Source organism: Saccopteryx leptura, chromosome 2, assembly GCF_036850995.1.
Source record: "Saccopteryx leptura isolate mSacLep1 chromosome 2, mSacLep1_pri_phased_curated, whole genome shotgun sequence".
NCBI lineage: Eukaryota > Metazoa > Chordata > Mammalia > Chiroptera > Emballonuridae > Saccopteryx > Saccopteryx leptura.
In genome coordinates, this window is record NC_089504.1 from 187145937 (window position 1) to 187290115 (window position 144179).

The 144179-nt window shown below is 38.9% G+C and overlaps 1 protein-coding gene and 1 non-coding gene across 2 annotated transcripts; both read right to left on the reverse strand.

Moving 5' to 3' along the window:
* Positions 1-4727: 4727 nt before the first annotated feature.
* WIF1 (WNT inhibitory factor 1) lies at positions 4728-112086 on the reverse strand. The gene is made up of 10 exons (XM_066369842.1): positions 111544-112086; positions 110943-111082; positions 43788-43896; positions 32560-32700; positions 31503-31598; positions 29913-30008; positions 23701-23796; positions 10819-10914; positions 9216-9311; positions 4728-5411 (listed from the first exon to the last, which is right to left on the reverse strand). The coding sequence occupies exons 1-10, from the start codon at positions 111962-111964 to the stop codon at positions 5290-5292; spliced, it is 1413 nt and encodes a 470-aa protein (XP_066225939.1). The 5' UTR covers positions 111965-112086; the 3' UTR covers positions 4728-5289.
* Positions 36054-36217, reverse strand: LOC136396217 (U1 spliceosomal RNA). Its single transcript, XR_010749612.1, has one exon. It is a non-coding gene; the product is annotated as a U1 spliceosomal RNA (small nuclear RNA).
* Positions 112087-144179: the final 32093 nt, after the last annotated feature.

Genomic DNA, 144179 nt, shown 5'->3' on the forward strand with positions numbered 1-144179 from the left:
GCCAATGCTTAATAAAAATTAACTTTCATTTGTAATGTTTGTACTCTTCTTGACAAAAAGCCATAAACAGGTGAAAAATCAATTTACATTTGGAGTTCACATTATAATTTAAAAAATCTTACTGAACACCTGAATACTTTGTTTTATGATGTCAGTTTCCTGAATGTGGTTTCTGTTTTTTATTGTAAGCCATATGGAGGACATTTATTCAATATGCTTATTAAACTTTTATATTTGTACCACTTGCATAAACCCCCTAAAAATTATGACGACGACACTCCTGTCTTTGGACAGTCATTTGTTTTCTTTCTTTCTTTCTTTTTCTTTGCCTCACAAAATTCTTCTGAAATGGCCATGTTTCTCATTTATCCAATTTAAAAATTGCACCTCACAATATGCCCTTCCCCTCCCCTACTTTAAAAGAAATGCTTTTAGTAAGCTGCACTTCATTGTGCTGATCTTCAATAACATGGAAACAGTCCTATGTATTACTACTCTGTGTTACTGAGAGCAACTGTGTATCATATGGCACTCTTACCTCTTTATGAGAACCCAGAGGAGACACTGCTTGTGGCTATCAATTAGAGCAGAGGAAGGGCTAGCTCATCTGAGGCTCTGCCTAAATATATAAAACTAAAATTGTGTCATAAGCCTCACTGGACTTGGCTGAGATGGGAAAAATTTTAGGCATCAAAACCTTTTTAGAAGGAGTCCTGCATATGATTGAAGGGAACACTTTGAGGAGCCACTTGTGGAGGTGTTAAGAATTTCAAGGAGCATGCTCAAGTAGCAATGTGCTTAATGAACTTCCCTCTAAGTCGCTTGCATGGATTTAACTGGAGAGTTTTTGTTTGCTGGCTGGGGCACAGAACTTTTGGTGTCAGAGACAAATTACCTGAGATGGTGGATAAGAAGCTGAATGCTGTCCGTCACCTTTCTTTTTTAACCCATTATTCATGTAGCTTCTCTATAAAAAATGTGGAAGAGACATTTTAAAAACTAGCAAACAGAAGGAATGCCAATACGTAGCTTTTACACAGACCTGTCTTGATCCAGCCCAAGTGTAAGTGCTCTGTATAGTTTAACTTCTGAGCAACTAGTTCATTTTTGTGTTTATGGTCTTTGGGAGCCGGAGCAGAGCTCAGAGCCATATAGTCTACCTTTCACAAGTGTGCAGGGTCCCCTCCTGGATCCATTTTATGGTCTAACCTTTATTTCCTTTAGCCTCATTTTTTCTACTAATTTTATCCTGCCAAATGGTATACATTTTTTCAGACTGCCTTCACTCCTTACCAATTTAACTTTTAAATTATTGTTTAGAAGTATTTTATATACACATTCTTCTCCCCTTCTTTCCTTTTCCTCTTCTAGAGTAACTTAATATGAGTAGTAACAGTTATTTCATATTCCAGATTAACAGCCTTTGTTTTAAGAGCTGGTCTCCACTGTTGTGATTCTACATAGACTGACAAATTAACCAAAGGGTTTATCTTTGATGAGAATTCATAATACATCTGGTTATGGGGGGAGGGGAAGGATGAAGTACTCAATTAATTTGCCAAATAATAAAGACCGTACTGTTATACAAATAAAGATATACATAGGTAAGTGGCAAAGGATGCTCACTGTACAGTATATGGAACTTAAAAACAGAGCAAACACAAGTGAATCCTACTGCACTTCATTAAAGCTATTACATATATATTTTATTAAAAGTAATTCAATATGTAATTAGTATTATTCATTCATTTATAATGTGATTAATACTTATTATTGGCCTAACCTCCTAACTGTATTTCCAAGGCATTTTCCACCAAGATGTCTTTTTTTTTGTATTTTTTCGAAGTTAGAAGCGGCAAGGCAGTCTCCCACATGCGTCCAACCGGGATCAACCCAGCATGCCCACCAGGGGGCGATACTCTGCACATCTGGGGCGTTGCTCCGTTGTGGCTGGAGCCATTCTAGAGCCTGAGGCCGAGGCCATCCTTAGAGCTTGGGGCCAACTTTGTTCCAACGGAGCCTTGGCTGCGGGTGGGGAAGAGAGAGATAGGATAGAAGAAGAGGAGGATGGGTGGAGAAGCAGATGGGCACTTCTGTGTGCCTTGACCAGGAATAGAACCAGGGACTTCCACACCCCGGGCCAACACTCGACTGCTGAGCCAACCAGCCAGGGCTGTCCACCAAGATGTCTTAAAGGTACTTTAAACTCAACATCTCCAAAACTGAACTCACATCTTTGGAAACCCATACTTGTTCCTCCTTGATAATTAGAATCACTGTCCAGATTACTCTCTCTTTTTAACCCCTGTCTTCAATCAGCCATCTAGTCTAGTCCCCTACTTAGAGTTGAAATCTCTCTTGAGTCCAAACTCTCCTCTCTGACACTAAAGTCATGTCAGATTTTATTATCTCTCCCCTTTACCTGAGGTCTCCTATGTGGTGTGTATGTACTCCAGGGTGTACACAAAACTATCTTTTAGGTAAGTGAAGAAAATATTAGAGCTTCTGTTTATATTTTTGTCTCTTCTTTTTAACATTACTGGCTTTTATAATGCATATATTGATAGTTATGTATGTAAATAATAGTCATGTATATGTAAGATTAGGTGCTCAAAAATTTTAATTTTTAAATTTTATTTAGAAAATTGACTTTAACAGAGTGACATTTATCAATAAGAATATATAGGTTTCAGATGAACATCTCTATAGCATTTGAACTGTTGATTATATCATATACCCATCACCCAAACTCAGATAATTTTCCATCACCTTATATTTGTCCCTCTTTATACTCTTCTCCCCATCCCTCCCCCTCCCCATTCACTCAAGTCCTGTTCCCCTTCCCCCACACTCCTTCCCCCTTGGTAACCACTTCACTTTTCTCGTTGCCCATAAGTCTCAGTTTTATATCCCACCTATGTGTGAAATCATATAGTTCTTAGCTTTTTCTGATATACTTATTTTACTCAGCATAATGTTCTCAAGGTCCATAATGTTGTAAATATTTCTAATAGGGCATGTGGTCAGATTGGTCTGGGGATGACCAACCTAAACTATAGCAGTTTGCCATCCTGCCTCTGGTCTAACTTCCCACCACTCTATTTTTCATCTATGCGTTAATATAAGTAAAGTGTTTAGAATAAACTAAGTACTATATTAATGTTAACTATTATTATCATAATTTTCATCCTAAACCCAAATTTAACTTTCTGCCACTTGAAGCCCCATTATCACACAATTGAATTTCTACTTAAAAGTCTTAAATAATTAAGTTGGTTCTCATGTGAAGATCCCAAGGTTAGCTCCCTGGCTCCTGGTCTGCTTTGTCAGTTCTGTGACCATAGGCTGACACTCTGGGCTCTGGCTGGTAGAGGATGATAATCACTGAGGTCTAACACCAGAACAAGGCGTGTTCACTGTGCTTCCAGACTCGCCCTTAATTGTTTCTTATAACAGACATTTCCCTAAATCACACAGCTGATCACTGCCGCTCCCTAGCATAAGCAAACTTATAGACATTAGAATACCTGTAAAATAAAATCCACATTCCCTTAGAGAATGAGAATAAAATAGGATGTGTGGAGTTTTGCCTTCTACTATATTTGCTGAGAAAAAGGAAGGAGAAAACAGCAGAGCATAAGGTTTCAGAGTCCAATGTCACAGATCGAAACCTGTCTTTATTATTTGAGATCATACTCCAACAAGTGTGATCTTGGGAAAATTGCTTCATGTCACCATGACTCAGTCTCTTGTCTGTAAAAGTGCACGATAATACCCACCTCAGAGGATTTGACGGTAACATGATGTTTGTGGGAAACAACAGGTTTTTAATAAATAACTGCACTTTTCATTTGTGATAGTCTGACACCTTTGAAAAGTCTTCCACAAATAGGATATTTAATACACTCTAGTTAGAGAAGAAGGCTTCGTGAAAGAAATGGCAACTAAGCTAAAAGCTGACATTAAATAGGAACGTTGCAGGCAGTGACAATAGGGTATGGTGTGGCGTGGCCGGACAGAGCTGGGAGGCAGAGATGAGCCTGGAGAGCTGGGACCAAGTGTGGGATGTGATAGCTTCTCTTCCTCCCTCATTTTTAAGTGAGAAAGAGAGAGAGGGACAGACAGGGACAGACAGACAGAAAGGGAGAGATGAGACCCATCAATTCATTGTTACGGCACCTTACTTGTTCATTGATTGCTTTTTCATGTGTCTTGACCAGGGGGCTCCAGGTGAGCCAGTGACCCCTTGTTCAAGCCAGCGACCTTGGCCTTCAAGTCAGAAACCTTTGAGCTCAAGCCAGCGACCATGGGCCATGTCTATGATCCCACACTCAAGCCAGCGACCCTGCACTCAAGTGGATGAGCTCATGCTCAAGCTGATGACCTTGGGTTTTCAAACCTGGGTCCTCAGCATCTCAGGCTGACACTCTATCCACTGTGCCACTGCTTGGTCAGGCAGAATAGCTTCTCTTTTTAAGAGTTTCAACCACCGCTCAGTTGCAAACAACTTTATTCCCATAAGATAAAACATGCAAAGACCACTCCATACAACACATTGAAAACTAAAGCAGCACCTTTATTTTATACATACAAATCGTATAAAATGTTTATTATGTAAGAGCTGTGTTTTGTTTACAATATATTATATTGCTTCAAACCAAAGCCAAAAGTTCATACATTATATTCCCTATTTTATTGTGTTTACAATATATTATATTGTTTAAATGCCACTACCATAGTGTTATTTCTTTTTTTTTTTTAATAGTGAATTCTCTGGCATCATGGTAAGGTCCAAATATATTGTGTTGAGAGTTTAAAAATAAGGGCAATTAAAAAATATGACAAATGTCTAAATACATGATGAGAAGCTTTAAAATGCTGTAACTTCAGCACGATTAACTGCTTCATCGAAACCCTTGTGATTTATGCTCATTTGTCCCCTTTACCTTTTCTGATGTTCCCCGAGCCCTTTGACACCATGAATGCATTGTGATTTTGGAAGTGACCTGCCAATTACACACTGAAAAGACAAAATTTTAACCTGATCAACTGCCATAATATAAAATCTGTCCCAAAGCACTGAAACAAGAAAATCTATACCATCACGCTACAGACGCACTTAGAAAACTTAAAAGGAAGAGTAAATATCAGCTCAGTGATTTATAATGAAGCTAATAAAATTCAGGCCAGTATTCTTAACTGTAATGAACATATTTGAACATTCAACACATGAAAGGTTAACAAAGGCTATGAACTTGGTGTAACTTAAAACGTTTCAGATGTCGGAGTTCACCAGATGTAATTGGATTCAGGTGGATCCTGCCGCTCCTCGGCCTTTTTAGGTGAAGGCGCAAGCTGCCTGAGCCGGGCGCCTGCTGGCCTTGGGGCATGCGTGAGGCTGGCTCCGTACCCTGCAAAATTATTCACAGCTTAAAAGAAAAACTATAAAACCAGGCTCTTCAAATTCATCATTAACCATTCATATAAAATCCATTTTCCCTTTTCAACCCAGAATAAGAGACCACAACAACCACAAAAAGCTACCTGAAGGCAGAGAAACAGTTACAGGTTCAAAATCCGTTAAAAGAAACCCATTTTACTAACTCCATAAAATCCAGCTTCTATGGAATGTCTGATTCACTATGAATTTTGGCCATGCACAAGCTCTTGATATAGTTTGGATGAATGTGACTAAATGGAAGAATATTCCTGTTACCACCCAAGGAACCATCTAAGGGCCAGTAAGGGTCTAGCACTAAGGTCTCGAATATAGAGATACTTTTGCAGAGGATTTGATCATTGATCCTTTTCACTGCATTGCAAAACTAGTATCAATTATATTGTTCAATATAACAACCTCCACTCTTCATAGAGACCATATGATCGGTGTGGCTATTGTACTTACACAAAATAGGAATTTTGTAAGAATTAAGGACTTCCATTGTGCGTATTAGAGAAAAGGTTATGATGTGAACGGACTCCTTGTCAATGGAGATTTGTGAGTTTATTCAAGATGGGCATCTATATCCAGCTCAGTTGCTGTTAAGTAGAGTGTAGCACGGACGTACACAATTTGAGACCTCCTTCCCTCCTACCTGTGATCTTCTGGAGGCTCTCAGAGCACAGACTCATTTATACTGATTTCCTCAAACGGATCCAAGACAACAATCATACTGTAAAAATCTGCTTCCAGTCCTGGCCGGTTGGCTCAGTGGTAGAGCGTCGGCCTGGCGTGCGGAAGTCCGGGTTCGATTCCCAGCCAGGGCACACAGGAGAGGCGCCCATCTGCTTCTCCACCCCTCCCCCTCTTCTTCCTCTCTGTCTCTCTCTTCCCCTCCCGCAGCCGAGGCTCCACTGGAGCAAAAGATGGCCCGGGCGCTGGGGATGGCTGCTTGTCCTCTGTCCCAGGCGCTAGAGTGGCTCTGGTCGCGACAGAGCGACGCCCCGGATGGGCAGAGCATCACCCCCTGGTGGGCGTGCCGGGTGGATCCCGGTGGGGCGCATGCGGGAGACTGTCTGACTGCCTCCCCGTTTCCAGCTTCAGAAAAATACAAAAAAAAAAAAATCTGCTTCCATCTTCTTCCTGTGCATTAGCGTCCAGTTCAGCATTTCATTTGTTCCTTGTGGTTTTTAAATGCAACCATGTCATTAAATAACTACTGAGAACAGAATACATACTTTGTGCTTGAATGTGTTCCTTTGAATTGTCAGTATGTAGGCTAGTAGTTCATGGGACAGCCAAAACATAAGCCAACATTGCGCTGGAGAAAATCCCTACCCTGCTGCTTGCCCCACCACCCATGAAGCCCAAACTTCCCTGCTGGTGAATGTGAGCCTAAGCAGAGGAGTCTGCCTCCAGTATTCTCCTCCCCACCGAGATGTCTGGGTGCCTGGGACCTCCCAACATGTCAACCACTGGGAATCTGTTCGTAGAAGAACTCCGTGCCTTAGAGCTTCCTTGTTACCTCCCTCTGGTCAAAATAAACCTCAATCTTCCAGCCTGATTCTCTTAGTGAATGTACACAATGCCTGGGTGGCATCTTCTGGAAAACACATTTGCATTTTAATCAAGCACCAGGGCATCTTCCCGACACACAATGCCTTAATCTGGAGGAGACACACTGACAACAGAGGTTTCAGCAGTGTGGTCTACAAGTGGGGATGCTATTTGGGGTTGGCAGACCTTTCAGAAGTGCTCATTTATGCTCCATAACTGTCCCTAACTTGCCTTCTCTTTGGGTGAGTGACCGGGAGTGTCAGCAAGAACAGTGCCCCTCATGCTATCTACCTCCCCCCACCCCCATCGCTCTCAGTGGTCACCAGGCTCCAGATATGAGCCCCAGAATATCTGTGGAATTGAATCCTGGGATGTATGGTCTGACCTCATCCCTAGGACTTCTGAAAAGGTACTTGGATTTTGAGACAAGCCTCAAAGTTTGTATTCAGGTGAGGGTAAAACAAAAGCTTTGGTCTACAGTACTCTTTTCCAAATAGCTCTCTCTAGGAATGGTGAGTTTTCTGCAGGTCTTTTAGTCCAAAACAGGTTTCCTGGTACGTATGTCCTAACAGGGATGCCATTCAACCATTACCACCTGGGTAAAGGAGCGATATTCCAGAGGAGCCACCATTGCTTGTTAAGCTGTGCCCACCTGAAGCCCATTTAATCTACCACCGAATCAATTCAGTGGGTGAAAAAGAATCAAATCAATGCTTTAGTGTAGCCTAAACCAGAGACCAATGACCTTCAAATAAACAAACAAATAAATATGTATACCTAATATAAATGTATTATATATACATAAGAATAATATAATGTGAGCATTTAAAAATATCCACAAAAATAAGAAATTTGAGATTGAGAAATATAAATGTAAATATTTATAGGTTACCCATATATTTATGCTAATATAAATCAAGTAATATAAAGCGTGTTTTTTAAACTAATATTTTTATTCAGCACCTCAGCTGATCATTTCTACATTCACTGGGCTACATGTATCACCCTTTGCAGATTCTTGAACTAGATATAAACATCTGATGTGTAAATAATGTATTCAATTGTATCCATTATTTTGGAGACATAACATGATAGACCAGAGATTTTCAACTGGTGTGCCACAAGAATTTTTAAAACATGCAATACCTGACTATTTAGTTAGGGGCACTGACCTACTTTCCTTTAGATCGGCAAATTAAAAAAAAAAAAAGACAATAACCAACATAACAATAGCTCTCTGGTGTGAGTGACTCAAAATTATACATGTTTTTTGTCAGCTTGGAAAAAAATATATTTCCTGGTGTGCTGCAGAATTTCAGTAATTAGTTTATGTGTGCCATGAGATGATAAATGTTGAGAATGGCTGTGGTAGACACAGCTGAGACTTCTGTTATTGTAGGCGTTGTATGACAGAAGTCTTCCTTTCCTCAGGCAGCGTAGATAGGGCCCATGCTTAGGAGACTGAGTTCTAGCTGCCAGTTGTACTGAAACTGCATTGTTTCTTTGGTTCACCTGCTAATCGACTGTCCTCCCACTAGCACCTGTGCTCCTTGGGCACAGCCTTTTTTGTCTGTTCACAGGTGTGTCCCAGGGTCCAGATCCATGCTTAGCACAGACAAGACATCAATCAAAATGACATGGTTGCATTTAGCAAGTTTCATTTTGTGTATAAAACAGTCTAGTGGTTTATTATCTCGATAATAATTTATAGCAATTTTGAAAAAAAAATGCAACATCATCATAGCATCTCTCCCATACTTCATAGTTCTTTCCCTCCAAAGACCTCGTTTAAAACACACCATACTAATACAATGTGAAGATTTTAAAGAGCAAAACTCATGTTTTATATGCTAGTTGAAAAATCTTGGGTAACAAAATCAGCGGCAAGTAGATACTACTTTCACCTTTGATTTATAATCTTCCTTTAACCTGTCATTTCTTTCATACTTAATAGACTGCATTATCCAATCAACCTGTTTTACTAAGTGAATCTAGAGAACACCTGTGGCGATATTTTACTGATGTGATATTTTATGATGATGCATTCTCTTTACACTCTAACGCTTGGACTCTGAAGTGTGGAGAGTTGTGGGCAGCAGAGGAAGTGCTGGGGAGAGGCGCAGAAGTTGCTTTTAATGGAAAGCAGGCTGAATTAGGAGTTGTCTCCTAGTCTTTGGAGCCAAGAAAGAGATGTGAAAGAGGCTGTGCTCCCACTCACTTTTATTGCAGTGTCTTCCATGCCAGCCTTCCTGACACTGGCATTTGTTGGGCTCATGGCAGGTTCCGTGTGTCCCGCAGCCAGGCTCGCAGACAGCTAGAATCAAAGGAGGTACAAAGAATGTTTCCTGAGATTTCATTTTTCAACAGAATCACACAGCTGTTTTCTTGCAATTCTTTAGAATGTGTTAGTTTTGGCTTCATCCCCTAATTGTCTTCCTTTCTAAGTCAATCTTCAGCTACAAGTTGGTTTGGGACTTACTAAAAAGTCCTAAGAGTGCTCTTAAACTACTATTATTTCCCTATGTATAAGATGCTCCCATGTATAAGAAGCACCTTAATTTTGGGGCCTGAAATTTGAAAAAAAAATGTATTACATAAAGTTATTAAGTTCAAGTTTTTTTTTTTTTTGTATTTTTCTGAAGCTGGAAATGGGGAGAGACAGTCAGACAGACTCCCGCATGCGCCCGACCAGGATCCACCCGGCACACCCACCAGGGGCGACGCTCTGCCCCTCCGGGGCATCGCTCTGCCGCAACCAGAGCCACTCTAGCGCCTGGGGCAGAGGCCAAGGAGCCATCCCCAGTGCCCGGGCCATTTTTGCTCCAATGGAGCCTTGGCTGCGGGAGGGGAAGAGACAGACAGAGAGGAAGGAGGGGGGGCTGGAGAAGCAAATGGGCGCTTCTCCTATGTGCCCTGGCCGGGAATCGAACCCGGGTCCCCCGCACGCCAGGCCGACGCTCTACCGCTGAGCCAACCGGCCAGGGCCAAGTTCAAGTTTTATTTACCATAAAATTCATACAACTCATCACTGTCAAAACTCCCATTCAGCCTGACCAGGCGGTGGCGCAGTGGATAGAGCATCAGACTGGGAAGCGGAGGACGCAGGTCTGGCATTCGAGACCCTGAGGTCACCAGCTTGAGCGCGGCTCATCTGGTTTGAGCAAAGCTCACCAGCTTGGACCCAAGGTTGCTGGCTCAAGCAAGGGGTTACTCGGTCTGCTGTAGCCCCACGGTCAAGGCACATATGAGAAAGCAATCAATGAACAATTAAGGTGTCGTAACGAAAAACTAATGATGGATGCTTCTCATCTCTCTCTCCAAAAAACCCCAAAAAACTCCCATCCATTAGCTTGTCCTCATCTGTGTCTGATGAAGAATCACTGTCTTCATATACTGCCTTGTCTTCAGTTACATCTATGGCATTTGAAATGCCACAACAACTGTGTAAGACACACCCAGTTATTAGACCTCAAATTTTTTGAAAAAAAGGTGTGTCTTATACATGGGGAAATACACTTGATGCGTCTCATTCATAAAAGACAATCATCAGGACTTTGAAACTGCTGCGCAATGGAAGTTTATTTCCCTTAAGAAAGCCCCTAAGGGTTAAAAGGTTCAGCTGGGTGTGTGACTGTCTAACTTTCTATACATGTGTGGATTTCACACAATGTCTTTGGTCTACCGAAAGTAAACATATAAGTCAGTGAAGCAAGGTTAGTTGTGATGCCTAGGTAACACACAGTAGGCACAGAAGTTACGTAGTATGAGACTATGGCTACTTTCATCGTTCCATGCCCAGACTGACTGTACGGGTTACTTACGCTTTGAACAGAGGTCCCCTTGGTAACCTTTGGAGCACTTACATTTGCTTTTACCAATGCATTTACCTCCATTTCGACAAGGTTGCGGGCATTTACCTGAAATAGAAAAGAATGCAAATAAGTGAGGGACTCAGTGCTGTGTTCAAAGGTAATTACATTTTTCAAAGAAATTGCAAGGCTTGGGGAGGATAAGCTATTTGGCAGTTATTTCCACTTTTTTCAGATCTTATCTGGCTTTGATTCTGTTTGAATTTCATTTTTGGAACAAACAGGCTAGTACTTTTACTTATAGTTTTTAATATATACCTTCTACAATAAATGTGTTGCCCAAATGCTATATTTACAGTACGTTTCTATGAACAGAATCATATTTTAACTGATTCCTAAGCACTTTTAACTTAAGATATACTAAAAGCTAAGTTAAGATGACCCTGTCAATGATCTCTCTGAGTCCTGGCTTTTGATTGTCACTTTTTCTGAAAGCAGGCTGACACCTGTACCTGATACCATCAGTCTGAGCCGGGGATTCTCCAGAAAGCAGGGCTTGCGTGCAGATAGTTTATTTGGGGAAGTGATCCTAGGAAACAGGAATAGGGGGATGGGAAGAGGGAAAAAAGGAAGAGGGAAAGCCGACACAAGTATGTTTGTGGGTGGGTCAGCGCTATGGCCCTCAGGCTCTATCCTGCTGCGTCCTTCTGTCCTTCCAAGGAGCTCAAGTTCTCTGGAAGAAGGGAGGGGCAGCATTTTCTCATCAGTACCCTTCTCCCACTGGTCAAGGGTCGCCTCATGGAATAACTTCCTTGCACTTCCATTCGGCAACTGTGTGAGTACGGGCAGTACGTTTTCGGACTCAGAGGAGTCTCTGGGTGGAATGCAGGAGCAATGTGGTACAGTCAGGTTATACCTGTGCAAAACAAGTGGCTGTAGCAGCAGCTGGAGTGAAAGGCTGGCTGAGGAGGATGTCAGGCGGGGCACAAAAGGTGCCTAAAATACCATACGTATGTATTTCCTAGTGATAGATATGTGTATTCCAAACTGCCCTCTTCATGTTCCACTTTATCTGTCAGACCTCACCCTTACTAGACTATCGCCCCTGAGACAGAGGAATTCCAAAAAGCTGACAAGCCGCCCCAAGGAGGGCTCAGGACATACCAGGACTTTTGATTCAACACCCACATACTCGAAGCCCCCCAAGGAGGAGCATTCCGGACATACCAGGACTTTTGCCTCAGTATCCCCTCAGGCTCTCCCAAACACTATATAACTTGCCCCAGTCTGTAACCTGCGCTCTTCTCCCCCGGGAGAAGCGCCCGGCAGGGTTCCTTTCTTCCTTTCAATAAAGCCTGTTACTCTGGTCTTTCGGACTCCCGTGGATTCCAACATTTGGTGCCAAAACCTGGGACAAGGTACTAACTGCCTGGACGATCCCTCTTTGCTGTTCAAACTTACAACCAGGGAAGCAGTGGGCAGCGGCAGCTCGTCCCGGGCTTATTCCGATTCTGTTTGGACGTGTAATTGTAGGTTGATTGGCCGGCAGTCTAACCCTGTCCTGAACCCCTGCTGGACCAGAAAGGTAAGGAGTTTCTCCCTCCCCTTCCCTGGTTGGCCTCCAAATTTCTCTCCAAAACACCCCTTCCTGGTCAGATGGTTTTGACTTCGGACCCTATATCTACGGGTGGTCTACCTCTACTCCTTTATGGATTTCTACGGAAGTCTAGGTGCGCCTAGCCAGGCCACTCTCCTACGTCCTGGGATCTCAGCCTTGGGGTGATGACCTCTTGTCTGAGACTCTCTCTCTATGGAGATTTTCTCCTCTCAGAACTGTGACTGGAGGCGGGGACACCCCTCCTCTCACTAGTCTCCTCTACTGTGGGCTCCTCCCAGTCCAAACCATCCAGCCAGGCTCCCCTCAAAACATGAGCTCCTCCCAATCTCAGGCCTCAGAGAATACTCCTCTATTCCTTCGGGACTACTCCTTCGGGACTCCTCTACTCTCTGAGGTTCACAGTTTGGGAGGTTTCTACTCCGAGCGACTAGTTTCTACAGACTTCCTTAAAAGTCTAGGCACCTAGCCAGGTTGCTTTCTAATACCATTACAATATCCTAAGAGATCTTGACAATTTCTGCCACCGGACGGGGAGAACATTAGACATTCCTTACGTGCGGGCTTTTCTTCTCCCTTTTCTCCTGTCCTTAATTTCTGTGCCTTCTGTTCTACACATAGGCCGTTTTTTGGCCAAAGAAACCTCACCTAAAACCTCCGCTCCTAATCTTTCCTTCTCTGCGGACTCCCAACTCTCTCTTTCTCCTCCCCTGCTGGCCAGGGGCCCCTCCCTGCTCCACTGTGTTCTTTTTTTTCTTCTATTTTTTTGTATTTTTCTGAAGCTGGAAACGGGGAGAGATAGTCAGACAGACTCCCGCATGCGCCGACCGGGATCCACCCGGCACACCCACCAGGGGCGACGCTCTGCCCACCAGGGGGCGATGCTCTGCCCCTCTGGGGCATCGCTCTGCCGCAACCAGAGCCACTCTAGCGCCTGGGGCAGAGGCCAAGGAGCCATCCCCAGCGCCCGGGCCATCTTTGCTCCAATGGAGCCTTGGCTGCGGGAGGGGAAGAGAGAGACAGAGAGGAAGGAGGAGGGGGTGGAGAAGCAAATGGGCGCTTCTCCTATGTGCCCTGGCCGGGAATCGAACCTGGGTCCCCCGCACGCCAGGCCGATGCTCTACCGCTGAGCCAACCGGCCAGGGCTTCCACTGTGTTCTTAAATCCCTCCCCCTTCCTTAGAAGCTGTGGCTCTGGCTGCGGTGCCTGTTTCTTCTCTGACCCCCTCTCCCTCCTTACAAACTGACTGTGCCTCTTTCCTCCTTGCCCTCTCCCCTCTCCTCAGAGCTCTAAATCTTTTTTAACTTCTCTGACTACATGGCACTTTAATCTCCTCCTCCTCTTCTTGCAGATTCTGACCCTCCTTCCTTTTCCATCCAGCTGCTCACACTGTCCATCGTCTGCTTTCTCTCTTCCTCCCCCTATGCTGGCAACTCCGTGCCATCTCGAAAAACTTAAAAAAACAGAATTGTATATTAAGTTATGTGAGTAAGTAATCCGTCTTGTCTCTTTGTCAGAAAATATCTCTAGTATAATTTTGATTGAAACAAGTAAAGTGCGCTCATTTAAATTCCTTAATTCATAATGTGTATCTGAAGTCTTTGTTTACTGTGTAACTATGTCTGTTTCTAAGGCCTTAAACAAGTAATTACCCACTTCATAAACTGAGGCTTACTCATCCCCATGGACTCTCCCTGCAATACCCCCATCCTTCCTGTTCAAAAACCTTCAGGGGCTTATCACCTCATACAAGACATACGCCTAATCAATGAGGCAATAGTTCCCCTCCATCCAGTAGTCCCTAATCTCTACAAGTTACTGTCACACATTCCCTCAAATACCACTCACTTCAGGGTCCTAGACCTCAAGAATGCCTTCTTTACCATTCCTCTACACCCTGACTCTTACTTTCTGTTTGCATTCACCTGGACTGACCTGGACACTAATGCAGCCCAGCAATTTACCTGGATTGTCTTACCCCAGGGGATCAAAAACAGCCCACACCTGTTTGGGTAGGCACTAGCTCAGGATTTAACAGCATGCAATCTCAAAACTAGTACTCTCTTACAATATGTAAATAACCTACTCCTCTGCCTGCCTCAAGGAGACACACTACCACCCTTCTTAACTTCCTCACCATGAAGGGATATCGTGTCTTCTCTGCTAAGGCTCAACTTCATTCCCAGTCCATAGTCTATCTAGGCATTGCCTTAACCCCCACCACCTGAAGTCTCACCTAGATTGAACTCAGACCCTCTGCAGTCTCCAACCACCTATCACACAAATAAAATCCTTTCTCTCCTCAGTCTAATAGGCTTCTTTAAACACTGGATTTCCAATTTGGCTCTCTTAGTCAAGCCCCTCAGTGAGATCTTCTGAGCATGGCTTTTAAGGTCTATAATGGCCAAGGAAGTAACAAAAAAGGCAAATAAGGCCCAAAAGAGGTCAGGAAATAACAGCTTTTGGCTCCAGTGCCCTAAAGGGCTTCATAGGATTCTATCAGGGCCCTACTTCAAGAGTGGAAAGAAAGGTCATTGAACTGATCTTTGCTGTGGAAAGAGGGACATGAGAAGGTAAGCTGCCCCCTTGCTCCATGGAGGGAGGGTTCAGTCTCTTCTAGCCCTGCTCCAGCTACCTGTGACCTGACCTTGCCCAGCATGCTGGGAATTGCCACTGAAGGCCCAAGGACATCGTTCAGGAGACTAAGGTATTTCTTCCAAATAGCAGATAAACTAATCTCATTTCTTGTAAACACAAGGGCCATCTACTATGCCTTGCTTGAATATTTAAGTTTTATTTATTCCTCGAAGATCTCTACTGTGGGTATTGACAGTTTGACTTTGTTGCTTTATTTAATGTATAGTATCTCCTTTATTCTCTTGTCTCAATGCCCCATGACTATTGTGGGCTGGGACCTGCTGCTAATTCCAGCTAGAAGCAATGATCACTAGGACCTAAACTCTAACTGCAAAGTGTAGAAATGTAACCACCCTTTCCCTAAGTACTTGCAGGCTTTACAGGTTACTCAGCAAACTGTCCAAGAGGCGCTTCCAGCATTATATCACCCAAGGACTGACTTTCAATGGACAGGTCCACACACTGTGATCCTGACAACTCCCACTGCTGCTAAGGGCAACTCTTTCCTCCACCCTGACCATCTGGAGCTCAGAAACAGAGAAACAAAACCGACTCCTTGTCCTCCTATTCTCTATTTACCTCTCAGCCTGCCTCACCCAATCAGGGGTTTTCTACTCATATGGGACCAACACCTATATGTGTCTCCTTACTAATTGGACAGAAACCTGTACCCTAATCTATCTCACCCCAAATATCAACCTAATTCCAGCCCATAAGCCTCTTTCAATTCCTAGTACACTACCCTGATGGACCAAATGAGCTATACAGGTAATTTCTCTTCTTGTTGCTTTAGGAAGCCTAGTGAATTTGTATACAAACTGGGTGTCTTGACTATTGCCTTTCATTTGTCCACTCACTCTCCTATTTATTTTTCTAACTTTTGGACCCTGCCTCTTATGTTTGTTCACTAGTTTCTTACAGAACCACATGCAGACCTTCGTCAATCAGAAAATTGGAAAAATCTACCTAACCCTACACACCAACCCTGAAACCTGCCCTTGCAAAACAGTTAAATCTGAAACCCTATATCAGCAAACCTCCTAAATCCTATCTTTCAACCTCTACAGGTTCCCTAACCCTAAAGCTCTCCCATATCCCTGAAGAACTAGGTGAATAGCATTCACCTCTTAATGCTTCTCAGTCTTTTTACCCTTCTCATAGTAAGGGGACAAGATCGCTGAGCTTTCTTGGCAGAAGAAGAGCCTTCAGGCCTGATCTGGGGTGGTGCCGTGGATAAAGCGTCGACCTGGAAATGCTGACATCGCTGGTTTGAAACCCTGGACTTGCCTGGTCAAGGCACATGTGGGAGTTGATACTTCCAGCTCCTCCTCCCCTTCTCTCTCTCTCTCTCTCTCTCTGTCTCTCCCTCTCCTCTCTAAAATGAATTAAAAAAATTAAAAAAAGAAGAGCTTACAAACGGACATGAAACATTTCTTTTAGCTCAAGCTAACTGCTCTCTCCAGGGCTGCCAGGAAAAAATATCTCTAACTTTACCATGGAAGAACTTTCACCCCCTTAGAGCAATACAACCCTCCTTATCTCTGCATTCCTAATCTCCAAATACTTGCTGCCTTCTTTATCAAGTTTCTACAGGCCCAGATGAGAGAAATATCTAGGATTACCTACAATCAAATGCTCCTACACTCTTATTCCCCAATATCCCAAGGAGAACTCCACGAGGGAAATATCAAATAAGGTAGGGATGACAGCAGGAAGAAGCTGCCCCTCAGCCCGAGAAGTTCCCTCCTGAATGTTCTCCAAACCCTCTTCCTTTTAAACCACACATATTCAGTCCTTCTAAAAACTTACACCAACAGGTTCCCTGTCTCTAAAAATCTCCATATGTCCTCCCATTCGAGAGGAACCAGACCAGCACATCTCATGAAGCTCATCCAGGAGACCATGTATTACCATGTCACCCTGTCCAATCGGCACTCGCAGCAAGCAGCTAATAATAATTACCTTGCCAAATTTTTTTACTTCCTCACTCAGGTTTTTGAGGACATCGCCTGGTTCAGACCTCACAGCCTAGAAATAGATGACCTCCTTAACTGGATGAGGAACTTGGCTTGGCAAGGTTCTTTTCTGAGTTCTCTCTAGAAGAAGCAATAATTTTCTAATTTTTCCTCCCCTTTCTCCTCTTCACCCCTTACCGTATATCAGGGGTCCCCAAACTTTTTACACAGGGGGTTAGTTCACTGTCCCTCAGACTGTTGGAGGGCCGAACTATAAAAAAAACTATAAACAAATCCCTATGCACACTGCACATATCTTATTTTAAAGTAAAAAAAACGGGAACAAATACAATATTTAAAATAAAGAACAAGTAAATTTAAATCAACAAACTGACCAGTATTTCAATGGGAACTATGCTCCTCTCACTGACCACCAATGAAAGAGGTGCCCCTTTGGGAAGTGCAGCGGGGCCAGATAAATGGCCTCAGGGGGCCGCATGCGGCTCGTGGGCCATAGTTTGGGGACCCCTGCCATATATTATAAAATTAATAACTGCCTTTCTTTTATATGTAACCACAGAGTTGAGAAATGATAGATACGTGAATTCCAAACTGCCCTCTTGATGTTCCGCTTATCTGTCAGACCTCACCCTTACTGGACTATCGCCCCTGAGACAGAGGAATTCCAAAAAGCTGACAAGCTGCCCCAAAGAGGGGCTCCAGACATACCAGGACTTTTGATTCAACACCCACATGCTCGAAGCTCCCCAAGGAGGAGCACTGCGGACATACGAGGACTTTTGCCTCAGTATCCCCTCAGGCTCTCTCAAACACTATATAACTCGCCCCTAGTCTGTAACCGGCACCCTTCTCCCCTGAGAAGTGCCCGGCAGGGTTCCTTTCTTCCTTTCAATAAAGCCTGTTACTCTGGTCTTTCGGACTCCCATGGATTCCAACATCTAGAATGTTTCAGATCCTAATAATACATCATTCTTTCTTTTATCTACATGCCGACATCTTTGAATCACAGGATTTTAGAGCTGAAATAGGGCCTTACATGTAAAAACTATATAATTATTTTCTTCTTACTCCAGAAGCTACTTCTTCTCCTTCTGCAATCTAGAATTTGCCATCCTAACACTGACTTTTTTGAAGAAGTAGAAGAGAAAGGTTTGTCCATCCAGAGCCAAATCCACATCTTGTAACTGGCTCAATGATGTTGCAAAGGGAGCAAACAGCCATTAGACCTGGGTAGTGGAGAAATTGGGATGTGTTTTGCTGTTCTTCTTCTTTTCCACTTTAGCAGAATATCATTACAAAAGCCTCACTACATAAGGAGAGGAAACGAAATCTTTATCCTAAAACAACCCACCTTTCATTCCCTAAGCCAGGGGTCACCAAACTACGGCCCGCGGGCCGCATGTGGCCCCCTGAGGCCATTTATCTGGCCCCCGCCGACTTCCAGAAGGGTCACCTCTTTCATTGATGGTCAGTGAGAGGAGCACATTGACCATCTCATTAGCCAAAAGCAGACCTATAGTTCCCATTGAAATACTGGTCAGTTTATTGATTTAAATTTACTTGTTCTTTATTTTAAATATTGTATTTGTTCCCGTTTTGTTTTTTTACTTTAAAATAAGATATGTGCAGTGTGCATAGGGATTTATTCATAGTTTTTTTTATAGTCTGGCCCTCCAACGGTCTGAGGGACAGTTAACTGGCCCCCTGTGTAAAAAGTTTGGGGACCCCTGCCCTAAGCTCTTCTTTTTATGGTCAAATGAAGCTTTGAAAGAAGTGAATTACTATTATATTTTACTGGCAAGCACTATGCTTGATGACCATGAAGTGAATTCCATTATGAAAATAATTTTGCTAAAACACACTTTTCTTTTTACTTATCCAAAAGAATTTTCTTCATATATAAACCACATGAAGCAGCATTTTGTCATGGTAGAGACAATAAAGAGTTAATATCAAGATGCTGGTCTCTCAGAAACCCAGAATGCCATTAGACCTCTAGGTTTTTCTCTAGGTATGGGGTATTCCAGAGACAGAAACAACCTTAGTTATTAAAACAACTTTAATAACAGAATACCCCCTTTTCGTTGACTATTAAAAATCCAAAAGTGTCTAGGTGGATTTGACACAAAGAATAGTGTTTACTATTTGGTCAAGATCCTAACTCTTATCTACCTACCTCTGAATTTCTATTTGCATTAAAAAAAAGAAAAGCTGACTCTATCACATGCACAAAATTGGATCATTTCACAGTATTCTGCAATGCACTGAGGTTTTTCAAGGAAGCACGATGTGGGACAAATTACATGGCAGAAAAGATAAACTACTGAGTGTGAAATACTTGGTGAGCCCAAATTTCCATATGTTCTATGAGGAGTGAATTTGGTAACCAGGGACAATGCAGAGAATGATTTTGGTGAAGAGAACTTTCTCACTAACTCCTTGGGCCTTTCTGTTTTCTTGGCAAGAAGCAAGTGAGTACCCCTAGGTTCATTGCAGCCGGGAAGGAGGACCTTCTCTCCTGCTTATCACACAACAGAAATGTGATGGCAGGCAACTGTTAGAAATGTGAATGTTGGAAATGTGTGTTGTGTTGCAGGCAACCGCATTCTTAGATCAAACATCATGAAGCCAAAAGCTTATGAAGGGTTGATTGTTTCAAAATTCAGAGTCTTCTAAGTATCTTAAGTATCTTTTAATATTGACTTCTTTTTCTTGAAAATATTTTGCAAACAAACTCTATCCATTAGACAGTGGAAAACTGAGTCAATGAGAGAGATTACCTCAAAGAATCCAAGGATTGCTGGAAGACAAATTTGACTAAGTTTAAAGAGTTAGCATTTTTACTTTAACTGGTGGTGAGTCCAGTGAGAATAAAGAGATAAGGTATTGACAAAATAAAGACATTGAATTTCCTCCACCCACTGTACTGTAACCAAGGACAATGCAGAGAATGATTTTGGTGAAAAGAACTTTCTTTTTATTGTGGGATAACTTAAACTTGCTAATCTGCTTCACATAGAAAAAAAATTAAAAGGTTTACAATAAGTACCAATAACCATCATCTCTGGGTTTCAGGATTATGTGAGATTTGGAAGGGTTTCATTTAATATTCTAAATTTTCTATGAAGAATTTTAATAATAAGAACCCATTAAGTTATTTTAAGAACCCAGTTATCATATAGTAGAAATAACTTGTGTGGTATTTTTAATTGAAAGTTCATTAAAAATTTTTATAAAATCTATAAACCTTAAATAACAATAAAAGTATATTATATCCAGATACCTCTAATCATAGTCTTATTTGTTAATCTACAAGTGCATCTTATAATCAAGTTAGAATGAAGTCTGAGAAGATATTGATCCTAATATAGGCCAGAAAAAATGAAAATAGAAATAATATCAAAATATGTATTTTCATAAAAAAAGACAATAAATAACAAGTGTTGGCAAGGATGTGGAGGAAAACAGAACCCTGAACATTACTAATGGGAATGTAAAATGGTACAGCCTCTTTGGAAAATAGTTTGGCAGTCCCTCAAAAAATAAACAGTGTTAACATATGGTCTGACAATTCTACTCCTACGTATGTTCCTAAGAGACCTGAAAACATGTTCACGCAAAAACTTATACACAAATATTCATAGCAGCATTATTCATAATAGCCCCAAAGTGGAAACAATCAAATGTCCATCAATTGTTGACTGAATAAACAAAGTGTGGTTGGCATATCCATTCAAGAGAATATTACCCAGCAATTAAAGGGAAGCAATAATATGTGCTACAATAGGGATGAACATTGAAAACATCATGCTAAGTGAAAGAAGTCAGACACAAATAGCCATATGTTATATGCTCCTGTTTATATGAACAGGAATAGGGAAATCTAGAGACAGAATAGAAAAATCTAAAGACAGAGGAAGTAGGCTAGTGGTTTCCAGCATCTTGAGGAGAGGGCAATGAAGCAAGACTCCTATTAGTACAGGGTTTCTTGTGGGGATGACGACATGTTCTGGTTTTAGATAGAAGTGCTACATGATTTTGACCATACTGAATAGTATACTTTGGAATGGTAAATTTTATGGTATGTGAATTCTATCTCAATTTAAAAATAAAAATACATTTAAAAAAAGCATTATATAGCCCAAGGAACTGTTTCAGCCGTGGTCCAGCCATGAAAGACTATCCCAGAATTCAAAGAATTATAAGAGATTATAAAGCAGTTATTACAGTTGGAAGTTATTTCTTTTGTGTATTTTTAAAATTTCTCCTTTACTTCTGGTGTGTCTTATAAAAGCACTGGTTGTCACTTAAAAAAAAAGAATACATAATTCAACTTTTTGTCTCTATTACACCAGAAGTACTTTTTTACTCAAGACCCATTCCCTTCTCTTTCTGGTAACATGGTTCCTGTAAAAACAAACAAAAACCCAAAAAATTCCCTAAAAGACTTTGTGTATAACTTGTGATAGGGATAATCAGGAGTTTTCAAAGGTCCACATCTTTGGTGCAGTTAGAGACAAAAAGAAACAGAAATAGGAAACATGGTCTCTGCCAATGGAAAGGTCATAAACCCAAGGGCATGAAAGGGCACACTTTCACGAAGAGAAATGAGCCTGTAAACAAAGATCCATAAACATGAACCAACTAACAATGCAAAGTCTGAGAGTAAATTCAGTGAGAAAATTGAGGGAAATGAGTTCACCGGTATCTTTATCAGGGCTGGGGAGCTAAACCACATCCTGACAATTAATTACATGTTCTATGGAAACTTCAGAGGTATTTCATTTGAACTCTATAAAAAATGGTTACTTCATCTAGCCTTCATTAAAGTACAAAAACCCACAAATAAATTAGAGGTTGAAAGTTAAAATAGGAAGTCAGCATTATTCAGTTTTGAACCTACTACAACTTCAGAAACTCTGACTGTACCAAACCCAGTGGTGTTTTACATATATAGTCCAGCCGGGAATGCAAACGCCATGTCCCAGAACCTCTGGGAAGGCAGGGACACAGCACCCTCCGCTGACGTGCTCATGTTGCTTTTGTGCCTTCCCTGGCAGAGCTGGATGTTAATCTATCTGCCTCCTGGATCGTAAAGCAAACTAGACTGGGGTTGGCTCATTTCTGAGTTTCTAGACTACCTTAGTGACTTGCTGAGGGTATTACACAGGTGGTAGGTAGAAAAGTCAGGACAAACAGTTTGATATTCTGATTCCCAAAACAATGATACCACATCCCTCCTGTAAATATTTATTTTTGTATTGGAGCATGACAAATATAGTGTGTCCGTAAAGTCATGGTGCACTTTTGACTGGTCACAGGAAAGCAACAAAAGACGATAGAAATGTGAAATCTGCATCAAATAAAAGGAAAACTCTCCCAGTTTCATACCTCTTCAGTGCAGTTCGATGTGGGCTCACGCACAGATTTTTTAGGGCTTCTTAGATAGCTATCCTGTATAGCCTCTACAGACTCATCACTGACTGATGGCCTACCAGAATGGGGTTTGTCCACCAAACTGCCGGTTTCCTTCAACTGCTTATCCCACCGAGTAATGTTATTCCTATGTGGTGGCGCTTCGTTATAAACGCGCCGATATTCACGTTGCACTTTAGTCACGGATTCGAATTTAGCGAGCCACAGAACACACTGAACTTTCCTCTGTACAGTCCACATCTCGACTGGCATGGCCATGGGCTGCTCCGCTGTATACACGGTATTATGTCATCATCTGTGTATGCGCACATGCTGCCACTCATCCTACAGAAACTGGGAGGGTTTTCCTTTTATTTGGTGCAGATTTCACATTTCTATCATCTTTTGTTGCTTTCCTGTGACCGGTCAAAAGTGTACCATGACTTTACAGACACACTGTATATAGTGAAGGCATAACATGCCCCAAGTTTATAGCTCAACTATTTCTTTTTACATAAATAAAACACTCAGGTGATACTTCATTAATTGAGATATAGAGCATTTTTGGCAGCCCAAATAAAGTTCCCTTGTGCCCTCAACCATTAATCTGTTTTCTACCATCATCCATTAGTTTTGCCTGGTCCTGAACTTCATAAAAATGGGATGATGCAGTACACACTTCTTTGTGTGTCCAGCTTTTACTTAACATTATTTCTGTGATATTGATTCATGTTGTGTGTGATATGAATTTACTCTTCATGGCTGTGCACCCTTTTCTGCTTTTTCTTGAGTCTATCCTTTTCTCTTAGATGGGTTACTTGGCTCAGTCTAGTTTAAGAAATGTGGCAGTGAGAGCAGGGAAAAAACCATGCATGTAGGTAGGTGAGCACATTTCAGCTGTCCCAAAGCTCTGGTTTACCTTTCTAGACTGAAACTATGGGCTCTGCACAATGAGAAGGGGACACAATCACCAACAAGAACAACACAATATGCTGAATAATCCACACCCAGTCATAACTGAATCAGAGAGCATTTGCTTTGAGCCATCTGAGCTGAACTATGTTACTCTTTACCTACCTTTAGCTAAATGAATGGGGGCGGAGTCTAGTGAAAGGAAACCACTGGCCTGAGACCTTAGACAAGCAATTCATTGTCTCTGAGCTTCAGATTGCTCATTGATTAAATGAAGGAGCTCAATGGAGTTTCTAAGGTCCCTAAAAATCAAAGAGAATGCAGAAGTTCAATACTCACTTATTTCACACTGTTCTCCCTCTAGTCCTGGAGGGCAAATACACTTTCCAGGGTAGAAGCAGGTCCCTCCATTAAAGCAGGTAGCTGAGCAGTTTGCTGTTCGAATGAATAACACTAGACAGGTTAAATCTTAAAAAAAACCAAACTGTACTTACAGTTAAATGATACTTTGGAGTTATCTGCTACTTGCCTGTTTACTTATGTAGTAAAACAAGCCACTTTACAAATATAGGAATTGGAACCAATTTCTTGACTATTTACAGACTCCCAACAACATAACAGGATACCATACATGTTATAGAGTACCCACCCCAAGGGGTTACATCTTTGTGAAAAGAGGCACAGTGTATAAAAAAGTGATCTTTTCTATTCTCTTATAAACATCTATAACCTTAAAAGGAGAAGATCATTATAATTCCCCAATTGATTTTTAGAAATTTCTATATTAAAACAAACAAAAACTATATGGATACAATAGACATTTTGCATAATTTTTAAAGATAAAACATAGTCCTTCAAAGAAATTTGTTTTGGACTACATCTTTAGCTCTCCCCCCTCCCTAACCCAATTCATGTCACCCTCCTCTGCAGTTCTGGGGTCACTCAGTGGACTCTTCATCTATCTTCTCACTTATATTCTTGAGCCAGATTTGCCTTAAAAGCTGTTTGCAGTAATGAAAGGGGAAAGACAACGGCTAAAGGGAAGGAATGTCCTACTTCCACATAATGCTCTATGGAACCCTCTCTTTAAAGTAAAGGAAGAGGAAAATGGAGAAAACTTTCAAAGAGAAGACTTTCAAAGTTGAAATAGATAAAAAGTGAGAAAAATCCTAAGTATTAGGATCTGACAAAGGAGGAAGCGACTTTTTTTTTTTTTTCTGAATAAGAACAGAGATTCACCTTATAGAATAGGGACTTTTAAAAAAAAATTGACTTTTATGATGTTTGGAAGAAGGGATAATTGCATTCAGGAAAAGACAGCCTGTCGACCCTTGTGAGACCTCACAGACAGGGAAGTGGCACAGCATGGGCCAGAGGGATGCAGAACCTGGGTATATTATTGTGGGGGTCCAACTAACTGTATTACCCAGGTAAAAACCAGACTGTGTGTGGTTCACCCTACACCTTCTCTCTCGGTGTCAACTTCTGGAATTTGACAGCTCACTAGCACCTAAAATAGAAGAAGGATAGAAATGGGGATAGGGGAAGAGCAAATATCTAAAAATAGACAAGTTGGATCATTCTGTAAAAGTGATTAAAATATGTGCTTGGATTCTTAGCAAGTCCAGTTATATGGGCTTTTTTTTCTTGTCCATAGGAAACAGGCCCAAGTTGGCTATAGACAAACAAAAACTAAAGCCAGCTTCCAGTTCGAAAATTAGAAAGGAATCCAAAAGTTTTAAGTATGTGCTTTCTCTGTGGAAAAGAAATCCAACTAGAATGGTCTATAAATATCATGCTTCTTAAATGAGAAAGCTTTTCTGTTTAAAATCCTTAGCTTAAAACAATGATGTAGTCATTTTGGCAAAATCAAGCCTTCTAGCATAAGTGTTGGGGGTGGGGGAGCAGCAGCATCTGGGTATAGGGTTTAGGAGAACCCCTCTTTGAGTTTCCTCTCTGCTACCTGGTGCGAGTGTTGTTAGGGCTGACAGTCGCGTTTGTGAGCCTGTGCTGTCTCCCCACTTATCCCTGTTTCTCCTGGGGACGATGAGATGTGAAAACATCTGGATCAGTGTCCACCTGGCTGCAGCCCTCTGGGCACTATCCCTTATTAATGTGTGGAATGCAATGAACCTAGGAGCTCATTTGAAAGTTCTAGAATATGACAAAGCTGGTGTTATAGAATTTGGCCACACTCTTAGCATTTGCATAATATTTTGCCTTCCTGACCGAGCTCCTCTATATTTCTGTCGTGTGATGGTTCTTGACCAGAAAAATAAGCCACAGAAACTAAGTTATTTTCACAAGCACTGAGGGTATGCTAGGCCAATGCTTAACTAGTCAGTTCCTGAAGTTTGTGATTGATGTCCCAAGAGCCAATGAAAATTAATCCTTAATGTTTCTTTAAATATGTAGTGCTAAGGTTTAGCTCCATGACAGTAATTAAACCATTTTTCAGAAGCTCTATGCTCCCTCCTGGACAATATAAGCATTTTTTTGTTGAGGTAGTAAAAGAATTGTTTTTTAATGTTCCCAGATCTCCAGTGAGACCAAATGAAATTTCAACAGACTTTCTTTTTTTTTTTTTTTTTTAAATAAATTTTTATTAATGGTAATGGGATGACATTAATAAATCAGGGTACATATATTCAAAGAAAACATGTCTAGGTTACCTTGTCATTAAATTATGTTGCATACCCCTCGCCCAAAGTCAGATTGTCCTTCGCCACCCTCTATCTAGTTCTCTGTGCCCCTCCCCCTCCCCCTAACTCTCCCCCTGTCTTCCCTCCCCCCACCCCTGGTAACCACCACACACTTGTCCATGTCTCTTAGTCTCATTTTTATGTTCCACCAATGTATGGAATCATGTATTTCTTGTTTTTTTCTGATTTACTTATTTCACTCCTTATAATGTTATCAAGATCCCACCATTTTGCTGTAAATGATCTGATGTCATCATTTCTTATGGCTGAGTAGTATTCCATAGTGTATATGAGCCACATCTTCTTTATCCAGTCTTCTATTGAAGGGCTTTTTGGTTGTTTCCATGTCTTGGCCACTGTGAACAGTGCTGCAATGAACATGGGGCTACATGTGTCTTCACGTATCAATGTTTCTGAGGTTTTGGGGTATATACCCAGTAGAGGGATTGCTGGGTCATAAGGTAGTTCTATTTGCAGTTTTTTGAGGAACCACCATACTTTCCTCCATAATGGTTGTACTACTTTACAGTCCCACCAACAGTGAATGAGGGTTCCTTTTTCTCCACAGCCTCTCCAACATTTGCTATTACCCGTCTTGTTGATAATAGCTAATCTAACAGGGGTGAGGTGGTATCTCATTGTAGTTTTGATTTGCATTTCCCTAATAACTAATGAAGCTGAGCATCTTTTCATATATCTGTTGGCCATTTGTATCTCTTCCTGGGAGAAGTGTCTATTCATGTCTTCTTCCCATTTTTTTATTGGATTGTTTGTTTGTTTGTTGTTGAGTTTTATGAGTTCTTTGTAAATTTTGGAAATTAGGCCCTTATCTGAGCTGTTGTTTGAAAATATCATTTCCCATTTAGTTGGCTGTCTTCAACAGACTTTCTAAATGGATTTTTGTTGTTTTTTTTTTGTATTTTTCTGAAGCTGGAAATGGGGAGAGACAGTCAGACAGACTCTTGCATGCGCCCGACCGGGATCTACCCGGCACGCCCACCAGGGGGCGTCGCTCTGTTGCGACCAGAGCCACTCCAGCGCCTGAGGCAGAAGCCACAGAGCCATCCCCAGCGCCTGGGCCATCTTTGCTCCAATGGAGCCTCGGCTGCGGGAGGGGAAGAGAGAGACAGAGAGGAAGGAGAGGGGGAGGGGTGGAGAAGCAGATGGGCGCTTCTCCTGTGTGCCCTGGCCGGGAATTGAACCTGGGACTTCTGCACGCCAGGCCGACGCTCTACCACTGAGCCAGCCGGCCAGGGCCTCTAAATGGATTTTAAAAATTATTGGAATCCAACAAAGAGGAAAAGGTAAAATATTCATCTAAAAGGTAAAATATTACCAAATGTAAAATGTACGGGAATACTGATAGAGATTTTATTTTCCTTCAACAACAATTATGTAGCCTTTGTGAAACCATAACGAAAGAAAAACAATGCAATTGACACTCCACTGTGCAAATTACACCAATAACAGCCATATCTATGTAAGCAGGCCTCAAGAATGTTCTCATTAAACCTGTCAATACGAGTTCTTCATTCAAATCTGTTTATTTCCTAATAGTTTCTATGTAACATGAGTTTAATTCTGCTTCAATAAATGCCCGATTTTGAAATAACAGAGATGTTAAATGCTAAATTTAGACAAGTAAAAAAACCCCAAAACGATTCACAATCAAGAATTTTATCCACGCCTGACCAAGCGTTGGCGCAGTGGATAGAGTGTCAAACTGGGATGCAGAGGACCCAGGTTCAAAACCCCAAGGTCGCTGGCTTGGGCAAGGGGTTACTTGGACTGCTGTAGGCCTCCCTCACCTCCTCTCCCCCCATCAAGGCACATGTGAGAACTCAATCAAAGAACAACTAAGGTGCTGCAATGAAGAATTGATGCTTCTCACCTCTCTCCCTTCCTGTCTGTTTGTCCCTATCTGTCTCTCTCTCTGTCTTTGTCACACACACACAAAAAATTTATTCACTGGCTGTTAATTATTATCAGTGTCATCAGGGCTTAATCTTTATGAATACAAATTTTTAAAGCTGTTTTAAATCCAATGCTCACATATTATCTCAATTAGCTGTGGGGTAAGAGACCTGGGGTCAATGGCTTAATTTCCAGTTTAGAAATGGAAAAAGCATGACCCACAGAGAGATGAAGTTATTTGTCCAGATCCAGAGCTACACATGCAGAAACTGAGACCTGAAACAGGTAGCCTACGTGCCAACAGGATACAGTGGAAGATGTGAATTTGGATCAAGCTACTCAAGCTCTATAAACCTCATTTATATGGGAATACATTAGACAAAACTACATATCTAAAAGGTTGTTGAGAATGAAATCATATACCAGTAATTGTATGACAGTACTATGTATCAGAAAATAGAAGGCAACCAAGACTATTTATTACTTAGACTCATGCTAAGGGTTCTTTCCTTTAGATTTTCTTTCCATTCTTTTTTGTTTGTTTTGAAAATTGCTCATTTCAATCTTAGTTGGTGCTATGGCATTATCACTGAAGAGACATTTCTCAAAAATAACACTAATTTTGTTTCAAGCATATATTTATTTTAAACAATTGAGCTCTGGCCCTGGCCAGTTGGCTCAGTGGTACAGCGTCGGCCTGGCGTGCAGAAGTCCCAGGTTCAATTCCCAGCTAGGGCACACAGGAAAAGCGCCCATTTGCTTCTCTGCCCTTCCCTCTCTACTTCCTCTCTGTCTCTCTCTTCCCCTCCCGCAGCCGAGGCTCCATTGGAGCAAAGATGGCCCGGGAAATGAGGATGGCTCCATGGCCTCTGCCTCAGGCGCTAGAATGGCTCTGGTCACAACAGAGCAACACCCCAGATGGGCAGAGCATCGCCCCCTGGTGGGCATGCTGGGTGGATCCCAGTCGGGCGCATGCGGGGAGTCTGTCTGCCTTCCCGTTTCCAACTTCAGAAAAATACAAAAAAAAAAAAAATAAAAATTGAGCTCTACCCATGGAATTACCTTTTTGATACAGGGACAATATCATTAAATGCATACACCTTGCTGAATATTATTTAATTTTTTTTTCAGAAAAGATGGAAACTGAGCAAAATAGAGATGTATCTTATAAAGAGTATGAATCAGTCAATTATAGTTTAAGACCAAGTTTGAATTCACTTTCTAAGAAGGAAGTCTGGCTGTGATACTGCATTACACGTAGGAGGAACCTGACCTCTCAGGGATGTGATCTATAAGCAGAGCATTGAATTGAGGGTCAGTGAACTTCTAGGAAACTGGATCACGTTGTTTCATTTCCATCTTAGAAGTTTACCCGTAACACTGACTATGACCCTACCAAAACCCATGTGGCAGGGACAGTTCACAAAAATCTAGGCTCTCCTCTCATAAAGTTGTCAGTGGGAGATAGCCATCCACACAGGGATGACATTTCTCCTGCCTGCATCCAGGTAGGGCATGGGATTAATTTCTACCTGTGGAAGTTTTGTGGGTCCCTTCTGAGGCAGGTTTGTGTGTGTGTGTGTTTTGTTTTTGAACAGTGCCTACTCCAATGTCTCTTTCTCTGCTTATTGGCTGGATCCAAAGAGTTCCAAAACTCTAGGCAGGACCACAGATGGATGGTGCCTGGGTCCTGAGTCACTGCATAGAGAAAAGCTTCCCTGCCACTGACCATATTCTGGCACAAGAGCATTCTGTGAGTGAGAATAAATTTCTACTGTGTTAAACTACACTAAAAGTTGGGATTAAAGTTATTACAGTAGCCAGCTAAGTGATACACCCTGTTTACAGTACTTTTATGAAGAGTGATGATATACATGTCTTTTACCAAATATTTAAAAATTAAAAAGAACTCTGTTCTTTAAAAACAACTGTTACCTTTATCACAATTGATGCCATAGAATCCAGGTGGGCAGATGCAGAAACCAGGAGTAACACAGAGTCCGCCATTCATACATCGTGGTGTGCAGAGGGCTAGTAGGTAGAAAGAACTCTGATTAAGGCCTAATAGGGTGTTGGATTAGGAGCATGTTAGAAATGTCAATAATATAGCAGGTCTACATTTTCAAGCTTTGTGATTGACTGAAAAATGGTCACTCTTTAGTGATACAAGTTCTCTATATTAAAAATTATTTTTGTGCTCTAAATCAGACTATTTTTTTCATATCAGACTATTTATTAACCAATTTCATGGAAAAGAATTTTGGAATTGTTCCATTGGAATGGCTGATCAAAATTTGCCCAGAATCATAATTACAACTAAAATGTGTTCTTAGATGGTAAATGTATTTCCCTGCCCTTATTCCTTGATTTTCTAATTCAAAACTAAATGTAGCCTGACTGGGCGGTGGCGCAGTGGATAGAGCGTCGGACTGGGATGTGGAGGACCCAGGTTCGAGACCCCAAGGTCGCCAGCTTGAGTGAGGGCTCATCTGGTTTGAGCAAAAGCTCACCAGCTTGAGCCCAAGGTCGCTGGCTCAAGCAAGGGGTTACTCGGTCTGCTGAAGGCCCGCGGTCAAGGCACATATGAGAAAGCAGTCAATGAACAATTAAGGTGTCACAACGTGCAACGAAAAACTAATGATTGATGCTTCTCATCTCTCCGTTCCTGTCTGTCTATCCCTCCCTGTCTATCCCTCTCTCTGACTCTCTGTCTCTGTAAAAAAAAAAAAAAAAAAATGTAAATAAGAAAATTTCTTATTTTTTGAAGATGAAAAATATTTTGATTATTTAAGCTCTTAGTATTTAATATTTAAGTATCTTGTGGTTAATACACATTTCTTTGTGTCTATATTTTTTCATATACCTTCCTTATTGGTGATTTTATTTAAATGGATGTAGTTACTACACAAATGATATTTATTCATCCTTTTTTTTTTTTTTTTTTTTTTTTTTTGCCTCACAGCAACTTCACAACTCAGGTGTAAACTTAATTGTGAATTAAGCCACCTTTAATTGGAGAGGAAACTTTCAAATCAGCCACAATGCTAACATTTATTTACTTTAAGTTAAATTTAATGTGGTTGCATTGATTAACAGGATCATACAGGTTTCAGGTGTACATCTCTATGACATACGATCTGCATATTACATTGTGTGATGGGCACCCAATTAGCTTTTAAAAAGCAATTTAAGTAGAGGGAAAAAAATCCCTCAAAACTGTTATAAGATTATGTCAAAACATAGTATATATAACAGTTAATATTTTTTTGGGGGGTGAGGAGTGTCCACAAAAGATGTAAACATTGTGCCAAAGTTCTCTAACTCTGTCACCACATATTTAGATTTAACAGAACACCAATCCTAGAAGAAATACTTTCCAGTAGCTCTTCTGTAGCTTTTTAAAGATTTTACTAATCCTTATAATGTGACCAGAAAAAATAATTTCAGGGGAAGTGTTAAAAATACTTGTGGGCTCCCATGGGACATTCATTTTATTAGGGAGCAAGCAAGGAAGGCTGTCTTTACCTTTCTCACAGTGAGGGCCGTAGAACCCATCAGGACACTCACAGACACGTCTTTCATTACAAAAGCCTCTGTTTCGGCACCCTCCTGGGCATTCAGCTTCACCAAAGAGAAACAGATTAAATGGGCACCTTTGAAATCATACTGGGTGAATTACAGCAAGCATGAGGAGGTAGTGATCATTTTTCCCACAGTGTGCTAATGATCCTAACTTATTAAATAACGATACTTCTACCACTTTCTCTCCACACCACTTGTATTTCACTATGTCTTCTTTAAGTGAGATGCTGCATTTCTCAATCTTACTTCTAATGGTAAGGGGCTCATGAAAGGCAAAGCAAGCCTTATTCTGCCTTCACCCCACCTATCAATCTACTCTACCTCCTTAAATTTATGTTGAAATAGTCTATGCCCTCAAGGTTCACTTTCAGAGGGTGGAAAGACCTCTTGATATATATTTACAGCACTGAAAGCTTCCAGAGCTTAAATTCTATGCTAGAAAAACTTTTATCAGGATGGGAAAGGAGCCAGGTCTCCATGCTTAAATGGGCATCCTGGGTGTGGTGGTGGGGTTCTTTTGCCTAGCAGAGATTGCTATCTTAATACTGGTACCCTATCCTCCAAGAAAGTCAGCAGCACCAAACTTTGGGCAGGAGGGTGGGGAGTATTGCCTCGACAGGTGGCAGTTACTGTTAATGACTGATAACCTTGCTATGAGGATCCAGAATAAGAAGAGGGGGAAAATATATGACCATAGCAGAGATAGACTTGGTGACCCTCAAAGACCGTGTTAAAGGAGGAGAAAACAAGAGGTAGAAACGGTGCATTTTGAAGGAGGTATTAGAATTCTTAAAATTTTGAGTGGGCTCAAAGCACAGAAAGTCTTTCTTAGCACTGTTACTGGCCTCTGTGTTTATCAACCCATTGGTGTGATTATAATTATACAAAACATATCTACCTACCTACCTACCTACCTATCTACCTATTCACCTATAATTTTTGACCCAAATAACACCTGGAAGCCTTATGAGCTTTCTCTTGAATCACCATCACTGATTACCTTGTTGACATGTTTTAAAGAAAATAGCATTTTGAGGCATCTGTAGGATGGTGTTGCCTTCAGAATTCATTACAATCACATTCACTTCAAACGCTGCCACTCCATCTTGTTTTCCCAGGCATGGGAAACCAATCTGAACAACTAAAGAAAGAAAAAGAACATACTGAGAAACAGTTTGTCCAGTCCATTGCAGTTTTACAGAAATCTTGGTAAAAGAAACAAAGAACAAAGCAACAATGTTCACATTTCATTATTTGACATTCTAGTACCTCCATTGGAGTAGGGAGTGTATTTTGATCACCTGGGAATTCTCTATAGAACTTGTATTTGACGCTGGGTGGAGAAAGAATGAATTTCCCTACTAACACCAGATTGGGGATATATTGTTTGTAGTCTGGCTTGTACTATTTTGAAAAGATTTTCTCTGAAAATTAAAGTTATAAATAGGCAGCATAGATTAATTAATCAGGGGAAGAAACTTTGTGAGCATGTTCACCTGCTTCCATGTAATCCAAAAAACAGCTAAAAAAAAAAAAAAATCAACATTTCAGAATCCATTAAATAAAGCCCTATGAGCAATACCCCATTTAGTTTATTTTTACTTTATGTGTGTAAAAGTACAAAATAGCTTCATTGGAAACATTCTATAACTGAAACCCCGATCACTGGACTGAGTTAATGAAGTTAATATTTTCTCGAGTTGTTTGTTAATATTAATAAATGTCCATATCTTGCAGATCTAGAAGAGTGTGTGGTGTGATGAAATAATCTCATGATAACCTTATATCTAATGGTTTAGATTACTAAAGAGGAGACCACTTCTATTTTGTGAGTCCAGTGATCACTTAGGGTGTGTATGTGTTGACTTAGGAACTAACAGAGATGTTGCTGTACAGAGAGGATGAGAAGGCCACCGATTGTGGTATACTCATAAGTCACTGATTATCATAATATATCTACTGGAACTGATTTATAGTAGTTGATCCACTAGAGTTTAGTTCTTCCTAATAAATAAGAAGAAATATTGTTAATAGGTATACACGTGAAATTTTGCTTCATTTTGTTTTTTGTATGGCAGAAAACGGTGACTGCCTAGTTTGGGAAGATTATACCAAGCTAAGAAAAATCCTTTCCCTTGAGAGATTTCATAAACCTTTCCCCTAGGATTATAAGAAAACTCAAGCTGGCAATTGGTCTGCTCTTTTCTGTAAGGCATTGCACACAAACTGGTCATTCAATCTTTTTAATGTGCTTTGGCGACCAACAACTCCCCTCAAGGTTTTGGCATTGTCAGTGTTCATTACTGTGCCAGTCTCAAAATAACATGGATTTCCAGTTCTCCTAAATCTTAAAATGTTAGCATTGCAAATAATCAATTAAATGATGAAAAAGATATACAGATATTTTAACAGAAGTAAAAAAAGAGAAAGCCAAAGTTGTGTCTAAAGTTCCAGAGTAAAATTGTCATTTCAATAAAAGCCTTGGTTTAATGAAATCTTATATATGAAAATACTGATTTACAAAACACAGAAATCCATTGAAGGGATTTACATTTCAGAAGGAAGCAAAGGAGTAAACCAGGGGTCCCCAAACTTTTTTTTTTTTTTTTTATAAAGATTTTATTTATTCATTATAGAGAGGGGAGAGAGAGAGAGAGAAGGGGGGAGGAGCAGAAAGCATCAACTCCCATATGTGCCTTGACCAGGCAAGCCCAGGGTTTTGAACCGGCGCCCTCAGCGTTTCCAGGTTGACACTTTATCCACTGCGCCACCACAGGTCAGGCGGTCCCCAAACTTTTTACACAGGGGGCTAGTTCACTGTCCCTCAGACTGTTGGAGGGTCGAACTATAAAAAAAACTATGAACAAATCCCTATGCACACTGCACATATCTTATTTTAAAGTAAAAAAACAAAACGGGAACAAATACAATATTTAAAATAAAGAACAAGTAAATTTAAATCAACAAAGTGACCAGTATTTCAATGGGAACTATGCTCCTCTCACTGACCACCAATGAAAGAGGTGCCCCTTCGGGAAGTGCAGCGGGGCCAGATAAATGGCCTCAGGGGGCCGCATTGGCCTCAGGGGGCCGCATGCGGCCTGTGGGCTGTAGTTTGGGGACCCCTGGAGTAAACAATCTCTTTCAATTGTTAACTCTTTTTACAATTTTCACTTTGTTCAATTATAAAATTTATCCTTCTCATGATTTTTTTTGTTTACTTATTACTTTATTTTTAGTTAAATTTATCGGGGTAACATTGGCTAATAAAATTACATAGGTTTCAAGTGTATAATTCTACGATACATCATCTGCATATTGTATTGTGTGCCCACCACCCAGTCAAATCTTCCGTTACCAGTGACTGACTAGCTTTAGATCAATGTTTCCTCCAAGTCAAGCCTGTTCTCATGAATCTTTTGCATGGATGGGTGGACCAATATTTGCCCTGAAGTATAAAAAGATAAAACTGAAAAGATACTGAAAAATAGAATGTTTAGAATCTTCCTCGTCACATGTCATCATCCAAACTATTATGTTCCAGGTGTATCTTTTTTTTGGACCTTATTCAGGATCTACTTTGCAGCCCACCTAATTCTTTTAAAAAAGGCTTTAAGTTTTACTTTAGCTTTCAGAATCTTAGTATAAAAGAGACATTTGTAAGTAAATGATTCTTTCCTGTTTATCAGCATTGTCAAATTTCAAAATGTTGCATATTAAAAACTGTCTTATATGTATGGGAAATTCAGTTAAGAACGATTAATAGTTCATCCATATTTTCAGATGTACTAAAATCAAACCATTTACAAATCTGGTTAAGGTGTGACTACATGTTCACATACTCCAGTCACCTGGGGGCACTTGTAGAGGTTTTGGAGCGCACGCTAACACGGCCTCTAAGTCAGTAAAAGTCAGGAGATGCACAGAGTTCCCTGGCCTGTGGTTCTAAAATATATTAATATATATGGCTCTGATCAACCCCAGGGGAAAAAAACAAGAATGCAAAATCCAATAGAAACTTCAAAAAGGAAAACACACTATAAGTAACTTTCTTTAGGGTTTTCAAGATGAATTTTCCCCTCTAAATGGTTAACTACAAGTAAGAGTCAAAAATCTAAATGGCTCATCCATTCAATGAATATTTATTGAGTGATTACTAAGTGCCAGTCACTGTTCTAAACTCTGGGGATACTTTAGTAAAGAAGACAAATCAAAACCCCTGCTACCTCCGGTGCTTATGTTTCAGTCATTGATTTTGAAGATATTTTGTGAAAATATATTAATCACTTAAAATCTAGAAAAATACCCATTCATTGATGGACAATTAGGTTGTTTCTATGGCTTGGCTATTGTAAATAATGCTGCTATAACTATGTGGGTGCAGCTATCTTTTTGAGTTAGTGTTTTCATTTCCTTTGGATATATTCCTAGAAGTCAAATAAATAGCTGGATCATACGGTAGTTCTATTTTTAATTTAATTTTTATTTTTTTTGTAGGGGAGAGCGTGAACGCAGTCCCCCACTACCACAAATTATGCAGTCAAGTTTCCCACATTTGGGGAAATCGCAGGGGTCAGCATATCCGGAGTGCAATGGATAAGCCTCGCCCTGGGAAAACCACCTTCGTGATCATGGTATCTCCCCTGCCAGGTAAGTATTCTTTTTAATTTTTTGAAGAAACTCCACACTGTTTTCCATAGTAGCATAGCAACTGTACTTATTTACATTCCCACCAACAGTGCAGAAATGAGCCCTTTTCTTCACATCCATGTCATCATTTGTTACCTCTTGTCTTTTGATGAGCGTCATTCTAACAGGTGTGAGGTGATGTCTCATTGTGGTTTTAATTTGCATTTACCTAATGACTAGCAATGTTGAGTATCTTTTCAGTACCTGTTGGCTTTTCATATATCTTCTTTGGAGAACTGTCTACTCTGGTCTTTGGACATTTTTAAGTTATTTTCATTTTGCTTTTGAGCTGCATGAGTTCTTTATATATTTTGGATATTAACCCCTTATCAGCTATTTGGTTTGCAACTATTTTCCCCCACTCCATAGGTTTTCTTTTTCTTTTTCTTTTTTTTTTTTTTTTTTTTTTTTTTGCATTTCTCTGAAGCTGGAAACTGGGAGGCAGTCAGACAGACTCCCGCATGCGCCCGACTGGGATCCACCCAGCACTCCCACCAGGGGGCGATGCTCTGCCCATCCGGGGCATTGCTCTGTCGCAACCAGAGCCACTCTAGCGCCTGGGGCAGAGGCCAAGGAGCCATCCACAGTGCCCGGGCCATCTTTTGCTCCAATGGAGCCTCGGCTGTGGGAGGGGAAGAGAGAGACAGAGAGGAAGGAGAGGGGGAAGGGTGGAGAAGCAGATGGGTGCCTCTCCTGTGTGCCCTGGCCGGGAATCGAACCCGAGACTTCCACACGCCAGGCCGACACTCTACCACTGAGCCAACCGGCTAGGGCCCCACTCCATAGGTTTTCTTTTCCCTTTGTTGATTGTTTCTTTTGCTGTGCAGAAGCTTTTTAATTTGATGTAGTGCCACTTGTATATTTTTTATTTTATTGCTTGTGCTTTAGGTGTCATATCCAAAAAATCCCTACCAAGACCCAAGTCAAAGAGCTTTACTCTGTGTTTTCTTCTAGGAGTTTCATGATCTGAAGTTGTACATTTAAGTCTTGAATCCATTTTGAGTTATTTTTGTGAGTAGTGTATGTGTTAGTTTCATTTCAGTAACTGACTTTTGTGAACCCTGTGCTCTACCCAGATTAGATTCCTTTCAGTTCCCAAAGATGTGACACATGTCCAAAACACCCTGTCTCTGCACACTCATCTTGCTGTGTGAAGTGTTCTTCTCTTTTCTGTCCAACATCTTCCATTTCACCTTATGAGATGCAAATTAAACTGTACTTGCTTTCTGTGTAGCCTTTCCTCATAACCCCTGCTTACATCATTTCATTTATATATTGCACAAACACCTCTCTCTATGATTACATCATATCATGATTTAATTATGATTCTACATCCTTTGCTAGACATGAGATTTTCAAATGCAAAAAACTGTATCTTATTTGTTTTTGTAATTGCAGCATCTAGTATATCTAGTATATGTCTGTCACAACCTAGGCACTGACAGACAACAAAGATATACCTTATGGGAAAACACCCATAGACCCTTATATACACAGGTGCACACTTGCACATATACACATGCACGCTTACACATGTACACAGAAAGAGACAAAATTCACCATAGACAGTGGGAGATACAGAAAATAAAATATTAACAACATGGCCTAACCAGGCGGTGGCTCAGTGGATAAAGCATCGGACTGGAATGCGGAGGACCCAGGTTCGAGACCCTGAGGTCGCCAGCTTGAGCGCGGGCTCATCTGGTTTAAGCAAAAGCTCACCAGCTTGGACCCAAGGTCGCTGGCTCGAGCAAGGGGTTACTTGGTCTGCTGAAGGCCTCCCCCCCCCCCCGTAAAGGCACATATGAGAAAGCAATCAATGAACAACTAAGGTGTCGCAACAAAAAACTAATGATTGATGCTTCTCCTCTCTGTTCCTGTCTGTCTGTCCCTATCTATCCCTCTCTCTGACTCTCTCTGTCTCTGTAAAAAAAAAAAAATTAACGAGCACTCAGAAAAACCCATATAACAAAGAAAAAGAGACATTGAACACAGAAAAAGCATAGTCTCTCTTCTTTTAAGGAATAATAGAAATGTGAAAGTTATGTTATGCTTTTACAACAATAAGCACATGAGTGGACAGCCACTTTTACAAAAAGCTAGATGAAATTAGGTCAGCTGCTATAAAATACAGTGCAATCTAGGTTGTATAATCGAAACCGAGATAAATTAAAACAACTCAGAAAAACTAAAGCAGATTGAACATGACTCACATGGCATTCAAGTACACAACAATGTGCAATTGAATTGACTGCATATAAACAAACTCATATAGAAGTAAACAACACACACATTCTGATTAGATACCTCTTCCACACTGAGATGTGCATGGTGCTCACATAGCTCTGGTCTCTGGTCACCCAAGCCAGCGTCCTCACAATGGAAAAGGTGAGAAAGGTGGGAGAAAGCTCAATCTCAACACCATGTGATTACACACTGCGCATGATTATAATCATCTCACACGGACAGTCCTCAGTGCCCTGATCTGTGCTGACAGCTATTCATTCTCTCAGCAAACACTGAACATTTACTCTGGCCTTTACAATTTGCTAAGGACTGGGTCACCAAGAAGATGGTCCTTCCAGCATTAGCACCTATTTTAAAGTTTCTAGACATTGGAGTCTTGAAAGTCTTCATTGGGAAACATCACTGCTCTGTTGGTTTCATTGTATGACAGAGACAGAGTGTTCAAAGAGGCACAGCCTTGGCTTTATGGAAACTTTATGTTCTTTGTTATCCAACTCATTAATTTTACGGAACCACCCTACAGTTTGTATTTCCTGTTTTTGTTCTCTTCAGATGCCAGGAGGCAGGAACTTCATAACCGTTAAAGATCAAGAGTTTTCTTTTTCAATGTTTCAGCATATAAGGAGTCTGTGGGATAAAAGAACAGATTAGCAGCTTGGGGGTCTAAACTAGGGCAGTAGAATAATGAACACTACCTGAGTGCTTAGGAGCACAGACACACTGACTTGGTTACTTTTTAATAATTAAAGGTACCTTCACTGCTCCCACTGTGGGGACCGAACTAATAAGGCTAATGAGTAACTGCCCCGCAATGGCTGAAATTCCCATAAACTTCTTGCACTTGCATTTTTTGCAAACAAATCCTACATCTGTCTCCAAAATCAATGTATGTAGGGGAGGGGTTGTACATGCAAAGAGTGTATATGTGTGTGCATGTGCATGCACATACCTGTGCATACATGTGCACAACTCACCTGATCCTAGAAAGCTTGTTCTTTCTCAGCTCACCTTGCCTAAAGCATCATCCACTTTTTTCCTTTAAATTTTACTTATAAAGATTCTAAATTATTAGAACATGATGTATCTAAGCACAAGCCATTAAAATATTCTCACATCACATGTTCAAACTCTTATTGTTTCAATATCCAAAGAAATAGAATTTCAGTAAGCTTTTTTTTTACTACACATAAAAAGTGAATAAAGCTGGAAAGATTTAAGATACAGCATTAAATGTGAAATTCAAAAACTCACTACTTATTGGAAGTTAAGCAGGTGTAAATTTAATTTATTTAATTATGCACTTTAAGGAGCTCAATAAGCTTATATTCCTTTACTAATCAGAAAAAAAGCAAAGCAAAATATTCAAAAATGCAAATGGAAATTGGGAGACATGTTATGTATTTGTTTTATTCTACACAGCTTCTATTTAAAAAAATAAGAGCAAAATATTTGATCAAAGAAAAATTTTATAGAAAATGATCTCTTACTAAAAAGGAATAGGGCATGACACGTGACATGGCCATATTCAACCACTTGGTGTCCAGAGTGGCTTTCTTGTCTCCGTAATGTAATAAAGCTCCAGCAATGCCATCTGAGGGGAATTGGGTAATCCATATCTCTAGAATGGGATATCCATGTTCTTGGGCCTACAGATCACAGCAAATGAATCTCCACAGCCCAGGCCTCAGTCATTCCCATGAGCTTCCTAGAAACTCAACTCTGCCTATATTGGAAGCAGATATTTGGGGGGAGGGCTGCTAGTCACACCCACAGTACTGGGATGACCCAAGAGAAACTCAAATTCATTCTTCCCATCTATATCCACATTGACACTTCTGCTAGAAAATTAGGAAAACTTTGTGCTTATTTGGTCTCCAACTCTTATAAAGCTGGAATATGGCAATACTGAGCCACTGGAAGTAGCAGTAACTGAAAAATTAAAAATGGGCTTTCTAAGGGTGTCCGATTTCCTGATTATTTCATAGATTTAAATGAACTCCTTATGAGATCTTCATTTGACATCTGACAAAATTATTCTAACATTCCTCTAGAAGAATAAGGCTCACTTTTAAAAAAAGAGGTTGTGCTAGCAATTGTTTTTAAAAAATATTATGACTACAAATATTACAGTGTTAAAACAAACAGTATACTCTAAAACAACCCTTATGTACAAAAGAAGTTAATATAAACTAAAGAGCATATCTTGGATCAATTCAACCTCTCAAATTGTTAAAGTTGATGATTCAGAAAAGTAATTCAGGTCAGAGCCTTACCGCATACTATTTTACATATATGTAAGTTATCACTTAACTGATCTTTTGGATAGAAATTAATTTTCAAGCATAAAAGTAATTTTTAAAAAAATCACAAAAGAGAAGATAAGTTTGACCATGTATACTTTTAAAGCCCCTGCAAATCTATCTCCCTCAAAAAAAATGAAAGCACTAATTCAAAAGAATATATGCACCCCTATGTTCATTTCAGCTTTACCTAAAATAGACAAGATTTGGACGCACAAGCGTCCATCAGTAGATGAGTGGATAAAAAAAAAGTGTGGTATGTTTACATAATGGAATACTATTCAGCTGTATAAAAGGAAATATTACCATTGCAACAACATGGATGGACCTGAAGAGCATTATGCTAAATGAAATAGCCAATAAGAAACAAAGAAGTGAGTACCCTATGATTTCACTTATATGTGAAATCTAATGAACAAGATAAACTAACCAACCAAATAGAAACAGACGCATAGATAAAGAACAGACTGACAGCTGTCAGAGATGAGGGGGGTTTTGAGGCTGGGTGAAAAAGATGAAGGGATTAAGCAAAAACCAAAAAAAGCCGAACACCTCATAAACTCAGACAACAGAATGGTGGTTACCAGAGTAAAGGAGGTGTGGGGGAGATAGGAGAGGGTGAAGGAGGTGTCAATGGTGATGGAAGGAGACCTGACTTGAGGTGGTGAACACATAAGACAGCGTACAGATGATGCATTATAGAACTGCACACCTGAAACCTATACTATTTTATTAACCAATGTCACCCCAATAAATTCAGTAAAAAAGAAAATAATAAAAAGAGCTGCATAAATATACTTAGCATATAGGGAGCTTGCAAATCAGTAAGAACACTATTATTTCAAAATAAAAATGAGCATGGTGCAAAGATATTTTACATTATTTAGTAGATAAAAAATGTTCTGCCTTACTATGAGTTTTAAAAAGTCAAATTAAAAGAACACTGAGAAACCACTTTTCACTTTTTAAGTCAGCAAAATAGTTGACATGATTAATAACTCATGTTGATGAGGTTACATACAGTAAGCTAGGCACTCTCCCACACTGACAGCCAGTGTACAAATCGGTGCAAGTTGTGCAAAGTAATTGCATTTTGACAGTTTGTTCTAAGAACCCTTTAAAAAGTTCATATCCTTTGACACGATAATTCTACTTCTAAAAATCTGTTTGACCAAAATAAGGAGATGAGCACCAAGATTTTGATACACACATTAATAATCAGCAAGTGCTTTCTGAATGCCTGCTCTGTTCTGGGCCCTGTGTTGACAGTTGTGGTGAATAAAATAAACAGAACTCTTGCCCAGTGACCATCTGTTACATAAAAGGATGTGTATTGTGGTATTTCTAGATTCAAACCCTGAAAACAATCTAACACACAATAAAGGAATGAGTAAATAAATTATCATATGTTCATAAAATAGAATATTATAAGGGCATTAAAAACAAGTTTTGGAAAAATATATGACACAGGAAAATGCTTGTGTTAAAATGTTAAAAGCAAAAAAGTCATGATGCAAAACCAAATATATACTTTTTCCACAATTATAAAAAAATATATGTTCATAGAAAAAAGACTAGTTGGAAATATTTAAACATGTTAACATAAATAATCTATGTTTTTTTAAAGTCATAAAGCCTGGGTTCTAGTCTCAACTCCACTGCTTAGATGACTTAGATAAATTCAGTTAAACCTCATAAACCTTAATTTTCTAATTTGTAAAATGGAGCTGTAATTCTGGTCTTGACTGCCTCCCAAAACTCAAATTAGATAATGCATGAACGGGAACTTTGAAAACTAAAAGCTCTAAATAAATATCCATACTATTATTTTCTTAGCAAAGAAGAATGATTAGATCTGAAAGACTAACTCCCTTTCTTCCGCTTGTTTACATGGAAAATTCCTATTTAGTATAGTATCTCCTCCTCATCTGTGAGGGATATGTTCCAAGACCTCAGTGGATGCCTGAAACCAGGCAGTATTGAACCCTATATATATTGTTTTTTCCTATGCATGCATAGCTATGATAAAGTTTAAGTTATAAATTAGCTACAGTAAGACATTAACAACAACAAATACAATAAAACAGAACAATTTATAATAAATACTGTGATAAAAGTTATGCTCTGAACATATGTACCCTGATTTAACAATGTCACCCTATTAAAATTAATAATAATAAAATTTTTTTTAAAGTTATGTAAATGCAGTCTTTCTGTCAAAATAACTTACTGTACTATATTCATCTTTTTCCTTAAAGAAAGCACTTATGACTTCCCTTTGAATTGCCAACGTCACTACTCTTGTGCTTTGGGGACATAATGGAGTAAAATAAGGGTTACTTGAGCACAAACCCTGTGATAGACCATCTGATAACTGACACGGCTGGGCAGTACCTGCAGCATGGATACGGGACAATTCCCGTCGGGGGCTGGACAGAGGAGGGCAGCGTGAGATTCCATCGCACTACTTAGAGCAGTGCACAATTTAAAATTTATAAATATTTTGGGAATGTTCCCCTTAACATTTTTGGATCACCCTTGTCCAAGGGTAACTAAAACCACAGAAAGAGAGATGAAGATGGGGGGGCACTATAGAGTGCTCACTTTGGTGAAGTTCTTGTTGACTTACCCTGTTGGACCCCAATCACTTGGTTTGCATCTTTGCCACATACTGCGTGCACTATATTAATCCACATTCAATGGCCAGGTATAGTTCACCTGGCGACTTTCTTTTTTTAAATCTGGAATTATATGAACTGGGGCTACCTAGAGTTTTTTAGCAATTTATAAAACTGCCATTTCTTCATTCCCATCCTAATTTTTTTGCCCCAAAGATATAAAGATATAACAACTGGACTGCCATAAAATCAAGTGATCTCTTCAGAAAAATATTCCATAATCCCTCTAATGGGTGACATCTGGATCTTAAGTATTATTCCCACCACCATTACATTTTGAGGATAAACCTTTCTCTGAGGCAAAGACCACCCACCTGATGCCTTGTGAGGTACTGTTCCCAGCAGAGGAACATTGACGGTTGGATCTGCCATGATGCCTTTATCCAGAGAGCGCAAGGACAGGAACTCATAGAAGTACTCTGCCTACAACAAAAGGCATTGTCAGTACCAAGGAAACCACAGAGAGTGAGAAGGTACCTCTCAACTCATCATCCCTTCAATGGGAGAGTGACATTTTTCACTACAGGAACTCTGGAGCACACAACGTATAAAATCTTGTGTAGGCATAATTCAGCCTCCTGGGCTTTAGAGCTCTAGAATTAAGCTCTCTTTGGAGAAAAGTAATATTTCAAAAAACATTAATAACATTTATAAAAAATATCCCTTTTAATTTAAATAATATTATTTAGTTGCTGTCTCTTAAAAGGATTGAAAACAAATGCCCTTGAGGAAACAAATGGTGTCAAAACAATCAATTAACCCTTAAAAAAATCCACCTTCACCTCTTGAATAATTTTTTAATTATTTTCAAATCTTCAGTGAGTCTTTTGATCAGAATTTGGAAAGCTGTAATAATAATAATAATAAATAATTAAAGCAGAAATCTATTGACAAAAAATGATATTAAAGTCCAAAAATTTTTTTTCTTTTTCTTCTTTTCCAAGTGAAAGGTGGGGAGATGGAGAGATAGACTCCCACATGCACTCTGACCAGGATCCACCCGGCAAACCCCGTCTGGGGTGATGCTTTGCCCATCTGGGGCCATGCTCGCAACCAAGCTATTTTTAGCACCTGAGGGGAAGGCTCCACAGAGCCATCTTCAGTACCTGGGCCCATGTGCTCGAACCAATCAAGACATGACTGCAGGAGGAGAAGAGAGAGAAGGGGGAAGGGAAGGGGTAGAGAAGCAGCTAGTCACTTCTCCTGTGTGTCCTGGGAATTGAACCAGGACATCCACACACCAGGCCAATGCTCTACCACTGAGCTAATCAGCCAGGGCCTAAAGTTCAAAATTTAATGATCTCACTGTTAACATTTTTCTGTGTCATTCCCTTCGAGAGGTTTATTTTTAAGGTCTCAACTTAATTACAGAGAGAAAAGCCTAAAAATGCAAAATTCACCATCATAATATGACAAGCTATAAAGTATTACATTGTGAACATTTTCATTTTCCCACTAGGTCTAGTTGAAAAAAATGGTTCCTGCTAATTGAACAACCATGAAACATTGGAAGTAGTGATGCCTAATCTCACTGTAGAGCTATATTTTTTATTGTTAACTGATTCTCAACTAGGTTACTAGAAGAGTTTGGAATGGAAACAAAATAGTCTCATTTGGAATACAGAACAATCAATATATAGGGCAGATGCTAAAATGAGAGTCATACAAATTGACCGATTCTGTAGTTATCTGTAGAGATAACTAGAATGTGGATGGGTTAATAAATGAAAGTAATTATATAAATATGGGCTAGAGGAATTTAAAAAAAGAATATGGTCTTTCTTATATGCAGTATAAAATTTATTTTCCGACATAGACAATATTAAGAGATTTGTAGACATTCACACAACTTTCTGCTTTAAAATGACAGTATCAAATGTATTCAGTTATAAAATCATATGAGGATGATATATTTTTAAATAAGTTTATGAGTTTTTAAAAAAAATATTTTTTTAAGATTTTATTTATTCATTTTAGAGAGGGGAGAGGAAGAGGGGGCGGGGAGGAGCAGGAAGCATCAACTCCCATATATGCTTTGACCAGGCAAGCCCAGGGTTTTGAACCAGTGACCTCAGTGTTCCAGGTTGATGCTTAATCCACTGCGCCACCACAGGTCAGGTGAGGATGATAATATAAAGGGATGATGACCTCAGTTGCTATAGGGGCGTTGTCTACACTTGCAGTGAGGTGAAAAACACTTCCTGGTTTCACCGGGTCCAAAGGAACACATTCACTGACCAAATTCTCACTGCAGCCCTTCTTTGAGTTGTAGCAGTGGTTCCAGAAGACTACTCTGAAGGGTCCCCTAGGAGGGTAAAATTTTTGTGAATTTTCAAAAATTTATTCATTAGGAGAGCTCTGAGGATAAAGGATCATTCATTAGACAGACAATTCCTACCCCATCTAAGGGAAGGCAGAAGATTGTAAGAAATCTGTTGAAAGAGTGTTGTCAGGAAATGTAATTCAATATGGAATAAATTCCTTTAAAAAAGAAAACATTATTTCTGTTCCTGAAGGAAAATGAACCACTATTAAAAGTTGTTTTTCATAAATCCTGGTATTTTAAATGACTTCTCCCAGCTATACTTCCCTTTACACTTTACTGATAATATTTATCATTTAACATTTTGTTCCAAAACATATATGAACAAATTGAGTGGTAGATGTGCTTATAATTAATAACTTTGGATTATTTATATTACCAAGTACAGTAATGACAACTAGTGACAATGACACAACAAGCATCCATGTAATATATACCATGTACCAGGACATATTCTAAACATTTGTATTAACAGCACATATAATGATTGAAAAAGCATTTTGTGAATGAAATGCAAACACTTATAAATAAAACATTTCAGTGGCTATATTATTTCTAATACCCTCAAATAAGTTATTTATTGTTCCATAATTACATCTTTTGACTTTATCACAGAAATTAAATCTATGTTTATATGAGTAATAGATTTAAAATTACATTTATATAAACTAATAAAATTTTTTTTCTTTTAGTGGGCCATTACCTTTAATCCTAGTTCACACTAGGCAGGCGAGAAATACACACAGTGGGAAAACACTTCCCTTTCCATTCAGGGCTCCCAAAGCCACTGACTTATCCGAGTTTCCTAGAATCAAAGGTTTTTACCTCATCAGCCTTATTCACCTCTGTTCCCCATCTCCCTCTCTCTGCACCAACTCTGCACAAACTGGCTTCTCCTTCAGTATTCCACCATCTTGGCTGCCTGTCTGCTGCAATGCTAATTTCAGGAACTGAGCATAAACTAATAAAATTTCAGTAAGTTATTAAAATCAAATTTATTGGGATGACACTCAATAATATTATATGTTTCAAGTGTACGATTCTATAATACATCATCTGTATATTGGATTGTGTGCTCAGCACCCAAAGTCCAGACTCCTTTCATTACCACGTATCTGACCCTTTTTACCCTCTTCAACCTCCCTCCATCTCCCTTCCCCCCAGTAACCTTCATACCGTTGTCTGTATTTGTGAGTTTTTTGTTTTGTTTTGTTTGTTCATTTGTTGCTTCCTGTTTTATATCCCACATATAAATGAAGTCATATGGTTCTTGTCCTTTTCTATCTGACTTATTTTGCTTAGCATGACATTCTCAAGATCCATCCCTGTTGTCACAAATGGTAGTATTTCATCTTTTCTTATGGCTGAGTAGTATTCCATTGTTTATTAGTACCCCAGTAAATTTAAAAATCATTTTATGTATAATAAGTAAAAGGATGAAAGATTAGACAAAGATTAAAACAATAATTGTTTTTTCCCTTTCTCTTTTTCAAATTTTCTACATGTGATTCCATATTTTTTATAGTGAAATAAATACATTTATTTAAAAACAAACATTAATCATGTACCATTTCAGTTCTAAGTGCCCAATGATATTTGTATAATTTTCTGATCATAGGTAAAATAATTCGGAGTGGCTGAGCTCATATAATAATTTCATTTAAAACTCTTAAATGTCTCCTTGAGAGTGCTTCAACAAAACCACACATACTCACTATTAAAGCAGCTTCTGAATGTATATTCAAAGAACCTTTGATGATGTTCAAAGAATGTGGAACTGAACGAATTTCACTCAGAGTCCAGAAATAACTCTATAGAGCAACAATTTTCAACCTTTTCCATCTCATGGCAGACATAAACTAATTACTAAAAATCTGTAGCATACTAAAAAAATATTTTTTGCCAATCTGACAAAAAATAGTATAATTTTGCTTCATTCACACTAGATGGCTTATTGTTGTGTTGGCTATTGTCATATTTTACTTGAAAATCTAAGAAAAAAGAGGTCAGTACCCCTGACTAGTATTCAGATACTGCCTGTTTTAAAGATTCTTGTGGCACACCAGTGTGCTGTGGCACATGGGCTGAAAATTGCTGCCATAGAACATTTGGGTCTCCTGTTACAGCTTCCACAGAGTTCACTATGCTCAGTATCAAAGTTTGTAATTAGTGCTGGCATGACTGCTCAATGTGATGCCTTCAGGTAGGCTTAGTGAACTTCTCCAGACAGCCAACATTCTGATCTTATCAATAACAAATTTCACACTACAGAGGTTTTAGGGTGTCCCTCTGAGCTCTTTGAAAATCAGTAAACATCGTGTTTTTTTTTTCCTGCAGTTCCCAGACTGTCTCACAGGCCACAAACTGGTTTAATAGTTTCTTACTTGGATCTTACCAGTGAAAGGCAGTTGCCAGAGTTAACATTTTTGTTTGTCTTTCTTGTTAAAGATGGTAGTGTTTTTATAATGTCTGAAATATATAGTTTTTCATACTTGGTATATTTTTTAAAAAGGTTTTGTCCATGTATTGTTTGCATTGCCTTATTGAGAATTCCAACTTGAAAACTACTTAGAAATTGACCATCTCTTTATCTCTTATCTTTCACTTCTTCATAATGAAGAGATCTACCCAAACCACCAATACTGTATAAATACTTCTAGAGATAATCATCATCATAAGGTAGAGAGAAAATCTATTCCTCTTTGAACTTAAAAATTGAAATATTTCCCTCAAAATCATAGAAAATGGCTGATGAAATAAACGATAGATTTGTAATGTCATATTCTAATTTCTAGGCAGGACTCTGTTTTTCCTTTATTTATAATATAATAAATATTCTAGTCCCAAACCTCTCCTTGAGAGAAACTTATTTGGGGTCAAAAATCCCCCCTAAATTGTATGCCAAAGAGAACAGAGAGTCAGCTTTAAAGTTCGGTAATGAGTTTCACAAATTGTAGATTTATTATTTAGATAAAAGGCAGTCAGAGCATTAGCTGCAATAGGAAGGTGCCATATTGGAGAACATGAAACCTCTATTAGGAAAAAAGTACATTTTGTTTATTAAATGACACTAGTGGAAACTCAGGTAGAGGCAAGTAGGGTGCTTATTTGGGAAACACATGAAGGATTGTCTTGTATTCAAACAAAGAATAGGTCTACTTAGGAGAATAATTCACTTCTAAATGAAATTGGTGAAAAATCTTTCTGGCTTGGTTTGCCATGCAGTAAATTTTCTTTTCATGGTGAAGTATAAAAGCCACACAAATTTTTATCAAGAAAAGAGTGTTGGAGGCCATTTAACTTGTTTCTAAGAGATTTGGCTGAATATTAGGATTGTTCCTTCCAGAAATGAGGAAGATATCATTTAAACAACAAAATGGAACAACTTATAAGGCCTTCTCCCTGGCACTTTTTTTTTTTTTGGTGGGGGGGGGGCGGGGTAGACATGCAAAAAGGAAGCAGAGAACTGTATTAATCATTGGGAGGAATGGAGAAAATCCAGCATTTCTTTTCCACCTTTGAAGTTCTGGATTTATGGTATATTACTCTAATAAGCACCATAATTGGAGGAACCTCTGAGTTAAGGTTCTTCATAAAACCATGGAGGCTCTCATAAGAGCTCTCAAACCTCTTTTAACTTCATGTATCCTGATGCTGACCTAGGTGCTCATGGGAAAACACTGAAGCCATAAAGGTATCTTATTTGTCCCAAAGATAATTTCAGGCAGTTTAGAGATGCAACACATACAGATATCTTAAGGTTTGAAACTTTAGAAGTAATTTTTGTTGCATGTTTATTATATTCCAGTCACTGTTCATCTCATTCTCATAACAACCTACTGTTTTTATAGCATACAAGTGTGTCCAGATCAGCAGGGCATGGAGCGTGAGAATTACTAAAGGGATATAAAACAGCTTCTATGCTGTATGTGCAGGACAAGAAGAAATCTACTGAAATGACTAAGAAAGAAAAATAGTTCAATATGAAAGTCCCAAACAAAACATATCAGCATGCCCAAGGCTTAAAACAAGCTGACGCCTGAATGTCTAGACCAAAAATTGCCAGATCTCACATTCTTCCTCAGCATTTTTGTCACCTCTGCAAAATTTCATCCTTCAAACTCAAAACTCATCATCCTTGGATTTTGTCACACTGCTGACTCTCTTCCCATGTCCTGATTTTTTTATATTTCCTCATTAACTCTCCTCTTCTCAGCTCATGATTGTACAAAATCGCTAAGACTCTGACCACAGCTCTTCCCTCTTTATATTCTGCCATAACATTTAAGCACTCTCACAGATGGAGTTATTTCCTTTTGGGCAACGATGCTCAAATGTGAACAATTCACACTGTCTCGTGTCTCGTGGCCGTGCTTGCCTGCATGGAGCCTAATTCGTTATCTTGACAAAGCAGCTTCTCCCTGATTTCTTTTTATCTGTCAAAAGTGTTGTTTTTCCAATAAGAAAGATAGTGAAACTCAGAGTTGTTACTGTTTCTTGTCTCTACCTCATCTCCCAAGAGTCAGACACCAACATCTTATTTTTCCTCATTACACATCTTCTGATGCCGCCCCTTCCTCTCCTTCCCAGGGCTTCCATCCTAACTCAGACTTTATTTCCTCGTGTTGGTGTTATAACATTTTCTGAACTATGCATCTTGCCTTCCTCTTTAAAATAGCTGCCATAATATAAACTAAGATATCTAATTAAAACATAACTTTTGCCATGTCACAATCCTTTCCTGTCTCTCTCAAAGATAAGGTCTTTAGCCTGGTAAATGTCCTAAAGTCTGGCTGTAAATTGTATTTATTTGGTTTTTTTTAACTTTAATTTTTCAATTACAGTTTACTTGAAATATTATTATGTATTGGTTTCAGGTGGACAGCACAGTGGTTAGACATCATGTCCTTTACAACGTGTCCCCCCCCCCCATGTTTCCTGTACCCAGGTGACACCATACATAGTTATCACAATATTATTGACTATATTCTCTATCTTGTACTTTACATCCCTGTGACTATTTTGTAACTACCAATCTTTACTTCTTAATCCCTTCATCTCTTTCACTCAGTCCCACATCTCCCTTTCCCCTCTGGTAATCACCAGTCCACTCTTTGTGCCTGTTTCAATTTTGTCCATTTATTTTTGTTCTTTAGATCACTACTCTCCAACAGGAGTCCTCTTTAGGAACTCAGTTGTCCTGTTCTGAACATACCATGGCCATGCTTCTATTCTGGTGTTTTCAGCTATATTGACCTGTGATAGGACTTAAATCCACTTGGCCCTTAAACATACACCACCATGCATTATTATTAAACTTTTCACAGGGGTAGGTCATGCGCCATCACATACATTTTGAATTCTTTGTGATTAAGGATGAGGCCGCATATTTTTCTAACATTCTATTGGTGAGTCACACAGTATTGTGCACAAACAAGATATTTAATAAGTATTTGTTGGGTGAATGAATGATCTACAAAGAAGCATGCAGATGCATAAGGCAGGGCATTCCTGAGCACAAAGTTGTGGTGAAATGGCATTAGCCTCTGATTCCACTGAGTGCTAAATTAGTTTTATAGGTCAAAAGATTTTATATATATGTGTGTGTGTGTATAGGCTTTATTGTGATGACACTGGTTAATAAAAACATACAGATTTCAAGTGTACAACTCAATGACACATCATCTGCACATTGCATTGTGTGCTTACCACCCAAAGTCAGATCTCTTTCCACCACCATTTATCTCCACTTTGCCGTTTCCACCTCCCCTACCCCTTTTCCCTCTGGCAATCACTATACTATTGTCTGTGTCTTTGTGTTTTTTTCTTAATCCCTTCACATTTTTAACCCAGCCCCTGAACTCTCTTCCCCTCTGACAGCTGCCAGTCTATTCTATGTATCTATGATTCTAGTTCTATTTTCTTAATTTTTTTATTCATTATATATTTTATTTGACTCATTAAAGTGAAATCATAGGGTACTTCTCTTTCTCTGACTGGCTTATTTCACTTAACATAATGCTCTCTAAGTCCATCTGTGTTGTCACAAAAGGTAAGATTTATATCTTTTTTTTACAGCTGACTGGTATTCCACTGTGTAAATGGACCACAGCTGTTTTTATCCACTCATCCACTGATGGGCACTCAAGCTGCTTCCAGGTCTTGACTATTGTAAATAATACTACAATGAACATAAAGAGTTCATATATTCTTTCAAATTAGAGTTCTGGATATCATCAGAAATATTCCCAGAAATGGAACTGCTGGATCATAAAGCAGTTCCATTTCTTTTATTTTGCTGTGTGTCTAGTCACCACAGAGTATTAAAAAAAAAAAGAGCAATCAAGGGAACATTAACAACTGATACCCAGCCAATGAGTAGTTTCTATCTATTTTATGCTTGTTCTGGGACAAAACATAGGTAATGAGGCTCTCAGAAGAATGTAAGCAGTGTAAACAAGGTCCAGTTCTAAAACATGACTTTGCCCAATGCTCTTCAGGTTCATCACACCCACTTGGGTCTCTTTCTATGTTATATAGAGTTGTAATTTTATATAGTTTATATGTTTAAAAGTTTATAAATTTTATAAAGTTGTATAAATTTATATAAATGTTGTCTTCTATAGATCACAATATGTAATTGCAACATCACTCGAAAACTGAAATACCAATGATGACTTTTATCTTGATTTCTTTTAAAATTGGCTCTAAGAAGAACTTCTTTCAAAAAAAAAAAGGAAAAGCACCTTCTTTTGCAGAGATTTAATTTTTTTACTAGTCTTGGCTTAAATTCACATTTAAGTAAACATTGCTTAAAGAAAGAATCTCAGTCAGCCTAGTTCTTCTGTCCTGGTAATCGGTTTTATTCATATTAGCCCATAGAGAGCTGGGTGGAGTTAGTGAAGTTATTGGAATATAATTGTAAAGGCCATATTAGCTTTACTGACAAAAGTACTGAACACAGTATTGTGCTGAACACCACACAATAGGGATAGAATTAGCAATTCTGTTTTTATTTTTATTTTTGGTAACAGAGATAGAGAGACAGAGACACAGAGAGAGACAGATAAGGATAGACAAACAGGAAGGGAGAGAGATGAGAAGCATCAATTCTTTGCTGTGGCACCTTAGTTGCTCATTGATTGCTTTCTCATATGTGGCTTGACCGAGGGGGAGGGGGGCTACAGCAGAGCCAGTGACCCCTTGCTCAAGCCAGGGACCTTGGGCTTCAAGTCAGTGACGTTTGGGCTCAAGCCAGCAACCATGGAGTCATGTCTATGATCCCACGCTCAAGCCAGCGACCTTACACTCAAGCTGGTGAGCCCGCGCTTAAGCCGGTGACCTTGGGGTTTTGAACCTGGGTCGTCTGCATCCCAGTCTGATGCTCTATCCACTGTGCCACTGCCTGGTTAGGAAGCAATTCTGATTAATCAACATTTGAGCTACTTTGCTTGTCCTTTAATCTGCTCTAAAGATGTTCTCCTTCTTGACTTCCTCATTCTTGTCCCTGCTTCTATTCGTGTGTATCAATAAATACCGGTAAGGACTGAGGGTCAGGGCTGTCTCATGAAACCTGTATAGGGGATTATGAGGTGGTCTTCCCTAGGTCCCTTGGTGCATGCCATGTGGTCTCCGAGTAGTCATTGTCTCTGTGACATATAAGGGTAATATTAAAACTTAAAGTCCAACTAAATACATCCAAGATGAGAGGTTTGTAAACTAACACAGGCAGGAGATTACACGGTTTGGCTTCACATAAATCTGAAATACCTAAGACATTTCTATTTTTTTTTTCTTCCTACAGTTTGGAATCACCATTGCTCATGCAAAGCAGAAACAGACCAGGACATCTGACAAATCACTGGCTCGTCCCTCTCATTTAAGATATGAAAGCAACACAGTGCTGTATTGCTCTTTGGATTAGATAAAACCCAAAGCTAGAGTTTTTAGTTTTATTTTTTAAAATGTATTCATTTTATTGAGGAGGAAGGGAGGAGGGAGGGGGGGAGGGAGGGAGGGAGGAGGGAGGGGGAAGGGAGGGGGGAGAGAGGAAAAAGAGAGGGAAGGGGGAGGAGCAGGAAGCATCAACTCCCATCTGTGCCTTGATCAAGCAAGCCCAGGGTTTCAAAGCAGCGACATCAGCGTTCCAGGTCGATGCTTTATCCACTGTGCCACCACAGGTCAGGCTAGGATTTTAGTTTTAAATAGTGAGGGAGGGATCACAAGGAAAGCATTGGGGAATGGAAAAGTTTTTTTTAAAACTTTAAAAAAAACGTAAGCTCTGAACAAAACATAGTCCCCATTCAGCACACTGCTTTTACTAGATTGCCAACATTGCCCATGGGAAGGGCAATGTAGGCAGCAGTGGGGTTTCTGAAAACTTCACTCCTCATTAATCCTCCAGGCTTCTGGGAGGAGAATGTCTGCCCTAATTCAAGCATTTACATAATTTTGGGTCAATGCCAGTTTAACAGCTGGACACCAAGAAGAAGGGCAGTACTAGGCAACTGTGGGTGGGATAAAAAGTAAGGGACCAAGGAAAGAAAATTTTATTACAAGGGGAACAGCTGGCACTTTGGGGACTAGGGGCAATCCAAATGGAAGATGTGGGAAAAGAAACAGTGTGGAAGATCTTGGGAGCACAGATGTCAGTTTCTCCTGGATACTAAGATAGAATAATTACTGGAGAATAGGAGAGGGCTAATGAATGCAGGTGTTCTAGAGGTGGTAAGAGAGGAAGCTTTCAGTTCTGAAAAAGGAAAGGAATACTTTTTCTATTTTTTTGTCTCATCTCACAATTTATATTTGAATATTTCTTTTATTATATCTTCAGAAGCATCAATCATTGGAATTCATTTATGGGGGGGAGATAATGTGCTAAGAGCTATTTCTCTAACAATCACTTAAAAACTGAGCCATTATTCTTACATCTCATGAGGTACATTTGTTCTTCATCAGTATCTCATCCCTTTGTTCTCTCTCCTTCATGCAAGGCACATGGTAGCATATTTCAGCACACCACATTTAAAAAACAGAATGACATTTATAAAATGTACAAATAAATTTGGGGAGCAGATATGCATAGCTCTAAAGAGGCAAAATTAATGCTCCATTTCTCCCCAGAGTTCTTTATAATGTCTTATTATCTCTAGGGGTATAATTTTACTTTATTGATTAAAAAGTAAGTGAAAAATTTTAACTGTCTTAGAAATGTCAGGAGATATTCCCAGTGATGGCTTTCAAATGATTTAACATTAGGTCATATTTTTCTTAGTTTCAGCTTCAGGTAGTTTTCTGAAATGCCCTGATATATTTTTTATTGGATCCACATGGACAGTATTAACTTACTTTTTTTGATAAAAACCAGAAAAAAAACCCCATACTTTTAACTTTATATTTTGAAAAAAAAAATGCATGAAACTACTTTGATAAAAGGTATAAGATAGTCTTTATTTTGACTTCTTTGTTCATATAACTGCAATTTCAGATTTCAAAATACTGCATTGCAAGATATATCCAGTAAACATTCATTTTGTTTCTATCCAAAGGCCAAACAGAACAAAATAAGTTTATAACTTTGTAGTTACAGTTTTCTAAAGTCCAAAATTTAGGGAAGAAGTCTTAGTAGCAGAAGACTCAACTAATAGTCCTCACTAATTGTTTTTATACTTCAGAAAAAGCCATTGCCTAGAACATAAAGCCTTTTTAATTTTCAAGCTCCTCTAGATATCTGCTGTTTTAAAATTGTTACTCATACATGCACAATTCATCTTCCTTAAGAAAAAGAGAAACTAAGGGGAAACCTAAGCAATTCCCTAGAAAATATTGATGATGAAAATCCATAATCTGAGGACTGGCTAAACCTATGTGGCCAACTTCAATTGCCCCCAATACCTCTAAACCTCACTAGTCTCTCCCAGATACACATAATAATTCCACAGATTTCACAAAGTCCTCTGCCCCATTTCTTCTACCTTCACTCAACTGGTGACCTCAAAGAAAACAGATTGCTAGATCTGAATCCTCTCAATCTGTCCTACATCTGCCTACAAAAAGGCCACATCCATACTCAACCCTGCTTCCTTTTCATAGCCTCTGATGTTGGCTCCGTAAATAATGTCATCTCTCCTTATATGTATTAATATGATGAAAAGGTTAAAAACCTAACTCTGTCTCTACCAGGCTGTGTTTCTTCCTTCCTGGCATTACAGTGCTTCCACAGGAGCCTATAATTATGACCTCGGTTTTCTTGCTCAAGTCTTCAGCTTAACACAGTATGGCTTTTGCTCCCATTACTATTAAAATATTTTTATAAAAAGTCACCATTGACATCCAAGTTATTAAATCTATTGAACACTTTTCCACTTAATCTCTCCTGTAGTCTCTGAAAATTTTTTATTAAAATCAACTTCGCTTTCACTTATTTTTTTTACCTATCAATATATATAGCACCTACAGTGTCTTTGAATTTTCCTTTTCGTTCTCCGATCAGTCCTCCTCTAATAACCTTCATGTGCTTCACTTTGTATAATTGCACTTTACAAGAGTTCTGAATGTGGGCCCAATGCACCCTTAGAGAATCTATAGCTTTATGTTCATATGTATATGTCTCAGGGGAGAGCAAACCTCAGTTATACCATCATATTCTTAAAGGAGCCCAGGACTCAAAAAACAGTTAAGAACTACTGCCTTAAATGTTGATGTTTCCAGGAAAAAGTTCTTGTCTGCTCTCTTGCTTCTTCTCTGTTCTTGGCGTGTCTTATTTGTTTCTGTGACTTCACACCTACATTTCAGTGACCTCTCATTTGTAATCTCTAGTTTTCACCCTTCTTTTGAGCTCTAGATTCATACTGACAGCAGTCTACCAAACATCTGCCCCCTGTGACTTAACTTTTTGAACAAAACTCATTATCTTCCCAGTTGAAACTGTTTACTTATCTTTCATGAGACAGCAAGCACTGTATACCTGATCTCCTGTATACATAAACTTGTTAGTCTTTCCACACTAACTTTTCTTTCACCAAACATCTCCACAAACTCTCATTAATTTTCAGATCTATTGTCTTCTTTTTCTTCCTACTATTACCACCAAAATTCAGACATTTCTCACCTATTTTTATGTAATTGTCCTTAAAGTATCTCCCCATTAACTCATGATCTCAAGATTTATCTCCCTCTTTTTAGAAATACAAATTGGTAGTTACAAAACAGTCATAGGATATAAAGTACAGCATAGGGAATATAGTTAATAATATTGAAATAACTATGAATGGTGCCAGGTGGGTACTAGAATATCAAGGGGAACATTTTGTAAAATATACAATTGTCTAACTTGTCTGCTGTATCCCTGAAACTAATACAAACTAATATTGAATGTCAACTGAAATGGAAAAATAAAACATTAAAAAATATTTATCCCCTCCAATCTATACCATCATCCAGTTTTTCTTCCTAAATGCCAACTGGACATTGTTGGTGGAGTGTGGCAGCAGAGGTTTCTAGACAGTGGGTGAACCCCTAAGTAGAAAAGAGCAGCCTGGAGATTTCTGGGTGTTGGGGACTGGAGGAGGGTGGTCCAGGGGTTCCCACAGCCCTGAAGGCCATCGGTCACGTGCTGTGAGTATAGGGAGAAAAGTTCAAAAGAAGAACAGGGGATGTGAAAATAGCCTAAACCATCTTTTCTTTTTATGCTTATTGCAGGTGAGAGTCTACAGTTCATGTTAGAAGATGTAGGCAAAATTGCAATTACCTTATTTCTCTGGCTTTAAAACAAATTAGACATGTCTTATCAAACTATTAATTTACAAGATATTTAGAGGACAGAAGAACAAGTAAAACTACCCCACAAAGATGTAATCAGCAAAACCCAGGTTATGGGAAACTTCAAAGACCAAAAACTCAGTTTACACAACAAAAAACTATAGGAATAAAAAAATGAGAGAGGTAGATGGGAAATCTATAGATTAAAAGAGACCTAAAAAGACTTACCAATCAGTTATAATGTGTGGACATTTTTCAGATGCTCATCTTTTTAAATGTATGGCATTTATGAGAGACAGTTGGAAATTTAGTTGGATATTTGACTGTATTAAGAAATGATTAAAAAAAAAATTTTTACTATTCATTTTAGAGAGAAAAGGAGAGAGAGAGAGAGAGAGAGAGAGAAGGGGAAGGAGCAGGAAGCATCAACTCCCATATGTGCCTTGACCAGGTAAACCCAGGGTTTCATTTATTTTTCTTTCTTTTTTTTTTTTTTTTGTATTTTTCTGAAGCTGGAAACGGGGAGAGACAGTCAGACAGACTCCCGCATGTGCCCGACCGGGATCCACCAGGCACACCCACCAGGGGCGACGCTCTGCCCACCAGGGGGCGATGCTCTGCCCCTCCGGGGCGTCGCTCTGCCTCGACCAGAGCCACTCTAGCGCCTGGGGCAGAGGCCAAGGAGCCATCCCCAGCACCCAGGCCATCTTTGCTCCAATGGAGCCTTGGCTGCGGGAGGGGAAGAGAGAGACAGAGAGGAAGGAGGGGGGGGGGTGGAGAAGCAAATGGGCGCTTCTCCTATGTGCCCTGGCTGGGAATTGAACCCAGGTCCCCTGCACGCCAGGCCGACGCTCTACCACTGAGCCAACCGGCCAGGGCCCAAACCCAGGGTTTCAAATCAATGACCTCAGCATTTCAGGTCAATGCTTTATCCACTGCATCATCACAGTTCAGGCTGATTTTTAATTATTTTGAGGGATTTAAAAAAAGATATCTTTATAGATACATCAGAGTTTCTCAAAGACGGGGATTACAACTTCAGTACTACGCACCTTGCTTAAAACTGTACTACACAATATAAGCAATAAATACTAGTGACTGAAACCAGTATTTAAAAATAAAAAGCCTGACCAGGTGGTGGTGCAGTGGATAGAGCATTGGACTGGGACACAGAGGACCCAGGCTTGAAACCCCAAGGTCACTGGCTTGAGTGTGGGCTCACTACCTTGAGCGCAAGGTCACTGGCTTGAGTGCAGGGTCACTGGCTTGAGCGTGGGTTACTGGCTTGAGCATGTGATCATCGATATGATCCCAAGGTTGCTTGCTTGAGCCCATAGGTCATTGGCTTGAGCAAGGGTTCACTTGCTCTGCTGTAGCCCCCTGGTCAAGGCACAAATGAAAAAGCAGTCAATGAACAATTAAGGTGCTGCAATGAAGAACTGATGCTTCTTATCTCTTTCCCTTCCTGTCTGGCTGTCCTTATCTGTCCCTCTCTCTGACTCTCTCTGTCTCTGTCACAATCCCTCCTACCCAAACATACTATCTGTTGTTGTCTTTGTCAATAAAGTCTCTATAGCCATACAGGTAGGTGAATATGAATGTTAGAAAACTTGTAAATAACTGAACAAATATTTGGCACTCCAGCAGAAGGAATACTTAGTGTCATGTAGCCCCAGTGTGATGGTACCTGGAACAATCAGGGAATAACAGGGAGGCCAGTGTGTAAGACCAGAGTGTTAGAGGCACTGTGGTTCTGAGTAACTAGCCAGAGGGAAGCACTGCCCTATCACAGGCAAAGGGTCAGATGCTCCAAGGGCACAAACCCAGGAATGGGCCCATGATAACAAGACCAGCTCTAAACATCCTCTGAGGCCAGTTAAACACTGTGGGTGACATCAGTGCTCTGCCTCTTGTCTCTTATCTCTCTTTTCCATGTCCCTCACCTGCACATCAGCCTTCCAGCCCTGGAAAAGCAGGAGGGGGTCTAGTGAGAACAGGCAACCTTGGTGCCTTCCAGGCTGCTGTTAGGGGTGGGAAGGAGTTTTAAATACAAGTAAAGATCAGAATTTAAACTAGGAACAGATATGGGTATTTTAATTATTGAAATGAGAATAATCTCAGCATTAAAGGAATCAGAAGACATTTTATTATCTCCAGCTGACTAGAGACATTCCAGAATCTGCCTGAGGATTCATCTGAAGGCCCAAGGAGGAAGCAGCCTGCGTGGTAGATTGTAGGGGGTGCCATGTGAGAGGAAAGGTTGCTCTGTGATTATCCACGGTGGCATTCTGCTATTTGGTGTCACAGTTTAAAGCCCTTAGATCCTTGTTAGGATTTTAAGAATGAAAGAGGAGGCAGCATATTTTCCATTGTAATGGCAGCTAAACTCATAGTCTTTCTATTTTGCCCACTTAAAACATGCCAGAATATTGGGACAAACCTGAACTCTCCTTTATTATTTTTTTATTATTATTTGTTACAAACAGTTTTCTCATTTCTAAGAATTATTTTCCGTAAATGTTTTAGTACTTGCAATTCCCCTTCTTAGCTGTAAACCTAGTCGGTGATAATCATTCTCTTCTGTGTCATCTTTTAGTGATGACTGTTGCTCTGATGCGATGAGAGAAAGATCATGCACATGGGTGGGTTGATTTAGCTCCCGGATGGTCTGGAACATCATTAACTCATACTGACTGATTCTGCCCCTGGTTCAAACATCTAAGCCTTTGTTCTTGGGGTTCAGAGGACAGCTTTGAAGTTCAGGATAAAGCTCTTCTAACACACCATTACCAAAGAATAACCTTTTGATTATGATCTCATGAAAGTATTGAATATAATCAATAACTTACATAAGTTAAAACCATGGCAAACAGTGACGGTCCTGTAATTGGACCTTTATGAATCCCATATGTAACAATTTCTGTATTAGCTAGCAGTCTTGCATAATACATATATCTCTTCTCCAAACATAGTCGTTGAACTTTCTTAAAAGGCTATGAAACTTTTCACAGCTACTGTCAGCCTTGAACTTCTCAGGCCCCTAAGCTAGGGTGTGGGCACCTAATGGGCAGGATTTTGGAAAAGCTTAAAAGAATAAATATTTCACCCAAATCCATTACACATACATTTGTGTAAGGCAATTTAATCAAAGTCAGTAACTTTTTACTTAATTGCCTTCCTTGTGTGCTTTAAAAAATACATTGGCCAAAAGAAAAGACTTTTCCAATAATCATTGTTAAAAACATAAGTGGAAAATATACTCATTTAGCTAAGGTAGGCTCTCATGTGAAGTTCTCAAATGACTGGGACCTGGCGAGGAAGCCATTATGTCATTATCTACATTATCTAAAATTTATATTTACTTCTCTCCCTCTCTCTTTCTCCCCCTCTCAGTAAAATTATACTATTATTCAATTTAAAATGTAAGTGTTTAGGTGTAACTTAATTGGCTTCACTTTGGGAAGAAGGGCAGTAAGCTTACAAGAGAATATTTGGAAAGAAAAGTAACGGATCCAGGCCCACAGTAGTTTAAAACAAACAGGCAAACAAAACAAACAAAAGAACCGCCCAATTTTTCTGATCTAAGAGGACGAAAAAGTCTGAATTAAAGGAACAATTAATGACAGAGTAAAGATATCCAGAAAAGGTTAGCCTCATCTTTTTGGACTAACCATCAGGTCTTTAAAGTGAAATGAGTAGATAAAAGCCAAAACCAATAAGTAATAAGGGTATATATCAAAGAAGTTATTTTTGCATTGTGACCTGCTCCCTCTCAACTAGTACTATACCCACCCAAGTGTCAGCTGATTCAGTGTTATTACCTGTTATCATAATTTTTTTCTTTTAAAACATATTTAAAGGTTGCCAAAGCTAATTTACAGCCAATTAATATGCCTTTAGATTCTTTAGTTCAAAATATCATTGCTAAAGTAATCTTTTTGATTCTACTGTCACTGTAGTACTTCTTCATATGAAAATATGTTCATATTTTCAAATTAAAATTTTAACTACTGACTCAACTCATTCACTGTCCCCATCTACATAAAGAAATATGATATTGGCCTCATATCTCCTCTATGTGTTTATATTTCCTAAAGGCAGAGACATATACATTGGTAAGTAACAATTTACCAACCTATTTTCAATTGCCCAATTTTATTTTATAAAATTAATCTCAAATGTCTTGCACTCACGGAAAAGAAGGGATGATCAAAGAAGACCAGTAACACATATGGGGAGAAGGAATAGGCTTCTAACATCTTCATTTTGACTTTCTTTAAAAGTGTCAGTGAACTGGTTTTGGTCCACAGTTGTGACAGATGACAACAAGCTACAAAAAAAGGAAAAGAAATGAACCGATGGGAAAACTGGATTTTTGCAAGTTGGTAGGGCTGATTTGATCTGAATCGTGATTTGTATGACTATGTGGAAGCTAAAAGGCACTGAGAAATGGGTCTCCTGTATTCACCTTCTTTTGTGTGTGTGTGGAAAAAAAAAAGAAAAAAGATGGCTCTGGAAATTACAGACCAGACAGCATCAGCATCTATCTGCTTTCATGGCTTTTTTAATATCTAGAAGAATAACCTAGGATTCCAAAATGGCGACAGAGTTAGGCAGAGGTTCCAACTGCCACCTCCCAGGACCAAATTGGATTACAACTTAATTTAAGAACAATCATCTTGAAAAACCAACTTTGGACTAAAGCAAGCGGACTCTATAACCAAGGATCACAGAAGATGCCATACTGAGACTGATAGGAAGGGCAGAAATGTGGAAAGGGCTGCTCCACTCCCAGGAGCGAGGGACAGCTGAGGGTCCAGAGGGACTTGTACTGTGGGGAGGGTCACCCTAAGAGGTGTGGGTGCTCAGCCCCAGGACCAGAGGTGAAAAGAGGTGCCCACACAGCATTTGGCTGTGAAAAGAGCCGATGTTTCTGTCTACAAGAAAGAGACAGGAGCTCTCAGAGACGCAGGCTCCATCTTAAAGGATCCACACTAGTCACTTACCTGAGGCACTGGCAGGGGAGGGCTGAGAGGACTAGAGTTGAGTGAGGAGAGTGTAAATAAAGTTGGAGGCCCAGGGAGAGACATTTTGGGGGGTGGCCACCAGAACCCCTGTGCTGAGTCACTCTCCAGTACTGCAGTCATCATCTTTCTTGGGTGGAGCAGTCCCTCTGTGTGGCATCACCCTGGGGGAAAGCAACTGCCCCACTCTCATGAATCTCTCCAGCCTCACCCTATGGAGACTAGGCTGTTCTGAGAAGCTAGGAAGCAGGGGGCACGTCAGTGACTCAGTTTTCTGGTGTTTAGGTTGAACTATCCCCAACACACTCCCAAGTCTAAGATTGGTGCTTCCACCTCACAGGAGACTCAGTAGAAACTGTCTAGATTGTGAGCAGACCACACATCTGGGTCTCAGAGGCCACACCCACTGGACTCCTGGGGGCCACACCTTACTGTGGTCTATGAAAAAAGGACAGACTGACATCTGAGCCAAGGGGTGGGAGACACACACATCACCCTTCCTAATCCCTGAATTGCCCCAGGGTCTAGACTCTACCAGAGGTTTTATTTCAGTGGCTGAGCCCAACAAGCAGCCAGCAGACAGAGGTTGCAAGGAGGCTGGCTGATATCAGGAAACCTTGGCCATTTGCTGACCTTCTCCTAGGTCCAGTGTGGGTAAAAGTCAGTCTAGATGTGTGGCTTGGTATTTCCATGTGCACCTGGCCCAGCAGAGACAGCCACAAACTCTGGATTGTTTGTAGCTCCAAGAAGGTTGCTGAGGGCCAGTCACAGGCAGTACCCCCACTGGTCTGTGCCAGGTTCCCTCCAGGGAGGCCCAGGGCCAGCACATCCAGAGGCCAGCTGCAGAAAGCATTGGTCCAGGACCTAACGAATCTTGCTGGTGGCATGTCCTACTAGATGGCTCATCGGACACTGGGCCCAGCTCAGGCAAGGTCCACTTTCTGTAATCAGCACCAGCACAGTGACTCATGATGACTGGACAGGGTGGAATTTCACAGTTGGCTGGCCTGGGTGCTGGATATCCTGCTCCACTGGGATATGTTCCACAGAGGGAAGGGAGAGGAGATTGGAGCATGGACATTCAAAGTATGGGTCCCTGTGAGCCTAGGGTCTGGTCAAGGGGCTTAGATACCTTCTGGAGGGGGCACAGTCAGCCCCAAGGGAGGACTCCCTCAGTCTTCTTCCCTGAGACCAGGGGCTCACCAGCTGGAAGAATCTCTACAAAGGAGACTGTTGTCCCCACTCAATATGAACCTGCTGCTCAGTTTGCTAGAGAGAAATAGAATTGGAGTATCCAGCACAGTCTGAGGAATTAGGCTCTGGAGTAGGGGCTGCTTTCCCTGTACTGAGCTCATGACCAAGAGACCCCTGGAGTAGGGGGTCTCACTAATGTTGTATCCCCAACCTCAGCTACCCTAATCTACCATACTTGCAACGTGTAGAGTGGTTAGATGGATGAGGCCAGTCAGAGGCCACACTATGGTCTTTCTACAGAAGACTGTGTAAAGACCAGGCAGCTGCAAGAGGAGGTAGAGTAGCAGAAAGGTGGAGGCAAATCTTACAGAACTTAGGGCTTCTACAGAGCTGCTGTCATTTCTAAGCAAGAGAAAGCTGATCCTTATACATAAGTTGGCCCTTCTCACACTACCCAGGCACAGAAAGCACAGACATAAACAGCAAACAGGGCAGTAGCTCCAGATAAGTAGCCCATGGCAAGTTACAAACAACTGCTGATGCCAATCTAAGAACCTGGAACCAACACAACCAGTAGAGAGTGGCAGACAGCACTAACATTCAACTCAGCTAGCACACCCAAAGGAGGAGTCCAGCAGGCATCAGACACTGCAGAGAATAAATACACCCAACAGGATAGACATTAAACAGTGTGTAATATACATGCTCAAGGTTAACCCTTAGAGCCAGCCAACCTGAAAGGATAACTGTACCCATGAAAGGACCAACTGCATTCAATACTCACATACAACAGGAAGGAAAATATTACCCTCAAGAAGCATTCCTAGAGCAAAGAACTCAGATGGCCTGGAGGTCAATACCACTGAGATCATCTTCCTCATAAAGACACCACAGTAAATTTCAAAGTCAGAGCAGAGCTACCTAATACATAGACAAAACGGTCAGACAAAGAAATATGACCCAAATGAATCAATAAGAGAAACTACCAGATAAAGAACTAAATGAAATGGAAGTAACCAAACTACCAGAGGCAGACTTTAAAATAATGATTATTAGGATGCTCAACAATCTTAGAGCTACGATGGATGGTCATAATGAGAATGTAACAAAAAGATAGCAAGCATCAAAAAGGACATTAAAATTATAAAAAAGAACCTATCATAAATGACAAATACAGTATCAGAAATGAAGACTGCACTAGAATGAATCAACAGCAGGCAGGATGAAGTGGAGGATCAAATCAGCGATATAGAGGAAAAGATAAATATAAGCACAGAAGCAGAGAAGCAAAAAGAAAACAGGCTTAAAAAGACTGAGGAAACTCTGAGCAATCTCTGTGACAACATGAAGGGAACAATATCTGCATCATAGGGGTTACTGAAGGAGAAGAGAATGAATAAGGAATAGAGAAATTTTTTTTATAAATTTTAATTAATGTTAATGGGGTGACATCAATAAATCAGGGTACATATACTCAAAGAAAACATGTCCAGATTATCTTGTCATTCACTTATGTTGCATACCCATCAACCAGAGTCAGATTGTCCTCCGTCACCTTTTATCTAGTTTTCTTTGTGCCCCTCCCCATCCCCCTCCCACTCTCCTCCTACCCTCCCATGCCCCCCCTCTCCCCCACCTCCGGTAACCACCACACTCTTGTCCATGTCTCTTAGTCTTGTTTTTATGTCCCACCAATGTATGGAATCATGTAGTTCTTGTTTTTTTCTGATTTACTAATTTCAATCCGTATAATGTTATCAAAATCCCACCATTTTGTTATAAATGATCCAATGTCATCATTTCTTATGGCTGAGTAGTATTCCATAGTGTATATGTGCCACATCTTCTTTATCCAGTCTTCTATTGAAGGGCTTTTTGGTTGTTTCCACGTTTTGGCCACTGTGAACAATGCTGCAATGAACATGGGGCTACATGTGTCTTTACGTATCAATGTTTCTGAGTTTTGGGGGTATATACCCAGTAGAAGGATTGCTGGGTTATAAGGTAGTTCTATTTTCAGTTTTTTGAGGAACCACCATACTTTCTTCCATAATGGTTGCACTACTTTACAGTCCCACCAACAGTGTATGAGGGTTCCTTTTTCTCCACAGCCTCTCCAGCATTTGCTATTACCTGTCTTGTTAATAATAGCTAATCTAACAGGTGTGAGGTGGTATCGCATTGTAGTTTTGATTTGCATTTCTCTAATAACAATGAAGATGAGCATCTCTTCATATATCTGTTGGCCATCTGTATTTCTTCCTGGGAGAAGTGTCTGTTCATGTCCTCTTCCCATTTTTTTATTGGATTGTTTGTTTGTTGTTGAGTTTTACAAGTTCTTTGTAAATTTTGGATATAAGGCCCTTATCTGAGCTGTTGTTTGAAAATATCACTTCCCATTTAGTTGGCTGTCTGTTTATTTTGTTGTCAGTTTCTCTTGCTGAGCAAAAACTTTTTAGTCTGATGTAGTCACATTCATTTATCTTTGCCTTCACTTCTCTTGCCTTTGGAGTCAAATTCATAAAATGCTCTTTAAAACCCAGGTCCATGAGTTTAGTACCTATGTCTTCTTCTATGTACTTTATTGTTTCAGGTCTTATATTTAGGTCTTTGATCCATTTTGAATTAATTTTAGTACAAGGGGACAAACTGTAGTCGAGTTTCATTTTTTTGCATGGGGCTTTCCAGTTTTCCCAGCACCATTTGTTGAAGAGGCTTTCTTTTCTCCATTGTGTGTTGTTGGCCCCTTTATCAAAAATTATTTGACCATGTATATGTGGTTTTACTTCTGGACTTTCTATTCTGTTCCATTAGTCTGAGTGTCTATTTTTCTGCCAATACCATACTGTTTTGATTATCATGGCCCTATAATATAGTATGTAGTCCGGTATTGTAATGCCCCCAGCTTCATTCTTTTTCCTTAGGATTGCTTTGGCTAATCGGGGTTTTTTATAGTTCCATATAAATCTGATGATTTTTTGTTTCATTTCTTTAAAGAATGTCATAGAAATTTTGATGGGAATTGCATTAAATTTATATATTGCTTTGGGTAATATGGCCATTTTGATTATATTTATTCTTCCTACCCACGAACAAGGAATATTTTTCCATCTCATTGTATCTTTTTCGATTTCCTTTAACAATGCTTTGTAGTTTTTGTTATATAGGTCCTTTACATTCTTTGTTATGTTTATTCCTAGGTATTTTATTTTTTTGGTTGCAATCGTGAAGGGGACTATTTTTTTTTAGTTTGTTTTCTAATATTTCATTGTTGGCATAGAGAAAGGCTATGGACTTTTGTATGTTAATTTTGTATCCTGCGACCTTACTGTATTGGTTTATTGTTTCTAGTAATCTTTTTGTGTAGTCTTTCGGGTTTTCGATGTATAGGATCATACCATCTGCAAAAAGTGATACCTTAACTTCTTCTTTTCCGATATGGATGCCTTTTATTTCTTTGTCTTGTCTGATTGCTCTGGCCAGAACTTCTAGCACCACGTTAAATAAGAGTGGAGAGAGTAAACAACCCTGTCTTGTTCCTGATTTAAGGTGGAAAGTCCTCGGTTTTATGCCATTTAATAGGATGTTGGCTGATGGTTTATCATATATGGCCTTTATAATGTTGAGATATTTTCCTTCTATACCCATTTTGTTGAGTGTCTTAAACATAAAGTTGTGTCGTATTTTATAGAATGCCTTTTCTGCATCTATTGATAAGATCATGTGGTTTTTGTTCTTTGTTTTGTTGATGTGGTGTATTATGTTAACCGTTTTACATATGTTGAACCATCCTTGAAATTCTGGGATGAATCCCACTTGATCATGATGTATTATTTTTTTAATATGTTGTTGTATTCGATTTGCTAGTATTTTGTTTAGTATTTTAGCATCTGTATTCATTAGAGATATTGGTCTGTAGTTTTCTTTTTTTGTGCTGTCCTTGCTAGGTTTCGGTAAGAGGGTTATGTTGGCCTCATAAAGTGTTTGGAAGTATTGCTTCTTCTTCAATTTTCTGGAAGACCTTCTGTAGAAGAGGGACCAAGTCTTCTTTGAATGTTTGATAGAATTCACTAGTATAGCCATCTGGGCCTGGACTTTTATTTTTGGGGAGGTTTTTAATGGTTTTTTCTATTTCTTCTCTACTAATAGGTCTATTTAGGCTTTCTGCTTCTTCATGACTCAGTCTAGGAAGGTTGTATTGTTCTAGGAATTGATCCATTTCTTCTAGGTTGTTGAATTTAGTGACATAAAGTTTTTCATAGTAATCTACAATAATTCTTTGTATATCTTCGATGTCCGTGGTGATTTCTCCTCTTTCATTTTGGATTTTGTTTCTATGAGTTCTTTCTCTTTTTTCCTTGGTAAGTCTTGCCAAGGGTTTGTCAATTTTGTTGATCTTTTCAAAGAACCAGCTCCTTGTTTTATTAATTTTTTCCATAGTTTTTCTGTTCTCTATTTCATTTATTTCTGCTCTGATTTTTATTATCTCCTTTCTTTGGCTGGTTTTGGGTTGTTTTTCTTATTCTTTTTCCAGTTCCTTAAGGTGTGAAGTTAAGTGGTTCACTTGGGCTCTCTCTTGTTTGTTCATATAGGCCTGAAGTGGTATGAACTTTCCTCTTATTACTGCTTTTGCTGCATCCCATAGATTCTGATATGTCGTATTGTCATTTTCATTTGTCTGTATATATATTTTGATCTCTGCGCTTATTTCTTCTTTGACCCATTCATTTTTTAAAAGTATGTTGTTTTGTTTCCACATTTTTGTGGAGTTTTTTCTCTCTTTTTTGCAGTTCAATTCTAGTTTCAAGGCTTTATGATCAGAAATATGCTTGGTACAATTTCAATTTTTGTGACTTTGCTGATATTATTTTTGTGGCCCAACATATGGTCAATTCTTGAGAATGTTCCATGTACACTAGAGAAAAATGTATACTCTGTCACTTTGGGATGAAGTGTTCTGTAGATGTCTATCATATCCAGGTTCTCTAGTGTTTCGTTTAAGGCAGGGGTCTCAAACTCGCGGCCCGCAGTAAACTGCATGTACGATTGTGCTTGTTGTACTGATTTTTTTTGTTTTCAACTGCAGTGAGAAAAGTGTTGTGTAACAGTTGCCTTCTGTAGACCTAGTGTGGCCTGCCGAACAGCTGTGATCTTGCTCTGTGGCCCACATGCTGAGTTGAGTTTGAGACCCCTGGTTTAAGGCCACTATATCTTTATTGATTTTCTGTTTGGATGACTGATCTACAGCCGTCAGTGGTGTATTGAGGTCTCCAAGTATGATTGTATTTTTGTCAGTTATTGTTTTAAGGTCAATAAGTAGCTGTCTTATATATTTTGGTGCTCCTTGGTTTGGTGCATATATATTAAGGATTGTTATGTCTTCTTGATTCAATGTCCCCTTAATCATTATGAAATGACCATTTTTGTCTCTGAGTACTTTTTCTGTCTTGTAGTCAGCATTATTAGATATGAGTATTGCTATGCCTGCCTTTTTTTTTGGATGTTATTTGCTTGGAGTATTGTTTTCCAGCCTTTCACTTTGAATTTGTTTTTATCCTTGTTGCTTAGATGTGTTTCTTGTAGGCAGCATACAGTTGGATTTTCTTTTTTAATTCATTCTGCTTCTCTGTGTCTTTTTATTGGTGAGTTTAATCCATTTACATTTACTGTAATTATTGACACTTGTGGATTCCCTATTGCCATTTTATAAATTGCTTTCTGTTTTGTATCTTGTTTGATTCTTCTCTTGTTTTTCTTTCATTTGTTTTTGTTTGTTTGTATTCCATACTTCTTTCCTCTGATGCTACCTTTTTTAAGTCATGTGCTTTTGTGGTGGTTTGTTCAAGGGTGGTTACCATTAAGTAATGAAAAGGGTACCTACCATATTCATTGTAGTACCCTATCTTGCGAGTGTTTCTGCACTTCATTGTCTTTTGCTACTGTTAATCTCTGTCCTCTCCCCTTTTTTTTTGGTTTTGTTGTCACAGTTTAAATTTGGTTTTATTGTGTTCTTGGTGGAGCTTTTACTTGTGGTTTTGTTTTGTTTTGTTCTTTGGATCTGGTTGGAAAACCCCCTTTAGTATTCCTTGGAGTGGGGGTTTTCTGATGATAAATTCCCTCATCTTTTCTGTATTTGTGAATGTTTTTATTTCTCCTTTGTACTTGAAGGATAACTTTGATGGGTATAGTATTCTTGGCTGAAAGTTCCTCTCTTTCAGGACTTTAAAAATTGGGGTCTACTCTCTTCTAGCTTGTAGAGTTTCTGCTAAAAAATCTGATGATAATCTAATAGGCCAGGGGTCCCCAAACTACGACCCATGGGCCACATGCGGCCCCCTGAGGTCATTTATTCACACCCCCCCTGCCACACTTCCGGAAGGGGCACTTCTTTCATTGGTGGTCAGTGAGAGGAGCATAGTTCCCATTGAAATACTGGTCAGTTTGTTGATTTAAATTTACTTGTTCTTTATTTTAAATATTGTATTTGTTCCCGTTTTGTTTTTTTACTTTAAAATATGTGCAGTGTGCATAGGGATTTGTTCATAGTTTTTTTTTTATAGTCTGACCCTCCAATGGTCTGAGGGACAGTGAACTGGCCCTCTATGTAAAAAGTTTGAAGACCCCTGTAATAGGCCTTCCTTTATATGTTGTATTCTTCTTTTCCCTGGCTGCTTTGAGAATTTTTTCTTTGTTGTTGGTTTGTGCCATTTTCCTTATGATGTGTCTTGGAGTAGCTTTGTTGTGGTTAAGAAAACTCGGCGTTCTGTTTGCTTCTTGAATTTGAGGCTTTAGTTCTTTCCACAGGCTTGGGAAGTTCTTGTCTATTATTTGTTTGAATAAACTCTCCATTCCATTTTCTCCCTCTTCTCCCTCTGATATACCTATTATTCTTTTTTTTTTTTTGTATTTTTCCGAAGCTGGAAATGGGGAGAGACAGCCAGACAGACTCCTGCATGCACCCTACCGGGATCCACCCGGCACACCAACCAGGGGGCGACGCTCTGCCCACCAGGGGGCGATGCTCTGCCCCTCCGGGGCATCGCTCCAATGTGACCAGAGCCACTCCAGCGCCTGGGGCAGAGGCCAAGGAGCCATCCCCAGCGCCCGGGCCATCCCCGCCCCAATGGAGCCTCGCTGTGGGAGGGGAAGAGAGAGACAGAGAGGAAGGAGAGGGGGAGGGGTGGAGAAGCAGATGGGCGCCTCTCCTATGTGCCCCGGCCGGGAATCTAATCCGGGACCTCTGCACGCCAGGCTGACGCTCCACCACTGAGCCAACCGGCCAGGGCCTATACCTATTATTCTTATGTTATTCTTTTTGATGGAGTCAGACAATTCCTGTAGGGCTTTCTCATTTTTTTAAATTTTTGAGTCTCTTTCTTCTTCTCTCTGTTGTGCCACAAGTTGCTTGTCTTCTATGTCACTAACTCTATCTTCTATCTGGCCTGTTCTATTAGCTAAGCTTGTTACCTCGTTTTTCAATTCATGAATTGAATTTTTCATTTCTGTTTGATTTGTTTTTATAGTTTCAATTTCCTTGCTAATATATTCTTTATGTTCATTGAGTTGTTTTCTGAGCTCCCTAAATTGCCTTTCCGTGTTTTCTTGTATATCTCTGGGTATTTTTAAGATTTCTATTTTAAATTCTCTGTCATTTAGCTCCAAGGTTTCCAATATATTAAATTTTTTCTCCATAGATTTTTCCACATCTATCTGTGTTACTTCTCTTTTTTTTGTATCCATGATATTTTGTTTCTTTTTTCTTAATGGCATCTGAGGGTGTTCTTGTTGATAGCACTAATGAGAATTAATAAAGAATAAAAAGTAGAAAAAAAATTAAAAAAATAAAAAAATCCCATAAAAAACCCAATAATAATTTATTATTTCCCTCCCCTTTTCTTTCTTTTCTCCCCCTCTTCTTCCCTCCTCCTTAGGAAAATATTGTTTTAAACTGTGAATTATATTATGCTAAATGAAACAAAAACTGCCTATAATGGAGGGCCTGAGTTGGGGGGAACTCTTCAAGGGGCAAAAAAGGAAGTAGGGACCCACAAAATGCAAAAAAGGAAAAAATTTGGGTCAAGTATAAAATGATTTGCTTGTAAGTAATGGTCGACTACGAGATATAATGAGAGGGATAAGAGAGAAACGAGAAAAAGGGGGAAAAACCCAAACTATTTTATTAAGTGGAGCAAAGACTGAATAGAATGGAGATCCTGGGTTGGGTACAATAGTTAAAAAGTGAAGTAAAAAGCACCCAAAATGCCACAAAAAAATCCAAAAAACCTTGAGTCCCAAATTAAATAATTTGTTCATGATTGAGGATTGAATGAGAGGAAAATTAAAAGGAGAAAAGAAGAAACTAATAGAAAAGGAGAAACAAGAAAAAGGGGAAAAGAAAAGGAAGGAAAAAGAAAATAAAAAAAAAGAGAGGGAGAGTTAAGGGTTTTGGAGTGTAACCCTCATGTAGAGTAAGGAAGAAGAAAAGAAATAAAATGAAACACTTATGGGTAGTGTAGTTCAAGAAAAGGAAAGAGTAAGATGGGCAGAGAATAACAGGACCAAGGTTGAGGAAATAGAAATAATACTAATAAAGGCAAGAGGATGAAAGAAAGAAACAAACAAAAGAAATAGTGGAACAAATTATAAAGTCTGTGGATTTTTCTTGAATTTGAGAGGTTAACTTCTTCTTCCCTTTTCTTTCCTCTCCCTCTTCCTAGTCGGTGACTCTGTACCCCAGGCTCTGCTCCTGTGGCACGCTTAGGTAGGGATTTGTAGTTGATGAGACTCTATGGCAATGTCATATATTTGGCTTCAGTCTCGTTGGTAGTCAAGGCTTGTTAGCATCTGCAGGCTCCAACAATGAGAGAGTCCATTTTCCCAGAGCCTCTCTCCTAGTTTCTCCTTCCTGAATTAGCAGCCTGATGATCCAGCTATGAGGCTGCCGCTGCCTCTGCCTTCGCCTTCAGGGTGTGAAACTCTCGGATGCTCTAAGAATAGGTTTTTCTGTCTCTGGTTGTTGAACTTGTTGAAATTTTGGGGAGATTTTTTGGTCCATGTCCTCACGACGCCATTTCTATGACTGAGAATTTTTTTTAAAGAAATCATAGCTGAAAATTTCCCTAAATTGAAGAAAAAAGTTACACAAGTTCAAGAAGCACAGAGAGTCCCATTAAAGATGAACCCAAGGAAGCCTAAACCAAGACACATTATAATTAAAATGCCAAAGTTAAGAGACAAAGAAAGAATACTAAAAGTTGCAAGAGAAAAGCAGTTAATTACCTACAGAGGATCCCCATAAGGATGACATCTGACTTCTCAAGAGAAACACTTGAGGCTAAAGAGATTGGCAAAAAAATATTCAAAGTGATGCAAAATAAGAACCTACAACTAAGACTACTTTATCTAGCAAGGCTATTGTTTTAAATTGAAGGAGAAATAAAAAGCTTCTCAGACAAAAAAGTGACTCAAGGAATTTATTACAACCAAACCAGTACTGCAAGAAATGTTAAGGGGCCTGCTATAAAAAGAGCAAAGGAAAAAGAAATAGAAAGAGGATTGTAGATTTAAAGAATAAAATGGCAACAAATAAGTACATTTCAATAATAACCTTAAATGTACATGGATTAAATGCTCCAATCAAAAGACATAGGGTAGCGACATGGATAAGAAAACAAGACCCATACATACGCTGTCTATAAGAGACCCACCTCAGAACAAAAGATACACATAGACTGAAAGTGAAGGGTTAGAAAAAAATATTTCATACAAATGAAAATAATAAAAGAAAGTTGAAGTAACAATACTTATATCTAAGAAAATAGCCTTTAAAACAAAGGTTAGTATAAGGGACAAAGAAGGTCATTACATTATGATAAAGGGAACAATCCAACAGGAAAATATAACCACTGTAAATATTTATGCACCTAATATAGGAGCACCAAGATACATAAAGCTAATTTTGATGGACATAAAGGGCAAGATTGATAGCAATGCTATAATAGTAGGGGATTTTAATACCCAGCTAACATCAATAGATAGATTCTCCGGACAGAAAAATTAACAAAGTAACTGCTGCCTTAGATGACACACTAGATCTAACTGGATTTAATAGATATCTTCAGAACCCTTCATCCCCAAAACAGCAGAATATATATTCTTTTCAAGTGCTCATGGTACATTCTCTAGGATAGACCACATGTTAGGACACAAAACAAGTCTCAATAAATTTAAGAAGATTGAAATCATATCAAGCATTGTCTCTGATCACAATCAACTACAATAGAAAAGCTGAAAAACATTCAAACACTTGGAGGTTAAAGAGTATATTATCAAATAATGAATGAGATTACAATGAAATGAAGAAAGAAATAAAAAATTTCCTTGAAAAAAAATGAAAATAAACATACAACAACCCAGAATTTATGGGACACAGCAAAACAGTCCTAAGAGGGAAGTGCATAGCATTATAGGTATACTTTTAAAATCAAGAGAAAGCTCAAATAAACAACCTAACCCTGAACCTAAAAGAACTAGAAAAAGAACAACAAATAAAGCTCAGAGGAAGTAAAAGGAAGAAATAATAAAGATCAGACAAGAAATAAATGACATAGATGCTAAAAAAAAGCAGTATAAAACATACATAAAACTAAGATCTGGTTCTCTGAAAAGGTAAACAAGATTGACCACCTTTAACAAGTCTCATCAAGAAAAAAAGAAAGAGGACTCGAATAAATAAAATTAGAAATGAAAGTGGAGAAGGAACAACAGACACAGCAGAAATAAGAAAGCAGGATTGTAAGAAAATACCATAAAGATGTATATGCCAAGAAATTAGACAACCTAGGTGAAATGGATAAATTTCTAAAAACATACAATCTTCCAAAACTCAATCTGGAAGAATCAGAAAAACCAAACAGACAAATTACAACAAATGAAATGGAAACAGTTATCAAAAAACTAGCAAACAAAAGTCCTGGACCTGATGGCTTCATAGGTGAATTTTACCAAACATTTAATGAAGAACTAATACTTATCCTTCTCAAGCTATTCCAAAAACTGCGCAAGGAGGGAAGACTTCCAAGCTCATTTTATGAATCAAGCATTATCTTCATTCCAAAACCAGGTAAAGATACTACAAAAAAAGAAAACTGTAGGCCAATACCCTTGATGAACATAGATGCTAAAATTCTCAACAAAATATTAGCAAGCCAGATCCAGCAATACATTAAAAAGATCATACATCATGATCAAGTGGGATTTATTATGGAGAGGCAAGGCTGGTACAATATTCACAAATCAATAACACCTTTCACCACTCTTATTCAGCATAAGTCCGGAAGTTCTAGACACAAAAATCAGATAAGAAAAAGAAAAGGCATCCAAATTGGAAAAGAAAAAGTAAAACTGTCATTATTTGCTGATGATATAATACTGTACATAAAAAACCCAAGAGTTTCAGTCAAAAAACTACTAGACCTGATAAATAAATTCAGCAAGGTGGCAGGATATAAAATTAATATTCAGAAATCAGCGGCATTTTATACACCAACAATCAGAAAGAGGAATTAAGGAAACAATCCCCTTTACTATTGCAACAACAACAAAAAATAATGTACCTAGGAATAAATTTACCATATTTTTCACTCCATAAGACACACTCCTCCCCCCAAAAGTGAAGGAGAAAATGCCTGTGCATCTTATGGAGCAAAAAATATGGTATTTTATTAAATATTTTAACATACCATTTGGTTTAGAATATTTTTTTTCTTATTTTCCTCCTTAAAACCCTAGGTGTGTCTTATGGTCAGGTGCATCTTATGGAGCGAAAAATACGGAAACCAAGGAGGTAAAAGACTTGTACTTAGTTGGCTCAGTGGTAGAGCATCATCCTGGCATGTGGATATCCCAGGTTCGATTCCTAGTCAGGACACACAAAGAATGCCCATTTGCTTTTCCACCCTTCCTCCTCTGACTTCTCTCTCTCTTTCTCTCTCTCTGTTTCTCTCCTCCTGCCCTCATGCAGCCATGGCTGAATTGGAGTGAGTTGGCTCTGGTCACTGTGGATGGCTTCATGACCTCTGCCTCAATCACTAAGAAGAACTCAGTTGCTGAGCAATGGAGCAACGCCTCAGATGGGCTGAGCATTGCCCCGCAGTGGGCTTGCCAGGTGGATCCCAGTTGGGGCACATGCGGGAGTCTATCTCTGCCTCCCCTCCTCTCACTGAAAAGAAAAAAAATGACTGGTACTTGGAAAATTATTAGACATTGAAAAAAGAAATCAAGGAAGATACAAACAAGTGGAAGCATATACCATGTTCATGAATAGGAAGAATTAACATCATTAAAATATCTATACTACCCAAAGCAATCTACAGATTCAATGCAATTATTATTAAAATACCAGTGGCATACTTCACAGATATAGAACAAATATTCCAAAAATTTATATGGAACCAAGAAAGAATCCAAAAAGCCTCAGCAATCTTGTAAAAGAAGAACAAATTGGGAGGTTTCATACTTCCTGATATCAAGTTATACTACAAGGTCATTGTAATCAAAACAGCTTGGTACTGGCATAAGAACAGGCATATAGATCAATGGAACAGAACAGAGAACCCAGAAATAAACCCACACCTTTATGGTCAATTGATATTTGAGAAAGGAAGCAAAAGCAACAGTATACAATGGAGTAAAGACAGTCTCTTCAATAAATGGTGTTGGGAAAATTGGACAGGTGCATGCAAAAAAATAAAACTAGACCATCAAGTTACACCATCCACAAAAAATTAACTCAAAATGGGTAAAAGACTTACATATAAGTCATAAAACCATAAAAATCTTGGAAGAAAACATAGGCAGTAAACTCTCTGATTCTCCCGTAGCAATATTTTTTCCAATATATCTCTATAGGCAAGTGAAATAAAGGACAAAATAAGCAAATGGGACTACATCAAACTAAAAAGATTTTGCACAGCAAAAGACATCATTAACTAAATAAAAATACAACCCAAACAATGGGAGAACATATTCACCAATACATCTGATAAGGGGTTAATAACCAAAATTTATAAAAAAACTTGTAAAACTCAATACCAGGAAGACAAACAATCCAATCAAAAAATGGGCAAAGGAGCCAAAAAGACACTTCTCCAAAGAAGTCAATAGGCCTATGAAAAAATGTTCAACATTACTAATTATCAGAGAAATGCAAATTAAAACCACAATGAGATACCATCTATTAGAATGGTGCTCATCAACAAATCAGCACACAAGTGTTGGCAAGGGTGTGGAGAAAAGGGAACTCTCCTGCACTGCTGGTGGGAATGCAGACTGGTGCAGCCACTGTGGAAAACAGTATTTTTTCTTCAAAAAATTAAAAATAAAACAGCCATTTGACCCAGCTATCCCACTTTTAGGAATATATCATAAGAATCCCTAAACACTAATTCAAAAGAAGATATGCTCCCCTGTGTTTATTGCAGCATTGTTTACAATAGCCAAGGTCTGGAAATAACTGTTTATCAATGGACGAGTAGATAAAAAAGCTGTTTTACATATACAAAATGGAATACTATGCAGCATGAAAAGAAAGGAAATCTTCCCTTTTGTGATGGCATGGATGGACCTGGAGATTATTATGCTAAGTGAAATAAGCCAGGCAGGCAAAGACAAATATCATATGATCTCACTTATATTGGAATCTAATGAACATGGTAAACTGAAGAATGGAATAGAGGCAGAGGCAGGGTCACAGGGAGCAGAGGGACAGCAGTCAGAGGGAAGGGGGATGAGGGGACGGGATCAGAGAAGGTGAAAAGATTAGTAAAATTACATATACATAACACAGAGATACAGAGAACAGGACAGCAAACCGCAGAGGGAAGGGAGTGTAATGGGAGCACATTGTTGGGGGGGGGGTGAGGGTGTTATATTGAGTGGGACACTGAATCTATATTAACACAATAAATTTAAAAATTTAATAAAAATTGAATGTAAAGAAAAAAAAAAGAATAACCTAGACATCAACATAGAGTAACAAGAAGCAAACAGTGCCTGACTAAATTGTTCTTCCTCAAAAGATAGGACAGGAAGCAATAGAGAGTATCTTACCTCTATTTCAAAATCACAACTGATTCCTTCAATGGGGAAGTCCAGTTTTTACCATTCTATGGGATGGCTAAACAATCAATTTAAGAGCCACACCCAAAGCATAAACCTATGTCAGCCTGGTATACATACTGGGTGATGTTTAACTCAGATCGGTCTTGGAAACCGACCTATTAGATATTCTTATTAGTAACTTTTATATACAAAATGTGAAGGTGCTCACAAAAGCTGTAGACTTTCTTAAATTAATTAGACTTTAATACTCTGAAAGAAGTATCTAAAAATTTTTAACCAATCAAATATAACATTAAAACTAGAATAAGATTTTCAAGCTCAAAAAGCCAACTGCATAATGGGTTGCATAATGGGAAGCATAGTGGGGCAACTGAGACAAGGCAGATCAGATTTGGAGAATCATAGTTTACCACAGCTGAATATGACTTAGCAATCTTATGGTACATGGAAGAAGTCAACTTGATTATGAAACTTGTGTATAAAATTCTTCTTTCATGCCATGCATTGGATACAACACTAATATTAATCTTAAAGATATGAATGAATTAGAAGGATTCATAAAAACATATCAAAGTTTATGAAAACCATTTAAAAAGTCTAGTGAAGTATTTTTGAAATTTAAGCATTTAGGTTGATCAGTTTTTCAAGTTCATTGTTGTCTATAGTTCTTGATGGGTTTCTTTTCTTTTCTACATATCATTCTGAAAAACCAGCACTGCTTTGATATAAATAAATTTTTGGCCATTGTTCTCAAGTCCTGAAAAGTATAACAGAAAGAAATAAGATTTCATTGTAGTAAGGAAGATTCTGGATGGAGATAAAGGTGGGCCATCAAAATGTTAAAACACTGGATAGCCAAAGTGACAGTTGGGTTCTTACCAGTTCAAGATCTGTCCTCTATTTTCCCATTAGAGGCAGAGATCCCTTCCTGCTCTGTTGATCTATGGCTGACCTTAAAAGACTCTTGCTGTTTCTGTTTTGTTCATTCATTTTATTTTTGAACAAATTGATGGTTGCCGGAAGGGAGGGCAGTGAGGGAAACAGCGTAAAGGTGTTGAGAGGCACAAACTTCTAGTTTTAAAATAAGTAAGTCAGGAGGATATAAAGTACAGCTTAAAGAATACAGTTAACAATATTGTAATGACTTCGTGTAGTGACAGAGGGTTACTAGACTTGACATGGTGATCACTTTGTAAGGTATACAGTAGTCAAGTCACTGTGTTGTACACAGGAAAATATATAATATGATGTTGCATGTCAACTGTAATTTTTAAAAAAAGACTTGCATTCACAAGTAGCCTCCCTGTCAACCTCCCCTCTGCTCTGGACTGATACACTGTCTACTTCTTTTTCTACTTTATTCACTCCCAAGCTTTATCATTTGTTCATGCTACTCTGTATTATTACTCTTCCCAATTTCTCCAAAATCACTTTGTTCCCTAAAGTCAAATCTTTCCTTAACAATTATTTCTAAATTATCTCCCTCTCAGAGAGTAATATTTCCACAGAACTTTCTTTTAACATTTATTTCTTTTTTAACTTTTATTTTTCAATTACATTTTACATCAATATTATTTTGTAGTAGTTTCAGGTGTACAGCATAGTGGTTAGACATATACTTTACAAGTAGGTCTCCCGGATATTTCAAATACCCATCTGGCACCATTCATAGTTATTATAATAGTACTGATTATATTCCCTATGCTGTAGTTTACATCCCTGTGACTACTTTGTGACTATCAGTTTGTCACTAAATAATATTAATCCTTTAACCATCTTCACCCATTCCCCTAACTCGCCTCCCTTCTGGCAACCATCAGTCTGATCTCTGTATCTATGAGTCTGTTTCTATTTTGTTTGTACATTTTGCTCTTTAGAGCCCATATAAAAGTAAAATCCTATGTATTCATCCTCCTCTGTCTGACTTACTTCACTTAGCATAATAATACCCTCTAGGTCTAGATCTATCCATGCTGTCACAAATGATACAATTTCATTCTTTTTTATGGCTGAGTAATAGTTCATTGTACATATGTGTCACCACTTACTTTTTTATCCACTTGTCTATTGATGGACATTTGAGTTGCTTCCATATCTTGGCTATTGTAAATGCTACAATGAATATAGGGGTGTATCATATATATTTTTTCAAAATAGAGTTTTGGTTGTCTTCAGATATATACCTAGAAGTGGAGTCACTGGGTCATAAAGCAGTTCCTCTTTTTTTTTTTTTTGTATTTTTCTGAAGCTGAAAATGGGGAGAGACAGTCAGACGGACTCCCGCATGCGCCCGACCGGGATCCACCCGGCATGCCCACCAGGGGCAACGCTCTGCCCACCAGGGGACGATGCTCTGCCTCTCCGGGGCGTCGCTCTGCCGCGACCAGAGCCACTCTAGCGCCTGGGGCAGAGGCCAAGGAGCCATCCCCAGCGCCCGGGCCATCTTTGCTCCAATGGAGCCTTGGCTGCAGGAGGGGAAGAGAGAGACAGAGAGGAAGGAGGGGGTGGGGGTGGAGAAGCAAATGGGCGCTTCTCCTGTGTGCCCTGGCTGGGAATCGAACCCGGGTCCCCCACACGCCAAGCCAACGCTCTACCACTGAGCCAACCGGCCAGGGCCAAAGCAGTTTCATTTTTAATTTTTTGAGGACCCTCCATACTGTTTCCACAGTGCCTGCACTAGTCTGCATTCCCACCAGCAGCGCATGTGGATTCCCCTTTCTTCACATCCTCATCAACACTTGTTGTTTGTTATTGATGAGTTTCTCATCAGCCTTTTTTACAATCAACATGGAGTTATATCTCATGTATTTCTATTGTTAGTGTTTTCCCTCAATTTTCTTTTGTGCTATATCATCCACATCACTTTGGGTAAACTTATTAGAGGAAATTAAAGTAATAGAAGTTGTAGAATCATGGGAGAAAATCATGTTTATTAAATGGAAGAAGGAAGGAAAAGGAGAGGGGTTATAAGTCTAGGATTGATGGATTCTAAGGAAAAGAACTCATCTCCAAGAAAGAGCCAACATTATGCCTGACCACGTGAGGGCCAGTGGATAGAGCATTAACCTGGTATGTTGAGGACCCAGGTTGAAAACCCTGAGGTCGCCGACTTCAGCACAGCCTCATCCAGTTTGGTGTGGGCTCACCACCTAAAGTGCAGGGTCTCTGGCTTCAGCGTGGGATCATAGACATGACCCCTTGGTCACTTGAGCCCAAAGGTTGCTGGCTTGAAGCCCAAGGTCAATGGCTTGAGTCCAAGGTCACTGGCTTGAGCAAGGGGACATTGGCTCAGCTGGAGTCCCCCACCCCGTCCTGTCAAGGGACATATGAGAATGCAACTAATGAACAACTAAAGTGCCCCAACAACAAGTTGATGCTTGACATCTCTCTCCCTTCCTGTCTCTTTCACACAAAAAAGAAAAGAAAACCAACATTTAAAAATGAATAAGAGAACAACAACAGAACATAAGGGTCAGCACATGTACTGACATAGTCATTCTTCCTCCATACTCAGCAGATAAAAGACAAAGTCAATCTAAGAACCCAGCTCTTAGAAACAGGTTAGCACAAGGTCAGCCCAACTTTTCAAAGTTACACAAAAACAATGTTACTTTAAAAGATATATATCATCTAATATTAAACATTTTCCAACTCTCATTGAGAAATCTGTATATCTGTTTATGTAGTTCCTTTTTAAAAAATTTTTTTTCCAAAGTGAGAAGTGGGGGGGTGGCTGGGGGGGGACACGGACAGACAGACAGACTCCCGCATGCACCCAACCGGGATCCACCCGGCATGCCCACCAGGGGGCGATGCTCTGCCCATCTGAGGTGTTGCTCTGTTGCAACTGGATTCATTCTAGTGCCTGGGCCAACTTTGCTCCAATGAAGCCTTGGCTGTGGGAGGGGAAGATAGAGATAGAGATAAAGGAGGGGGAAGAGTGGAGAAGCAGATGGGCACTTCTCCTGTGTGCCCTAGCCGGGAATCGAACCCAGGACTCCCACATGCAGGGCTGACACTCTACCGCTGAGCCAACTGGTCATGGCTGTAGTTCCTTATGATGCTGCTAGGATTTCCACAATCTCAGAGATCTCTGTAAACAAGTCAGTCTTCACAAAGACCCTCAAAGGTAAAATGACAGAACAAGATACTTCACAGCTGAAAAAACTCTAGATCATGTAGGAAAACTGTAGGTCAGGGAAGTGAAGTTATGTTTCCAAGTCCCATCCATCAGGACTGGCTCAATATGCTTTTCATGATACCATATTGCTGCCCTAGCAACCATTTCCATCATGTCAATGTTGAAATGAAAGGGAAAATACCCAACACAGATATTAGCTGAGATTTGGGGGACCACCATTGCGGTCTACCACATCCTAGGCACTATGCTGGGTGAAATGTATCACAGCCAAAACTGAGCACTGCCTGTGACCAGCCCATCCAGCTATCACCTCAAAATGGTACATAGAGAAAAAGTGAGAGAGCATGTGTGTATGTGTGTTTATTAGACTGGGTAACAGATCAACAGACATCCTAATACTCCATTCTGGAAGAAAAATTGTAGGCAGTTCTTTCCTCCTGTATTTTATGGTACTTTTGAATTGTGATGTGGTGTTGTTTGAGACTGAAACCAAGTTGAAAGCTCTGAGCTGGCTGTCTTTACTTGTTACGTTGCCAGCTTTCTGTGATCTTCAGAAAGTTGGTCATCATCTCAGGTTCCCAGTTTTCCCATCTGAAAAATTAGATGGTTGAAGGATTTTTTTTTTTAATTTATTAAATTTAATGCAGTGACATTGATAAATCAGGGTACATATGTTGAGAGAAAACATCTCCAGATTATTTTGACATTTGAATGTGCTGTATACCCTTCCCCCAAAGTCAAATTGTCTTCTGTCACCTTCTATCTGGTTTTCTTTGTGCCCCTCCCCTCCTCCAACCCCTCTCTCCTTCCTCGTCCCATCCCCCCTCCCCCCACCCCTGTTGCCATCACATTCTTGTTCATGTCTCTGAGTCTCATTTTTATGTCCCATCTATGTATGGATTCATATAGTTCTTAGTTTTTTCTGATTTACTTATTTCACTCCGTATAATGTTATCAAGGTCCATCATGTTATTGTAAATAATCCAATGTCATCATTTCTTATGGCTGAGTAGTATTCCATAGTATATATATATACCACAGCTTTTTAATCCACTCGTCCTCTGACGGACACTTGGGCTGTTTCTAGATCTTCGCTATTGTGAACAATGCTGCCACAAACATGGGGGTGCATTTCTCCTTTTGGAATTGTTCTATGGTGTTCTTGGGGTATATTCCTAAAAGTGGGATAGTTGGATCAAAAGGCAGTTCGATTTTCAGTTTTTTGAGGAATCTCCATACTGTTTTCCACAGTGGCTGCACCAGTCTGCATTCCCACCAGCAGTGCAGGAGGGTTCCCTTTTCTCCACATCTTAGCCAGCACTTACTCTGTGTTGTTTTGTTGATGAGCGCTATTCTGGCTGGTGTGAGGTGATATCTCATTGTGGTTTTAATTTGCATTTCTCTAATGATTAGTGATGTTGAGCATTTTTTCATATGCCTATTGGCCATTTGTATGTTTTTTGTTTTTTTTTTGGAGAAGTGTCTATTCATTTCTTTTGCCCATTTTTTGATTGGATTGTTTGTCTTCCTGGTATTGAGATTTACAAGTTCTTTATAAATTTTGGTTATTAACCCCTTATCAGACGTATTGTCAAATATGTTCTCCCATTGTGTAGTTTGTCTTTTTATTCTGTTCTTATTGTCTTTAGCTGTGCAAAAGCTTTTTAGTTTGATATAGTCCCATTTGTTTATCCTGTCTTTTATTTCACTTCCCTGTGGAGATAAATCAGCAAATATATTGCTCCGAGAGATGTTGGAGAGCTTACTGCCTATGTTTTCTTCTAAGATGCTTATGGTTTCACGTCCTACATTTAAGTCTTTTATCCATTTTGAGTTTATTTTTGTGAATGGTGTAAGCTGGTGATCTAGTTTCATTTTTTTGCAGGTAGCTGTCCAATTTTCCCAACACCATTTATTGAAGAGACTGTCTTTACTCCATTGTATTTCCTTACCTCCTTTGTCAAATATCAGTTGTCCAGAGAACTGTGGGTTTATTTCTGGGTTCTCTGTTCTGTTCCATTGATCTATATGCCTATTCTTATGCCAGTACCAGGCTATTTTGAGTACAATGGCCTTGTAGTATAACTTGATATCAGGAAGTGTGATACCTCCCACTTTATTCTTTTTTTTAAAGATTGCTGAGGCTATTCGTGGTTTTTTTTGGTTCCATATAAATTTTTGGAATATGTGATCTATATCTTTGAAGTATGTCATTGGTATTTTAATTGGTATTGCATTGAATTTATAGATTGCTTTGGGTAATATAGACATTTTAATGATGTTTATTCTTCCTAACAATGAGCATGGTATATGCTTTCACTTGTTTGTATCTTCCTTGATTTCTTTTATCAATGCTTTGTAATTTTCCGAGTACAAGTCTTTAGTTTCCTTGGTTAAGTTTACTCCTAGGTACTTTATTTTTTTGGTTGTAATTGTGAAGGGGATTGTTTCCTTAATTTCTCTGACTGTTCATTGTTGGCGTATAAAAATGCCTCTGATTTCTGAGTATTGATTTTATATCCTGCCACTTTGCTGAATTCATTTATCAGGTCTAGTAGTTTTTTGACTGAGACTTTAGGGTTTTCTATATACAATATCATATCATCTGCAAATAATGATAGTTTTACTTCTTCTTTTCCAACTTGAATACCTTTTATTTCTTTTTCTTGTCTGATTGCTGTGGCTAGAACTTCCAGAACTATGTTAAATAAGAGTGGTGAAAGGGGGCACCCCTGCCTTGTTCCTGATCTTAAGGGGATTGCTTTAATTTTTGCCCATTGAGTATGATGTTGGCTGTGAGTTTCTCATAGATGGCTTTTATCATGTTGAGGTATGTTCCCTGCATTCCCACTTTGCTGAGAGTTTTGATCATGAATGGGTGCTGCATTTTATCAAATGCTTTTTCTGCATCTATTGAAATTATCATATAGTTTTTCTCCTTCTTTTTGTTTATGTGATGAATCACATTGATTTACGAGTATTGTACCAGCCTTGCCTCCCCAGAATAAATCCCACTTGATCATGGTGTATGATTTTTCCCATATATTGTTGGATCTGGTTTGCTAATATTTTGTTGAGGATTTTAACATCTATATTCATCAGATATATTGACCTATAATTTTCTTTTTTTGTGTTGTCTTTGCCTGGTTTTGGAATCAGAATTATGCTCGCCTCATAAAATGAGCTTGGAAGTCTTCCTTCCTCTTGAATTTTTTGAAATAGCTTGAGAAGGACAGGAGTTAGTTCTTTGAATATTTGGTAGAATTCAGTTGTGAAGCCATCAGGCCCCATACTTTTCTTTGTTGGGAGTTTTTTGATAACTGTTTTGATCTCATTTGTTGTAATCGGTCTGTTTAGGTTTTCTGATTCTTCCAGATTGATTTTTGGAAGATTGTATGTTTCAAGGAATTTGTCCATTTCATCTAGGTTGTCTAGTTTTTTGGCATATAGTTCTTTATAGTATTTTCTTACAATATTTTGTATTTCTGTTGTGTCAGTTGTTATTTCTCCACTCTCATTTCTAATTTTATTTATTTGAGTCCTCTCTCTCTTTTTCTTGGTGATTCTAGTTAAAGGTTCATCAATCTTGATTACCTTTTCAAAGAACCAGCTCCTAGTTTCACTGATTTTCTGTATTGTTTCTTTAGCCTCTATGTCATTTATTTCTTCTCTGATCTTTATTATTTCCTTCCCTCTACTACATTTGGGCTTTACTTGCTGTTCTTTTTGTAGTTCTTTTAGATGCAGGGTTAAGTTGTTTGAGCTTTTTCTAGCTTCTTAAAGTGTGCCTGTAGTGCAATGAACTTCCCTCTCAGTACTGCTTTTGCTGTTTCCCAAAAATTTTGAGTTGTTGTATGCTCATTGTCATTTGTTTCTAGGAATTTTTTTATTTCTTCTTTGATCTCATTCTTAATCCATTCGTTATTTCACAACCTGCTATTTAGTTTCCATTTGTTTGAGAATTTTTGAGCTTTTCTGTTGTGGTTCATTTCTAGTTTCATGCCGTTGTGATTGGAGAAAGTGTTTGCTATGATTTCAATCTTCTTAAATTTGTTGAGAGCACTTTTGTGCCCTAACATGTGGTCTATCCTAGAGAATGTACCATGAGCACTTGAAAAGAATGTATATTCTGCTGCTTTAGGGTGAAAGGTTCTGAAGATATCTATTAAATCGTGTTGATCTAGTGTGTCCAATAAGTCTGCTCTTTCTTTGTTAATTTTCTGTCTTGAGGATCTATCTAGTGATGTTAGTGGGATATTGAAATCCCCTACTATTATAGTATTGCTGTGATCTCGCCCTTTAAATCCATCAAAGTCTGCTTTATATCTTTAGGTGCTCCTATATTAGGCGCATAGATATTTATAATAGTTATATCTTCCTGTTGGATTACTCCCTTTATCATTCATATAGTGGCCTTCTTTACCTCTTACTATATCCTTTGTTTTAAAGTCCAATTTGTCTGATATAAGTATTGCTACCTCAGCTTTTTTTTCATTTCCGTTTGCATGAAATGTTTTTTTCCATCCTTTTACCTTCAATCTATATGTATCTTTTGTTTTAAGGTGTGTCTCTTGTAGACAGCATATGTACGGGTCCTGTTTTCTTATCCACGCAGCTACCCTATGTCTTTTGATTGGGTCATTTAATCCATTTACATTTAAGGTTATTATTGATATGTAGTTGTTTATTGCCATTTTATTCTTTAAAGCTGTATTCCTTTTTTGCTATATTCTTTTCCCACTTTGATCTGTTTACAACAGGCCCCTTAACATTTCCTGCAGCATTGGTTTGGTTGTAATGAATTCCTTGAGTTGTTTTTTGTCTGGGAAGCTTTTTATTTCTCCTTCGATTTTAAACAATAGCCTTGCCGGATAAAGTAGTCTTGGTTGTAGGTTCTTGTTCTGCATTACTTTGAGTATTTTTTGCCATTCCCTTCTGGCCTCAAGTGTTTCTGTTGAGAAGTTGGATGTCATCCTTATGGGGGCTCCTTTGTAGGTAATAGCTTTTTTTTCTCTTGCAGCTTTTAATATTTTCTCTTTGGTATTTTAATTATGATGTGTCTTGGTGTAGGTTTCTTTGGGTTTCTCTTTAATGGAGTCCTCTGTGCTTCTTGAACTTGTGAGAGTTTCTCCTGCATTAATTTAGGGAACTTTTCAGCTATGATATGGTTGAACAAAGTCTCTATCCCTTGTTCTTTTTCTTCTTCTTCAGAAACCCCTATGATGCGGATGTTATTTCTCTTCATGTTGTCACGAAGCTCTCTAAGAGTTTCCTCAGACTTTTTGAGTCTCTTTTCTTTTTTCTTTTCTGCTTTCATGCCTTCATTCCAGTTGTCCTCCAACTCACTGATTCGATCCTCAGCTCTATCTATCCTGTTTTTAATTCCTTCCATTGTGGTCTTTATTTCTGATATTGTATTTGTCATCTCCGACTAATTCTTTTTTATACTTGCTATTTCTTTATTTAGGTGTTCATAATGACCATCCATTGTTGTTCTTAGATCCCTAAGCATCCTTACAATCATTATTTTGAACCCCGCATCTGGAAGTTTGATTATTTCCATATCACTCAGTTCATCTCCTGAAGGTGTCTCTCGTGGTTTCATTTGGATTGCACTTTTTTGTCTTCTCATTGTCTGTGTTTGGGTGCTTTATTTGTAGAGTTGGTTGAGTCTAGGCTTGGTGTTGTCTGCCTCCAGTTTTCAGTTGTGTTATTTCTAGGTCTTCTTGGGTTGGTATCAGCTATTATTTGTAATCCACTTTCGGATTTGGGCAGCTTTGAAGTCTTGATTTGTTTGTTTTCTTAACAGGTGATAGTCTTGTTTACTGATCTTAGCAGGGGGCTTCCTTGAAACTGTGTACAGGAATGCAATGGGTGTAACCTGAGACTCTGAAGGCCTCTTCCACCAACTAATCTCTCTGGGGGCAGGGTGTTTTCTCAGCTTCAGTAGGGGGAGGTGTATCTCAGATCTCCGTGGAGACCTGAGTTACTGCTCCTCCTCCCCACTTCTTGTTTTCAGCTGTGTCTTGTTGTGCTGATTGGAGCTGGAGAGATGTCTGGAGATCTCTGATCTGGAAGCAATTCAGTACTGTTTTGTGGAAGGGGCAGTCCTTCCCCCAGCTATGGCCGCCTCCAGCATGGATGAGTCAGCTTTTTTAGGTTACCTCCTGCATTCTTTAGCCCCTCACAGTCTGTCTCTCTCTCCCTCCTTTCCACTTGGGAGATAAGCTGGTCTTTTCAACACACCTCACTCCCTGGTTACCAGGCAAGTGGCTGTGAGCAGTATTTTCTGCTCTTTTTCCTGGAGTGAGATCCCCTCTGGGCTCTCAGCCTCACCACCCCCCCTCCATTCCTGTAAACAGGGGAGATTCAGGCGCTCTCTACCAGGTTTGTTTTGGCTTCTTCTTTGCTCCTTGGTTTTTGAGAGCTGTTCTTGTAGTTCAGAGTTGGTTTTTCACGCTGATTTTTCCTAAATTGATTTGTATTCCAGTTTTGTGGTGAGAGCTGGGCGTCTGTGCGTTCGCCTACTCCACTGCCATCTTCTAATCTCCTTCCAGGAACTTGCCAACATCCATACACACATGCACAGACATGTTTGGACAGGCTGTTTACTGAAGCCTGGAGTTCGGGTCGGGAGTTTGGGCAGCAGCTCCCCTGGCGGCGGCGGTGGCTGCTGCTGCTTGTTGGTCTCCATTGGTAAGTAACAGTCTCCACGGCTACAGTCTCTATGGTGGCGGCAGTGCCAGCAGCCAGTTGAAGGATTCTTTAAGATTCACTCTATTTTAAGAGTTTATAAGTCTAAGTGGATGTAACCCTTGACAAATTCTTCCAAGGTTTAAAACAGTCGGAGTGTTTGTGAAGAACTTAGTTCACTCTGCACACAGATAACAAGGTAGAGAATCCAGCCCAGTGAAGAGTTAACTCTCAATATTAAAGTCTCAGTATATTAGTTTTGTCCTCTTAGTGATCTTAGACCTAATGAGTGACCTCAGAACCATGCAAACCTGGAAATTTGCTGCACAGGTGTCTTTGGGTACACACTTTTGCCTTTATTAATTTCTGGTATTTTCAAAATGTAGAGATACATTTAAATAAACAATTGACAAGATCACTCAGAGTGAAACATATAGCATTGCTGAGAGTGATCTCCATCCATTGGACCTGCCTATTTCCCCTCTGTTTGTCTGTGTCCTCCACAGGAACTTTTGCTCAAAGAAGCACATGAGTGCCCCTGTCTTTGAAGTGGCTGCAGAAGATGCTCTGCAGCAAGGAAGCCAGCAGTTTATACACAATAATTTGTGTCTACGTACCAGGCTTTTCTGATGCCCTGAAATACTGTATTCCACAGAGAGTAAATTCAGCAGAAGTTAACAGACACTTCAAAGGCTAAAATGCAGAGTATTCACTTAGATATCAAGACTGCTGGTTCAAGTGAAACCAACTTGCAGGATGCCTGAGTACTTTCTCTTAAAGTCTTCCTTATATCTTGCTATTTTTCTCCCCTTCTTCGACTTGGATCAGAGCTCTGGGAGCTCTGATTGGCAAATGAATTTTTGTCTTCCTTTATATGGAACACCCATAAGAGGTATATTTATGTGCTCAGAGTTCCCTATTTTTATAAATGCAGCAAATATACCGTTCTTTCTTTTAGAAAGTGCTAGCCACTGGTGACAGTCAAGTTCTCTCTCTACTTGCTAATCTCTGTCTGCTTTGCCCCTATGAAAATTAAGGAAATTAACTAATGAGTGTTGGAAGAATAAATTACTTAATATATAAGAAATGAAAGACTATATGTGCAAAAAGAAATGTTCCAATCACTATTTCAAAATACATGGATAAATACAGTGTCATATGTGTAGAGAAAATCATGTAAATATTTATTCATATTCACTTAAAATTAGTAGAAAACGTTTCCTTGCTCTGTTAAAAATTACCTACTGTGGCCCTGGCTGGTTGGTTCAGTGGTAGAGTATCAGCTTGGCGTGTGGAAGTCCTAGGTTTGATTCCCAATCAGGGCACACAGGAGAAGTGACCATATGCTTCTCCACTCCACCCCTTACTACCCTTTCCACAGTCATGACTTGATGAGCCAGTTGGCCCTGGGCTCTGAGGATGGCTCCATGACCTCACCTCAGGTGCTAAAATAGGTTGGTTGCTGAGCAATGGAACAGCAGCCCCAGATGGGCAGAACATCAGCCCCAGACGGAGGCTTGCAGGGTGGATCCCAGTCAGGTCGCATGTGAAAGTCTGTCTCTCCACCTTTCTGCCCCTCACTTGATTTAAAAGAAAAAAATTACCTATTGTATTTTTTTTTTAGAAATCATGGACTAGTTTTGTATTTGTAGACTAGAAATATAATTTATAACTAATATCTATGTGAAGAGTCCTATGTTCACAATTAATAATCATCCTTATGCAGAATTTTCACCTTGATAGACTTGATAGAATCCTCTATGGAGAAGGAGCAGAGTCATTCCCTGATCACTCACTGCCCCCTACAGTATGAAATTCCCACTGAAATCAACCTGTCAGAACTTAAAAATGCAGACACAAATCAACAATCATCAGTACCATTTGCAAAGTTTCATTTAAAGATTTAAAAATAAGCCACAAAAGAACACCAAAAAGGATATCTTTGCATAATTCTGTTGAGAGTATAGAGTAGCTGTTACAAGCCATTCAGCATAACGTATGTGCCAAGAGCCTGTACAATGATCAGATGCTTTGACTCAGAAATTCCACGTGTGGAACTCAGTCCTAACAAAGTAGTAACCCTAATATAGAAAAAGTTTTATGTATCAAGTTGGTATTTATAGTGTTATTTATAACAGTGAAAAATTATCCAAAGACTTAATATAAATAAGAGAATGTTTAAATAAACTACAGAATATTGTGCAGCTGTTACAAAATCATTTCTAGAATATGTAATAACATGAGAAACTGCCACTGTCTTTAAGCAAACAAAAATTGAAAAGGATACAGCCTGACCAGCCAGTGGTACAGTGGATAGAGCGTCGATCTGGGATGCAGAGGATGCAGGTTTGAAACCCCAAAGTGTGGCTTGAGCACAGGCTCATCAGCTTTAGTGCAGGGTCACTGGCTTGAGTGTGGGATCATAGATATGACTCCATGGTCGCTGGCTTGAGCACAAAGGTCGCTGGCTTAAAGCCCAAAGGTTTCTGGCTTGAGCAAGGGGTCACTGGCTTAGCTGGAGCCCCTCAGTCAAGGCACATATGAGAAAGCAATCAATGAACAACTAAGATGACTCAACTATGAGTTGATGCTTCTCATCTCTCTCTTCCTGTCTGTCTCTGTCTCTCTGTCTCGCTAAAATAAATAAATAAGTAAATAAATAAGACAAATTGTTACTTCAATGGAAAAACACTAGATGGAAGAAAAACACCAAAATAGTAAAGTTTTCTTACAAGAGTTAACTATAGCCTGACCTGTGGTGGTGCTGTGGATAAAGTGTTGACCTGGAACAGTGAGGTCACCAGTTTGAAATTCTGGGCTTGCTTGGTCGAGGCATATATGGGAGTTGATGGTTCTTGCTCTTCCTCCCTTCTCTTTTTCTTCTTCTCTTTTTTTCTTCAGTGAGAGAAGGGGAGGCAGAGACAGACTCCTGCATGCACCCCATACAGGATTCATCCAGCAAGCCCACTATGCTCTGCCCATGTGGGGCATTGCTCCATTGCTCAGCAACCAACCTCTTCCTAGTGTCTGGGGCAGAGGCCATGAGCCATCCTCAGCACCTGGGGCCAACTCACTCTAAGTGAGCCACAGCTGCAGGAGGGGAAGAGGGAGAGAGGGAGAGAGAGAAGGAGAGAAGCGAGAGGGGAGAGGTGCGGAAGCAGATGGGCACTTCTCCTGTGTGCCCTGGCAGGGAATCCTACTCAGGACATCCACATGCTGGGCTAATGCTCTCTACCACTGAGCCAACCAGCCAGACCCACCTCCTCCCCTTCTTTCTCTATCTCTCTCTATTTTTCTCTCTACTCTTTAAAATGAATAAAGTCTTTAAAAAATAAAAAAAGAGTTACTATACATGAATCCTCCTCTCCTATTCTGCTTTTTCTTTTTCTGTATTTTTCAAAACGTTTTAGAGGGTATACTATTTACGATGGAAAAATGTAATGAACTTAAAATAAAGGCCTGTAAGTATTCATAAAAAGAAATAGTTATATCCAGGAAATTAAGTACAGTACTGCAAACTCTAATGAAGTCCAGTTTATGTTCCTGAGTGAGTAACAGGTTTTCCATGTTATAATTACCACAAAGACAGCTCAAAATGTGAAAAACCTCAATGTGCAACAGAAAGACAATCTCAGAGTTGATTCCTAAGTTCTTTGTAAAGACCATGCCAGGAATAACTGTTTCAAGTATCTACAAAGGAGCCAGTATTTGGAGAAGGCCTTAAAGGGTAAATATTAGTAATATAGCTATCCTGTTTAGCTGCCTCAGAGTGTAACTCCTTAAGTCAGTTTACTATACTCTGGGTTCTCTTCAGATCGTATAAATCTTTTGCCTTTTACTAAAGTCAGTTTATTAGTTAAATTAAATGGATTGAAACCAAGCTAACAGGAAAACTAGATAAAAGTTGCCTAAAATAGATTTCAGTAACTTTTATTAGCATTATTCAGGCAAACAGTATTTTGAAAAGTTAATTCTGCTCAAAGATTTTTTTGTTGTTACCATGAACCCCACTGTCCAAGCTATATTTCTTTCTGTGACATGAATTCAAACACAAAACCAAGAACAATGTGGAAATGATAATGATTAATAATAAATCACAGACCTTTTAGTACCAAAAGTAACCCTCTTATTTTACAGATGAGAAAGAAAACAAAATACTTGTCTGAGGTCCCAGATAGACGGTATGGGAGCCGGCCGGAAGCCAGGTCTCCTCAGGCTGGCTCAGTCTGACACTGAGTTCAGAGAGTGGAACGCCACCACTTAGAGTGGAATTTGGGCATCCTGCCAGCGCACTCCCCAGCCAGGAGTCTGGCAGACTCCCTTTCCTTAGCCTCATGGCTCCCACTTAGCACTAACAGCTCATTAATATACAGGAAAGAAAAGACCCTACTTTTTCAGTGTCTACTATGTGTCAAGTACTTTGTACACATTATGCAATGGCATTTTGCTGCTGCTGCTGCAAACAGCAAATGATTTCCTTTTAGCACTTGAAAACCAAGTCTCTGCAAGAGTTTAAGTTGATCAAGATTTGGCCCCATGCTACTGTTTGCCTCTTTGACAGTAACTTCTCCCACTGTTAGGCAGTGGAGACAGTATATTAGTCAGTTCTCCAGAGAAAAAGAACCAGTAGAATAGGTAGGTAAATAGGCAGGTAGGTAGATAGATAGATGATAGATGATAGATAGATAGATAGATGATAGATAGATAGATAGATAGATAGATAGATAGATAGATAGATAGATAGATAGATAGATAGATAGAAAGAAAATTGCTTCATGTGATTATGGAGGCTGACATGTTCCCAAGAGCTGTAGTTGGCAAACTAGAGCCAGCAGTGTAGTTCGATCAGAGTCCAAAGGCTTTGGAATGAGGAGAGCCGATGGTGTAAGTTCCAGTCTGAGAGCATGAAGGCTCAAGACCAAAGAAGAGCCAGGGTTTCAGTTTACAGGCAGACAGGAGTTCTCTCTTATTCCTGGGAGAGTCTGTGTTTTTATTCTACTCAGGCCTTCAACTGATTGGATGATGCTCACCCAAGTCAAGTATTAATCACATCCAAAATGCCTTCACAAGTACACCAATAATAATGTTTCACCAAATGGCAGGGCACCCTGGGGTCCAGCCAAATTGACATATAAAATTACCCATCATACACTGTGTTTTCCAGTATGTTCAGGTCCTAGACTAGGGGGGAGGCAAGCAAGGCACCCAGAGCACACATTTATAGAGGCACCAAATCCTTGGTTCACACAGGCACCTTAGTGTCCCATTGTCTCACCCTAGTTCTTCCGCCATGTCCCACTCAGAAGGGTAGATTCAGTCAGTCACTTCTCTGAACTTGAAGTGTTTTATACTGGGGGAACAACTTTCTATAATAATATAAATACCAAACTAGAAGAACCTTGGGTATGCACAATTTCTCAAGGAATTGATGGCAAAGAATATCTGAAATACCAAGCATGAAAACAGAGTAAGGGTAATTATTTCTATGCTTACTATAGAATGAAATGGTAATCTACTTACATTTTCTACTGAAAGTTTCCTTATAATCTAAATAGTATTCATTGAATCAACTCTTATTTATTTTTATTGAAAGGCAAGAGCATTTCTATAAAATCACAAACACAAAAATCTTTTGTGCATTACAGAAAAATGCATAGCTATTAAAGATCAGGTTTGAATTATTTTGCTTTTGGCAAAGGGCCACTCACTGCAAACTATACAGTTATTCCTTGCATTTAATTATCTACAATTTCATTAATGTGTGATTTTTCACAGTTATTGTGAGGACTAAATGAACCTTATGAGATATAATACAAATAAAAGCATGTTTAAACTATACTGTTCACAAAAATTAGGGGATATTTTATCGCTTCATATTCACTTTGAAATATCCCCTAATTTTTGTGAGAGGTATATTAAGTGCTTTATAGAAAGGTATCACTGCTATTAGCAGAATATAGGACAACTCTTACTTCAATTCAAGGGAGCTATACAAATTTATATTCTCTCCCTCAATTATGAGTAAATGTTCCCTCAAATCCTGGGTAACACAGGTCATGCAATGATAACTCCAAAATCAAGCCGGCAGATATCCAAGAAATCAGTGAGTTTAATTACTCAACTTTGGGAACTAAAGACATTCAGCCATTCTGTAGTCAAGTGAATTTTGTTATTAGTTCTATCTGGCTCCTGAACTGTATCTTGACTTAGATGATTTAATATTTACCTTGTAAAGTGGGACTCTCCAAATGAAACTTTCCTTCAAACACTGATTTGGACAGACAGATTGGCTACTCTTTTATAACAGAGAGGTAAATAATATACACATATATACGTTTACTTTGCCATATGACTGCCAGGGTTCACAGCCAGGCTCTCAGGTGACTAAGGTATGATCTGGGGCAAGTTACTTAATTTCTCTGCATCTCAGTCTTCTTACATGTTTTAGTAGAGATAAAAGTATTAGCTTCAGCTCATAGAATTGGTCCAAATATTAAATGAGATAATTTATGTAAATTACTGGGAAGAATTGCTGGCACACAGTAACACCCAATAAATTTCAGTTCTTATTAGGTGAAATTACATGATATTCATCCATTTTGACCTACTAAAAATGACAATTTCAACTGAATAGACCTAATATTTACTAAAGTCATGCTATTTTAACCTCCTCGAACAGTGTGAGTTCACATTGGTCAGGGTCTTCACCTCACTCATGTTTCACAGCACACAGCACACATGAAATATGATGCCTCATTAATGTACGTGCAGGCTCAGGAAAATCTGAATTTCCAGTTGCAGTTTCATCATGAATTCTGGAGTCAGACCACCTGAGTTTAAATCCTGGGTCCATTACCTATTAGTTGTGGGACTTTAAGCAAGTTGCTTATTTTGTGACCCAACTGCCATTTTTGTAAAATGGGAATATTAAAAATGCTTATCTCAAAGGGTTGTTGTGAGGGTTAAACTAGAAAGTGATAAAAAGTGATTAACACAATGATTGGCAAGTAGAACATGCTTAATAAGTGTTAGCTATTTTCCTCTTTTTATCTTCTTCTCCTCCTTTACCACACACAAGATTTATAGACAAAAAACCTGATTTCACAATTCTAGAAGGAAGAAAGTTAATTTCTAATTTAGCAATGAACTCTTTCCTTATCAGAGTCTAATGAGTAAAGTACCAATAAATTTCATTGCTTACCCCTCATCATTAATTTAATAATTCTCATGAATACTTAGGAGTCAAGGTTGAAGAAATCGAACACTGCTCATTTGAAGTAGCTGAGGAAACTGGGGATGTTGGCACAGAGAAAGGGACAATATGAAGGGGATGTGAACTGTCCTCAAATGCCTATGGGCTGGCTGCCAATCAGAAAAAAGTTAAAACATACTCCCACAGGCTCCAGAGGTCAGGGAGAGGACAGAGGCCAGGAATTATAGATGTGACTAGACATTCCAGCGGAGCCTCAACTGAGGTTTGGAGTTCAGCTTTGTCTCTAGTGGTCTGTGGCACCCATTGGCATGCAAGGGGTTCAGGGGACCTGTTGATAGGGTGTTTGTTTATGCAGCGGCTTGGGGAGGCAGAGATGCACATTTGCACTGACAGAGTCTAAGGCGTGGCCCTAAGGACACGACCTAAGCTCTTTGGGGACATGGGTTGTAGGAAGTTAATGTTGGTGTCTTCGATCAGGGTTAGGGTTTTAAGCCATGATGCTTTATGTACCAAGAGACAAAGTTCAATGCCAAACTGAGGAAAGGGCTAGACTCCTCATTTCTGCACAGAATACCAAGCTGCTTTGAGGCCGTAAGGCCTGTGGAAAAAGCAGACCAGCTTATCCCCTTGAGTCTTCACAGTGTAGAAGCGTGGGGAGGCCACCAGACCTGAGATGCAGCCTGAACCAGGGCCCACTACAGCAGCAGAGGTCAAGACATCTCCCTCCAGGATGGTGCATGCAAAGTCCTTCTAAGAAGTCACAGAAATAGCTGGTCTTTGTTAGAGGAGTAGGAGAAATAAAGGAATCAGAGGTCCTACATCAGCATTAGAAGTGACCAATCACCCAATGTGAGGGTATAAATTCAAGGTAGGACTCTTCAAATGTAAGTCTGTAGACTGGTAGTCTTGGGATATTCAAGTTACACTGAAAAGCCAAGTTTTGACCCAAAATAGAGAAGAATTTTCTATGTTTAACCCAGTCAAAATTATGAAATAAATTCTGCTTTAGTAAGTTCCTTGCTACTGAGCATGTTCAATTAGAGGTTGACAGACAATAACTCATGAATGCTCAGGGGAAAATTGGGCTTGATGGGGTGAATGAACTCTGGGATCTCTTCCAACTGTGCTATTCTGTAACATCTAAAAATACCGCCAGAAAAGGCAAAGAAAAAATTGGATCAACACAGAGATAACTCAAAGCTTGATTCCTGTATGAAATTGAGCAATTATTTGATAGAAAGAATCAGGTGATTGGTGAATACTAAAATAATTCATGTTTTTAGTTATTCTGAATAAGATCTCCAACATATGATGAGTCTTAATGCTTTCAGGAGCATTGAACTTAAGGAAGTTTATTTTCTAGGTTACTGACTATATTAATGGTCTATTGAAATGAGTTACATAAAGATCACATTACCGTATAAATGGGTCTCTTAGAGAGTACCCCTCCCCCCACACAGCCTTCAAAAACGTTAAGTTGGAAAATTTCACAAAGAAGTAACTTTTACATTGCCATCTGCTGGCTACTGCTATAAGTGACAAATATAAATATTATCTCAAATTCTCATCAAGTTACAACTGGAAATAGAAAAATTAACTGAACTTACAAATGACAGGAATCAAATCGCTTCACTAAGTACTCAAAAGCCAGATAACAGTAAGTTTACAAGTCTATTGGGGATCCACTGGTTATTGCCTACCTGGACTTGACTTCCAATGTGAATCCTTCCACGGCTATATCCACAACTAATACTGAAATGGCCCTTGGAAATGAGCATTCTAACAAGTTGTACAATGTAAGTTTATTCAAGCCTATCTTCAGCTCCCACAGACTGTTTCCTTAAGAGTAGCTCAGGATGTTTAATTTGGGACAGCTGACTTACTGTCACCTACTGGCATAGTGTCAACTTGTCATATTCATTTCCAAAAAATGAAAGGCTGAATACATTAGGCCAAACTATCTCAAGCCATGAAGTTAAGCAAAGAAGTAGTTCCAAGTGTGCATATCTTAGGTTTACACTTCTCAGGCCTGAAAAACACCAGGCAGGTAATTCACTCCTCTCCCAAAAGAGTTAATGCTTTCCTCCTTCATACTTTCATAGCACCTTGTTCACAGTGCAATTATAACACATTTAAAATTATATTATTGTAATCTCCTAGCAGGCAAGCTTCACACACAATTTATATTTGTTTTTTAGCATTCAGCACAAGCTTCGGCACAGGTAGGCCCTCAATAAATGTTCATTGAGTTGAGGTCAAAAGAAGGAAGAGAAGAAGGAAGAGAAGGATCCAAGGTTTCCAAAACAAGTACTTGTATTTTTCACCTCATATCTTACCTTCAAACTCATTTTCAAATGCATGTGAGACTACCATCTGAATGTTGAGCCAAAATTCATGTTCAGCAATTTCCAAATGGATCCCATTGTCTTTGAACCTCAAGCTGTTAATCAATTTCCTGTAACCAAATGGTCAGTTAAGATAAAACTATCTGTCCAACCATCTCAGAGACATCCTCTAGTCTTTCATTTCCATAACACCCACATTCACAAAGTCTTGTCAACTACACTGTAGATAGCTCTAAAATCTGTTCCTTCTCTCTGTGCCCAGTGCTTGCCTTACTCCACACCCTTATAATCTCCTGTGGTATCTTAAATAACTTCCTAAATGCTTTCTACTCCTCCGCCTGGCACCCCATCCTTACACCCTATCTGCCACAAAGTTATCACATTCTTATCAACTTTAAGTAGCTCCCCATTCTCTATAAGACAAGTCAACTGTGGCATCAAGTCATCATCATAATCTTACCAAACTTACTTTTTTAGATCTACTACATTTAGGTCTGTTCTATAAAACCTAACCATTCTAAACTGTCATTTTCCGAGTACTGCAATGATTCTGAACCTTGTGTACCTCCCTGGCTCATTCAATATCCTTAGAATGCCCATCTCATCCCCACCTGCCTTGTGGCCACTTCTGCCCACTGAACATCTTTTGTGTCCCAGTTTAGATGTTACCTCCTCTGTGATACCTTCTCCAGAATATATGTAATTGTAAGTTTATCTGACCAATGGCAAATCCTCTGGTTTTATGCTCCCCTAGGCCTGTTCTTAGGTTATTTAATGAGGGCCATCGCCCATATGAAGGCTCTGTGCAAATTACCTAGAAGTGTCCCTTCTGGGCAGTGAAGCTGTGTCCAGCTATAAGACTTAACAAATTAAGTGTGGGCTAGATTTCAACCTGGTTGGGTTTAATTTGCTGCTTTGGTCAGGTTTCCTTATGCAATGAAAAGCCTTGTCTAATTGTACACGTCAGCTTTGAGAACTTATCACAATTATTATGACTGTCTTATATTGATGCCACAGTCTTCACCACCAACAGGTGAATTCCTAGAAGGCAGTTAGAGCAATTAAAATTTGTATTCTCAGAACCTAGAACCTAGTAAAAATTGATAAATATTTATTGAGCTGTTATATTTTGAAATGAGAAGATATTTAAAAAGTTATCATCCCTGACCAGTTAGCTCAGTCCATTAAGAACGTCATCCCAAAACGACAAGGTTGCAGGTTTGATTCCCTCCACTCAGGGCGCACAGGAAGCAACCAAAGAATTCATGACTGAGTGGAATAATAAACAAATGCTTCCCTTCCCCCTCCCTTATCTCTCTCTCTCTTTCTCAAATAAATAAAGAAATTAAAATGAAAAGTTATCAAAGAAAGATCTCCAAAGTGTATAATAAAAATGTATGTAAGTTTTTAACTAGAGAGTCTTGGGCAAGTAATTTGACTTTCCTTATGTTCTAGTTTCCTTATCTATAAATTAAGAATAATAATAACGCTTACCTCATGATTGTTGTGAGGCTCTGATGAGATAATATATATGTGCTTAGAAGAATGTCCAGCCCAGAATATGCATTTTGGAAGTTTTGATTAGTATTATTAACATGGGATAAATAAGGAATATCCTGAAATGAATCTTTTTAAATTTGACAAGATTTTGGAGGAAGAATTTTTTTCTTGATTTTAGAAGACATAGAAACAGATGGTTCAGTTTGTATTAAAGATATTACCATAACTGTTAAATGACTGAAGATGTTTTACTTAATAAAATCATAATATTTTAGAATTTGGAAGGAGTTTGGAGGTAATCCAAACTGCTTTGCTCATAGGTAAAAGAATTAAATAACCTTTCATTACTTCTAGTGATTCTCCATCTGTCCAGCCTTGTTGTCCTCTGCCCTGATCCTCAGTATTCTTCCTGCCACACATTTCAAGCCCTAGACTTGAACACCATTATTAGCCCTTCACAGAATGCACTCTGACAACTCCTTTGCCTCTTTCTGAGACAGCTCTTCTTCCTGTGCCTCACTCCAGCCTCAGCTGATTAAAGAGCTTTATGCGTGTCCTTCAAGTCCTAATTCTATTGTTACATCTTCTCTGGTGAAGCCCCTACTTCCTCAGCCAAAATTAGCTGCTTCCTCCTCTGCGTTCCCAGAGTGCTCTCTGTGTTCACACCTCTATTTAGCACTTATCAGAGCAAGGGCTAGGTTTGAATACCAACTGCCCAGGTTTGAATCCCAGCTCTGCCACTTACTACCTGTGTTTCCTTTGCTCCTCTCTGTCCCAGTTGCTTTATTCATCGAATGGAAATAATAATAGGACCTACCTCATGTATTCATTCATTAAAGAAATAGTTATCAACTGCTTATTATGTGTCAGGAGCTGTTCCAAGACCTCGAGTTTTATGGTTAACAGGACAAAGTCTTTGCTGTCATGAGCTTACACTGAATGGGACAAACAACTAATATTAAATCTAATCAAGTATTATAATTATACTAAGTGCCATGAAAAAAAATAGGAGACAAGGAGACTCGGAGTGATGGGGGTGGGGATTCTTTTAGAGAGGAAAGTCAGGAAAAGTCTCTTAAAGAAGGGACATTTGATCAGACATGGGGGAAACACAGGAGCAAGCCACATAGAAATCAGGCAGGATTGCATTTAGGTGGAGGAAACTTCATGTGCAAAGGCCCTGAGGCAGAAAAGATGAGTTTGAGGGTGGGGGACAGAAAGGCTAACAAGGCTACTGTCCAATTAGTAAAGCAGAGAGTGGAAGAAATAAGGCACTCCTTCCTAGCACCAAGACTTTCAAATTGTTATCTCCTAAATGTTTCCCCAATCCATTTCCCCCTTCTCTTCTTCCCTCATCCTATATCTCATTATCTCTGGATTTCTCCCCATACAGTCAACTCCCCTCAAAGCTATTTTCCATCCTGCTGACAAGATGATCTAAATATGTAATTCTGACCCTATTGTTCTCTCCTTTATACTTTCCATGGATTGACTTAACATTGATTATAGAGTAAGATCCCAAAACCTAATGCTGGACAAAGTCTATCAGGACCTAGCTCCTCCCTACCTCTTCATTTCCTACCTTGTACATACACTCCAGCCACACCAGAGTACTAGATCCCCAAATAATGTATTTCTGGGCTCTATGCTTTATCTCAAGCTGTTTCCATTCCCTAAAAATCATTCTTTTTCCAGTTTTTTCCTTAGCTATCTCAAATCAGGCTCAGTTCAGAGTAACTTCTCTGTGTGCCCATTATAACCTGGAAATGCCTGGGTACTTCTACAATACCACTTACCAGGAATTATTAAGGTGACCTGTTTATATACATCTGCCTCTCCAGTTAGCTTGTAATTTTCTCAAGAGTAGGGAATTAATTCTTAAGTATATTTTTTCCCAGGGCATGATCTGAGTTTTAGCCAAGAGCTGCTAGCTAAGCAATGACTGGGTTTATCTCCTTTCCAATGTTGCCAGCTAAGAACTTACTCCCTAATCTGTCCATTGTCCCAGGCCCACAACACACAGTTGCCCTGTGATATTTTATTTAGGTGAATGGGCTTCAAAAGATGTCTGAAAACTTCCAAGAGTCTTTAATCCTATTCATTCATAAAATTAAAAAAGAAGACAAAATGTATAGCTTAGAAGGATGGACATCCAGATGTCTATCTGAGAAAAACAGGGAAGAACAGAAATTGTTCTGTGAATTTCAAGGTTTAATTAAGTTTTAAAAGAATATAAGATACTTGAAAAAGCAGGTTTATTTTATTTTTTATTTTCATTTATTTAACATTTATTTCTTCTTTCTTTTTCATTGAATTTATTGGGATGACATTGGTTAATAAAATTATGTAAGTTTTAGGTGAACAATTCTACAATACATCATCTGTATAGTGTTGTATGTTCACCATTCCCAAGTCAAGTCTCCTTTAATCACTATCCCTCCCTTACAACTTTTTCTACCTCCTTCTTTCCCCCTTCCCTCTGGTAATCATCATACTGTTGTCTGTGTCTATGGATTTTTTATTTTTGCTTAATCCCTTCACCTTTTCCACCCAACCCTGCTATTTCCTTCCCCTCTGACAGCTGTCAGTCAATTCTCTATCTATGAGTTTGTTTTTATTTTGTTTGTTAGTTTGCTTTGTTCATTAGATTCCACATATGAATGAAATCATACGCTACTTGTCTTTCCCTGACTGGCTTATTACACTAAGTATAATACTCTCCAGATCCATCCATGGGTAATATTTCCTTTTTCACACCCAAGTAATATTCTGGAAGCAGGCCTATTTTATTTTTTTTTATTTTTATTTTAAATAAATCTATTTCTAGTGTTCAACCTCTCATTATTTAAACTAAAAAAATCCCCAGCCAAATGTAATTTCTATACCTTTATTATACTTCTCATGATACTTTACATAATATAAGAGTTGAGAATAGAGGATAAGTCAATTCTTTTTCAAATTAACATATTATTGTCCTTACTTAAGCTTTGTTTTACTTAAATTCAAAGTTTTAGCTTCCATTAGAAAATTGAATTGATTTTTAAAATCCTATGCACTAACAAAAGCAACTTTTTATAGTTCCATGTCTTAATCAGCTAAAAATATTAATCTGGAGCTAATACCAATCATCATAAACTCTTCCAAAATTTTAGGGGGAAAAAAAGAAGAGCTAAATAATGGTTGTGAAAAAGCCACTGTCCACCCAACACATAAACCAAAGGGTTAATACATCCGTGGGACAAATTTGCAAAATGTTGAGCCCATTCTCTTCACAGCAAAAAAGAAAGCTCCTTACATTGTTTCTATCTCCTTATCCCCTCCAGAATCTTTCTCCATTATTCACCTTGAAGTTTCCTTCAGTGCATTTCCATTACCTCTCAGATGAGATATGAGGTCCCTCCCGTGATTACCTAGAATATGCCTTCCTATTTAAGACCTCCATGCACTTGAACATTCTGGGCTCTACACTTTTAAGGCATTTGCCTCCCTTCTGGTTTAATGAAAGCTTACACCACCTTCAGGAATTATTTCAGACAACACCTGCTCAGTGAGCTCAGTGAAGTGCTTCTGGCTCCCTTCCTCCTCCAAGTAGGGTAAAGAGTGGCCTTTCCTTTGTGCTCTCAGTCAATCCTATACTTTCTAACCTCATTTCAATGAGTGTGATAAATATTTGTTTCCCAGACTCAGTATCTGTGTTTGTTGATTGAGTGAGTGCTTGAGGCAGACAGAAAGTGGCATGGGAAAACAACTCCCCATCCACTAGGGAATGTAACCAAATTACTCCCATGTTGGCAAATGGGGCAAGCTGGTTTAATTACTGCAGCAAAAGAAGCCCTGACCTGACAGAGCTCCGGCTACAGGATAAAGCATTTTCACTAAACTCTTAATCCCCAAAGTTTTCCCTTTACAACACCCATCTTATTCATCAGGGGCATTTAAATTAAATGAATTTAATCCAAAACTAAATGCTTTATTGAATATCATACCTTTCGCTTCACCACAACAATATCAAAGATTTTTATTTGTGCAAGCACTTCAAAGTCAGGAATAAACACAGAGGAGAGCGGTGAAGGGTTTGTTTACGTGCCTTACACCACTGTGTAAAGAAGACATAGTGAAGTTTACAGTTATGCCATGTAAACCACTACAGAACCAGATGTTGCTTACAAGGTACCTTGTAACTCATCTCCTCTAAGCAATAAAGCCTTTTTTTATTTTTCTCTGGCAAAAGTTTGAGAACTTACTGCTGTTTTCTATCAGCAGATACAACAGATGGCTGGCACATGCCTGCTTTGCTAAATGAAATGGGCTCTCTGCAGAATTACTCTTTGATCCCTAGTGGCATGTCCACAACACCACAATGCAAAATACCACAGCACAGCAAATCTAAACATTAAAGGTTTAAAGCTGCACTTTTGATAGGAGTACCTTCTTTAAAAAAAAAAATTGTGCCCACAGTATGTAAACATATTCACATTCCCACTTTGAAACCATGGAACAGAGGTCAAAACACAAGGCATTTCCTCCATTTGTGATATGAAACCACTGCAAAGGTATGTCGGCAAACCCCATGGGTGCAAAGGTATGTGGCCACTTGGATTGTAATTACCAAAAAAACCATAACTCCATTAGGAAAAAAACGTGGACAGTATACATTAAGGGATTTAAATAATAATAATAATAGTAAGTGTTACTATAACTTCAGAGTTGAAAGGAGGTGTTTAAGGGTATTTGGCAGTTCCTTTGAAGAGGGAGAGAAGGTACTTGAATTTAAATTCATTATTGTTTTTCTTTGATTTTAGTCAAGGGGATAAAGGAGGGGGAAAAAGTATTTTAATACAGATCTCCTTAACTCAACCAGTCTAATGGGAAATTTGAGACTGCACACTGCAGCCAATTTAATGGGACCATTGTTACATCATATCAAACACTACATAGCAAAACAAGCTATCCTGAGCTTTAGTGTCATTTTAATGACAGAATTGAATTATCCAGTTGTATTACAGAAACATGTCCAGCTGATATTTCAGAAACAATAGAATGATTCTATTTTTTTTTAAATTAGCAAAAAATGTGAATCAGTTGTCAGGAAAATAGCCTGTTTATTACTTTTTTTTCCCAATGAAATTTCCCTCATTTTAAAGCTGAATTTACATTCTATTAACAGTAATCATTCAAAAAATAAAAATAAAAACTTATCATTCCCTCATTTTAAAGCTGAATTTGCATTCTATTAACAGTAATCATTCAAAAAATAAAAATAAAAACTAATCATTCACAAAGATATGACTATCTAAGCAAAGTTCTCAAGCTTTCTTTAGACTTGATTTTGTATTACTATTGTTATTTTGGGTACTTTTCAGTAATTCAAGAAGTTTTGTTTTTAACTAATAGAGAACTAGTAAGGGTTATGAACACATTTATAATTAACCTTACATGTTGGGAAATATTTCACTTGATACACTGTATCTTTAGCACACCTAATATTCTTATTTTCAATGGTTATACATAAAACAATGGAACACATTCTGCAGTTTAACACAATAACATAAATCCTTCTACAATAGTATACACATGACCACCCACCTCCCCAGGACAGCAGACAAAATTCTGCTCTTCCTTTCCTGTACCCACAGTAATACTTCCAAATTTTGTTTTTAAACATCTTGAAATTGAGAAAAATGAAGTTATATCACTGACTTCTATTGGTTATAAGAACTGTGACCCCTATAAATGATAAAAAACGTATTCTAAGATCTACGCCTGTTGGTACAAGTGGTACAACTGGGATTACTATGTTATCCCAGTTGATTTACATTTTTTGCTGTTTAAAAAAAAATAGAATCATTCTATTGTTTCTGAAATATCAGCTTGACATGTTTCTGTATAGCAATCCCAGTGGTAGGTTTGAAGTTAATTGGCCAGTTTATCTTCACCCATAGAATTTCTATTTCATAGACATCAATTTCATCCAGACCTTCCCAACCATCTCAGAAGTCCAGGCATTTGGCCAGAAGGAGGTTGGAAAATCAGTATAGATTGCTCAGCATAAATCCATTACCACTGCTGAAAAAAGCAAACATAAAAAGCGATGTCTATTACCTAGGTTCTAGATTTCATAGTACTGTAGCATTGTAATGCAGGTGATAGAATATACTATAATTATTAAGATCAAGTCTATATGATCATTATAAATTTTATGATTTTATTAAACAAACATTTATTGTATGACCTATGTAAATTTTAAAAGTTTGGCCTTCTACTAAATTGATTCATATAGAAATCAGTGGTGGTGTCCTAATTTTAGAAATCAGATTTGTCCAACAAAACTTCTCAATTTTATTTAAAAGCCATTAGGTTTAGAAAGGGTTATTTTTCAGATAAAATGTTTAATCAGTGTATAGTTTAAAAAACTAAAATGGTTGCTTATGGTCTCAATCTGTCTCAAATTCAGGAAAAAGTTAGAATAAGGAATACCTCCTTGAAAAATATCAGCTATTTAAAGTTATATACAGAAACAAAGAGTATTTTCCCTTAATTACCAAAAATCTTTTAAGCCTAAGTAAGCTTCTTTAGTAGAAATTCAACTAAGAGCTTTGAGAAGGGTCAAGATATAAGATGGGTATTTTAAATGGGTGATAAGCAGAGACAGGGTTTTGCATGGAAAATGAGGATTTCAGGGAGAGGAGGAGGTTGGTAATTTAATTTCAGGAAGGAAAGCCTTGCAAAGCAGATTTTGGAGGATCTCAAAAGATAATGGTGATGATCCAATAAATATTAGTGAATTATTTGGGATCCATAGTTATGATCAGCCATGAAAACCATTTGTTTACCATTTTGCTGAGTGACGCATAGTATGAAAATAATACTAGGTGATAAATACACATAAACTATAATACAGAACAACATACAACTTTAAACGCTGTACCCTTTTACACACATAATGTAAAATAATTTTTAAAATTATAAATCAATACACATTCATTGTGGAAAAACCAAATATAATATATGCAGATATAAATAATGTTTATAGTTTGGATCAGCAATTTTCAACCTTTTTCATTTCATGACACACATAAGCTAATCAATAAAATTCTGCAGCACACACAAAAATTTTTTTCCCAATCTGACAAAATAACAGGTATAATTTTGATTCATTAACACAGGACAGCAATTGTTGTGTTGGTTGTTGTCACTTTTTTAACTTAATGATCTAAGGGAAGAGAGTTCAGTGCCCCTGACTAAATAGAAAGATATTGTATGTTTTAGAAATTCTGGGGCACACAAGTTGAAAATTATTGTCTTAGAGGATCAGACCTTTATCAAATGTTTTTTCCTATGTCTGCCTACAGATTGTGTAATGCAATCAAACAGAATATGCTGTATGGACAACTGACTTAATTTGTCATGAGCATCTTTCCATGGCATAAAGTAATGTCTCAAATATATATATATATATATATATATATATATATATATATATATATATATATTTTTTTTTTTTTTTTTTGTATTTTTCTGAAGCTGGAAATGGGGAGGCAGTCAGACTCCCGCATGCGCCCGACTGGGATCCACCTGGCACGCCCACCAGGGGGCGATGCTCTGCCCATCCGGGGCGTTGCTCTGTTGCAACCAGAGCCAGTCTAGCGCCTGAGGCAGAGGCCATGGAGCCATCCCCAGCGCCCGGGCCATCTTTGCTCCAATGGAGCCTCGGCTGCGGGAGGGGAAGAGAGAGACAGAGAGGAAGGAGAGGGGGAGGGGTGGAGAAGCAGATGGGCGCTTCTCCTGTGTGCCCTGGCCGGGAATTGAACCCGGGACTTCCGCACGCCAGGCCGACGCTCTACCACTGAGCCAACTGGCCAGGGCCTCAAATATTTCTATTAATGCTTCATTACATTCTCCTGCCACTATTACTAGTCCTCTAGGCACTACCCATTTTTTACTTTTATAAATATATTGCTCACAAAAATTAGAGGATATTTCAAAATGAATATGAAGCAATAAAAAAAGAAGCACTCGATTTTTTTAATTAAACAAGAACATCAGGAAAGCAAATGACAAGTCAAAGAAAGTTGTTCGATTATGCAAATGAAATGCAAAACCAACTTTTATTTCATTGGTGAAAATGCACTCTACAAAAGGCTGAAAGTACTGGAGTATCTGCACGTTCCCTGGTCCCCTAATTTCTGTGAGCACTTAGCATGATGAAGAACAGTCTTGCACTTAAATTTTTACTCATCCATGATTATTTCCTTAGGATGAAACACTGGAAGTAAAATTTCCCACTCAAAGGATCTTTGAGATCAAACCTTTTGCCATCAGATTTGAATTACCCTGCAGCAAGGCTAGCATGCATTAGCCACATATGAGTATGTACAATTCTCCACATACTAAAATACACCTTTAAAAAACTTGACCAACTTGTTGTGGAAAAATGAATGTCACTGTAATTGTAATTTGTTTGTTTGAAGTAGACAATGAGTTATTTTAAATGGCCCCAAAGAATACTTTGGGTTATTGGACTAATCATTTATTAAAAGTAGATAATACCTTTTGCTTCTACGAGGTCTTCAATCCTAAAGTTATTTTAACTTTCTTCACATTGTTGCAAAAATACTTAAATATTTAGTTTAAATTTTCATTAATCAGCTATATGGTTTGTTTGTGTTGAAATCCCTAAATGTTTGATATTACTTGGATAAAATAACTAGATCATGGGATAAACTCTTCATTTTCCATGTAGATGTTTTGATGTGGTTTGGCTTTAGCCAGAGATGCCTTTCAAAATATTTAATTGGCTTTGAAATCATTATTTTTCCCAACTTCAGACTTTCAAAGCATTTCAAAAATTATGGTGCTAGAATCACATAGCTTTATTGTGTAAAATGGGTCAAAAATAATATTTTAAAACATTTTGCTGTTTGGCATTGTAAAGATCCTACACCCTCAGTACCCTCCTTCCTAAAAAAAACCCAGACATCAGATTTCACAGTTACCTGAGGTAACTTATCCATAGCAGACTGAGCACAGAGAAGTGGATAATTTAATTGAGGTGCTAATATTGTTTTCTTTTTTTTTTTGTGACAGAGACAGAGAGAGAGATAGAGGGACAAGCAGGGACAGACAGACAGGAAGGGTGAGAGATGAGAAGCATCGATTCTTTGTTGCGGCACCTTAGTTGTTCATTGATTGTGTTCTCATACGTGCCTTGACCATGGGGCTACAGCAGACCGAGTGACCTCTTGCTCGAGCCAGCGACCTTGGGCTCAAGCTGGTGAGCTGTGCTCAAACCAGACAAGCCTGCGCTCAAGCCTGCGACCTTGGGGTTTCGAACTGGGTCCTCCGCATCCCAGTCCAACGCTCTATCCACTGCACCACCGCCTGGTCAGGCTGCTAATACTGTCTTGCATAATGAGATAACCAATCTGGATAATCAACACACAAACAGGAGAGAAAAAGAAGCTTCATCTCCATGCTAATTCTACTATCTTCTCTAATTCCCTACAAGAAATATTCCTGAGGTTGTTTGATATGCAATCCATTCTGTACTCAACAATATGCCAATGTTTACAAACATATACTATATTATAAAGCAACAGGGGAGATAACATAAAATTTAAGTCTTTGCTTCAAATTTCATTCTTTGGAAGACAAACTCAGATGAAAAATATTAAATAGATAATAAATAAATAAGAGCCACTGACATTTTCTGTTTCTCCTACAGTTACCAAAGCCTTTCAGCCAGAGAGCAAGTCAAGCTACCTTCTAATGGTTCTTGTGAATCCATAAAGTATAGAAGTATAGGTAAGAAAAATGTTCCTTTTTTTGTTGTTTTTTTACATATAGAAAGTGTTCTTTTTAAAAACACAGAATATTGATCCCATCTGACACTGGTCAAACACAAGCACACAGATTCAGGTGAAGCAAAAAGATAATAAAAAGGCAATTTATTGATTTATTACTAGTTTCACAATATTCCAAAATTTATTGTTCATAAAGTATCTATAAAGAGGGAATTGTAGGAAGAAAAGTAATAATCTCCCCATAAAGCAGTAAGAGCCTCAGTGCAAAATGGGTGTATCAGAATAGATGGCTTTCTTGCTATGAACTTCGGTAGATAGAAAACATCTCTCTCTCCCTCTCTATCTCAACAGTGGAAGTGTCAGAGGGTTTAAATTTGATCTACTTTAGAAAAGAAAAAGATGAGAGAACAGGTCTGAGGAGAAAGAGATACTAAAAGGGAACCAAAGCAGTTTCTCAATTCAAAAGTTACTTTCTATAAAGTGTTTTTTCTGGATCACAATCTTCATGAAAATATCGACTTAAGTAATTTTAGAATTTCAAAAGAACTGAAAATGTGATTTTTATTAAAATTACAATGATTTTCATAGTAGATACATTTTACCAACTAATGAGCAAAAGAACTGATTACTTACCATTTGTCATTAGAGGTCATTTACATGATATTGAAACTGTACAAAATGTAACATTTTAAAGATGCTAATGAACTAGGAAATAAAAAGAATACTTCCATATAAAAATTATTTAAATGGTAACTTTAAAAAGTCAATCATCTTTTTTTTTATAAATTTTGTAAAATTTGTACAAAAATATTTTACAAATGTTTTTAAATGATATTTTTTGAGTCTGTGAACTTCTACCAGAAATACAGATAGCATTTACATCATTCCAGTGAGTAACATTCAACATACCAATTTTTTCAAATGCACAATGTCAATAATATTTATAAGCTTTAAAATTGGTTGTAAAGTACAAATGTCATGTTATTAGTACATGCTATGGAAAAAGCGTTTTAAATATTATGTTAAATTTTAATGTCAATAATCACAGAAAGAAATGATGTTGATATTTGAGGTCTTTATATTCTAGCAGTCTGAAGACACTGAGTCTTACCAAAATAGTGAGCTTAGGCACAATACTTATCCCTTTTTGGAAGAGGAATCCTTAATTTATGTGGCATGTTTAAACACCGGTAAATGGGAGTTAATTCTTTATTTGCTTTGGAGATCAGATGAGAAGTCCCTCTAAAAAATTATAAAAATGTACCAGACTACAATATTATTTCTACCTGCCATTAGGCAGTGGAAATATCAGAGGGTAACTTTCTCCACCCTTTCTGGTTATCAGAACCTACCTGTCCTGCAGCTTGCCAGGTAAAATTCATGGAATGGATATTGACAGGAATAGCTGGCATTCTCTGTTGTGCTTTTCTGAAATCATGTGTGAAAGGGGCCATTTTCCCCTCGGAAACAATCAGGATATCTTCTTCAAATCCTGGTTTTAAGAAAATAAACGAAACTATCAAACTAGGTGGACTTAAAAGAACCCAAATCAACAACTGCATACAAGAAGAATACCAAAGAATTAGTATGGGTCATTTCTTTTCACAAAGCACCTGCCTTGGTATCAATTAATTTTCCTTTGCCAACAGGCACACACTTTCAGGGAAAAGGAGCGGACGTGGAGTTAACTGGTGTTGACAAATGCTGGGTCCACCTAAAAACGGAGGGTTGCAGAAACTAGCAACAGCACCATCAGAACACTGATCAGTTTAGGTTTCTTGAGAGAGAAATTGATATGCTTTCAGGTGGAAAGGAGCTAATTAAAGGGGAGCAATCTTCCTTGGAAATTAAGTTTTTAAAGCATACTAAATGAATGAATCTCTCCTTTAATGGAAGAGTTGGAAAGAGAGCGAAGACTCAGGCAGAAGAAGCTGCCGGGCTCTGGAGCCTTACCTATGAGCACTCTTGCCTGGTGAGCATCGATCCACAGGTACAAGCTCTCCTCCCGCGGCTGCCCGACCTCCGCCCGCAGCACCCATAGGCACTGGAGGATGCTCCAGAGCCCGAGCGCGGCGGCAGGGAAGGCGCTTCTCTGGGCCATGCTACTCCGGACCTCCTCTCGCTGGTGGCTCTCGCCGGTGAAACTCCTTCTGCTGCACCTACCCCAACCTGCAGCGGTTAAATTCGCCCTCAGCCGGAGCGGTTCCGGCTTAGACGGCTGGGCGCGTAGCCTCCCGCTCGGGTGAGAGGGAGCCTGGGAAAGCAGAAGTAGGAAGGAGGGAAAGAGCGGGCGCGAGCCGGGCCAGAGGAAGAGGCGCGGGAGGGAGAGGGGACAGCCAAGCTGCAAGACTGGCAGAACAGCAGAAGCCAGCATGCACGGCGAGACCCACAGTCAGGGGGTTAAATACAGCGAGAGAGGAAGAGCGGGAAGGGCGGGCGCCAGAGAGGTACGTGCGAGGAGTGACGGGGCCCAGCCGGCCACCGCTGGGGGGCGCTAGGGGCGCACGGGGGCGGGGCGGCGCGGGACCCGGAGGCTCCGTTCAGGCCGCGGTGAGCCGAGTGCAAGCGCGCGCAAAGGGGACGCGAGGGTGGGGGTTTTGCGGTAAAGGGTGTTCGGAGGCATTCCTGGGAGTACACTCGCCTGTGCCTTCAGGCAGGCGAGGCATGAGTGGAGGGAAATGGAGTAAGCTGAGAACTCAGGGCTTGATTGAGCACTGATGATGACGATGGTGGTGGTGTGGTGACCACCACGACTCTCATTTCTACCCCGGTGCTAAATGAAGACAGTCTTCCACTTCTCTCTTTCCGCCTACCTTTCCTTTCTCGGCAAGCCCTACTACCCTTTCTGGTCTGCGCTATGCTGGCGTTTTGCCTGTTGCCACGCATTTAAAAGCCGAGACTCCAGCGTCCAGTGGTGCTCTGATTGCAGACACTGGGCTCGACTGGGGCATAGGGCTTTCCCTCCGCACTTGTCAGACACTATGGAGGGTGCTTTAACAGTTGGGGAGGCCCTTCTCACTGCTAACCCGGCAGCGACGGGAAGAGTTCCCTGGGTTCTGGATGACAGAGTCCCTGACCTCAGACAGGTAGGGCTCCCAGAAGTTGTGAATATCTTTATAGCTGCTGGCGTTTCAAAAAACTTGGAGGCACGCGCTGGTACTGAAATCATAAGCGCTTGAGGACAAGACCAAGGCTTTGGCCTTGCCTGTGGGAAGAGTAGTTGTCTGGCAGTGAGCTGTTGCAGCCTAACATATCTACCCGTCCCCAGCAGAAAGGACTTAACTTTCCTCTTAACTAATCCCTCAGAGGAGCAAAGAAAACAGAAGCAAAAGATTTGAGTTATTTATTTCCATTTATTTAGTTATTTGTTTGTTTATTTATTTAAAGAAAGACTTCAGACTCAGAAAAGGGTTGTTTCCTTCTCTTTGTTCTTTAGCACCCAGATGCTGTGACAAATGCCCCAAGGATTAAGTGTCTGGGCTGGGGTGGTGTTTCACTCAGTGCTTTGTAGAGGAGTGGACACTTCAAGAGGGAAAAATAAACAGAAACAACAGAGGAGAAACTAAATATGTGCATACACATCTAGTTAAGTAAATGGACGGTGATGAGAAGTTACTAAAAAGAACAGAATATGCTGTACAGTTGTTGATCTTTGAAGAGAATTAGGTAAGTCTGTAACTATTTGAACTTGCAGTGCCTTAAATTTAAAGATACTTTTATTTGAAGTGCTTATTTAATGCTCACAACTCTTTTAAGTAGGAACTATAATTATTTCCATTTTATTGATGGGGAAACAAGGCTCAAAAAGGTCCAATAAGTTGACTGTGGTTAGGTAGCTGGTAAGTGGCAGAATTAGGTTTCAAATCCCAGGTGCTCTGGTTTCAAAGCCCATGCTCTTAGCTGCTATGCTTTATACATATAAGTAAATCATAATTAAGTTTGAATCCAAAGCTTCACAACTTTAAAATAAAAATAGTTAACCTTTTTTAAAAAAAATTTTTAATTTTTATTTCAGAGAATTATTCATTTGTGTAATGTACTTGCATACATTGAGCATTCTTTAAAGCACCAGCATTCTGATGCTAGTTGTCTCCCAGTTAAAGATAATTTCACATCACAATAGACATATTCTTTGACTACAGAAGTATGGTTTTGATTGAAAAATTTTTCCTTAGTATTGCTCAAAACTCTATGGCTCTTGGTGCAAGGACGCCCTCTACAGGTTGTTCTAATCAAATACTAGTAATTGAAAAATATCCTTCATGAAATGTATTTTTGGTAGAGAAAAAGAGGTACTAAATTTCCTCCTAATTCAAATTCTTCTAAGTGAGGTTCTTCTGCAGCAGTTGAATTTGGTGTTGATGATAATGGCAATATATTTTGCTGTAAGGAATTATTTTTCCTTCCAGAATGGTTGGTCTCTGTTCACTTCTCCCAAACAGTAGATAAGTAGAAAAGTTATGTTTTATTATAGAGAAAATTACTATTTTAAAAAATCTAGGATTTAAACCCTTTTGGTCTTTAAAGGGAGGAAGAAACATATGTTATGTTATATGCCAGTCAGATATTTTCAGGGTGTATCTTTTGGGGAGGAGGTCCAGCTAAAAGCTGAAACAGGCTTGACTCTTTTTTCTGATTTTTAAAATGTAATTAAAAGCCATTTTTAAGAAGAGAGCCATTTTTTTTCCCTGCTTTAGTCAATTTCACCCAAAGTAGGCAGCGGTCACCACCCTAAACCACCTCTTGCCATGCTGCTTGCATATATTATCACTTAAGAATGAAACACATGACAGCTCATTACTGAAGCACAGTGCAGCTTGAGTATTCCTCATCATCCCCATGCATCATTCTTGTTATTCATTCTTCACATGATGGCATTGCCAAACAACCTAACATATATCTTGTCTTCCACAAATCATATCCATTATTTTTTGTTCCTCCGTGGTATTGTATCTCGACACTTAACAGAGATAATTTTTTATAATAGGGAGAAAAAAGAAAAAAATTTTATTACTCAATATTAGAGAAATGGAAAACAAGTTAAATGCCTTCATAAGATGAAATATTACTGAACTATTAAAATATATGTTCTGACATATATATATATTTAACCATGAAACTATTATCACAATTGAGATAATGTACATGGTCCATCCCTCCCAAAAGTTTAAGAAATCATAAACTTTAAATATGTGCAGTTTTATTGTGTCAACTGTATTTCACTAAATTTGTTTAAAATATATATATATATATATCTTTTATTTAGCAAGAGAGAGAGAGAGGGACAGACAGGAAAGAAGAGAAATAAGAAACATCAACTTGTTGTGGCACATTTAGTTGTCCATTGATTGCTTTCTTGTATGTGCCTTGACCAGGGGACCAGTGACTCTCTTGCTCAAGCTACTGACCTTGGGCTCAAGCCATTGACCTTATACTTCAAGCCAGTGACCTTTGGACTCAAGCCAGCAACCATGGGATCATGTCTATGATCCCACACTCAAGCCAGCAACCTCAGAGTTTTGAACCTGGGTCCTCAGCATCCTAGGTCAACACTCTATCCACTGCACCACCACCTGGTCAGGATAAAATATTTTTAAAGAAATAAAAAATATTGATGTTTCATCAGGACACAAAAAGCACTAGCCATAAAAAAAAAATGGGTAAATTGGATTGTATTAAAATTAAGAACTTGTTTTTATCAAAAGATAACATTGAAAGTGAAAAGAGAAACCATAGAGTGGTAGAAGATACTTGGATATATAGGACTCTTATCCAGAATATATAAAGAAATTCTACAAGTTATAAGAAAAAGAAACTCAGAATACAAATGTGTTATTTCAATAACAACTACATAATTCATTTGAAAGCACTTTGCAAACTGTAAAGCCTCACCAGTAGCTGGTATTTTATGACTTCTAGAAGGCATGGTCTGAATAGCTGACTCCAGGCCTGGGAATGAAGCTGCTCACTCTGAGGTCATTCTCAAAACAGACAAGTGGGAGGGTTTCTTGTTTTGATCACTGATATCTGAAGTCTCCAAAGCACTATGAACCTTCCCTCCTGATTCTTCTCTTTGACATATTGCTAATCTGAGTTCTTTTCCTTCACCTAGTCCATATACAGAAAGTTATCACAGACACAGACATCCTAGAACACAGACACCTGAGGCACTGGAAAATTCCAGGAGTAACAGAAGTACTACATAATGGAGCTTAATTCAGAATAAGTTTCAAAAAGACAGCAAGACAATTTTGACATATAGCTTTGATAAGGCCTAGAACAGGAAGAGGTACACCATCCTCACCCATACTTTTGAGAGGATTGTTTTGGTGTCTATATGACTGCTACCTCCACAAAATAACCCTTATTCCTTCTGTCCCTGAGCCTTTTTCTCTCTGATGAGGCTGAGGTACAGCAAAGACCTAAGGGGTGGGGTGAAGACATTTAGTTTGCATATCAGTTCGTAAAAGAAAATCTTAAAAGGGTGATGATTCACAAATATTCTAGAAAAATATTTTAGTGAGTACTCGGCAGTTTTTCTAAGAAAAACACCAAAGATATATATGCTACCTATCTTTATCTTTATATGATCTTTATATACATATAGCTATGTATATTATATGTATCTATATATCTATATTCTATATGCTCAATGATATGAAATACAATATTTAAAAATAAATAATATGTTAATGAAATCCAAGATGGTAGCAGAGTAGGTGAAAGTTACACTCACTTTTTCCTAGGACCAAACTGAAATTACAACTAAAATATAGAACAATCAACCTGCATAACCAAATGAAGACAAGTTGAACAAAACTCTTACAACTAAGGATTTATAGAAGAAGGCATATCAATACTGGTAGAAAAGGCAGAGACACAAAAAGGTTGGTCCTGCTCCCACACACAGTGCCTAAGAATATGGAGGACTAGCTCAGATGCAAATATTCCCCCTGAGGAGCATGGAGTCTCAACCCTGCACAGGTTCCCCAGCCCAGAAAGTCAAAGCCCAGAAGAGGCACCCATATAACAACTGGCTGTGAAAATCAGTTTGGATTCTGTCTATCAGGGAGAGAAAGAAGTCTGCTAGATACCCATGTATCCTCTTAAAATCTCATTTCCAGCCATTCACTGGGGGCTCCAACAGAGGGAGGGTGGAGCAGAGTAGAGTTGTGTGAGGAGAGACGGGTTTGTAGTTCCATGAAGCAAGCTGAAGGGATAGCCTCTAAGGTCTCTGTGCTGAGTCCCTTTCCCACACTGTGGATGCCATCTTTCTTGAGTGGAGAACTCCTCTTCATGGGCATTAGCCTGGGGGAATGCAATAGCCCCACCTTCCAGGCTCCCTGTTTCCCCACCCTGTAGAGCTCACACCCTGTGGAAGTATCAACTGCCTGAGCATAGGATATAGAGGTACAGGCAAACTCGGGGAGGGGGAAAATCAGTGACTGAGTTCTATGACTCTGAGGAAAGAGCCATTCACCTCAACCTCCTGTGATACTGACAAGTAACCCTCCCTCACAGGAGAACCACTAGCCCCACCCTCTTGTCTCCCTATTGCCCCATACTCCTGACTCCTGGTAGGCCACTCTGCTGAGCTTGGGCTTGCCAGGAGGTCTGGGAAGAATCTGGGACAGACTAAGTTGTGTGGCTTTGAGATCGGGACCATTCCCTCTACCTACCCCTCGAGGCTGACCAGTAGGTAGATTTACTAGCCTCACTTTCCAGATACCCTGTGGCCCTGAGCTGCAAAGCTCTGGTTCTCCAGAAAGTCCAGGCAGACGCCAAGACAGACTGAGTTGTGTGGCTCTAGGACTAGGGCCATTTTCCCTCACACACTAACCAGTGCAGAACCCTACTTTCACATGGCCAAATTTGGGCCTGATAAACCTTGCTGGCCTCACCCTGACAACTTCCTGGAACCCTGCCTTACCACAAAGGTCTGCAAGCACCCAGTGTGGGTGGCAGCTAGTCTTGGTGTATCCTGGGACACCTACTGAGTGGCTTCAGACCCAGAACTAATACCAAGTTTGAATCTCTATCAATTTGGTGAACATCACTCACCCCTATCTGGTAACTCACTGAGAACCTAACTTACGCAATTCAAGTGTCACCAAAGGATCTTCCAATGACTGAGCCTAACAGGCAGCCAGCAAGCAGAGGCAGGTGGAAGCAGTCAGAGGTGGATCTTGGGGTACTTTGGGCTATTTGTTGACCTGCCCCTGGGCTCAGTGATGGTGGAAGCCAGCCTTGGTGTGCAGCTTGGTCTTTCTCAATAACACCCCAGCCAAGCAGAGGCAGCCACAGACTGTGGATTGCTTTGTAGCTCCAAACAGGTTACTCAGGGCTAGTCATAGCAGTTGTTTCCGTAGTGTAGTGGTTATCACGTTCGCCTCACTCAGGGCTAGTCATAGGCAATGTCTAACAGTGACCTGCACCAGTGTCCCTCCAAAGAGGCCCCCGAATGAACAGAGCAGGATCCAATTAGCTTCACAAGTGGCACATCCAAAAGGAGATCTCAGCAGGCTCCAGACCTCACTGAAGTGAATTCTGCTTCATGTGGTCAGTACCCGCAGAGGAGCTCATACATAGTGGTCAAAGTCAATCTTCACAGTCAGCCAGCCTGAGGGTAAACCCCAGACACAAATGGGTCAACAACAATCAAGACTCAATTACAACAAGAGGTCTCTCATACCCAAAGAAGGGACATTTCTGGAGCACCCAGCACAAGTGATAGAGGAGGCAGGGCCACTGGGTCCCTAGGACACCTACTACATAAGGCCACCCTATGAAGACTGGGTGACATAGCAGATTTACTTGATATACAAAAACAAAAAAGGCAGCCCAAATGGAGAGACAAAGAAATATGCCCCAAATGAAAAAAAGGAGAAATCTCAAACAAACAAAAATGCTAAATGAAATGAAAGCAAGCAATCTATCAGATATAGAGTTCAAAACAATGTTTATAGGGTACTCAAGGAACTTAGGGGAAGAATGGATGAAATCAGTAAGAACTTAAACAAAGAGAAAGTAAGCATGAAAAAGGATATAGAAATCATAAAAAAGAACTAGTTGAAAAAGAGGAATACAACCTCTGAAATGAAGAATGCATTAGTGATTTGTATGACAAAGTAGCAGAAAATACCTAATCAGCACAGTGATCAAAATCACTTTAAATGTAAATAGCTTAAATGCTCCAATCAAAAGAAATGGGGTAGCTGAATGGATAAAAAAAACAAGACCCAAATATATGCTGTCTACAAGAGACCTACCTCAGACAAAATACACACATAGACAGACTAAAAAGTAAACGGATAGAAAAAGATATTTCATGCAAATGCAAGTGGAAAAAAAAACAGAGGTAGCACTACTTACATCAGACAAAATAGACTTTAAAACAAAGATTATAATAAGAGACAAAGAAGGACACTAAATAATGATAAAGGGATCAATCCAAGAGAATATAACCTTTGTAAACATTTATAAACCTACATAAGAGCACCTAAATACATAAAGCATATCTTTTTGAATATAAAGGGAGAGATTGATAGTAACAAAGTCATAGTAGAGAATTTCAAGCCCTACTGACATCAAATGGTAGGTTTTCTAAATTGAACATCAAGAAGGAAGCAGTAACCTTAAATGACACATTAGATCAGCCCTGGCCGGTTGGTTCAGTGGTAGAGCATCGGGCCGGCATGTGGAAGTTTAGGGTTCAATTCAATTCCCAGCCAGAGCACACATGAGAAACACACATCTGCTTCTCCACCCTTTCTCCTTTCTGATAGATATATGAATTTACCAGAAATTCCAACTACCCTTTTGTTGTCCCACCTGACTGCCTGACCTCACCCTTACTTACTGGACAATCGCCCCTGAGGCAGAAAAGTTCCGGGAAGCTGGTCAACTGCCCCAAGGAGCGTTCCAGGAAGCTGAAACCGTAAAACCGTAAAAGGGAACATACCAGAACTTCTGACTCAGTTTCTCCCAAACCATATACAATTCACCCTTTAGTCTATACTGATGCCTGGAGAAGTGCCCAGCAGGGTTCCTTTCTTCCTTTCAATAAAGCCTGCTACTCTGGTCTTTTGGACTCCCATGGATTCCAACATTTGGTGCCAAAACCCGAGACAGGGTAATAACTGCCTGGACGATCCCTCTTTGCCATCCAAACTTACAACCAGGGAAGCAATGGGCAGCTGCAGCTCATCCTGGGCTTACTCCCTGATTCTGTTTGGACGTGTAATTGTAGGTTGATTGGCCAGCAATCTGTCCCTGTCCTGAACCCCTGCCGGATCAGAAAGGTAAGGAGTTTCTCCCTTCCCTCTCCCGGTTGGCTTTAATTCAACCCATAAGTCCCTAATCCATCATCAGACAGCTTTCTCCAGTAAGCCTCACATTTTGAGGGGTTTGCCATTTTTCTGTCTCAGGAGGCAGACAGTACACTCCAAAAGTCTAAGCCAGGGGTCCCCAAACTACAGCCTGTGGGCCCCATGCGGCCCCCTGAGGCCATTTATCCGGCCCCCACCGCACTTCTGGAAGGGGCACCTCTTTCATTGGTGGTCAGTGAGAGGAGCACATTGACCATCTCATTAGCTAAAAGTAGGCCCATAGTTCCCATTGAAATACTGGTCAGTTTGTTGATTTAAATTTACTTGTTATTGTATTTATTTTAAATATTGTATTTGTTCCCATTTTGTTTTTTACTTTAAAATAAGGTATGTGCAGTGTGCATAGGGATTTATTCATAGTTTATTTTATAGTCCGGCCCTCGAATGGTCTGAGGGACAGTGAACTGGCCCCCTGGTCTAAGCGCTTAGCCAAATCCCTCCACATTCTCTTTGAGCTCCTTCTTGGGCAGTGACGACTCCTAAGCAGGATGACTCCACATTCCCAGGAAAGCTTTCTTCTCTGAGATTGTAATTGGAGGTGGGGATGCCCTCTCTAGATCACTAATCTCCACAATGGCTCTTCGGAGTCAAAGTCGAACCCTGACCAAACCCTGTTGGGCTGTCTTCTAAAAAATCTTACTAAATTAGGTCTCTCTGACCTCAAGCCAAAGAAACTCATTTTCCTTTGCAACACAGCCTGGCCTCAATATAGGCTGGACAATGACTCCCCCATTGGCCTGAAAATGGGTCCTTTGATTTCAACATACTGAGAGATCTAGATAATCTTTGCCACCAGACGGGAAAGGCTTCTGAAATTCCTTACGTGCAGGCTTCCTTTTACTTTTGCTCCTGTCCTTAATTTCTGTGCCGCTTGTTCTACACACAGGCTGTTTTTGGCCAGAGAAACCTCACCTAAAACCTCCGCTCCTAATCTTTCCTTCTCCGTGGACTCCCAACTCTCTTCCCCTCCTGCCTGACACCTGGGGGCATCCCTTTCTCGGAACCCCTCTCTGGTTCCTCTGCAAATCTCTTCCGCTGCTCTAGTCTCTTCCCTCCAAGAGCCCCCTTCCCTCCCTTCGCAGAATCCTGTTTCTATTACACCTGCAAATACCAGTCTCTCTTTCTCCTTCCCTGCTGGCCAGGGCACCTCCCTTCCACTGTGTTCTTAAACCCCTCCTCCCTCCTTACAGAGTGGTGGCTCTGTCTCTTTTTCTTCTTTGACCCATTTTTCCCACCCCACTGGCTTCAGCTGTATCTTGCCCATCCTCCCACCCCACTGGCTTCAGCTGTAGCTATGCCTTTCTCCCCCTCGTCCTCTCCCTTCTCTTCAGAGATCTAAATCTTTTGACTCCTCTGACCACGTGATGCCACCACCAGCACTTTAATCTCCTCCTCCTCCTCCTAGGGATTCTGACCCTCCTTCCTTTCCATCCAGCTGCTCACACTGACCATCCGACTGCTTTCTCTCTTCCTCTCCTCTATGCTGACAACTCTCTGCCATCTCGAACAGCTTTTAAAAATGCAGAGTTGTCTATTGAGCTGTGTGAGTGAGTAATCTGTTTAGTCTCTTTGTCAGAAAATATCTCTAGTAAAATTTTAATTGAAACAAGTAAAGCACACTCATTTAAATTCCTTAATTTATCATTTGTACATGAAGTCTTTGTTTAATGTGTAACTGTGTCTGTTTCTAAGGCCTTAAACCAATAATTACCCACCTCTTAAACCAGGCTTACTCATCCCCACAGACTCTCCCTGCAATAGCCCCATCCTTCCTGTTCAAAAACCTTCAGGGACTTATCACCTCATACAAGACTTACACCTGATCAATGAGGCAGTAATTCCCCTCCATCCAGTAGTCCTTAATCTCTTCAAGTTACCATCACACATTGCCTCAAACACCACTCACTTCACGATCCTAAACCTCAAGAATGCCTTCATTATCATTCCTCTACACCCTGACTCTTACTTTCTGTTTGCCTTTACCTGGACACTAATGCAGCCCAGCAACTTACATGGACTGTATTACCCCAGGGGTTCAAATATAGCCCACACCTGTTTGGGCAGGCACTAACTCAGGATTTAGCAGCAGGCAATCTCAAAACTAGTACTCTCTTATAATATGTAGATGACCTACTCCTCTGCAGCCCCTCCCTGCCTGCCTCAAGGAGACACACCTCCAACCTCCTTAACTTCCTCGCTATGAAGTGATATCGTGTCTTCTCTGCTAAGGCTCAACTTCGCTCTCAGTCCGTAGCCTATCTGGGCATCACCTTAACCCCCACCACCTGAGATCTCACCCTAGATCAAACTCAAACCCTCCACAGTCTCCAACCACCTACCACCACAGATCAAATCCTTTTTTCCCTTGGTCTAATAGGCTTCTGTAGACACTGGATTCCCTATTTTGCTCTCTTAATCAAGCCCCTCAGTGAGATCTTCTGAGCATGGCTTTTAAGGTCTATAATGGCCAAGGAAGTAACAGAAAAGGCAAATGAGGCCCAAAAGAAGTCAGGAAATACCAGCTTTTGGCATACGCTCTTAAAGGCTCCAGCGCCCTAAAGGGCTTCATAGGATTCCATCAGGGCCCTGCTCCAGAGTGGAAAGAAAGGTCATTGAACTGAAGCCTGCCAGGCTTCCCGGCCCCACCGGTTTACACGTCTTTGCTGTGGAAAGAGGGACATGAGAAGATAAGCTGCCCCTTGCTCCATGGAGGGAGGGTTCAGTCTCTTTTAGCTCTGCTCCAGCTACCTGTGACCTGACCTTGCCCAGCATGCTGGGAATTGCCACTGAAGGCCCAAGGACATCATTCACGAGCCTAAGGTATTTCTTCCAAGTAGCAGATAAACTGATCTCATTTCTTGTAAACACAAGGGCCATCTACTGTGCCTTACCTGATTATTTGAGTTTTATTTATTCCTTGAAGATCTCTACTGTGGGTATTGACAGTCTGATTTTGCTGCTTTATTTAATGTATAGTATCTCCTTTATTCTTCTTGTCTCAATGTCCCATGCCTATTGTAGGCTGAGACCTGATGCTAATTCCAGCTAGAAGCAGTGGTCACTAGGACTTAAACTCTAGCTGCAAAGTGTAGAAATGTAACCACCCTTTCCCTAAGTACTTGCAGGATTTACAGGTTACTCAGCAAACTGTTCAGAGACTGTCCAAGAGGCGCTTCCAGCATTACATCACCCAAGGACTGACTTTCACGTGGACAGGTCTACATACCGTGATCCTGACAACTCCTACTGCTGCTAAAGTAGAAAAACGACATGCCTTACTCCAACTACAAATTGGAAGCTGGTTGGTCTATGTATGGCGAATATATGAAAAACTAAGGACTCTTAATCAGATTCTGGTAAGAGCGAAACTAGAAAAAAGGAAAGTCAACTTAACTGTCACTAAAGGTTAAAGATTTTTAAATCAAGAGTTCTGACTAGAAAGGAATTGTATGGTTTTGATAATAGAAGGTATAAGTATGGAAATACTTTTGAAAGAAAAAGGAAAAAGCAAGTTGTTATGAAGGCCAGTTATTTCTGGATAAGAAAGTGCATGAAAGCTGAGGGTTTATGTAAATTGTAGAAGGTTTGTGCAGGTTGTAGGAAGTTTGTACAGCAGAGAAAGAATTTGTACAGTCAGAAAACTGGTTTTCAAAGAATGTTTAATAGTCACTCTAACAATCCTTTACTCTCCCCACTTATTGGGATGACTCTTTTCTCCACCCTGACCATCTGGAGCTCAGAAAAAGAGAAACAAAACCAACCCCTCGTTCTTCTATTCTCTGTTCACCTCTCAGCCTGCCCCACCCAATCAGGGGCTTTCTCCTTGTGTGGGACCAACACCTATATATGTCTCCCTACTAATCAGAGAAAAACCTGTACCTTAATCTATCTCACTCCAAATATCAACCCAATCCCACCCCATGAGCCTCTTCCAGTTCCTAGTACACTACCTGTCAATCTAAGGACCAAACAAGCTGTACAGGTAATTCCTCTTCTTGTTGCTTTAAAAATTTCTATAAAAATAGCTCTAGGGGCAGGAGGACTGGCCACTTCCCTGTCTTATTCCTACTCTCTCTCTCTCTCTCTCTCTCTCTCTGAAGCCCAGCAATTTTGTAAAGATAGAATCACTGGTTTCGCACAAACAGGGTGTCTTGACTATTGCCTTTCATTAGTCCACTCACTCTCCTATTTACTTTTCTAACTTTTGGACCCTGCCTCTTACGTTTGTTCACTAGTTTCTTACAGAACCACATGCAGACCTTTGCCAATCAGAAAATTGGAAAAATCTACCTAACCCTACACACCAACCCTGAAACTGTCCTCGAGAAACAGAAAAATCTGGAACCTTATAAATACACCCTTACTCCAACAATGATGGAAAAACCCCTTGTTCTCAATGATAGCACCAATTATAGGACCAATCTTAATTTTGTGCCTAATATTAATGCTTGCCCCTTTCTTTATCAAGTTCCTGCAGGCTCGAGTGAGAGAAATCTCCAGGATTACCTATAATCAAATGCTTTTACAACCCCTACTCCAACTGCCCCAGGGAGGGGTTCATGAAGGAGGCTCCCAATAGGGATAACAGCAGGAAGTAGCTCCAGAAGATGGCTGGTCCAAGACAAATCTTCTTCCTGAACCTCATACCCTTTCCTTCCCTCCACCTTTTTTTCTTTTTATCATACCACAGAGTTGAGAAATGATAGATATATGAATTTACCAGAACTTCCAAACTGCCCTTTTGCTGTTCCACTTGTCTTTCTGACCCCACCCTTACTTACTGGACAATTGCCCTGAGGCAGAAAAGTTTCAGGAAGCTGTTCGACCACTCCAAGAAGGAGCATTTCAGGAAGCCGAAACTGTAAAACCATAAAAGGGACATACCAGAACTTCTGACTCAGTATCTCCTCAGGCTCCCCCAAACCATATAATATTCGCCCCCTAGTCTGTACCGGTGCCCTTCTCCCTGTAGAAGTGCCCGGCACGGTTCCTTTCTTCCTTTCAACAAAGCCTGCTACTCTGGTCTTTTCGGACTCCCATGGATTCCAACACTTTTCTTTCTCTCTATCACTCTTTCTTTCCCACAGCCAAGGCTCCATTGGAGCAAAAGTTGGCCTGGGCACTGAGGATGGCTCCATGGCCTTTTCCTCAAGGGCTAGAATGGCTCTGGTTGCAGAGAAGCAACACTCCAGATGGGCAGAGCATCTCCCCCAGTAAGTATGCCGGATAAATCCTGGTTAGGCGCATGTGGGAGTCTGTATCTCTGCCTACACACTTCTCCCTTCAGAAAAATACAAAAAAAAAAATGACACATTAGATCAGATGAATTTAATTAATATCTTCACAACATATTCAATGCTGCAGAATATATATTCTTTTCAAGTACACATGGAACATTTTCTTTTTTTTTTAATTTTTTTATTATTTATGTATTTTTAGATTTTATTTATTAATTTTAGAGAGAGGAGTCAGAGAGAGAAAGAGAGAGAGAGAGAGAGAGAAGGGAGGGAGGGAGGAGCAGAAAGCATCAACTCCCATATGTGCATTGACCAGGGAAGCCCGGGGTTTTGAACCGGCAACCTCAGTGTTCCAAGTTGATGCTTTTACCCATTGAGCCACCACAGGTCAGGCGGAACATTTTCTAAGATAGACTACATGTAAGGGCACAAAACAAGTCTCAATAAATGTAAAAATATTGAAATTATATCAAGCATCTTTGACCATAATTATATGAAACTAGAAATTAATCACAAGAAAAAACTGAAAAACACACAAACATATGGAGGCTAAATAACACATTACTAAACAATGATTGTGTTAACAATGAGATCAAGAAAGAAAGCAAAAAATACCTTGAAATAAATGAAAAGCAACTGATCTGTGGTGGCACAGTCAATAAAGCATCCATCCGTCTGGAACACTGAGGTTGTTGGTTTGAAACCCCATGTTTGCCCGGTCTAGGCACATATGAGAGTAGATGCCTCCTGCTCCTCTTCCCTTTTTTCTCTCTCTCCCCATCTCTAAAATGAATAAATAAAAAATAAAAAAGAAACAAATGAAAAGGAAAACAAAACAACCCCAAATCTATGGGACACAGAGAGAGCAGTCCTAAGAGGAAAATGCATAGTATTATAAGCCTACCTCAAAAATCAACAAAAATCTCAAATAAACACTCTAATTTTACACTTAAAGGAACTTGAAAAGAACAACAACAAAAAAAGCCCAAAGTAAGTAGAAGAAAAGAAATAATGAATATCAGAGCAAAAATAAATGAAATAGAGTGTAAAAAACAATACAAAAGATCAATAAAACCAAGAGTTGGTTCTTTGGAAAGATAAACAAGACTGATAAATTTTTAACCAGATTCATCTAGAAAAAAAGTAAGAGAGTTCAGTAAATAAAATTAGAAATTAAAGAGGAGAAATAACAACTGACACCACAGAAATACAAAGTAGTATAAAGAAATATTATGAACAATTATATGCCAACAAATTAAAAAAGCTAGAAGAAATGAATAAATTCCTAGAAATATATAGTCTCACAAAATTGAATCAAAAAGAAACAGAAAATCTGAACAGACTGATTACAGCTAGTGATATTAAAGCAGTAATCAAAAACTTTTCAACAAGTACTGGACTGAAGGCTTTACAGGTGAATTTTACCAAAGATTAAAAAAAAAATACTATTTATTCTTCTCAATCTATTCCAAAAAATTAAAGAAGAGGGAGTACTTCCGAGTTCATTTTACAAGGCTAGCGTTATCTTAATTCTAAAACCAGATAAAGACACTATAAAGAAAAGAAATTATAGGCCAATATCACTGATGAACATAGATGCAAAAATACTCAACAAAATATTAACAACCTGAATCCAGTAGTACATTAAAAAAGATCATATACCATGATCAAATGGGAATTATTTCTGGGATGAAAAGTTGGTACAGTATCTGCAAATCAGTTACTGTGACACATCACAAAGACAAAACTAAGGATAAAAAATCATATATAATCATATCAATAGATTTGATGAAATTTAGCACCCATTTATGATAAAAACTCTCAGCAAAGTAAGAATAGAGGGAACATATCTCAACATAATAAAGGCCTTATATCTCAACCTAATAAAACCCACAGTTAACATCAGATTCAATGGGGGAAAACTAATAGCATTTCCCTTAAGACCGGGAACAAGACAAGGATGTCCACTTTCACTACTCTTATTTCACATACTACTGGAAGTCCTAGCCACAACAATCAGGCAAGAATAAGGAATAAAAGGCATCCAAATAGGAAGAAAGAACTAAAACTGTCATTATTTGCAGGTGACATGATTCTGTATATAGAGAACCCTAAAGATTCCAAAAAACTTCTGGAACTGATAAATAAATTTACTAAAGTAGCAAGATACAAAATAAATCTCCAGAAATAAATTGCACTTTTATACACCAATAATGAATTATCAGGAAGGAAAACTAAGAAAACAATCCCACTTACAATTGCATACAAAAAATAAAATACCTAAAAATAAACTTAACCAAGGAAGTAAAAGACCAGTACTTGGTAATTGTAAGACACTGAAGAAAGAAACTGAAGAAAATACATACAAATGGAAGCATATACTGTTCATAAATAGGAACAATTAACTTTTTTAAAATGGGCAAAGGACTTGAATAGACACTTCTCCAAAGAGGACATACGATGACTAATAGACTTATAAAAGATGCTCAGTGTCACTAATTATCAGAGAAATGCATATTAAAACCACAATGAGATATCACTACAAACCTGTTGGAATATCTACCATCAATAAAAAAACAAATGTTGGTGGAGATGTAGAGAAAAGGAACCCCTTGTGCATTGTTGGTGGGAATGCAGATTGGTGCAGCCATTGTGGAAAACAATATGCAGATTCCTCAAAAAATTAAAAATGGTCCCTGGCAAGGTAGCTCAATTGGTTAGAGCATTGTCTCAGTAGCCAAGGTTATGGGTTCAGTCCCTGCTCAGGGCACATACAAGAACCAGCCAATGAATGCGTAAATAAGTGGAACAGCAAATCAGTTTCTCTCTTTCTCTCTCTCTCCCTCTTCCTCTCTCTCTCAAATCAATTTAAAATATTTTTAAAAAATTAAAAATGGAACTTCCTTATAACCCAGTGATTCTACTTCTGAGTATATACCTGAAAAAAACACAAAATACTAATTAGAAAGAATATATGCACCCTTATGTTCATTGTAATGTTATTTACCATAGCCAAGCTATGGAGGCAAACCAAGTGATCATCAAAAGAAGAGTGGATAAAAAAGTACAGGTACATATATACAATAGAATATTACTCCACCATAAGAAAAAAAGAAGAATATTTTACCATTTGTGATAGCATGGATGGACCTAGAGGTTATTATGCTCAGTGAAATAAGTCAGAGAAAGACAAATATGATATGATTTTACTTATATGTAAAATCTAAAAAATAATAAATGAACAAACAAAACAGAAACAGACTCATAGATACAGAGAACAGACTGAATATAGCTGGGGAGGGGGTTTGAAGGACTTGGTGAAAAAGGTGAAAGAATTGAGAAGTACAGATTGTAATTACAAAATAGTTATGGGGATATAAAGTTCAGTATAGGAAATAAAGTCAATAATAATGCAATAACTATGTATGGTTCTATACATAGTTATTGGGTACTGGAAATATCAGTGGGAACATTTTATCAAATATGTGTTATCAAACCCAATGCTGTACACCTGAAACTAATACAAAATAATATTGAATGTAAGCTGTAATTGAAAACATTCTTTTAACTAAAATATTTAAAATAAAAAAAGATATTGGGTAAAGCTTTAGGTAATTGACTTAGACATACAAATAAATGGAAAACTATGGTCATTTAACATTTTAAAAGTATCCAACTTCACTGATAATCACAGAAATTCAAATAAAAACAATGAGATAGTCTCTTCTACCTTTTACTAAAGATGAAGATAGTTGATAGCATATGCTTTGGTGAATGTAGGAATTGGTGCAACCTTTCTAGAAGGAAACATGGTATCTTGTATCAACATTTAAATAGGTATACTCTTTAACAAGAAATTTTACTTCTGAGAATTTATCGAAATAATTAGGTTTGCATAGAATATATCACAAGAATGTTCTTGACAAACTTTAAAGTATTAAAAAATTAGAAATAATGATCATTAAAATTGAATGAGTGGAATGTCATGCTGCGAGTTAAAATGGAATTTGTTGACATAAAAAGTCCTCATTATCTTAAATTTAAAAAGAGCTGCAAACCAGCATGGATTATTGTGGTGTAAGCAACAGTATAATTACACTATGGTTTAAATATGTCTAGGTATTTAACATATTTGGTTTATATCAGGACACTGCTTATGTGAACATTACTTTCTTTTTGATATCATTTGGTTGTATTATTTAAATCTTTTATAATAAACATGTATTAATTAGAAAAAGTTGCCCTGGCCAGTTGGTTCAGGGGTAGAGCATCAGCCTGGCATGTGGATGTCCTGGATTTGATTCCCAGTCAGGGCACACAGGAGTGACGACCATCTGCTTCTCCACCCCATCCCTTCCTCTTCTCTCTCTCTCTTTCTCTCCTGCAGCCATGCTTTGACTGGTTCATGAGAGTTGGCCTTGGGCACTAAGGATGGTTCCATGGTTCCTACCTCAGGAGCTAAAAAAATGGCTCAGTTGCTGAGCAGCTGAGCAACAAAGCAATGGCCCCAGATGGGCAGAGCATCACCCCCTAGCTGGCTTGCCAGGTGAATCCTAGTTGGGGTACATGTGAGAGTCTGTCTCTCTGACTCCCCTCCTCTCACTGAAACATTTTTAAAAAAGAAAAGAAAAGTAGTGAAGTTATTTCTCTTTATTTGAAAGGTATTTAATGCTTTTTTTTTTTTTAAGCAAAGAGATTGAATCAAAATGTCATGTTTCCCCATGAATGATGACTGCTTGGGAAGCTGCAGTAGTATTTTTTAAAATAATTTTATTTTTAATGGGGCGACATCAATAAATCAGGATACATATATTCAAAGATAACAACTCCAGGTTATCTTGTCGTTCACTTATGTTGCATACCCATCACCCAAAGTCAGATTGTCCTCTGTCACCTTCTATCTAGTTTTCTTTGTGCCCCTCCCCCTCCCCCTTTCCCTCTCCCTCTCCCCCCTCCCCCTGTAACTACCACACTCTTATCAATGTCTCTTAGTTTCACTTTTATGTCCCACCTACGTATGGAATAATGCAGTTCCTGTTTTTTTCTGATTTACTTATTTCCCTTCGTATAATGTTATCAAGATCCAACCATTTTGCTGTAAATGATCCGATGTCATCATTTCTTATGGCTGAGGAGTATTCCATAGTGTATATGTGCCACATCTTCTTTATCCAGTCATCTATTAATGGGCTTTTTGGTTGTTTCCATGTCCTGGCCACTGTGAACAATGCTGCAATGAACATGGGGCTGCATGTGTCTTTACGTATCAATGTTTCTGAGTTTCTGGAGTATATACCCAGTAGAGGGATAGCAGGGTCATAAGGTAATTCTATTTTCAGTTTTTTGAGGAACCACCATACTTTCTTCCATAATGGTTGTACTACTTTACATTCCCACCAACAGTGGATGAGGGTTCCTTTTTCTCCACAGCCTCTCCAACATTTGTTATTACCTGTCTTGTTAATAATAGCTAATCTAACAGGTGTGAGGTGGTATCTCATTGCAGTTTTGAATCGCATTTCTCTAATAACTAGCGAAGATGAGCATCTTTTCATATATCTGTTGGCCATTTGTATTTCTTCCTGGGAGAAGTGTCTGTTCATGTCCTCTTCCCATTTTTTTATTGGATTGTTTGTTTGTTTGTTGAGTTTTATGAGTTCTTTGTATATTTTGGATATTAGGTCCTTATCTGAGTTGTTGTTTGAAAATATCATTTCCCATTTAGTTGGCTGTCTGTTTATTTTGTTATCAGTTTCTCTTGCTGAGCAAAAAATTCTTAGTCTGATGTAGTCCCATTCATTAATTTTTGCCTTCACTTCTCTTGCCTTTGGAGTCAAATTCATAAAATGCTCTTTAAAACCCAGGTCCATGAGTTGAGTACCTATGTCTTCTTCTATGCACTTAATTGTTTCAGGTCTTATGTTTAGATCTTTGATCCATTTTGAGTTATTTTAGTACAGGGGGAGAGACTGTAGTCCAGTTTCATTCTTTTGCATGTGGCTTTCCAGTTTACCCAGCACCATTTATTGAAGAGGCTTTCTTTCCTCCATTGTGTGTTGTTGGCCCCTTTATCAAAAATTATTTGACTATGTATATGTGGTTTTATTTCTGGGTTTTCTATTCTGTTCCATTGGTCTGAGTGTCTATTTTTTTTCTGCCAATACCATGCTGTTTTGATTGTCGTGGCCCTATAATATAGTTTGAAGTCAGGTATTGTAATGCCCCCAGCTTCATTTTTTTCTTTAGAATTGCTTTGACTATTCGGGGTTTTTTATATTTCCATATAAATCTGATGATTTTTTGCTCCATTTCTTTAAAAAATGTCATTGGAATTTTGATGGGAATTGCATTAAATTTGTATATTGCTTTGGGTAATATGGCCATCTTGATTGTATTTATTCTTCCTAACGAAGAACAAGGAATATTCTTCCATCTCATTATATCTTTTTCGATTTTCCTTAACAATGGTTTATAGTTTTCATTATATAAGTCTTTACATTCTTTGTTATGTTTATTCCTAAGTATTTTTATTTTTTTTTTGTTGCATTCATGAAGGGGATTGTTCTTTTGAGTTCGTTCTCAAATGTTTCATTGTTGGCATATAGAAAGGCTATTGACTTCTGTATGTTAATTTTGTATCCTGCGACCTTACTGTATTGGCTTATTGTTTCTAGTAGTCTTTTTGTGGATTCTTTGGGATTTTCGATGTATAGGATCATATCATCTGCAAATAGTGATACCTTTACTTCTTCTTTTCCGATATGGATGCCTTTTATTTCTTTGTCTTGTCTGACTGCTCTGGCTAGAACCTCTAGTACCACATTAAATAAGAGTGGAGAGAGTGGACAACCCTGTCTTATTCCTGATTTAAGGGGGAAAGCCTTCAGTTTAGTGCCATTTAATATGATGTTAGCTGATGGTTTATCATATATGGCCTTTATCATGTTGAGATAATTTCCTTCTATACCCATTTTGTTGATAGTCTTAAACATAGAATTGTGTTGTATTTTATCGAAAGCCTTTTCTGCGTCTATTGATAAGATCATGTGGTTTTTGTTCTTTGTTTTGTTGATATGGTGTATTATGTTAACCGTTTTACGTATGTTGAACCATCCTTAAGATTCTGGGATGAATCCCACTTGATCATGACGTATTATCTTTTTAATATGTTGTTGTATTCGATTTGCTAGTATTTTGTTTAGTATTTTAGCATCTGTATTCATTAGAGATATTGGTCTGTAGTTTTCTTTTTTTGTGCAGTCCTTGTCTGGTTTTGGTATGAGGGTTATGTTGGCCTCATAAAATGTGTTTGGAAGTATTGCTCCTTCTTCAATTTTTTGGAAGACTTTGAGTAGAATAGGAACGAAGTATTCTTTGAATGTTTGATAAAATTCGCTGGTATAGCCGTCAGGGCCTGGACTTTTATTTTTGGGAGGTTTTTAATGGTTTTTTCTATTTCTTCTCTACTAATAGGCCTGTTTAGGCTTTCTGCTTCTTCTTGACTCAGTCTAGGAAGGTTGTATTGTTCTAGGAATTTATCCATTTCTTCTAGATTGTTGAATTTAGTGGCATAAAATTTTTCATAGTATTCTACAATAATTCTTTGTATATCTACGGTGTCTGTGGTGATTTCTCCTCTTTCATTTTGGATTTTGTTTATATGAGTTCTTTCTCTTTTTTCCTTGGTAAGTCTTGCCAAGGGCTTGTCAATTTTGTTGATCTTTTCAAAGAACCAGCTCCTTGTTCTATTAATTTTTTCTATAGTTTTTCTGTTCTCTATTTCATTTATTTCTGCTCTGATTTTTATTATCTCCTTTTTTTTGGCTGGTTTTGGGTTGTTTTTGTTCTTCTTTTTCTAGTTCTTTAAGGTGTGAAGTTAAGTGGTTCACTTGGGCTCTCTCTTGTTTGTTCATATAGGCCTGAAGTGATATGAACTTCCCTCTTATCACTGCTTTTGCTGCATCCCATAGATTCTGATATGTGGTATTGTCATTTTCATTAGTCTGTATCTATCTTTTGATCTCTGCACTTATTTCTTCTTTGACCCATTCATTTTTTAAAAGTATGTTGTTTAGTTTTCACATTTTTGTGGGATTTTTTTCCTCTTTTTTGCAGTTGAATTCTAGTTTCAAGGCTTTATGATCAGAAAATATGCTTGGTACAACTTTGATTTTTCTGAATTTGCTGATGTTGTTTTTGTGGCCCAACTTATGGTCAATTCTTGAGAATGATCCATGTACACTGGAGAAAAATGTATACTCAGTCACTTTGGGATGAAATGTCCTGTAGATGTCTATCATATCCAGGTGCTCTAGTGTTTCGTTTAAGGCCACTATATCTTTGTTGATTCTCTGTTTGGATGACCGATCTAGAGCCGTCAGCAGTGTATTGAGGTCTCCAAGTATGATTGTATTTTTGTCAGTTTTTGTTTTTAGGTCAATAAGTAGCTGTCTTATATATTTTGGTGCTCCTTGGTTTGATGCATATATATTAAGAATTGTTATGTCTTCTTGATTCAGTGTCCCCTTAGCCATTATGAAATGGCCATTTTTGTCTCTGAGTACTTTTGCTGTCTTGTAGTCAGCATTATCAGATATAAGTATTGCTACGCCTGCCTTTTTTTGGATGTTATTTGCTTGGAGTATTGTTTTCCAGCCTTTCACTTTGAATTTGTTTTTATCCTTGTTACTTAGATGAGTTTCCTGTAGGCAGCATACAGTTGGATTTTCTTTTTTAATCCATTCTGCTACTCTGTGCCTTTTTATTGGTGAGTTTTATCCGTTTATATTTATTGTAATTATTGACACTTGTGAGTTTCCTACTGCCATTTTCTAGATTGCTTTCTGTTAGTTTTTTGTCTTGTTTGATCCTTCTTTTTCGTTTTTCTATCTTTTGTTTTTATTTGGTTGTATTCCATACATCTTTTCTCTGTTGCTATCTTTTTTAAATCATGTGCTTCTGTGGTGGTTTTTTCAATGGTGGTTACCTTTAAGTAATGAAAAGGGTTCCTACCCTGTTCATTGTAGTGCACTATTTTGTGAGTACTTTTCACTCCATCGTCCTTTGCTACTGTTAATCTCCATCCTCTCCCCCCCTTTCTTTTTGTTGTTGTCACAGTTTAAATTTGGTTTTATTGTGTTCTTCTTGGAGCTTTTACTTGTGGCTTTGTTTTTTTTTTGTTCTTTGTATCTGATTGGAGAACCCCCTTTAGTAATTCCTGGAGTGGGGGTTTTTTGATGATAAATTCTCTCATCTTTTCTGTATCTGTGAATGTTTTCATTTTTCCTTCATATTTGAAGGATAGCTTTGATGGGTATAGTATTAGTGGCTGGAAGTTCCTCTCTTTCAGGACTTTAAATGTTGGGGTCCACTCTCTTCTAGCTTGTAGAGTTTCTGCTGAGAAATCTGATGATAATCTAATGGGCCTTCCTTTATATGTTGTATTCTTCTTTTCCCTGGCTGTCTTGAGAATTTTTTCTTTGCCGTTTTTTTGTGCCAATTTCATTATGATGTGCCTTGGAGTAGGTTTGTTGGGGTTAAGAAAACTCGGAGTTCTGTTTGCTTCTAGAATTTGAGGCTTTAGTTCTTTCCACAGGCTTGGGAAGTTCTCATCTATTATTTGTTTGAGTATGTTCTCCATTCCATTTTCTCTCTCTTCTCCCTCTGATATACCTATTATTCTTATGTTATTCTTTCTGATGGAGTCAGATAATTCTTGTAGGGGTATCTCATTTTTTTTAATTTTTGAGTCTCTTTCTTCTTCTCTCTGTTGTGCTTCAAGTTGCTTGTCTTCTATTTCACTAATCCTACTTTCTATCTGGCCTGTTCTATTAGCTAACTTGTTTCCTCGTTTTTCAGCTCGTGAATTGAGTTTTTCATCTCTGTTTGATTTGTTTATATAGTTTCAATTTCCTTGGAAATATATTCTTTGTGTTCATTGAGTTGTTTTCTGAGCTCCCTAAATTTCCTTTCTTTATTTTCTTGTATATCTCGGAGGATTTTTAGGATTTCTATCTTAAATTCTCTGTCATTTAGCTCCAAGGTTTCCAATATATTAAATTTTTTCTTCATAGATTTTTCTTCATCTAGCTGTGTTACCTCTCTTTCTTTTGTATCCATGATATTCGATTTCCTCTTACTTAATGGCATCTGATGGTGGTTTTGTTGATAATATTAATGAGATTTAATAAAGAATAAAAAGTTATAAAAAATAAAAAATTGAAAAGAGTTGTTTTTTTAAAAAAAAATTAATAATGAAATAAAGAAAAATAAAATAAAAATTAAAAAGAATAGGAAATTATTCCCCCACCCCTTTTTTTTTCTCTCCTCTCCTCTTCCCTCTTTCTTGAGAAAATCTTATGGTGAACTGTGAATTATATTGTACTAAATAGAATGAACTATGCCTGTAATGGAGGGCCTGAATTGGGGAGAAGTAATAAAGGGGCAAAAAAAAAAAAAAAGGTAAAAGGAAAAAAAAGGGCATATGGACCCACAAAAAGCAAATAAGAAAAAATATTGGGTCAAGAATAAAATGATTTGCTTTTAGGAGTTGGTTGACTAAGAGTTATGATGAGAGAAATAAGAGGGAAAAAGGAAAATGGGGGGACAAATTAAAAAATTACTATTGTATTTAGTGGAACAAGAACTAGATAAAATGGAGAGCCAGGGATGGGAGCACTGCTAGTGTGTTAAAAAGGTGAAGTAAAATCCCCCCAAAATGCCACAAACATAAGTTTGAGTCCCAGATAAGATATTGTTCGTTATTGAGGTTTGAATGAGAGGAGACGTAAAGGAGAAAGGAAGAAACTAATATAGAGGGAGAAAAGAAAGAGAGAGAGAAAGAAAAAAGAGGGAACCACTAAAAGAAGAAAAAAGAAAAAAGAGGAGAGAGAGAGAGAGTTAAGGGTTTTGGAGTGCAACCCTCATAGAGAGAAAGGAAGAGGAGAGAAAAGATAATGGGAGATGTAACAGTTATGGGTAGTGTAGTTTAAGGAGAGGAAAGAGTAAGACCAGCAGAGAGTTAAATGACCAAATTGGAGGAGGAAAAAAAATATCAAGAATGAAGATAAGAGAAACAAACGAACAAATATAATAAAATGGGATAGGCTATAAAGTCTGCGTATTATTCTTGATTTTGAGAGGTTATCTTCTTGCTTTTTCTTTTCTCTCCCTCTTCCTGGTCAGTGACTCTATACCTCGGGTTCTGCCCCTTTGGCACGCTCAGTTAGAGGTTTGCAGTTGATAAGTCTCTATGGCGATGTCGTGTATTGTGCTTCAGTCTCGTTGGCAGTCGAGGCTCATTAGCATTTATAGGCTCCGCCAGTGAGAGAGTCCGTGTTCCTGGAGCCTTTCTCCTAGTCTTTCCTTCCTCAATTAGTAGCCTGATAATCCAGGTATGGGGTTGCTGCTGCCTCTGCCTGGATAGTAAGAGGCTCAAAGAGCTGGCAACTCCCCACTCTATTCCCACTCAGCACAGGGCTCTGGGTAAGGCTCAGTCAGTCAGAGCTGCTAGCATAATCAGGCGGGGCTTCCGCTGGCTCTGCCATTCTAAGACCTCTGGCTCTGCCACTCTGTGGGATAACATGGTCGCGCACTGCTGAGGCACTTGAAGGAATCTCTCTCCCACTATCTGCGCACGCAGATCAGGATATCAGGCCAGGAGTCTCACACTCTGAGTGAAACACCCACCCGCATGGAAAAGTTCCAGCGTTGGACTTGGCTCTCGCTCCGTCCCCGGGCGCGGCTTTTTTAAGGCACTGGGGCGGCCCGAGATTTCGCTTTTTGGTCCAAACAAAGGCCCCTGACTCTGCCCCTCTGTGGGATAACACGGGCGGGCACTGCCGAGGCACTCAGAGGAATCTCTCGCTCACTCTCCTTGCACGCCGACCAGGATATCAGGCCAGCCTCCTCACCCTCTGAGTGAATCCCCCTTCCGCACGGAAAAGTTCCAGCATTGGAATTGGCTCTCGCTCCGTCCCCATGCGCGGCTTTCCCAGGGCACTGGGGCGGCCCGGAGATTCCGCTTTCAGCCCACACAGAGGCCTCTGACTCTGCCCCTCTGTGGGGTAACTCGGGCGCCCACTCCTGAGGTGCTGGGAGGAATCTCTCTCTCACTCTCCGTGCTCACAGACCAGGATATCAGGCCAGCCGCCTCACCCTCTGAGTGAATCCCCCTCCTGCACAGAAAAGTTTCAGTGTTGGAATTAGTTCTCGCTCCCTCTCCGTGCGCGGCTTTCCCAGGGCGCTGGGGCGGCCCGGAGATACCGCTTTCGGCCCACACAAAGGCCTCTGACTCTGCCTTTCTGTGGGACAACACGGGCGCACACTCTCGGGGCTTTGGAAGGAATCTCTCGCCCACTATCTGCGCGCGCCGACCAGGAGATCGGGGAAAATGGCTGCCCCGCTTGTCTTTCTTTGTCTGGGTTTGGCGCGAGTGTTAGCTTGTATTGCCCGGGTTGCCACAGGAATAGTTTTTCCTCAGCTTGGATCTCTGTGCCACAGCCCAGTTCGCCCGTTTGTGCCGCGGCCTAGACCTATTCACCCCCTTTGCCCGCCTCAGTTTCTATAATCTCAGTTCCCAGTGAAAGCCGCCCTGTTTAGGTTAGTGAGGAAGGTGGAGCATTTCTTACTCCCTATTTCCTTCGGGGTTTGATTATATATTTAGCCAATTTTTCACTCGACCATACCTTTGGGTGTATTGTGAAACATCTGGAGGCTCCAAGGATAGGTTTTTCTGTTTCTGGTTGAAGATGTTGCTGAGTTTTGGGGGAGATTTATCGGTATCGCTTCCTACCGCACCATTACTCTGATGTCATCCTTCTGCAGTAGTATTTTATTAAAGGTTAGCTACCAATTAACTTGATAAAATCAAGTTTTACAAAAACTTCTCTCATTGTTTGCAATAATACCAAGGAATTGTATGCTGTTTGGAACTTTGTTTACAATATTTATCATATCCACAAACTTTGTCCTTTTTTTTTTTTTTTTTTTTTTTTTTTTTGGCTTTTAGTACCATTTGGGAAGCAATGTACAGTTAAGGAAAGAAGGCAGATTGTGGAATCACGATAGTTCTTCCTCACTCTACCCAATCAATTGAGTACATGTATTTGAGGACACTTTGATTAGCTACTTCAACTCAGATTTAGTATAAGTAATATTTCCCTCTTTAGAGTAACTGAAATATAATAGGTATTTTATGAGTGTCTGTTAAATCTACTTTGATAGAAATGCAATATTTGGGGCCAAATGGCTATGGTTATTTCCTTCTTATACGTTACTAGTCTCTTCCAACTTACTATAGGCAGTCTGCAAAAATTAACTCTTAACTCAGACTGTCCTAATGGCATGAATGCCTTGGACTTTTATCACTAATATAATTTATTCCTAGGAAGAAATTTTGTTTTTCCCTTTGGCTATTGCAATAAAAACTTTCCCATTAAAGGACTATGGGGGCATAGGTCTAGCTTCCTCATCTGTGTGCTACCCTAGCAGTAACAACTAGAAGCTCAGAGAGCATTGTGACTAAAAACTCTTTCCATATACAAATAAACAAAAATCTTATCATTTAAAAAATTTTACCAAGGGTTCTATAAGATATATTGTGGAAGTTGCCTTATTGATAACTGATAATCAAAATAAAATTTGAATTCTTCTATCTTGCACTCATTGTTGAGAACACTCATGTTTCCTGAGGCATCTTTCCCTGGACCATCTCAGCATGATACATTTTCTTTTCACTTGTGGGAATACGTAATCAAAATTTTAATAAATTGCCAGATTACGTGACTGGCTTTATTTAACTAAAATACAAAATACCATTTGTGCCCATAGTAACTTTAAAAATATGCACTCATGAGTTTTTAAAAGAACACATTCAAAATTTCAAGGGAGATTAATTCAGTGGTGGGATTCAGCCAGTTCACACCAGTTCGGTAGAACCAATACCTAATTTTTTGTTGAGTTCGGCAAACTGAGTGTTAAAATGGCACTTGTAGTCAGGGTTCTCTCTAAAGTGGGTGCCTGGGTAGCCACTCAATGTGGAAATCACAAATTTACATTCCTTACTTTGTTTTAACGTTCATCTGTGCAACAGTGTATTCTAAACCCCTGTAGTAATGTTTCTTCTGTCCATAGGTGAAAAAGAAATTGATGAAACTAATATTTGTTCATTTCATAAAACTCATTATACCTTTGATGAAATACTACAGTTTAATTACATTGTTTTGTTACTTCAGTAAATAAACGTATAACGTAAAACTGAAAAGTGCCAAACAACCGGGGGCAACAACTTGTATTGTTTTTTGTCAGATATTATTTAGTATTTTTCATTACTATATTAAAACTCTTTCTATAACATAATCTGGTTTTGTGTACCTCTTTTATTATTCTTATTTAAGTATTAAATGCGTGAAATAATAAACTACCTTTTGGTATACTGTTTTTTTTTATACTTAAAACAGTCATTAGGGCAGAGAACCGTTTGTTAAATTATTTGAATCTCACCACTGGATTAACTCATTGTGAAGGTAAGATTTATTGTGGGATCAATACCTTGGCAGAGTTAGTATATAATGGGAAGTTAATTTTGGGCAGACAAATCTCAATTTTGTTACTTCTAAGCTGATCAGGATCTCAAAGACTGTTTCAGACCAAGCAAACTCAAAACAGAACTGGGATAAACTAAAATGATACTTTATTAATTTCCATTAAGGGGAATATATTTCTGGGAACTAGAATGCAAAAGTTATCACTCCAAGACTTCTTTTTTCCTACTATGAAGATATTTGCAGAAACAAATCAATAATCAAAAGATTGGTAAACAGACTGACCAACCAGGCTGTGGCGCAGTGGATAGATAGTTGACCTGGGATACTGAGGACTCAAGTTCAAAACCTGAGGTCACTGGCTGCAACAACGAATTGATGCTTCTCATCTCTCTCCCTTTATGTCTTCCTGTCCCTCTCTCTGTCTCTCTTGCTAAAAAAAAAAAAAAAGATTGGTAAACATTAATACTCAATGGACAATATTGGATAGCATGAGAGTTACTTCATCTTAGCCAGTGAGTCTCAATAGTCACCCACTAGGAGGCCTTTTGAAATTTGTGGGAATATTATTGTTTGTTACAATGATTGGAGGGTACTTTGAGCTCTTACATGGTGTAAGCCAGGGATGGTCGATGTCATCCTATGCACGAGACCAGACCACACATGAATTGTCCCACAGTCTACATATCTTTTGATTCATGTAGATGAAAACTCATTTATAACACATAGTTTTTATTGTATACTGAATTTTCCAGAAATGAAACTACTGGGAATAGTAAGATTCTGTGAGAGATAAGATTATATTTAGTTTTCTTTGGATCTTTACCAAGAATTATTTACATTTGGAAAAATTACATCACACCTCTGCTTCTTTTCATTTCCCTGTACTTTATATATGTAATAGCTTCTGATCTTCTAACTTCCATTAAAACCAAGCTTTTTCATTAAAGTAGATTCAGCATCTGATTATTAAGTCAAGAATAACCTTGCTCAACCATTTTCATATTGAATACACATTATTTAATAGTTGATTTTTTGCTTCCCTTAAACATGTTAGAGCACTATTTATTATTTTGAAATTATATTTGTCAGAGTAGATAAACTGTCTTTGTATTCTATTTGAGAATAGTGAAGTGGAAATACCAGAATATCTATTACAAAAAAAGCAGCTTTTAGTCAGTCATAAAGTCTAGATACTCTGTGATTCCATTTATGTGACATTCTGGAAAATCATTATAGACAGGGAGCACATCAATGATTGCCAGAGGCTAAGGGTTCCCAAGAAGGTTTATTACAGAAGGGCAGCATGAAGGAATTTGGGGTGGGGGGGTGCTAACTTTCTGAACCTTGACTGTGGCAGTGATTACATGACTCAATGCATTTGTCAGACCTTATAGACATACACACCAAAAAAAAAAAAAAAAAGAAAAGAAAAGAGAAAGTGAATTTTACTGCATTTAAAATTTTAAAATGTTTAAAAACACGGGGAAAGAACCACAAATAAAATACAATAAATAAGATAACCAAAATGGCAGTGTTGGGTCTCAGTGTTGCGATTACGGAGGCTATAGAAACCATTGATGACTTTCATGCCCCCAGAGTATAGTTCACATCTCTAGTGACTAGACTGACTACTCATTCTCATAATTCCCCCGTGATTAGTGTCAGATATGTAGAGAGAAAAATATTTTTGTGGAATTCATGACAATAAATGAACTATATTTCAACCAGCAAGTTATTAGCAGTTAAGATGAAAAACTAGCCAGTTAATTCTACTGACTTTTACTACAACCACCTTACTAATTTTATACTAATATGGAAGAATTCTGTGAATATTTAAGTTTTTCCATTTATTGCTGGCATTATATCTCTAAAGTAAAATAAAATAAAATAAAATACCATTACTCATATTATACTACCACCTAAATTTACTAAGAAAAAAATGTTTTCTTAATAACATCATTTACATTCCTAGAAGAAAAATGTACTGCAATGTCACTTCTATTGACATAAAATATGTCTCTTATGCTTTTTATAATGTGTTTACTATAGGTCAGTGTTTTGGTTTGGGCATTAAAGGCTTTTTGCTATTTATACTATTTATTCTAAAGCCTTCTGAAACTACTTTAGGAATTTTTTTAAATAATTTTATTTTTTTAATGGGGCAACATCAATAAATCAGGATACATATATTCAAAGATAACATGTCCAGGTTATCCTGTCTTTCAATTATATTGCATACCCATCACCCAAAGTCAGATTGTCCTCTGTCACCTTCTATCTAGTTTTCTTTGTGCCCCTCCCCTTCCCCCTTTCCCTCTCCCTTTCCCCCCTTCCCCCCTAACCACCACACTCTTATCAATGTCTCTTAGTCTCACTTTTATGTCCCACCTACGTATGGAATAATGCAGTTCCTGTTTTTTTCTGATTTACTTATTTCACTTCATATAATGTTATCAAGATCCCACCATTTTGCTGTAAATGATCCGATGTCATCATTTCTTATGGCTGAGTAGTATTCCATAGTGTATATGTGCCACATCTTCTTTATCCAGTCTTCTATTGATGGGCTTTTTGGTTGTTTCCATGTCCTGGCCACTGTGAACAATGCTGCAATAAACATGGGGCTGCATGTGTCTTTACGTATCAATGTTTCTGAGTTTTGGGGGTATATACCCAGTAGAGGGATTGCTGGGTCATAAGGTAGTTCTATTTTCAGTTTCTTGAGGAACCACCATACTTTCTTCCATAATGGTTGTACTACTTTACATTCCCACCAACAGTGTATGAGGGTTCCTTTTTCTCCACAGCCTCTCTAACATTTGTTATTGCCTGTCTTGTTAATAATAGCTAATCTAACAGATGTGAGGTGGTATCTCATTGCAGTTTTGATTTGCACTTCTCTAATAACTAATGAAGATGAGCATCTTTTCATATATCTGTTGGCCATTTGTATTTCTTCCTGGGAGAAGTGTCTGTTCATATCCTCTTCCCATTTTTTTTATTGGATTGTTTGTTTGTTTGTTGAGTTTTATGAGTTCTTTGTAAATTTTGGATATTAGGCCCTTATCTGAGCTGTTGTTTGAAAATATCATTTCCCATTTAGTTGGCTGTCTGTTTATTTTGTTATCAGTTTCTCTTGCTGAGCAAAAACTTCTTAGTCTGATGTAGTCCCATTCATTAATATTTGCCTTCACTTCTCTTGCCTTTGGAGTCAAATTCATAAAATGCTCTTTAAAACCCAGGTCCATGAGTTGAGTACCTATGTCTTCTTCTATGCACTTAATTGTTTCAGGTCTTATGTTTAGATCTTTGATCCATTTTGAGTTATTTTAGTACAGGGGGAGAGACTGTAGTCCAGTTTCATTCTTTTGCATGTGGCTTTCCAGTTTTCCCAGCACCATTTATTGAAGAGGCTTTCTTTCCTCCATTGTGTGTTGTTGGCCCCTTTATCAAAAATTATTTGACTATGTATATGTGGTTTTATTTCTGGGTTTTCTATTCTGTTCCATTGGTCTGAGTGTCTATTTTTTTTCTGCCAATACCATGCTGTTTTGATTGTCGTGGCCCTATAATATAGTTTGAAGTCAGGTATTGTAATGCCCCCAGCTTCATTCTTTTTCTTTAGGATTGCTTTGACTATTCGGGGTTTTTTATATTTCCATATAAATCTGATGATTTTTTGCTCCATTTCTATAAAAAATGTCATTGGAATTTTGATGGGAATTGCATTAAATTTGTATATTGCTTTGGGTAATATGGCCATCTTGATTGTATTTATTCTTCCTAACGAAGAACAAGGAATATTCTTCCATCTCATTATATCTTTTTCAATTTCCCTTAACAATGGTTTATAGTTTTCATTATATAAGTCCTTTACATTCTTTGTTATGTTTATTCCTAAGTATTTTATTTCTTTTGTTGCAACCGTGAAGGGGATTATTCTTTTGAGTTTGTTCTCAAATGTTTCATTGTTGGCATATAGAAAGGCTATAGACTTCTGTATGTTAATTTTGTATCCTGCGACCTTACTGTATTGGCTTATTGTTTCTAGTAGTCTTTATGTGGATTCTTTGGGGTTTTCGATGTATAGGATCATATCATCTGCAAAAAGTGATACCTTTACTTCTTCTTTTCCGATATGGATGCCTTTTATTTCTTTGTCTGTCTGACTACTTCTAGAACCACGTTAAATAAGAGTGGAGAGAGTGGACAACCCTGTCTTGTTCCTGATTTAAGGGGGAAAGCCTTCAGTTTAGTGCCATTTAATATGATGTTAGCTGATGGTTTATCATATATGGCCTTTATCATGTTGAGATATTTTCCTTCTATACCCATTTTGTTGAGAGTCTTAAAGATAACATTGTGTTGTATTTTACCAAAAGCCTTTTCTGCGTCTATTGATAAGATCATGTCGTTTT

What these genes read in the sequence shown, in the direction of transcription:
- WIF1 (XM_066369842.1), bottom strand. Translation starts at nt 111,964, where the DNA reads ATGCTGGCTTCTGCTGTTCTGCCAGTCTTGCAGCTTGGCTGTCCCCTC. An exon ending in CCAGGCAAGAGTGCTCATAG is followed by an intron (nt 111,083 to 111,543) that starts GTAAGGCTCCAG and finishes TCTTAAAACCAG; the next exon opens with GATTTGAAGAAGATATCCTG. An exon ending in TGGCATCAATTGTGATAAAG is followed by an intron (nt 23,797 to 29,912) that starts GTAACAGTTGTT and finishes TCATTCGAACAG; the next exon opens with CAAACTGCTCAGCTACCTGC.